The sequence below is a fragment of the Diadema setosum genome, chromosome 11, assembly GCF_964275005.1.
Source record: "Diadema setosum chromosome 11, eeDiaSeto1, whole genome shotgun sequence".
Taxonomy (NCBI): Eukaryota; Metazoa; Echinodermata; class Echinoidea; order Diadematoida; family Diadematidae; genus Diadema; species Diadema setosum.
The window spans coordinates 11,352,021-11,496,199 of record NC_092695.1 but is presented as its reverse complement, the minus strand read 5'-3'; the positions used below and the strand labels follow the sequence as shown (position 1 = coordinate 11,496,199).

Here is a 144,179-nt window from a genome sequence, read left to right as displayed (position 1 = left end):
CCCCCGTATGTTTGACACCTTTGGCGCCCTCGTTTGATCCAATGGGCGATCGCTTCAGAACGAAAGAAATAAAATTGCAGCCGCTGCTCCGTGTAACATTCTGCTTTCTAACGATGGCATGTGTGAACACAATATACATTGTCATTTTGTCCGCGTCATCATCACGTTTTGTTCTTATCTTCTTTTTTATATAAATTTTGGCAAGCGAGCGCAGCTTACAAAACATGGAATTCTTGTGCGAACCACAATAAGCATTGTCATTTTTGTTTTTATCTTGTTTGATTTGGTTTTCTTCCTCCACCCCCCCCCCCCCCCCTTCCCGGTCTGGGCGAGTTTTTTTTTTTTTTTCTTCTTCTTCTTCTTTCTTTCTGTTTTTTTCTTTTTCTTCTTTTTTTTTTCGTTTTTTTCGTTTTCGGCGCCCCCAAGGAGTGGCGCACGGGGCACGTGCCCCCCTTGCCCCCCCCCCCCCCCAGATACGCCACTGTACACCATGTATCTTACCGAAAGCAGTGCTAAAACTCTGGCAAACTCACTAATTCTACCGTATTTTGATATTGTCCATCGGTTCATGGTGAAATTGTTCACAACGCCAATGTAAGAAAATGGCAAGAGTGGTAGTGAGAATCGAAGAGTATAAAATTGCATGCATGCAGTGCCTCTCTCTATTTTGCGTAGTACTGTACGCTGATGGGCAGGTACAGGCGCTATTTTAAGAAGCAAGCGGCTGGATTATAAAGAGCGTATTGCGTGAACCAATGGAGTGATTTCTGCTTCCCTTTAATTTTCTCCTTTTTTAGGAGGCATACAGGAAAAGAGATCTATTTAGAATCTCTTATGTCATGCAGAAGTATCGTTCCTACTTAAGCAGTAAATAAAATTGAAGAAATACCCTCTATTATCAAATCTGTAGAGTCCCTCAAAGTTTGATGAAATTATAGGGATCGAGTACCTTATAAACTATGGTGTTTGTGTATTGGTATAAATGGGGGTGCTCACACCAACAATATGGTGCCCACTTTAGTGGAATATAATCATCATTAATTTGCAATTGTTTTAATCAGAGAGTGAGAAAAAAAAGGAATGTTCAGGGCAATGTTATTGGCGGAATCGTGGTACCTGTCACCTCTTGATCCACGTGTCCGTCTTCACGGTGTGTAGTGTTTGGAGGTCGACCGAAGGTGTGTGTCTGTGTGTGCGTGGGGGGGGGGGGATGCCCCCCTCTCACACGAGGGGAGCCTTTGCATTTTCATAATTGAAATTGAACGTTTTGGTGTTTTTGGTTGAATATTTATAATTTTAAATGATAAAAGTAGGCCCTACAAGAAAAATGAACATTTAGGGAAAATGTGAATGGTTAAATCCGTAAGTATCTGGGACCTTTAGATTCACATGTGCGTCTTCATTGTGTCAGTTTATAGGAAGTGGACCAAAGCTTGACTGAGGGAGTCCATGCGTTTACAGAATTGAAATTAAACTGAATTTTTGAAACTGTCACCGATCTTACACTCGAGACACAGTGAACAGTTCCAGCACGTTTATTTTTATTTTTCACTTGGCTTCTATAAAGCAGAAATACGAAACAAGCAAACAAACAAACAGAACAAAAAACAAACAGACAAGCAAACAAAAAGATAAAAATATGATATAAAGTGGATGATGACGAGAAAATGTGTCATAAAAAACAATTCTCAATAAGATGTGAAATATGAAGGAACCGCAAAAGCAAAGCTTGTAACCGCGGGTTTCAGGAATAAATAGCAATGTGAATATGTTTTGCAATGGAGATAGGATACAAAGTACCGATGACATAATAGCAAGGTACAAAGGGCAAAAGAAATCAAAGAAAAGAGAAAGAAACAGAATAACGAAAGAAAAAGAATAAGAACTAAGTGAAAAAACAAACCCTGACATAAGTGCACAAGCATACGAGCATATCATAATCTACCGTCCAGATCATGACGAATTCAAAGTATGAGTATACTAGTGTAATGATTATGTCGGAGCATAAACGCTGAAACCGGATGTATGGGCCTATAACAAAAAAGTACACCTCAAATTAAACCGCCATGCATTAAAAGAAGATGATGCAAAATAACCGGTTAAAGGGCTTTAATCAGGCAAATTATAATTATCAAGTATAGCCTTTATTTGATTTTTTGTTTAAAATTGGACAGAGAAGAACATTTGATTAGATTTGCGGGAAGATCATTCCAGAATTTGGGTCCAGTAAAAGCAATTCAGAAAAATTCCAGGGGACTGCCCCCCCCCCCCCCCAAAAAAAAACCCGACCCCCCCCCCCAAAAAAAAAAAACAACAAAACAAAACAAACAAACAAAAAAACAAAAAAACAGGATCGCCCCTTGTGATATATTGATATGACCAAAAGAGCCGGGAAGAGAGAGAGAGAAAAAAAATCAGTGCCACACCAACGTTGTACAGCTCGGACAAAATCAACCGCTGTACAGTATCTGCCGTTACAGTGACGGCCGATGTTGTTCTGCGCCAGAACATTATTCGCCGATTGAAACGATAACCGCAGGCGGATTCTGTTTTAGCGCAAAATACGCCGCAGAACGCTAAAACGTGCCGCCACACCGGCCGTAGGTTTCACCTACTAGCGAAAGTAAAAGAAAGAAGTAGGACATGATTGTTGGGAAGGTATGAGCCTAGAATTATACACGAGAGAGAGCATAATTTTTAAACAGGAATGAAGCAGATGAATGATTTCCACATTATTCAATGTCCTTACAAAACAGGAAATTAGATTAAAAATGATTCCGAACAATTTACATAATCACTGACACATCATAAATCGATAGTGCATGAATAGATTCAAATTTGTGGGATTCATTATTGTGGTCCTTGCGCAGATAAACCAATACTCTGAAAATCCCCAAACATATACACTGAACAAGGATGATAATATAATAGTAATAACGAATATTTATATAGCGCTTTTTCTAAACAGACACAAAGCGCTTATGATGACATAACGTAAGAGGCTCACCTATTTCAGTAATGTATACTGTCCACTCCCGTTTTAACGAACACGGTTATAACGAAATTCCGGTTACAACGAAGTAAAAAAAATATATATTTATTTGTTCGCTTAAAACGCAAATCGATATAACGAAAGAAAACTGCCGGTAGCGAGGACTTCGTTACGTTATAACGGGAGTCGACTGCAATGTAATGCATTACAATGGCACTTGCTCAACAAGTTAACACATGTGTAGAATTTATGCACGCTTTCTTCTTTTGTTCTGCTTCTTTAAGCAACCAATCATGCATTCTCACGTGAAGCTGCTATGACATCATCCTCGCTCACTGTAATTCATTATGAATGTTGAAAACATTATTATTCCTCATCCCAATCACTATAAATTCTGAAACTCTACACTCCGTATAACCAATCCATAGATGTTCAAATGTACGAATTGAAAAAAAAAATCTCTGAAGATCTTCTTTAAAATCTGAATTAAGTTACTCAAATACTAATAAATCTGACCCACGCCACGGTAAGACACGACGGCTAAGTATTACAGTTTACGATGTTTATGAGATAATTTTAGACACACCCTTGCTTATATTATTCGACAATGTATAATGCACTAAATAAAAATCCCAAACAAAACCTGAAAACATTATCAAATGTAAACATATGCCTTCTTGATAACCAAACCAGTGGCACATTAAAGCAAGAACAGAAAAAAAAAAATAAAAACGATAAAAAGAAAACAAAATGAACAGATGGAGATGGGATCAAGGTAAGGTCATTGTCCATCTTATCTCCCTGATCCCCAACACAATTATTATGAACACCCCATGGTTGCTACCTCTACGATCAAAGCAGATGTGCACTAGAAGCTTGGCGCCTGTTGCTATACACTATTCAAGAATTTACTAATGGCATTTACCCCACTGAATAATTACATAAAATCATTTGAATACGTCATAAATGTGGACTAGGAGTCGGTGTGTAAATCCGTATGTGTGGTATAATTACGAACATAATATAGTTTTTACCTTTGATACACGATTCTTCTTGATTTTTAACGATCATGTTGAATTTCCCTCCAGCTGATGTAAATCGGTCTGGCCTCGCAGTTTTCGGAACGTAATTGATCGTCACAGCATTAAAACTAAAATTATAAATGCTCACAGTGTCAAAGTTGGTCCCAGCATGTACGGACTGCTGCAACTGGTGCAAGTGTTTCGGATCATGAATGAATCGTGAGTACCATTCGGACCTTACTTGCGGTTGTTTCCATAGTTTTCGACCATCAAACCAAAACGCATATATAAATGTGGGTTAAGTAAAAGCAGCAATATTAGTAGAACAAATCAGTGAAAGTTTGAGGAAAATCTGACAATCGATTCAAAAGTTATGAATTCTTGAAGTCTCGGTGCAGTCATCGCCGGATAAGGAGACTAGGCCTACTTCACTTCATGACGTCATTATGGACAAAATACAAAGAAAATATTTTAAAACATTTTAAAATACAAAGAAAATATTTTAAAACATATATTCACTTTTCAAGCGTAGTGAAAGAGCACTTGATTTATTTCTTTCAGAAAGCAGGGAGTATAATATTACCTCTAACATGATTGTTATCGATAAGACATGGAATGTGTACTTTTAATGAAAAAATTGAAGTTTGTTGTATTCTCCATACATTTTCTTTAAATTGCTGTCCATAATGACGTCATAAACTGTGGTAGTCTTCCTATCCAGCGATGACAGCACAAAAAAAAAAAAAAATCCTAACTTTTGAGCCGATTGTCTGATTTTTTTCAAACTTTCACTGATTACTTTGTTCTACTAGTATAGCTACTTTCACTCAATCCACATTTTTATTTGGGCTTTGGTTTATTTTAAGTGAGTTGATTGCAGCTTATGAGAAGAGTTTAACAGAAGCAGGGGCTGATCGAGGAATTCCGTAAAGGGGAGGCGCCTTTACAAAATTCAAGGGGGCTGGGCGCACGCCCCCCCCCCCCCATTTTTTTAAATATTTCTTTTATTTTAACAAAAATTAAAGAGGGGGCGCGCGCCCGGTGCGCCCCTTCTGGATCCGCCACTGAGAAGTATATTGATGATGTCACAGTATTTTGTTACAGCTTGGGTTAGAACCAGGTGCGAGCATGGTTTCGGGCCAGGTGAGGTTGTTTTATATAATCGGTTTCCATGGTAATGAATGGCTACATCACACTTTGGTACTCTATAGTTCCTTTATAAGATCTTGTTGACAACTAACTTGATAAAATCTTAAATGTCTTTTATACATTTCCCATTACATTACACTTAAAATGTATACATATATTTGTCATAAAATTTTATAAATAAAGTATACACGCAAGTAGATGCGTTACTATACTGGGTCACCACGTAACAGAGTGGAAGGGCTCAGCCCATATAATCCTCCGCACTCGTCCAGGGATGCGTAGACCACCATAGGAACGCCACCGTACCGCGCCGGTCCAATAATTTGATGTTTCAGAGCATCGCTATATGTGGGTGGTGCAATGTTTGTTGTCAAGTACACTGGCAGCTGGGCTAATGGCGCGCCAGACGGTGAAGTTCTACACATGGCGTCCGTGTTGCCTTCACTAGCATCACCGCTTTCTACAACCGCTTGGTTTATACTCTCACTGTCACTACCATCATCGCAGTGGACTTCGCTTCCATAGCAACTGTCGTTATGGGGTGAGGCTTCCTCTGCGTCATCCTCTTCACTTTGTTGCGGCTGCTGGTCCTCCGCCGTCGGTGAGTAAGGGGGAGGCATGAATGGGTAAAACGCCACGTACTTGTTATCTTCCTCGTTGGTTCCCCGTTCTCCTGATGTCCGAGTCGCCGTGGATCGACCTCGGCCACGCGGCAAAGTTCGAGCGAGACGTGGAGAACGGAGTTCGTCACCTTGACAACGCCGGCGCCAAGACTCGAAAAAGATGCGGACGACGATTCCGATCGCCACTGAACAACCGACAACGATACCGGAGATCGCCAACACAGACGGGTTGGAGTTTTCTGTTGGGAGGGAGAAGTAAAATAATTTCAATTTAACCACATTGTACCATGCATGATCATCATAAAAATCATATCTATGATAGGAAAAATAGAAGCAGTTTACAGATCGATTATATATGTTATTTGTTTAAATGCTTTTATTTAAATGACAAGCAGATTTTGACAGATTTTGTTTCTGGCAACGAGTAGGTCACTGTCCTTGTTTACAAAGTGATGACTAACCGTGTGTTAATCAACTTACCACAGTTTCGCCATCATGGCGTTCTAACTGTTAACTGGCTGATGCAGAATCAACCGACTTACTGTATCTTCTTTGCACGTGAACCTCTTTATGTTATGCAATTTTATATATGTATCGATCATTTTCACACCTTTTTCCACCAGCAAAAAAAGAAGAAACTTTATAAAAGACGCACATCTGCATTATAAGAAAAATCATATAAAGTTAAAGTCTTCTACATTTCAGAAAATGTAAAATCGAATTTGTCTTCCTTGGCTAACTTCAGGCAATGATCTGCAGGACATGACATCATTATCAATTAGACTTTTGCTTTGTCGATATTTCGTTAGGTTGAAGGTGACATCATGAATATCATGTAGTTATTTAGCACGTCAAAATATTTCCCTTACCGTCTATGAGGCAAACCACGGCCGCATCATTGTCGTGCGAGCAGTCATCGTCGACGGGCCAGTGCGCGCACTGGAACAAAGACATCTCGCTGCCTCCGCAAAGTACGCGATTCATGGAGATCGAACCAGAGCCGCGCCCAAATTTCGCTCCTCCAGGAGCGTCCGAGGCACCTCGGTATCCAAGAAAACGGCACACCACGTGGGCATCCGTCATATCCCAGTGATGGTCGCATACAGTGCCCCAGGAGCCGTCGAGATAGACCTCCACTCGGCCCTCGTTTGGTTGGCTCCCGTTCATGAGGCGGATGGATCCTGGCAGAAAGGTTTGAATGTTACACCGTTACATCCCTTTTTCGGGAGATAGAGAACTGTCCGTGACAATATTTGCACTTTTAGAACCCAAAATCTGAGAACACGTTTGAACGGCAGCATATTTCACCCGTGAACGATCTGATCCGCTTCTTCAGGCGACTTTCATAGTACATGTACGTAGAACAATGGTCTGTTTAAAGCTGTGCATGAATATTACGGACAAGTTTTTAGGAAGCGGGAAAGGAGAACACGGATTCTAGACGATAGACTATCCTCCTGTATACACAACTTTGGTGAAGAACAACTTTTGCCGGGAAGTCGCCAGATGTAACCAATTGCTAATCGATGAAACTGTGACATAAAAAGACTATATTAAGTATGCGATAGTATTATTTCTTTTTTATTTTGACTGGCTGAGAAAACATGACATACGAATCTGATGCCACGTGACATACGAGCCTGATGCTTCTGGACAGGAACAATTTTGTGTAAACTTGTGGTCAAGCCTCAACCTCAGGCAGATAGACAGCCATGCAGGCTTTACTATCGACCAATATAAGCAACATCCATTCCACTACCTAAAACCTGTTTGCTATTCGCGAGTTACATGATTCAGATCAAGGAAGACGACTCACTGTCCATCGACTGACATACGACGCCTGCGTCCTCGCCATGAAGACAGTTATGGTCGTCCCAGGGTGCGTGCGAGCAATTCGCCAGCGAGTCCTCCGTGCCGTCGCACATCACGTCGTCGAGATGGATGCGGCTGTGGCCCTGGCCGAAGTAGCCTCCTCGCTTTGGTTCCGACGTGCCGCGGAATCCCAGCTGCCGGCATACGACCTCGGCCTCTCTCTCGTCCCAGAAATCGTCGCAGATCGTTCCCCACACGCCACTGTGGTAGATCTCCACCCGGCCCTCCCCTGGCTGCCGTCCACCCATCAATCGGATCGCTCCATCCACACCAGCGCCTTCTGCAAGGAAACATGCCTGAAACTTGTAAATTTGTCTATCTTTGGAAAGTGGTATAGTGATATAAACCTGATAAGAAAATATACATTATAGGTCTCTACTTTTTGTCTTCGGGTATGCAAACCCACTTTATTTCGGGTCTAGTTAGAAGACAATTAAGGGTCACACGCGTCTCGTGATTGTGTGTTTTCTCTAACACCAATGCCGCAGGTATATAAGATCGTTGACATGGCGTAATGAAATCGATTAATTTTTTTTTTTTTTTTTTTTTTTGGGGGGGGGGGGTTTGTCTGTCCTGAAAATGAATGTTAACTCTGTCACATTGTCACATTACTGGTCATTTAATGACAATATGTATTATAAATATGCTATGCCTTGAAATCTTGGATAATTTTTCCCGGCAGTTGGTGCATTGTTCTTAAAATCTTGTCGAAAACAAAAGTATGAATCACTTCCTATACATGCATTTTCAGAAAGAATTTTAACCTTGTTGCCATGTCAAATTCTTGTTATTCACATTGGACTGTCATATTAGATAGTAAACATAAAAACGCCATTTTATTTCAGTTGTGAGCCTGTTCCTTAAAGCAGGTAGCTGGTTGAAAGAAATAATAATGATTTGCCATAATGTGCTGAATGTAGCGAATAATGAGTCGCATATAGAATGAACTAAGCAGAGTGATAGATCATACCCTGGTCGTCTGCGCACACCACGCCTGCTTGTCCCGCTCGCGCCCCTCCCCATGACGGCATGGTCGTGTGTTTGCAGTGAAGGAGCTGACTTTCCGAACCATCACAGTCTACAGAACCAACGAGCGTTGCGTCGGCGGAGTCTAGCGATAATCGCTGATCGACTACCGCTTCCAGAGCGCCTCGATAGCCGAGCTGTCGACAGACGACATCCGCATCGACGATATCCCATGTATCGCCCAGCACGCTGCCCCATCGACCTGAGCGATACACCTCAACTAGACCGTCGTTTGGTGTTCGGCTGTTCTGGAGCCGAACTTCACCTTCGTCACCTGCAATGCAAACCAATGGCGTCATAGTATCAAAAGAAGACGTGACAAAGGTTATTTCGTATGTCCAGCATTGAGATTTCTTCCCCCTCACCTTTGCGTGATCACCTAAGGTACTCCTCGGCGCATTGCAATTTGTAACTATAACAAAAATAAAATGTGCTTGCTGTGAGCACAGCATGTCAAATAGTTCTTCCTGTCTTCATGTCAGCTTAGATTTTTCGATAATTTCAATTTCGCAACATACCAGAAAGCATGCAACTTAGACATTAAATTTTGGTGTCTTGTTGTACCATGTAAACGTAATCAAGTGTTTTATGTTTTTAAATGAGACATTTTCTGTCCGTGGACTCTTTACACAGCGATATGAGTGCTAGGTTTCTGTATTGTTACAGATTCACGTCTATGGTAAGATGACGCATAATATGAACCTTTACAACTATCACTGACTATGAAATGCGTTCCCACTGTCGATGTAAAGACACTTGTTCACATTGTCTGTGTTCAGAACAATGTGCTTTATTGTAATATGACTGAAGAAGAATTATTTGTATCATTATTAGGCAAACGAAGGAGGTGAGTTACCTGGTTGTCGATCGCACGTGACAAATACATCCTGCGCATGCGTGCAGTCGTTGTCTTGCCAAAGGTCATGATGACATTCGGCCAATGAGATTCCTTCTTCGCAATCGACGTTACTCAGGTAAACTGGGCTATTATTGTCCGAGGTGATATTGAGAGCCCAGGTGTTAGAGTCTCCTTTCCCTGCATAGCGGTATCCCAACTGATTACAGACCTGGACGAAACATTAAGATGGTAATTACTATTTTTTTTTTTTTGGTTATTTCTTTGTAAAAACCACTTATCTGGATTGTATCCATAACGTCCGCTCCGGTACATCTTTAAAATTAAGTGACAAAGTTGTCGACTATGAGTTAGCATGACTAATTTATGTTCTCTTAGATAATCTGATTCGACAAGTAAATCTACTCGGATGCAGGGGCGTCACCAGCTTTTTTTCAAGGGGGGTGCGTTTTGACAGTAAATGTAAACTGTGAGATTTTTTTTTTTTTTATTTAATTTATTGGCTCCTGTGTCATCATGTACATTTACAGGTGTACATATTGCACATGTGGTTGTATACATACACGAATCTTTCGCGGCTATAAAGGACTATGGGTACATTATGTGACGGTGTGAGGTCCTCGGCGATGATCCATTCTGCTCCTTCAGTGCGGAGGGTGTGGGAGGGGGATACCCCCTCCCACGGTAGGAACTTTTTTTTTGTGTAAAAACAAGAGTATAAAAGTCGGGTTTATAGAGCATAGTGAAAATAAAAATACTATGAAGGACTATTACGGGGGTACATTATGTGACGGTGTGAGATCATCGGCGAGGGAGCGAAGCAACCGAGCGGGAGGAGGTGTAGGAGGGGGATACCCGTCCCACGGAGGGACTTTTTGTAAAAAGAAAAAAAAAAGGAGAATTGCATAACAATTAAATGCGAGCGAGCTTGAAAATTTTGATATTTTACAATCCAAAACTGCGATTTGTAGCTATATTTTCGCTTTGGAAATGAAGGGGGCGCACCGGGCGCAACTGCTGGCAATTACTGGCAGGAACATGAGGATAATGGCATAACGATTAAATGCGAGCGAGCGGAGCAATTGCAATTAAGCGAGCTTTAAAATTTTGAAATTTTACAGTCCAAAAACTGCCGTTTAAATGGCAAAGCGATTAAATGCGAGCGAGCTTGAAAATGTTGACATTATTTTTACAGTCAAAAAATTACCGTTTGTATAGCTATATTTTTTTCGCTATGGAAATTAAGCAGGGCGCACCGGGCGCAACAGCATCAGGAGAATAGGATAACGATTAAATGCGAGCGAGCATAGCGAGCGACCTTGAAAATTTTGACATTTTACAGTAAAAAAAAAACCAAAACTTCCGTTTGTAGCTATATTTCTTCGCTTTGGAAATTAAGGGGGGCGCACAGGGCGCAACTGCTGGCAATTACTGGCAGTAACATCAGGAGAATGGCATAACAATTAAATGCCAGCGAGCAGAACGAGTGAGCTTGAAAATTTTGACACAGTCAAAAAACTGCCGTTTGTAGCTATATTTTTCGTTTTCGAAATTAAGGGGGGGGGGGGGGCGCACCGGGCACAACTGCTGGCAATTACTGGCAGCAACATCAGGAGAATGGCATAACGATTATATCGTCTGTATCACTTCAGTCAATCAATTTTCCTTACAACGTTTTTGTTACTAGAGTACCCCAAAGTTCCACAATTATGTTTTCTCAATTTACTTTGTTTTGATTATGCAACCTTATTCTATGTTACCAATGAAAGTGAAATGTTTATGTTCTTTTCGAAAAATGAAATAAAGTTTGAATTGAACTAAATTGAATTGAATTGAATTGATTAAAATGCGAGCGAGCGGAGCGAGCGAGCTTGAAAATTTTGACATTTTACAGTCTAAAAACTGCCGTTTGTAGCTATTCCTTTTCGCTTTGGAAATTAAGGAGGGGGGGGGGGGCGCACCGGGTGCAACTGCTGGCAATTTAATACTGGCAGCAACATCAGGAGAATGGCATAGCGATTAAATACGAGCGAGCGGAGTGAGGAACGTGAAAATTTTGACATTTTACAGTCCCAAAACTGCCGTTTGTAAATATGTTTTTTTTTTTCCGCTTTGGAAATTAAGTGGGGGGGGGGGGGCGGGGCGGTGCGCCACTGGTAGTCAAGGATGTCGGTGTGTGTTCATGACTGGGGGAGGTATGACAAGCGAGGGGGCGTCGAAGTGACCAAGCGGGGGAAGGATGTTAATGTCCAAAATCTGCACTTTAGAGCATCCCCTATATTGTTTGTGTTTGTGTGTGTGTGTGTGTGTTTTATACATGGAAAAGTTGGGAAATAGCCCAGGTCAAGTCTTATTATTGGCAATGCAAGGCATCTTGATATAGACTTCAATAGTATGTAAAGCAACACTCAGTGATTTAGCTTTGATATAACGAAGTGTAAGGTACAGAGGTGTACATTCTACATCACATTGCGCAACATTGCAGCGACTCTTTGCCGTTCGGATGTTCTGAGTACACTGCTCCATCCTGCTTATCATTCAGAATGCCAACCAGGAATCACGCTGAATCACAATCTTTTGTCGGCTCCGGGCTTTTTGAACAATGTTTCACACTATTGATGCCTCTTTAAAGGACAAGTTCACCTTCATAAACATAAGGATTGAGAGAATGCAGCAATATTAGTAGAACACATTAGTCAAAGTTTGAGGAAAATTGGACTATCGATGCAAAAGTTATGAATTTTTAAAATTTCTGTGTTGGAACCGCTGGTTGAGGAGACTACTAAGGCTCGTGATGTCATATGAGTACGACAGTATAAAGAAAATGTAAAGAAAATTCAACATATTTTCATTTTTTTCGCATAATAAAAGAGCACTTGACTTACCTCTTTCTAAAGGCAATGGGAATAATATTACCCATAACATATGTCACTAACGAGTCGAGGGAATGTGTACTTTTTTCAAAAGATGAAATTTTGTGAAATTCTCTTTATATTTTCCTTTATTGTTGTACGCATGTGACATCATACACTGCAGTAGTCTTCTCATCCAGCGGTGACTGCACAAAAACTTCAAAAATTCATAACTTTTGAACGGATTGTCCGATTTTCCTCAAACTTGCAATGATGTGTTCTACCAATATTGCTACATTCTCTCAATCCTTATGTTAATGAAGGTGAACTTGTCCTTTAATTATAGTTAAAAGAAATCTTAGAGAAAAAAAAAATAATTTCTTGCTCACCCTTTCATGTCAATTTCAAAAGCAGTTTATTAACCCTTGAATTACTATTTTGATATACATTTTTTTTTTTACCAGCGGATTGGGGGGGGGGGGGGAGGCATGTTTTTGCGATTGTTTTTGTTTTCTGTTTTTGTTTTTGTTTTTTTGTTTTGTTTTGTTTTGTTTTTTCCTCCTGGTGCAAAATAAAAAAAAATAAGAAGAAAAATAAAAAAGAACATTATTATTTAGCGTCCGGCGTTGAGGTCGCTCGCAGACTGAAGCGTGTTTTTTTTTTTGTGCCCCCCCCCCCCCCCAGTTACGCCACTGATTGGAGACCTATAACGGGGGAGGGTGTGGGCGGGGTATCTCCCCCCCCCCCCCCCCCATGCGACGGAGCTTTTGCATTTTCTGAATTGATAATCCGTTGCACAATGAATGAAATATACCTTACGTATCATACAGTACGATCGATAGATAGTAAACACTGATATGACATTGTATAGCATCAGTGCTGCCAGAGCCGGGGTGCGATTGTTTTTGTTTTCTGTTTTTGTTTTTGTTTTTTTGTTTTGTTTTGTTTTGTTTTTTCCTCCAGGTGCAAAATGAAAAAAAAAAATAAGAAGAAAAATAAAAAAGAACATTATTATTTAGCGTCCGGCGTTGAGGTCGCTCGCAGACTGAAGCGTGTTTTTTTTTTTTTTTTTTTTTTTTTAGGTTCTGAAGGGGGGTGCGTTCGCACCCAGTGCACCCCCCTGGTGACGCCCATGGGATGGTATCATGAATTTGCATTGTTTTCGAAAGGTACGATTTAGTGTACCATCATTTGGGTTATTTAGACGGATACGTAATTCCTACTCCAAGGATATGTTGTGTTATTTATTTCTCGCACATCCAGGTAAAATGGCGAACAGCTGAGTCATTGATTTGTGTTGTTTTGGGATGGATTTTTTTTTTTTTTTCACTTACCTGTTGACTATTTGACTCATGCCAGCTCTGATTGCAAACCGTTCCCCACTCCCCGTACCGGTAAACTTCCAGTCGACCAACATAGGGTAAGTAACCTCCTGTGAGTCGTACGGCTCCCACCACTACACAGAGAGCGATAGAGAAAGTGTGTTTGAGATAGATGTATGATTACACTGTATGAAGATGGATAAATGAATAGTATAGATATGACAAAGAGATAGAGAGGAAATATAGCAAAAAAAAAAAAAAAACCGCACACACACATATATTTACATGAAAAGTCTTTAAGAGATCATCAACAAAGCCATGTACATTTTCGGAGAGCTTTCTCGACTCGAAATTTAGACTCGGAGAGAAATAAAATCAAATATGAAAGTCTGTAAAACATAATCTTACTTCGTATCGAAAACTTGATAAGTTACGAGTGAGTGTACAAAAGGATATCAATTGAAATAGGGTGTTGGTATCCGACTGTCCGTACGTATAATTTAGTTTAGTTATTTTTTAATTTAATTTAGTCTCATCAAAATTTTCTCATTTTCCTCCGAGTCCGATAATAAATTTTCAGGGAAACATGAAAGGTGTTAACCTGAGCGCCCAGCACATGAAAAACGCTTTGTATACCGCATCCTATATTACTGTTTCTTTCTCTCCGTGTCGCGTATACCTACCTATAGCAGCAAGATTATTTATCGATTCATTTCCGAACCTATGAATACAAAACTGACATCTAATTTTTTTGCACATGAAATTGCGACCGATAGAACTGTTACTTGAAATCACGAGAATATCTGAAATTGCATAAATTCCTTCTTAAATATCATGAATTTCATTAAATAACTATCATTCTGCTTGTTTGACTCTACTCTGTTTTTCCAAGCCAACCCGAGCATTGGGTGGCTTTTTACTGCATGAAGTTACGCATGAGATCAACCACATTATATAGCTTTCAAATAAATACATTCAAACTGCATAAAAAGAACATTTCATGCAAAACCATGAATGTCGTAGTATCATCATCGTCATCGTCATCGTCATCATTATCACCATCATCCAGTTTTGCTCCGGGTCTTTCTCATACAATGAGCTGGTCGCATTTACTCCACGCACTCTCACACCTTCTCACCACCTGGCCCGATCTGGGGCACCCTCCATTCTCAAGCCAACCTTCTCGAGCTCTTCCACATTTTGTTTAGTCGTCCTGATCGCTTTCGTGGCTCATTTACTTTAAGCTCTAGCACTTTATCCCCATCCTTCCTCAACACATGCCCATATCATCGCACTATACATTCTCCCTTGCCAGCCAGCTGTTCCACTGATTCATTCAACCCAAACGTCTCTATCTTATCCCCGGTCTTCTTTTTATACATTAGTTCGCTCTCAGCAATGCTCTCTCAGTCCTTCTAATGTATAATCGCAATTTCGCTTTTCCTAAAACACCATGTCACACTTCCACATTTACATCCTTGCCGATCTCACACAAATCTGATAAAGACTTCCTTTCATCTTCAAGGAGAACCTTTCTCCCATGTGATAATTCTCAGGAAAGACAATACAATGTTAACCTCACCTGACGTCGAGTCGTCGGCACAAACCACGCCAGCATCTTCGGAGTGTTTGCAGTCGTGCTGCCCCCATCTCCTGTGCGCACAGTGGTACAAATCGGCCTCCTCACCGCGGCAAGTCACATCGTCGAGAAGGATGTCGACGCCATGATTCTCGCCGAAGTGCGCGTTGCTCTTGGCGGCCGTCGCCGCGGTGTAGCCAAGCTGACGACAAACGACGGTCGCCTCTTGAAGGCCCCAGCCGTCATCGCACACCGTACCCCATTGATCGCCGCTGTACACCTCCACACTGCCCTCTTGTGGGATGGCCCCTCCAATCAGGCGAACTATATTTAAAAAAAAAAAAAGAAAAAAAAAAGATAAGCGTCATAAAGAGAAAGTATAGGCACTGCTGAAAGATCCAGTACAGACATTAAAGAGAGGGCATTTTACTTGAAATTACTACAGACAGTAAAGGTAGGACATTGTGTATGAACACTATACACAATTGAGGCCAAACCTTAATCATAAATATCATAAACATTACTGACATTAGAAATTAGGCTATCCTACCTCCTTTGGCTGAACATGTCACATCCACAACGGACTGACTTCCGGTGTCACAGGTCGTTTCCGAAGATTTCCGATGTGAGCACAGCGACAGCGCCTCTTCGTCCCCGTTACACCTGACCCCTGTCAAGCGACATCGTTTGCACATTGCTGTCGGGTAGCGCCGGGTCTTTCCGACCCCGATACGAACTGCCGAAGCGAAGCCGAGTTGCCGACACACCACACGTGCAGCCTTCATGTCCCATTGATCGTCACACACGCAGCCTCGGTACCCTCCGTAGTCAATCTCCACTCGTCCCTCATGCGGGGCGGGACCATCCACGAGAAACACGGTGGATGAAATGCCTGACATGAGAAAATAGTGCGATTAATGTCTCATAACTATTCTTGATGGTATTCATGTCGACGACATCGAAGAGGATAACGATGGGGATTAGGATAATGATGATAATTATGGTAGGCCTATAATGCTATGGACAAAGATTATACTCTTATTTTCATTGTTGAATATCTTGCATTATCTTCACAATTTTTAGCATTATCATTATTGTCACAATTACCACAATGACAACAATAACAGTAGTAATAACGTGTATTTTCTGGTTGCGTTTAGACAATGAGTGCTTAGAAAGAACATTTCCCGTAGTAGAATAATGGGGTGAATGTTACTCTGTTGCTTGTTTAAGACTATTGTCCCTGGTGTGCTCAACTCGGGTTAATGTGATATGTATGTTGCAAAAGAATAAGCTCGCCTTTCGCGTTACGAAGAGGAACAACTGAACATGATCTGATTGTTCATGATTTTATTCTCTGTATTAAACTCTATACTGGGAACATCACTTCAGGCACTTCTTAATGCACCCTCTTGGGTCAAAGGAAGCGATGCGATCTGCTAAGTTTTGACACTATAATGAGGCACAAACGTGTTGTGTATGCATTCGTGATTGTGAATAATCCTTATCCTTAGCAAGTGGGAAAGGTTTGTGCAGTCTGTGGATATCATGAGTAATCGGGAAAATATAATACGTGGCCATATCGAAGGGGACACTTGTTTTCTTTTTTTCTTTTTTTTTGTAATTCAACCTGACAATAACGACGAAGTCAGCCTAAAAGTTAGAAAATTTTGGAAAGAGTATCCATCTTTTGAATCTTCGCACAGTAATTATAACCGTGCACCGTATATCACCGGATTGCTTACTGCATGGCTTCTCAGGGTGTTTAAGGGATAATCGCCTCTTGACCTTTTCTGCCTTTCCTGAAGACATAATCCTTTGGAAAATAACCCAAAAGTCTCGAGGAAGTGCAACGTGGAGAAGTGGGGTCGACAATGACGTAATCTAGTCCTTTCGTAATATACATCTTCGAGGAGTGGTCAGGTGTATAGACATTGGGTTATCTCCACAAAGACATAACTATTATATTTGAATCCAAAGGGCGTAACCATGTCGGAACTATCATTTGAAATATATTTCCGTCTTAAAGCATACCGTTGTTTTTGGCATAGTGACAAAGTTGACTGGTAGGATCGGAGGTATTTTGTGAAACGGCTCGTTCAAAAGCGGCAGGGATCCACGGATTAAGTAAATCTCGTTCATAACAATGGCCGGATCAGAGCTTTAATGCACTGTACGACTTATCACCAAGATACTGAGCATGCTCATTACTATACAGCATCCATCATAATATATGCTGAATAGTCACGACCTGGAAAGCAACTATACATCCAATGAATATGAATTTGGGTTTGACAGATTCTTAAATGCACACTTCGCGTCCATAGTCTTACAACAAACGCACATAAAAAGCAAGAGCAAGCAAGCAAACAGACAAACAAAACCTGGAAAAGTATGAATAAACAGTTGCGTTTCCTGACGAAGACAATCCGTGTGAAGAAAAGCTTTGGTACGCTATGACATTTAACCAGAAAGTCAGACTCATATCTTCAAAATGAAGTATATATAATACGCTAATAAAATGACATGATATTCACGACACTGAATTTCATTTTTCCTCCTTTTGAGACCCCCTCATGGGTATTAAATATGAGGCTCGTAATCATGTTGATTTGTGGACTTTTCTCACAGATTCACTAAACCAGACCATGGGACAGGTTGTATTGTATTGTATTGTATTGTATTGTATTGTATTGTATTGTATTTCCGTCATTAAAAGATATACAAACAAAGATATATTACATAAAATAGATCTTCAACGGAGGGATGACCCTACTCAGCACTGTTATCGTAACAGCGCTGTTTTACAGAGGTGGTGCACATATGCCATCAACAATATAACTGTCATGTCCTGACCCTGTCCTAGATTTCTGGAAGAATAATATTGTCTAGCATCGTGTAATCACTGGATACAAAAAGAAGGCAACCGCTGTGTCCATAATTTTGTTCGTTCACCTGGTGTCGTCGCAGCATATAACTGACAGCAACGACCTCGTACGACGTGACCTAGAGTCACGGTAGTGACCACATACTCAGTACTAGTATTTTTGTTAATTTAGCGCATGGCTCGTCACTCCACCAAAACAAATTGATATCAAACTATATCTTTCTGTATTCAAATCTCAACAATGTACCGTGATACTGGACACAGTTCCAAAATATATGAAAGTTTGCTGGCTTTCTGAAGCTTTTGAAATTATGTGCATCTGATAAGTCTAAAACATTGGTGAGTGTCGAGATTCACATTATCGATAACGAAAATTCAAAAGTTGCAATACCGATGGTCGACACAATAGAGTGTATTGTCTAACCACATACAGTATGTCAGGAATATGAATATATGGCAATGATGTACTACTTAAGAGATAATTATATCAATAAAGCTATACTTCTACAATGTGTAAAGCTAGGCCCTATACGTCCACCATCACCACCACTGCCACTACTACTACCACTGATGCCCGTAGCTTTTACCACAACCGCTAACACCACCATCACCACTAAAACTACTATACTACTACTAATACTACTACTACTACTACTGCTGCTGCTGCTGCTGATTAATTTGATGTCCAGATGAAGAAAACAATGAAACCACAGTTGATATGAGTTGACTTGGACAATAGGAAATGTTACCGGTAGTTCACGGAAGTGTGAACTTGATGATAATGTCGACAACCGTGCAACAATCTTCTCATCATAAGATATCAGAATGGAACTTTAAGAGTTATATTCTTAGTGATCGAAGTCCCTCAAATGATAAATCATTATGATTGCCATCACTTACCGCAGCCTGCATGTATGAGTGACGCGCAGAAGTAAGCAAAAACCCAGACCGTTTGAGACGTGGTCATTGTGACAAATTGAGTGCCTGAGAGATTTCATTCAATCTCTTGAAGATGGAAGTGCACCAAAAATGTGCTAGATTGGATACTTGTTTTGATGCAAAGAATCTCTTGTGGAAAAATATGCAGGAAGCAGTTTTCCGTGTCTGACCTCGTTCGTTATCACGGGCACATCGCGCAGTCTGCTGCCACGAGACACAGTGCAAAGCGGTCATCATAGCTGGATGAATGGAGACAATGATCCTCTCCCTTGAACTTCAAAGAACCCTCGGTGGCACTCAAAGGCGCAGAGTGCAACAGTTTAGACCCTATAGAATTCTATAATAGGTTCGTCTCTTTTTAATCCGTCACGGTTGCCCTATCTTTCGCGACGTTATATGCAGGGCAAAAACAGAAGCGATCGACACAATGGTCCCGGTTGGAAGGAGTTTGAGAGAAGTTGTCTTAACGCACTCGAATGTGTTTTTGTTTCCTTTCTCTTTCTCTTTTCTCTGACGGGATCGTTGAAGAGGATACGACTGACTGATCTCTTGGTATCACCGCACAGTAGGGCCTATCAGTCACGGTGGGATCTATGCTTGATTGAGCCTATGGCAACGATACGGAGATAACAGTGCCGGGTTCAAACAGTCACGGATGAATTGATACTCTAAGAAGTATTTGAAGCAGTAAAGTTATTGTAATAGGGGCATGACTCCTAGCTAGCTTAGAAATTGAAGAAAATAGATCGAAGAAAAATAAAAGAAGAGCTGAAGAGGAAAAAGAAACAACACGCATAATTGAAGAAGAGGAAACAGACAACTGAGGAGACATTGATTAAAATATTTAAACCCCGGAAACAGTGTGACCCCATCGTCGAAATACCTCCACTGGCTCCCTATAAGTAAAACAACTCATACTTATAACATTCACACGTATGAATAATCAAGCATATCTCTACACTTTGAAAATCATGTCACCTGATGTGCATCAGAGAGATTTTCCGTACAGATGAAAAAAATAAATACCCCAAACAAACGACAAAGAAGGTAGGGAAAATTGAATAAGTGCGAGATGAAAAAGGACCAAACAAGCGCATGTACATGAATAAAGAAAGAACACAAATAAGAGCAAATATTACAGCGAAATCTTTAAACATTAATGTATTAAAAAAAAATCTTTAAAATATAGGGCCCTGTTGTTCATTTTGGGACTGATCAATACGTCTCAGTAGAGAAAATCTTTAACATATTTCGTACACAGACCAGAGTAATGATTTCTTGACGTTTCGGTGAACATCCATATCCTTCTACCATGCAGCGAGGTGGTCCCTCCTCCCTGTTTCTACCAATCTTGAACAGATTTACTGCTTTCCGAAGTTCATGAACTTTACCTACATGCTTGAGAGGGATTCGACCTGTCATTGTTCCTTGATTCGCCTTAGCGGACTATGTAGCCTATAAACAACAACAACAACAACAACAACAACAACAACAACAAACAAACAAACAACAAACTCGACATGGTAAAAAATATCATGTCGCTGATGAACGCTATCCGGAGGATGTTTGCCGTAGTTGATAGTACACTGATAATATTATGTCTGCTACGAAATCATCTGGGAATTTTTATTCCACGTGTATCTATGCCTATACATAGGGAATGCCTATACAGTCAAGAGCTTATTAGAGTGAAAACATAGTTTTGGTAAGGGTTTGAGAACCCGTCTGGCACCAATTCATATTTGCTTGCAATATATCGAAAGAGTCTACCAAGAAACTTACCTGGCTGACGCGATTTGCCGGGATGAGCAGTTGTTTTGGAGCGGTCTTACTAATTGACGTAAACTAATGCAAACTAATGCAAACTGATGCAAACTAATGCAAACTGATGCAAACTGACGCAAACTAATGCAAACTCAATGCAAACTACTATAATTAATGCAAACTAACTCAAATTACTAATTAGTGCAAACTAATACTAATCGCTATCGGTGAAAATTAGGCTGAATTACAGCATCACCTGGACCTGGCTCGTCCTATGCCACTTAGTCGTCTCGAAACAGATATCGATCAAAATTCCATCCTTCTTACTTCACATCTATTGCTACCATTTGCTGATTTGTGTGTGTGTGTTTCCCCCCCCCTCTTTTTGTTGCATGTTTGTTGTGTGGTTGATTGTTTGGTGAACAGGTTCTGTGTTTGTGTGTTTGTGTGTTTGTGTGTGTATGTGTGTGTGTGTGTGTGCTTAAATATCCGCTTCTATCTATGCTGGAGTCTTATGAGGTATACCTGGAGTATGCCTAGAGGGGGAAGTGTTGATGAGGTGATTCGGGTGAGCGATGGAGGGGTAATGTTTTATAGGTATGGATTATATACAGACATTGATCATGTACATTTGTAAAGCTTTTGTATATTGTATGTGTGTGTATAGGTATGTAAGCTTTTTGTTGACCCCTTAACAATAATTGATTTTATATCTAATAGTTACTGCTGTGACGAGTATATGAACGCAGTTAATGGGTATATTTTGTATTGTGTATTGTACATAGATATTGGTTTTGCCGACCCAATATTAAAAATTGATTTTATAATTATTGCGGGGATGATCTGTGAAGCCGTTACTGTGTATTATTTGTGTATGTAGAATAATCAGAAATTGACACAATGACAGTCCTAAGAATTACTTTGTAATAGGTTTGAAATTTGATTAGTGGGGGCGCTGTGGCATGTGGATAAGACTCCCGACTCCCGATCGGAGGACCCGAGTTCGAATCCCGCTCAGTGCTTACGTCTTTGGACGAAATGATTTTACTCACTGTGTCCCTCTCGACACAGGTGTATAAATGGGTACCTGGCAACGCTATATAGAGAATAGCAGGGCCCTCTGGTAGAGCAGTGGCAACACTGAAGAGGCTACCCTGGGTAAAGAAGACCTTATTATTATTATTGTTAAATGTCACGCAGCTAGCAACAACAGCCGAATGTGCAATTGTAATCAAGGATTTTTTGTTTTTCTATAATCTTTTATTGATTCCATATTCAATACAATTTCATGATAAAATACAGCTCAGGATAATACAGGATGGATGATGGAATCGAAATAAAATATTGTTTGAAACAAAAAATCCTATCGAAGAATGACTAACGTCACGTTTACTTCGGTACTTGCTACTTCAAGCATCTCACCTCAACAGTCAACAAAAACTTGGAAAAATCATCCCCATAAATATCATTAAATTCATATTTGTTTTGACCAAACACATTTTACTTTGCTTTAAAAATTCAGAAAATGTAGAACAGAATGAGGCACAGAAATACGGATTTTAATGATCGATCATTCAAAGCCGAAATACTAATTAATGCAAACTTAACGCAAACTCCAAGACACAACGCTATCCCATATGTAAAAACCACGTATATCGATTACAAATATTGGAAAATGACACCCCTCAATATTAGGTGTTACAAAAAACAATTCCCACTTTGATCCTTAATAGTTCAAAAACTATATATATCAGATAACGCTGACATTGATATGAGCAATAGATGAATAGTTTACAATTTTGTTGGAGGCAATTTCAAAATGACGGCATAATTCAGTTTCATTAAATTTAACATTAATTTTTCAGAAAGTTTTCAGATTTTGCTGTATTTCCAACCCTCTGTACAAAACTTTAACTTCGCACAGAAGTCAATTGGTGTGTGAGGAGGTTTAAGAGATGGAGTTCCAACTGGCTGTTCTATTCAAACAGCTAAAAATTTTCTATTGATGCACAAAAGAATTCCATAGGTGCACTTGTGCCTTTGATGATCAGGGTTCCATGCCGCTGTCTTTTTGAGCAATCTGAAGATTCATTTTTAACTCTAACATTATATCGTCTATATTCTGTTTGTTTATTAAATTGTCAAATAGAATGAATGTTCTTTTGTATTATATGAAGCAGAAGAAAATCCCGTCCAAGATTTTGTGCAAAAATGTAAACCTGAGCTGTATGTCGTGAAAATATTTGAAACTGTGCTCTGACTACAAAGCCGATTTTATCATTTTTCCGATCGCTTACAACAAATGAAGCTGATATGGTATAATTTTCGAGTATAGTTCTTTATTCATTTATATGTTAGATTAGTGTAAAGTCATGTAAAAAAACGAGTAATTGTTATTTTCATTTCATCAATTTTTGTAAAATTGTTATTCGCATATCCCCGTACCTGTACTATTAATGTGCCGCTTGTTTTTTTAAGAAGGGACGGCGTAAACGTATCACTGTTGTAGCGAGGTCTTGATAAGCGTACGAATGTCGAAACACAGTTGGTTCGATCGCAGAAGCAACGCGTCTCGTCGGCCTGGAAGTGCGGCAACAACGTGGCAAAGTCGTATTATCATCGTGGCGCTATCGCCAACAGCGCAGGTTGAGTGTGGAGAAACCGTAGTGTAATCGCCTCGGAGGCCACGATTTCACAGATCGCCATGGTCGCCATGGTCGCCTTCCTAGTGTCGAGATGGGGGCTTTAGGAGCCGACATCCAGAGCCTTTTTGGGAGCCGACAGAGCCTTCCCTGGGCCGAGTCGATGATAAAGAGCGCCATCATTACACGTGCGTGCATGCTCTCTCGTCTCTCATCTCGCTCGCGATCGAGGGATCACAACATTCAACATCCAACCACAGTCTACATAAAACAGCAGTGCTAGTAGTAGAGTGGACGTAGGTGCCTATCCTACTGGTGTTACATGCCTACCACATTACATAACACGGACACGGATCTCGATCGTATGCAACCAACAAACGTTTTTTTCTGACTGAACCTTAGGGGCCTATCAGTTTGATGAGTTGGTGCTTCTGAAGAGGGAAGGTTTCAGGTAAACGTTGTCCATTCCATTTCGTTGAAGATTGTGAAACTGCACCTAGACCTTGCGTGGGGGAAGCTCAATTAGTGAAACAAGCGGCTTAGCCATTTAGCCTGATGTAGGCCCTAGTAGTAACTGGTTAGTACAGTACATGAGTAGTACAACTTAGTAGTGATACTGAACAGAAGGGTTATGCAAACTAGCTAACATGAAATTGCCTGCGTGGGCCTGGGCACACACATCTCCTGAAATTGTGCATTGGCACAATAGTATGGTTAGCAATTTCAGCGCTGCCAACATTAGAAACTAGTTGAGAATGAGACTCCCATAGGCCAGCCAATGCTATAGTTTAGGAGTCAAAATGAGTGAGATACTTGATACTTGATACTTGATACTGTAATCCCTCTCGCAGCTCCAAGAAGCTATACTGGGATGAAACTACACATGTGTGCCATTGGGAGGTGCCATGGTGATGATCTCTATTCACAATAAAAGTGTGCACTGTGCGAGTAAAATCTGAATGCATCCTCCTTTTAAAGGATGAGTGATCCAGAAGAAGGCTGCAAGGTTGTAATACATGGGAGAGCAGCTTCTCTGAATGTTGTTATGGTGGTGGCATGTACAACTTGACTAGGCAGGCGGTTCCAGATCCAAATTGTCCTTGGAAAGAATGAGTACTTGAATGCATCAATAGTTGTCTTGGGTATGTTGAACTTGAGGTCATGATCGTTCCTTCCATAGTAGGTTGCAGGGGTAACCGCTGAGGGCAATGGTAGGCTTACCACTCCATAGTGGATTTTGTAAAAAAGTGAACATTGGTCCAGGAGTCGCCGGTGGTGTAACGTGTTCCATCCGTGTGCCGACACCAGACGGGTAGATGATGTAGACCATCTGTAGTCACCAGCAACAAACCGGGCTGCTGCCTTCTGCACTTGTTCGAGGCTGCTAATGGACGTCAAGGTGTGAGGGTTCCAAACCTCAGAGGCATACTCCAGTTTAGGCCTAACCAATGCTGTGTAGGCTCTACACTTCACTTCCTTTGAGCATGATGGCAATGTTCGGCGTATAAGTCCCAGGGTCTTGCTGGCCCTGCACCTGATGTTTTGACAGTGTGTATTCCAGCGTAGGTCAGGTGTTACAGTTACTCCAAGGTATTTATACTCCGTAACTCTTGGAATGACACCATTCTGAAGGTGGTATTTGTAGATTTTAGGATTGCGTTTTCGAGTGATTGACATTACTCCGCACTTCTTGATGTTGAAATTTATGAGCCACTTGGATGACCATAATGATAGTGTCTGGAGATCTTGTTGTAGAGTGTTGTAGTCATCTTCTGACCTAATTTCCCGATAAGTCACACAGTCATCAGCATACAGACGGATGGGTGACGACATGCCATCCTGGATGTCGTTGATGAACAGTAGAAAGAGGGTAGGGCCAATAACAGAACCCTGCGGAACTCCTGATGAGACCTCCTTCCACGATGATTTGGTTCCATCAACGACTACAGCTTGTGACCTATCAGCCAAGAAAGCACATATCCAGTTGAGAGACTCTCCAGTAATGCCATAATAGCGTAGCTTAATAGAAAGTCGCTCATGTGGCACCCTGTCAAAGGCTTTCTGGAAGTCTAGAAAGATGACATCAGATTGGCTGCGATTTTGGAGTGTCTGAGACCAGTCATTGACAGCAGAAGTGAGTTGTGTTGTAGTTGATAAGCCTTGTCTAAAACCATGCTGAGAGTCTGCAAAGATGTTGTTTACTGCTATGTGCTTGGATAAGTGACTCAGCATGATATGTTCCATGACTTTGCAGGATATACAGGTTAAGGAAATTGGACGATAGTTGGAGGGATCACTTCTGTCACCAGATTTGTGGATTGGCGTGACAAATGCTTGCTTCCATTGAGGCGGAATCACACCACTGTCATAGCTTTGTTGGTAGAGGAAGGACAAGGCTGGTGCAATCTCATGGGCTATAAGTTTATATAGCCTAGGTGGTATCTCATCTGGTCCACTAGCCTTTGACGGGTTCAGCTGTTGAAGTTGCTTCTCATGAACATGCTTGCATGACACACATCAATAGAAATGCATGCAAATGAAATAGGATCTAAAGTTTTAGAATGAGAAAGGACCAAAATGAGCATGATGAGTGAGTCTCACTCTCAATATTGACAATAATGAGTGAGAGTTCGCAGCCCTGCAATTAGACAGAAAGATCCGTCTGTCCGAATCATGGAGTCTTTTATTTTTTTGCCATTAGGGCCTAACGCTCCTCCGTAGGAGGGGATCCGTGAAGCCAGATGCAGTCTCCGCGGAACATTCCCTGACGGACAGATACAGACCGATCTTTCGGTCAACCCTGCAATTTACTGTTAGGCTTACATTTGATGTAAATATACTGAGGTAATACTAATACCGTTAGATCCGTGTAAACTAGAAATTCCGGGGCCTGGCTGTGCAGTGTTTCACAATTGATGCCACTGGATGGTAGTAACTTTAACTTACATTGTATTGTAGGTTAGGTGTCTATGCATTGATGTGATGTGAATTTATTATGTGACTGTAAAAAAAAAATATGTGAGATTGCACAAGGCAGTCATAGCATTTTAAGTTTCCACTCATTTGTTGTCTTGATGTGATACTCTGACGATTTGCTTTGACCCTGCATGTATCAATGAATTCTTTCATTGCAGATGCACAGACTGTAACGAGCAGTGTCTAGGTCTATACACATCACAGCCCTGTCGCTGTAAACAAGTGTTGCGATGGGAGACGTTGTGCTTCGCACAGCGTCTGGTCGGGCTACACAGACTGCTGCTTTATGTTTGTAATTTAACGTAGATCACCTAGGTCTAGATTCTACTCGATCTAGTATTAAATAGATCTAGGTTTAATATGTCTTTATGCAAGTTAAAACAAGCAAACAATCAAAACACAAATAAACAAACAAAACAAAACAAACTAAAAAAGAAAACACCAAGCCATCTAGCATCTCTTTCCATCTTTGGTATTGAAACACTGTAAATATTTGTAAACATCTTAAACACAAGTTTCCATGTTTTCCATAAAGAACTGAGAAGACCCTTTCTCCTTTCAGAACTGTCAATCTTTCCCCCCCCCCCCCCACATTCATGATAATGTGTTTATAGTGATGCAACAGAATCATCCATGTGTTTCCAAGAATGATACTTCATGTTTTGCCAGATGTGTGTGGTGATGTATTTGTATTTCAAGGGACAGATTTAAAGGGATGGTATGGTATTGGTTGAGGTGAGGATTCAGCTTTTAACTTTTTGTGAGATATAACTTAGAAACCACTTTATGAACTGTTAAAGAGCATACAATTCTAAGAGGAATTCAAACGTATGATGAAAATCTGTTTTGAAATGGCTGAGATATCCAAAAGCAAAGTAAAACAAAAGTGACCTACCTTTTATGAGGATCACTTTGTGTGGGATATCTCAGCCATTTCAAAATCAATTTTCATCAAATAAACTTTGAATTAATTTTAGAATCGTATGCTCTTTCTTATTTCATAACAGGTTCCTCATTATCTCTAGAACATCATCATAAAAAAAATGTTGGAAACCTGAAGCCCCATTTCAAGCAAAACTGTACCATCCCTTGAATGATAAGTCCACAAGAATATGTGTGCACATCATGAACATGAGGGGAACAAGAAAGTAGGTTTTTACTTTGATCACTTAATTTAATTTTAACAATGTATCTATTCATTTTTTTTTTCACATGTAAATCTCCTCATAGGTTCCAGCCACCCTAGACATTCCTGGGAGAATCAATGTCAAACTTTGACGAGAAGAGCGGGGTTGTCCCCTGCCTAACACCATGGGGCTTGTGGTACCAAACTGTGGATGAAGTGGTGGTTGAGATCAATGTACCTGAGGGCACAAGGTCAAAAGCAGTCAAGGCCAACTTTGGGATCACCAGCCTCTCTGTCTCTGTTGCCAATATCAACATTCAAGTAAGTTAACTCATGGTTTGATTGATTTCTTGGCAAACAAGTAGAAGGAGGAAATACCATGTGCAATTATTGTGTTAAAGGCAGAGTGATAACAAATACAGCAGCACTGTAATCAGGATTACACAAATTTAACATATAATCTGAGTTAATTTTTTTATATACGGGAGAATGACAAATGGCATTTCCAAATTTGAGATAATGTTTACAATAAGATACCAAGTAAGCTCAATGAATTACTAGTTTGCAATGTCTAGTACATTCAGTTCTTCTACTGTTTCCAGTAATTTCTGTCAGAAAGCACAGATTTATTTTAAGTGTAGAGAGGGGAGTGATTGATGCTTAGCCACAGTCAGCAATGGGAGTTTCTCTTTACTCAGTACTTCCCCATTTAAGGCTGTCTTCGGTGGCACTAAAAGCTGGCCATCTTTTTTACAACAGCCTGGGGTGGTATTCTGAGACCGTTTTATCTCTGTTGTAAGTCTGTTGTAGCAAATCGGTATTCTGAACACCGTTTTATCTCTGTTGTAACTTGTGTTGTAACTTGTGTTTTATCTTGCGCTCTCTTTGCCTGCGCATACCATTGTCTTAGGGTATGCGCACGCGCGTACAAGAGGGCGCAAACCTGAACACCCATTAGATTACACGGTATTCTGAAAACTGTTTTATCTTCTGTTGTAAGTCATGCTCCGTGCAAATTTATGCTTCTGAGATAAAACAGGGTGGAAGGTGTTTTAACTCCGTTGGAACTTTCATTTCAACTTCTGTTTGTATATAGTGAGATAAGTTATTAACTCAGTATTGTGGTATGCGAGTTCAAAATATAAAAAAATACAAAATATAAAAAAAAAATGCATGTACAGAATGGCAAAAGATAAAGCAGTTTGACAAAATGTAAACTCATTCCACAATACAAAATTTGGTAACAGTAATACGCGTAGCATATTATGCACATAGGTAAAAACACAAACACATGAACAGAAAGGTTACCGGCACCGCCGGCAGTTTGCTTAAAGCACTAAAACACAAACTCACAAATACAAAACTTCCTAGTCTATACCAAGCCAGAGACTTTCTTTATAAAAAGTTTCCTCTGAATTATACTTAATTGTTAAAATAAGTAAAAGTCATTTAACTCCATTTATGGTACCGTTTATGATTATTCATCTTTCAAACTATTAAACTTTTATGATTTTACTGTCTTCACCAATAAGAATTCATTTTGAGTACTTTTATGTGTTTCAAAAGATATTTCTTAAGTGCTTGTTCTCGGAGAAGTTTCAAAAAGCAGACATTGGATATTAATTTTTCCCAAATATCAGGAACTCAATTAGATCTAATCTTCTGAATGCCGTGAGTGCCGTTAACAAACAATAATAGTTAACAAAACACAATAAGCGTGACATTTCCCATCCCTCTAATGGACAATCATGTGCAAATAATAATAATAATTATTATTATTATAAATGATAATAACATGGTATTGCAAGGACCTATTTATTAAGCGTCTAGTTCCCCATAAACCATGAAATTTGGATTCCTCTCATAAACGACAAATATCTTATTAATTTCTAAAAAAATTTTAAATAAAATGACTCAGTTTGAGATAGCTTTTTGAATCCCCATACTGCACGAACTATACGCCAAAATCTGTAAGAAAGCATAGGTATGATCAAGCTTCTGTTGTTACTTTATTTATTCTCTGGCTCTCTTTACCTGCGCATGCCATTGTCCTATTTGTGCGCACGCCAGAGAATGAGCGCTTGTTAAAACGCGCAAAGTTAAGCAAGGCGCATTTGCCTAAGGGAGCAATCTTATTGGTTGAAATGTCTTAGATGCTACTTCTAACATTATTTCCTATTGGATATTATTGTTGCGATGGGCGTGGTTTTCATGACTTACAACACCGTTAAAACAGTTTTCAGAATACCGATTTACAACTGTTTTAGCGGTGTTGTAACTCACAGACTTACAACACAAGTTACAACACAAGTTACAACAGAGATAAAACGGTGTTCAGAATACCACCCTGTTTTCTTTCTAGCTGGCAGTGAAGCTGGTGCTTTTAACTTCTTTACAATACTGTAAAAGTAGAGATTGTGGCTCAGTTGGTATTTTGTGCTGGGCAACCTTCTTTAACTTTAATTGTTTCATTTTCTGAATAAGGGTACTTCTGTACATGTTCTTTTCTCTCCCCCAATTATTTGCTTGGTTTTCATTACATTCTCATTCTCATGTCTGCAGAATTTACACAAAAGTCCATTGCACAAAATACTTACAATAGTCCTTACTGTAGGTGATGCTACTGATAAGTATCCATGAAATGGCTAATACTGTTTTACTGCTGACCCTATAAGAATTATTATTATTATTTTATTTTTATGCCTCCGCCATGAAGTGGTGCCGGAGGCATTATGTTTTCGGGTTGTCTGTCCGTCCGTAATCATTTTTGTAGACAGCGTAACTAAAAAAACGCATTACATATGTATGAGTGGGCGAAGTTGTGCCTATCAACTTTTAGGTGCACATGCTCAAGGTCAAAGGTCAAATGCTCAAAATTTCACTATTTCCCCCATATCCATGCAATGCCTGAAGGTATTTTCTTGAAACTTTGTTTATATATGAACTACCAAATAAAGATTCTCCAGAGAGATTCTTGGCTCATGAGGTCAAAGGTCAAGGGTCAAAGGTCAAGTCAAAAGGTTGAAATTTAACGTTATTCTCCATATCTTGCAAATGGTTCAAGATATCTTTGTGGAACTTAGTATACAGTTGAACCTCTCTTATCCGGCCTCCCTTTATCCGGATCTCTCTATTATACGGACGCAATCTCGCCGTGATTTTTTTTTTTAATAATTACGGGAGGAAAGGGGGATTCCCAGCTCCTTGAGAACTCCTACACAAACGCACATGAATTACATATTACTTCCAACATTAACATACACCTCTATTTTGGGGTCTGTTACAGAGTGTAACAATGAAAAGGTTGCAGTATACACATTACTACATGTGGTACTACATGGGCTGCATCAGTACATGTGTATGTATAGTACATGTATAAAGCATTGAGTCTCCCGTATCCGGCCAAATCCCTTATCCGGATGAGCCCCGGTCCCGACTTGTCCGGATATGAGAGGTTCAACTGTATATGCATATAGGCAGTGATTATCTAGGGAAGTTAGGGGTCATGAGTCAGATGTCAAAGGTCAAGGTCAACCAGTCAAAGTGTCACTACTTCGCTCATATTTATGTAATGCCTGCAGGATTTTTTCTAATTCTGTGGGAAGTTTCTTGCCAAAAGGTCAAAGGTCAAAGGTCAAGTGAAAGTGCTAAACTTCACTTCTTCCATATCTCGAAAGTAACTCAAGGTATCATCATGAAACTTATTACATATTTATGCATGTTCTACCTAACAGTGATTCTCTTTTGAAATTTGAGGTCAAAGGTCAAGGGTCAAAGGCCAGGTTTAAATGCTAATATTTTACCGTTTAATACCGGTAGTGAAATTACACTTTTTCCCCATACCTTGAAGATTACTAAATGCATAAACTTATGAAAGGGTCAAAAGCCAAGTAAAAATCCTGAAATCCCCAAATACCTGCACTCTGACAGTTTAGTCACTCATCCAAATGAACCTAGTTCAAAGAAAGTGAACATTCAGCACATTTGTGACAAATCTGTAATTTTAATATTTTGCCAATTATGTGAAACTGTCATCACACACTGTCAAGACATTGTACTATAGACCTATTAGAAGAACGATGTATTATGGCGGAGGCATACCAGTCGCCGTAGCGACATTTCTAGTTAAGTTATGTCATAACTTACACATTTTATTTTTTTTTTTTTGTCTCAAAACAGGGGACTCTGTATGATAAGGTCATTCCAGATGAGTGCCTGTGGAGTTTGGGTAAGTCATGCTCATTTGTTCCATGTAACCTCATTTTGTAAATGAAACCTACACCCCCTTTTGTAAACATGAGCAATTTGTATGCCTCCACCCAAAAGGGGGCTGGAGGTAAATGTGTTTGGGTCTCCTCTTTCTCTAACTGTATGTCCATCAGAATGTTTCTATATAAAATGCCACACTGCAAAATACCTCATTGGTGCAAAAGATAAAGTGTGTATGTGTGTGTGTGTGTGTGTGTGTGGGGGGGGGGGTGGGGGTGGGGGTGGGGGGACTGTAAGGTCAAAGGTCAAGGGCAAAGGTCTCCGAACATTTGCTAGAACATAATATTCCAACCATAACATCTGCGTTTGTACCATGATAAGAAGGCTAGAAGAGATGTGGGGGATATGTATTGTACGCAATGGGAATACAAGTCATAGAAGGCTGTGTACAATGAAGTTCATTTGCATGTGATGAAGCAATATCGGCAGAATGCAGTGAGTCAGAGAAGATGAAGGATTCCCTGTTGACTACTTGTGGAGATCAAATAAATTGCCCTATAAGTATTTATCAAATTTTAGATTGGAGTGCGAGCATCCTAAGGCAGCTGTTATTGTGATCACTTTACTCTCCTGTAGTGAACAGTGCAGTTGTGTCGTGTCTGTCTAGATCTGTCTTGTCTGTCAACTTCTGTCAATCTTGGTTTTCATTGGCCAATGCAGAGGACAGAAAGTTGGTGAGGTTGGTCCTGGTGAAGTCCCATCGGCACGCTGAGAACTGCTGGAAGTCGCTGCTGAAAGGTCAATACGAGGCTGACCCCATGACCTTTGACAGGATGGAGAAGAAACTGACGTTGCAGAGGTTCCAATATCAGGTGGGTTCTCCAGAATGTATGCACATTCGTACTAGGTGTTACAAAAAAAAACATTTCCCACTTTTGATTCTTAATAGTTCAAAAACTATATATCACATAACATTGACAGTGATATGAGCAGTAGCTGAATAGTGTACAATTTTGTTGGAGGTAATTTAAAAATGATAGCGTAAATCAGTTTCAGTAAATTCAAGATTTATTTTGAAGTTTGGTGTTCAGATTTTGCTCTGTTTTCAACCCTCTGTACAAAATTTTGATTTTGCACAGGGTTCAATTGGTGTGTATAGCAGTGTGTGATTAACACCCTGACAATGGTCCTGAACAATGTCTGGGATTGGAATGCTCTATTATTCATTAGAAATTCCTCTATCACAGCTAGTCTTTATTCATCCTGAAATGTAGTTATGCAAGCACATGAAAATGTATGCTTATTTTTTCATGTGTATGCATTTTGCCCTTTGCCATGACTTCAGACTAGCAGTGCCCAGGGCAATCCATCATGAATTATTAATAAAGCATTCATGTGCCTTGGAGCAAGAGTCCAGAAGCGTAGTCAGTAGAGCTCTGAAAAGGTTGTATTCGTGGTATTCATGTCTATTGTTCAGGGTCATTGTAAACACACACTCACATACACGTCATTGGTTCTTGTGCAAAGTTCAATTTTGTACAGTGGGTTCGAATTCGACCAAAATCTGGAACTTAACTTTAAAATTATTCATGAATTTAATGAAACCGATTCAGGCTCTCATATTCAAATCACCTGCAACTAAATTGTTACACTATTCAGCTATTACTCATATTAATGACAGTGTTATCTAATGTATAGTTTTCGAACTATTAAGGATCAAAAGTGGGAAATGTTTTTTGTAACACCTAGTGTTTATGCCATAATGTAAAAGGGGATACTTTTGCGCGACTAATTTTTCGCGCTCGGCCCGGTAAGAAGAGTTTCGTATGTTTTTAATTCCGCAGAATCAAGACAGTAAGGACTGGAACATATAGCGTGCAAAAATATTTGCATGCTTTTATTTTCGCGCTAGTTCCTGGTTGCGCGAAATGCGCGAAAATTTCCACTTTTACAGTATGATGCATACCAATTTCTGCAAATAGAGGGGCCTCGGCATAGTATCCCATGTTGAAAAACCTGTTGTTTCTCTAAAATCCAGTGAAAGTTTTCGTGATTAATAAGCATTGGAGAAGAAAGAGGCAGATTTGTTTTCATTGTTTGTCATTCAGGCATACATAATGAATGGGAGAAGTCATCGTTGATGAGGATATTCTAAAGTTGACAAATTTGCATGCATGTAAAAATTTGAAACCATGAAGTTAATTTTAGTATGTTGTTGATACAAAATGTAGAATATGAGCCCAAAAGCTATGCATGTACCTTCATCTCTGGCTTGCCAGGGTTACAATTGGGAGATGCCAGTATCAATAGAGAGCACGCCAGAATTTAGACTGGGATGTATATGGCACAAATTATTTACAACATACACGCTGTATGAATTACCTTGTGAGGAATGGGGGGGGGGGGGGGGGGGCTTGAATGAATTCAGAATCACACCTAGATCTAGAGGTACACAGTGTGGGTTATGTGTTTCAAATGGACAATATGTGATTTCTACCCCTTCCACAGCACCCAGGGTTTGACTTCAGCAATGCGGATATATCAGGCAATTATTCTGGAGGGGGTCCCAAGTTCGACGCCGACTAGCTAGGCATCCTGGTGGGGGGACAGATATAATTCTGCCTTGTAGCTGAAGGTTAGAGTGTTTTCCCATTTTGGGGGATTTTTTTTCCCCCCTTGAAATACCTCCCATTCCAGATTATTAGCATGTTCTCTTTCATTCATCTTTCAGTGAGAACATGACTAAATGTGTTAATCATTTCCTGTTATACCAATTTTGTATAGAAACACTGCATAGTTGCCTATCATCTCTTCAAATATCCACTTCTGTGCTTGGTACCATACCTAAAGAAGTTCAGCATGTCTGTATGTTCAGCAACATAAAGTCAGCATGCTAAGTTGGCTGTCTGATGCAATCTGAATGATGTACCAGGTAATAGTGACACCAGCTCTGTAACAAGCGTAATGACATCACAACTTGCATTCATGCAAATGTACTTACTTGATTATGAATCTGTGGGAGTCGGCAGTGTGACATTGATAATGTGTTCAGGGATCCTGACAGAACCAATGAATGCAGCTGCTGCATTTTTAATAGAAATCCTAATTTTTTCAGGCACTGGGTAATTCTGAGAAAAGTAGAACTGCATCAACAGAGGGGATGGCTTATAATTAATTTCAATCTCCTGGTGAATACAATAATGGGTACAATTTTTTTATGCCTCTTGACTGTACAAAGTGTTGATCCAAACAAAGGCATTTCAATGTGATGTACCACTATTTTAGGTGTTGAAGAAAGCAATGTCTTCTCTTGTCTACAAACTGCTTCAGTATTACTGTCTCGACTGAGTTGGCACAATGTACTGCACAAACATGAAAACATGCATTTATGTCGACCTTGTTAGGTAAAATTCTTGGTACAACAACCTATTTTCATTAGAATCATTGGAACAAATATCTGTAATTTGTTAACATTTTTTTCCAACTGACATAAAAGATACCTGATATTATGACCAATCCTTCCAGACCCAAGGACCTCTTTATGCTGAGTATCCACTTTGTACTACTTTATACAAAAAAAAAAAAAAAAAAGTGCTGCTGCTGGTTGAAAAAAAAAAAGAACCCAGAAAGATCAAGTCAAATTAGAATGATGTACGTTGTATTTTTTTTTTTTTCAGTATGATGCTGCCAAACAATCACACGAACATCCCATCGCAAATCTCCCACAATTTGACTTGCAGACCATCTCCACAGCTATTGGCAATTCACTTTTGTCATGCTGATCGCTTACATTTTTGCTTTCTGATAGATTTTATCTGCCTGAGCGTGAAACATATTACTGCTATATGTGTCTTCTTCTTTTTTTTTTTTTCATTTTAGATAATTAGTATATTATCTGTGTGAAAGTAGCTGTTTTCATTATCTAATTTGATTTCTTCACTGCTCTGCATCCAACCAACAGCAAGTTTTGACTGACTGAAGTTATCAATGTGACTTACATGAACTGAAGTCAACCTCATTTTCAACATCTTGTAGAAATCATACAGTTGGCCAGGGAATCCTTGACTGACATTAAATGAAACTCAGTTGATATTATATATAAACTCAAAAGTCTTTCTCACAAGTGTAATTGACTCGTGCAAGGATGACTCGAATGTTATCATGTGGCACAATATTTCTTATGCTCTGTTAGTCGATCTTAATCAAAATCACTTTGAAATACTACTTTCTCCTTCTACTTTCTCCTTCTACTACTTTGGATGTATCGAAATGAGAATGAAAGCATTACTTGCAGCATAAGCATTGTGTGCATGTTTCATATGTTAGAATTTCTATTGTAAACCACGTTGTTACTTCTTTTCGTGACAGATTCTCGCTCTCACGGCTTTGATTCTTCCAAAGCAGGGGAATCTGGTTGTAATGTGGACCTAAAAAGTATGACATTTACCATGTTTTATCAGATTTCTCACTGTATCAGCTTACAAAAAAAAAAAAAAAAAAGAAATATAAAGAGTTAGGACCTGTAATATCACCTTGTAATGAGAGAGTTTTGGTGTTTCTCTGTTTAACAATTCTATGTTGAAAATTGTTCACATCCATCTTAGAATTTTGATTCCTTATTTTCTTGCAGTTTGTTGACCAGTACTCTTGATGTGGTCTCTGGGATCAGATTGGGAAAGAGGTACTCGTCCAGTTCTTGGAAGACGCGACAACATCAATGAAGAGACGAGTGCCTCCTGGTTTCTTGACATCCTCTGTGAGATGGATAGCATCCTTAATGAGAGCATTCCCTTCCCTTCTCTTCCTTGTCAACTCATGAAAATAAAAGTTTCAAGAATGGATGAGATATTTGCAGCATACAACAAAAAAAAGGTGTGAAAAACGTTACTTGTGTGTTTGCATTATTGAATGTTTCATTGGTGTTTCACGACTGTGCTACCCTGTCATCAAGCTATCTAGTCAAAGAGGCTCCACAGAAAGATGGAGCCTTCTTATGTGAGACATCTCTGGAGATTGTTGGAAAATTACAGTATTACAATTTATGAAATGACTCCTTGTATAGTGTGCACATCCTGACACCGAGAGATGATATTTGAAATTTACCATTGTACACCATGTGTTCCTAGCCCTGTTTCACTACAGTGGACTGCAATTAGGAAAGTAAAAGACAAACAGAGTATTAATATGGCTTGACTCTCCTACATGTTATATTCCAGTAGTTACTCCCTACTTGCAGCTACACATAGCTTTTGATTGAAATGGACCCCTTGCTTTTCCCCACATAATGCAGAGACTGCAAAAAGATATGAGACCCTGGATAATTGTGTTTACTACCACTGTCATCATTTGCAGTTGGTGATCGCAGTTTCTCTAAATTGTTGCTTGTAACTTGGATGTTTAAATTACAGACACTTCAGTATTATTTAAAGTGTATGGTTTTACTCTGCCTTGATGTGGTTGATAGAATCACTTTGAAACTTTGAAAATTTTTGAAAGTCTTAATACCTCGTACTTCAAGTTCTCTTTATGGATGTGCATGATGTAATGAAAAAAAAAATGGAGACATTTAAAAAATGATTCAATGCTGTGGAGCAATTTCATGAATGGCATCATGAAAAGATTCTTAAAAATAGATACTTTTGGTTGTGTTCTTGGTGCATTCACAGCATACATTTGAATATTCACATATGTACCTCCAAGGGTTTGATAACCTGTATTCCCACATAATTTGATTTGTGTTATTAAGAATCCAGATTACCTTGATGAAAAGCGTATACAAAGTCTGTGACACTGAGCTATTGTTGCATTTTGCCACTTTTGGGGTGATAACGGGGATATGAAGAGGCTGTTTCTGCAGTATTGATACACTCCTCATGGAACTGGCTGAGTATAACTATGTAACATGCATGTGGTTGAAATGAACTCCTTGTATGACAATTCCATTGCTAGAAATACAGATGTATGCCTCGAAAAGGAGATTGAGGGAGGGAAGAAATTGATTGATTGAAGATGGCCTATTTATTTCATACCAACATTCATGGCATCCTTGCACCAAACCAAGTATTATCTTACTTAGGTCTTAGGAATCAAATTCATGTTGGAAATGCATGTATGTTCATTGAACATAATGTTGTTCTATAATTAGCTCGCCTGAGCCGAAGGCTCAAGTGAGCTATTGCGATCGCTCTTCGTCCAGCGTCTGTCGTGCGTCGTGTGTAAACTTTTTACATTTTCATCTTCTTCTTGAGAACCCCTTGGCAGGTAGCATCCCTAGGGGGATAGGATCTCATTTTTTTTTTTTTAACAAGATCCTGTGTTTGATTTTTAATATTTCAATTGAATTCATGTATTTCATGAGAGGCATCCATAATGCAGCATCTGATCTTAAACATTTTTGATAACTCAAAGGTTGGACATTGTTTTCTGCATTTTTAAATATTTTTTTATCAAACTTACATCCAAAGCAACTCTCTGTATGTAAAAAATTGCTGTGAGCTTGTGTTTAACTCACAAGAGAGAATAGTTGAAATCATGAAGGTGATGAAAATGTAGTGTATGGATTATGCATATTTTAATGGCGTAAATGTGTAAGATATTGTGTGTGCCAACAGAGGTTCAGTAATGAACTCATAATAACATGTGCATGTAAGTTCTGCTTTAATATTCTGCACTTATTTTAGTCCATGGACTAATTTAAGCCACGAATTTAACACACCATGGAAAATGAGTCAACAAAAAACTAGCGCAAAGGTAAAGGTGTTCATATGGTCAAACTGAAATAAATGTTGACCATTCAAGAAAGTGGAGCATTTTACAAACAGTTTTCCTTTGCTTTCTTTCATGTGAGTGAATAAAGCAGGATGTTTGTTTTAAATGAAGACCCCTCTTTCTTACTGGTGGAAATAGTCAGCCACCAACTGCTTGATTTGAAATGGATACCATCGAGTAAAAGTGAGTCAAGGAATCAAATTACCATGCTCAGCTCTAGGATATGTCTAGCATCAGTAACTGAGCATGCTTTCACTCAGTACGTACATGTATACATGGATAATTGCTTTGTAAGGCAAATTATGATGGCATGTATGCTTATGTAAGCTGGTGTATGTGATAAACAATATTGGAATATGGGTAGTCTGTTAGGACATTGGCAAGATTTTATTGCAATGCTGAAAATGAAAGTTTTCTGGCAGCATTATTGTATCCCCCGAACAGAGTTCAGAGGATACTATGGATTTGGCCTCGTTCTGCCGCGTCCGCCGCAGAGATTTTCTTGTGAGCGCTCTACTGGCTGCAGTTCTTCTTCGATCATCTTCAAATTTGGCATGAAGGTGTATTATGGTAAGACGAAGAAGCCTATTGTTTTTGGTGATGGCGCCCTCGTTTGTTCCGTCTTTATACATGAAAAGGTAAACTTAACAGGGTCTGCTTGTGTGTGTGCGATGCTAGCCTTGTTTCTCAACGATTTTTTTTTTTCAAATTTGTTATGTAAATGTATCATAGTCAAATCTATACACCTATACCTATTGATAATGCTGCCCTCACTGTTTCACCTTTTACAGGGTCAAAGGTCACCCTGATCATGTCAAAATTTGCAGAAGTGCTTATTTATGCAATAACTTGATTGTTGCTCAATGGATTTTATTCAGATTTGCTAAGGAGATGTATGGGTGGTCATTCTACATGAAGGACACAACAGTTTGTTGGTGACGGTGCCCTCAGTGTTCCGACTTGGATGCTAGTGCACATTTCTTGTGTGTGCTGTATCAGCCACATTTCTTATCAGATTTTCTTCAAATTTGGCAAGAAGGTGCATTATAGTGAAATGAAGATGGCTATGTTGTTTTTGGTGGTGGCGCCCTTCCTTGTTCCGTCTTATACAACATTCTGGCCTGAAAAATAATCCAGATGGGGTATGGGACGGGTTCGGGGGATACATGTGTCGATTGCGAGTGCTCTATTTTGTTTTCAGAAACTTTGGCAGTCCAACTTTTACGTCATGCCGAGTGTTATATGCCTACTAGGGGCTATTACCCCTAATGTGTAAATTGTATTTTTTTTTTCTTTTTTGGACATGTAAGTTTAAATATGTTATATTTATTGAACCATTCCCTGTATGTGTCTGCCGCCATGATAGTCATTATTCAGCCCTTTAGTGAAACAGTCATTTCAAGATAGAAGAATGGATGCTGCTAATTGAATATGAAACAACATTATTATCCCTGTTGTGAGAATCAAGTTTTATGATTTCTACACACAGGGTGTACATGAATATATATTTTTGTTGTATAATACTGAAATTAAGTGAAATAAAAGTTGGGATTGGTGTGTATGGAAAGTATTACCAGTGAGTTGGACTTTCACAGTTGAGTCTAGAAACAAAGATTCAGTCATAGATATGACTTCATTTACACGTAATGATTCTTCTCTTTTTACATACTGGTACTGTGGAGATAGAAGGGAATATTCAATACATTGTAATGTTTGCTTTGAATATGCTAAATTTTTGTTGTATATTATGTACTATCGTACATGAAAATGAAGATGATGAAGTATTGTTACATGACTTTAAGAGGATATCAAAAACAAAAAAAATCAGAAGAAAGAAAAATATTCCCTGCAGAACCATTAAAAAAAATGACAAAAATCGGATAAAAAAAAAGGAAGACATGACATTTTAAAGTTTCACATTTTTTCAGAAAACATTTCTTTGCCAATCCTCATGAATATTCAAATCAGCAAGTTGATGATGTCCTGTGCTTATAATTTCTTATTCATTTCATGTGCTGAAATGACAAAAATCTCTTATTTTAGCTGTATAGATATAAAAGGTGTCTTCAAACCACCCAAAACAAAAAAGAACAAAGAAATGTTAGCTCTGATATATCATGGTGTGGGGACATGCTTTTACTCGTATGAACTAAAATGTTTGTTGGTCGTTTTTTTTTTTTTTCAAAGTTCATGTATATCATACATTTAAAAAATTGTGAGGGTATGACATCATCAACTCGCTTATTTGAATATTCATAAGGACTGGTCAAGAAATATTTTCCAAAAAAATGTGAAATTTCAAAATCTTCCTTATTTCTTGTCTGAATTTTGTCATTTTTGTATCATTATGTAGGGAATATTTTTCTCTTTCTTTTGCAGTTTATTAATTTTTGAGGTGGATTTCTTCTTCAAGTATATCATTTGTTTAATAATGGGCTGTACCTGATGTGGTCACTAGTATGTATGCTCAGATGTATGCTCAGATGCTTAAAATACTACCCCGTTGGTTAAATTCTGAATGAAGGTTTCCACAAGCAGGTGAAGACTGGACTACATTTGACTGGCTTAAAATTTTATGCATATGCTAGCCCCTTTGAATTTGTGAGCTCACCTCAGCCAGCATTTGTGTCTTCCCTGGCACTATGATATCCTAAAAAAGTGTGAACTTCAATTTTCAGTTTCTTTCTTTAACCCTTTCTGTGCCTGTGCATGTACTACCTGTAACTTGTCAGGCTTCTTCATCAGCATTCAGCATTCATTCAAATCATCCAAACTTGACCTAACTGTAAAGTTAGCTGCCTCATTCAGGCATAACAAGATGTTTCAGTCCAATAGGAAGGCCATGGTGACTCAATCAAGATTAACCCTATTCTAACTGGGGGGGGGGTCAAATTGACCCCCCCCTCGACGTTTCGTGCCACGATTCCGCAACGCGCAAAGATTTTGCCGCGTCGTTTCATGACTTTTTTCATTGAAGTCTCCCGCATATTTTGAGACCAAATTTGCGACGTCCGGGTACACCGTTCTGAAGTTATGCAATGTTTTGCATATGCATGTCAACCCAAAAACCGCTCGAATTCATGATTTCGTGTGCAAATCCAATGCAAACTGTGTTTTTTTGTTTAATTGATATAAATTAGATTATTTCAACTTTTGACCATTGAAATAAATCAATTCTAATGTAGATAAGCCTGAAAAAGTGCCTCCAACAAATTTTGGCAAAAAAACAATAGAAAACAAAAGATCGAAAAAACAATAAAAGTACATAAGAAATTAACAAAACAATAAAAAACAAAAGAAAATGATTTTGATTGCGCTATTTTTTTACAAGAAAATTGTTTTAATGTGTCTTGAGGAACTCTGACACAAAAATTTAATAATCCTTCAGTCTTTTTGATGGAGTTATAGGTGAAAATATGATTTCATGCATTAATTTGCATAATTAATTTATCAAAAAATATGAAATCAACATTTTTCTACTGTATGACCATGTAATCTTGTAGTTGACATCCGGCTCTATGTTCAGGCAAAATTTTGCGGCGATCGCGTGATCGGCGGCCGAGATCTGAAGGGGGGGTCAAATTGACCCCCCCAGTAAAAACTTGGTCTCAAATAGCCCAGTTAGAATAGGGTTAAGGAGATTTTAGTTACAGGTACCAATAATCTTTCTATGTACGGTACCGGTACATTGCTCGGTACCAGAAATAGCCTTGTGTTTTTGGTGATCGCACATCCTTCTTCATGCATGCTTGTTTTGATGTCTTCATACTGAGTGAAAGTTAAGTTAGATAAATCCATGTGCTTATGATGGTTTGCAGGTGTGTATGGCCATGCATCCTCCATTTTGTTTTCCTGCCAAATGTTGATGCAACAACATAAATAAAAGTTGTGAAATATTGTATGACCAAGAAAACTCTTTGTCGCCCGTTTGTTGATTTGACATACAGAAATATCCTGTGTATCATCTGTTTGTCTGACATTTCCTTTGCTATTCGACGCCATTGTGCATGCAAAAGAAATTGGGGACACTGCCATTACAAGTCCTGTATAAACAATGCGTGTAAAAGGGGATGTTTTTCACGGACGGGCAATGTACGCGCGTATAGTGAAAAGGGTAACAAAATCGCTGAAATCAGAGGAAAAGGCCATACTTTTACAGAAGTAGCTAGGCTACTTGAAAAAGGTAGCTTCAGAGTGAATACTTTGGTGTATTTTGAGATCAAAGGATATTGACAGTACTTGTACACACACACACACACACACACAAACACATACCCAACAAACATAAATACACACACATACACATCCATATCACAAATCCACACACACACATACACATCCATAACAAACACAAGTAGACCTACACACACACATACACTTCCATAACAAACACAAATACACACACACACTTACTGAAGTCCCCCACCTCAACCTTAATTAGGAATACAATAATTTGAATGGGACATAGTGAATATGCCTGCACACACAAACACACACACACACACACACACACACACACACTCTCTCTCTCTCTCACACAAAGTCCTGAACATATCACACAAATGAATACATGTACTAGCATATATTCTATGCATTTAATCTTGTCATGGGATATTAATTCTCAAATTATTCGACATACATCATGCATGGCTGTTAGAAAATCTGTAATACAAAATACAGAATTATTTAAAGAACAAGTAGAGTTTTGGTCGATCAGATAAATTTTTCATTAGTCTTTCAGAAAGTATTCTATCGCATCTCCAAACATCACCAAAAAAAAATAAAAAATTAAACCCACTGAAAGAAACCCCACCCAAACCACATCTTATTCTTTTAAATCAAGGTTATAATGATGTCCTACTGCAATCAGTATCAGCATCAGTCGTGTAATCAGCCAAATTCTTCTTCTTATTTTTTATTTTTTATTTGATTTTTTTTTTTTTTTTCTTTTGGGGGGGGGGGGGAGGGGGTTGGAAATGAACATAACGCACCATGATTAAATTTTATGGGACCCAGTCCGCCCCCCCCCCCAATTATGACACCAATGCAATGCATTTTACTTCTAATTTTCATCCCATACTGTAAAACGAGAAATTTTCGCGTGCATGCAAATTTCGCGAATTTCGCAAGCGCCAAAATTCGCGAAATTAAAATGCACGCGAAAGCTTTTGTCTACACTACATGCATTGAATGCCAGTAGCAATTCGCGAAAATTTCATGCCACGAAAAAGGCTGTCGGCTCCAATTCGCGAAAATTTCATGCCACGAATATATCATGTTTTACAGTACATTCTGAGGGCCATGTCACAGCAGACACGACACAACATTCAACATGAAATGACATGCTCAAAAGTCAAAAGGTTTTTGCGCACTCTATTATCCAATCAGAAAAGTGCAACTCGAAAACCTGCTGTGTTGCCTGTCTTTTTGTTGTGTCATGTGCGATGTCGAGTCTGGTTTGACACAACCATAATATAATATCAAAAAAAAAATTCATTTCACATAAATTGCACCACTTCCAGAGATAATCTGCCTTCCAGACAGAATGAGAAAATGCTAGAGCAGAAGCATACACAATGTACTTGTGTGATATGATATTCAATGTACTTTCATATCATGGATGCTATTCTTTTTGTCAACATTTAAATTCAAACATTAGTACAGTACAATCAACACTTTTACTTTTTGCACTATTGAACTATGGAATTCCTATGCCAGTGGACAATAATACTTATGGAGTTTTTGTAGACCAGATCGCAATTAATCATGCAATCATATGAAATTAACACATCTAGGCATACATGACAATAACTTTATGCAAAACAATCAAAATTAGTCCAAGTCCCTCAGATATTAATAGCTCCCCCTAAACAAATTTTGCAACCATTCCGCTGCACGAAAGTTTTTGACCGTGTCACTCACTATTTACTTTCAAGTCTCCCGCATCTTTTGAGACCATATTTGTGACCTCTGGCATGTGGTTCTGAAGTTACATGTATGCAACATTTTGTACTTGCATGTCACACCAAAGATCGCTCAAAGTCGTGGTTTCATGTACAATTTCAATACAAATCGTGTTTTCAACCACAATTCATAACTTTGTGATTATTTTAACTTTTACTGAACTAATTTTATGCTGTTTCTGATTGCAAAAATGTCCTCAATAAATTTCATTGAAAAAAAGAAAAATAACAGGTAAAACTAGAAATGTTGCTACAGCGACTGGTTATACCCCCGCCAAACAACATTTCATAACCTTTGGTCAAAACAACATTTCATAAGCTTTGGTCAAAAAACTGAGGAAGTAGTTAAATCCGCAAGATCTTTCCTTGATCTTCTGCCATTAATATGCCGTTACCATGGCAACGTACTTTTGGGTACTGTCGAAAAATGCGTCTTGCACATCTACAACCAAAGGCACACATCTGTACCAAGTTTCATGGAAATTGGGCAAAAACTGAGGAAGTAGTTTGCAACACAAAATTTTCCATCATTTTGGCTCATAATATGTGAGCTGTTACCATGGCAACATACTTTTTGTCACTGTCAAGAAATGTGTCATGCTGACCTATATCCTAAGACAAACATTCAATATGAATTCCATGAGAATTGGAAGAACACTGATGAAGCAGTTTTGTCATGAAGCATTTTGCCCTATATTTTACCAATAACATGCCGTTACCATGGCAACGCACTTTTTGCCACTGCGGAAATATGTGTCTTGCACATTAACATATTCAGAGGAACATCTGTACCTAATTTCATAAAAATTGATCAAAAACTGTGGGAGGAGTTTGCGACGCAAGATTTGTACCCATTTTTGCCCATAATATGCAGTTACCATGGCAACGTACTTTTGGGTACTGTCAAAAAATACGTCTTGCACATCTACAACCCAAGGCACACATCTGTGCCAAGTTTTATGGGAATCGGTTGAAAACTGAGGAAGTAGTTCGCGACGCAAGATTTGCAACGGACCGACCGCCCGACCGACCACCCGACCGCCCGACCGTCCGCTGATTCCTATATACCCCCTTCAAACTTCGTTTGGCGGGGGTATAAAAACAAAGGAATACCTAAGAAATTCACGAAAAGATAAAGTACAGAAGAAGTCAATTCTGTTACGGCAAATTTTTGGTAGATAATTTTTAGAAATGTCCCAACAAATTATTTTCACCATACAACATTCTGCGAGCTATATGTGAGTTATACACAAAGAAAATGATTTTATGAATAAATATGCATAATGATTTAAAAATAGAAAAAAAGTATTTTTCAAAGACATAACAATACAAACTTGTAGTAAAGCTCTATGAGCATGCAAGTTTTCGCAACGATTCCGTGATCTGCAGTCAAGATCTATAGGGGGCCATAATGCCCCCCTCCCCCAGAAATAAGAAATAGCCTGATTATATTAGGGTTAAACAACCTTTTCACGACACTTGCTTACCAAGAAAGTGTTGTTAACAGCAAAAGAAAGTTTATGTGAATGCATGGTTTAATGAAGCTTCATAAAGATTTTTTGGGTTGGATACTAAATAAGTTGGTAGTCCCAAGTCAGCTTTTTATGCCATCGCCACATTAGCCTATTCACCCAGAAACAGCACTTTCTTGGTGAGCAAGTGTCGTGAAGAGGCTTCGTTGTGCTTTACAAAGCGGTCAGTGAAAATCCAACCATGGTGATACAGGAGAGTTTTGATGAAAAGTCCAGAAATTTTCTTGACCAGTTGATTTCCGTGATCGTCTTCACTTTCCAGGTTCTGCTCAAAGAAATGATCTGCAAGGTCCATAAACACCTGGTCTCTAACTGAAGACATAACCTCTCCTTGGACCTCATGAATAATTTTTTTTTTTTGATGTTTTCAAAGGTCCATGGCTTACCAAGGCCTTCCTGCATAGTATGAAAGAGAAGCAAAAAGGACACATGAAATATTGCTTATAAACGACATAACAGGGCCTAGAAATCAACGGGTACGTCGTTCCCAGAAAACAAATTAAGTCTCCTAAAAAAATCTGAAAATAATAATCTAAAAAAATAATAATTCCCCTTAGACCCCTGCCAGGACTTCGCCTCTGGACCCCACCCATCAAGTGTGAGCGCTAAGGCACTCGCAATGCACACTTCCGCACACAGAAAATTTTAAGTAACAGAGTTTATGCTCCCAGACAGGATATTTATATTTCTTCTATGCCCTGCAACAGAAAACCTAACATTTAATTTCTGCAAAAATAAATGAAATACTGGCAATATAATTTTCTCTCAAATCAATGAAATATTCAAATTTGATAACTACAAATTCAAATTTGATAACTACAAATAAAATAAATACAAATATGAACAGGTAGAATCTAAGAGGAAGAGAACAGGGGAAACAATCCTCAGAGGAAAAGTTATGTAATAATTTAATGTAGCAGATCTACCTGCTAGAGATAAAGAAATTTGTTTTAGACTCATTGTTCCTGATAGTTAAAATTTGGATAGCTTTTAGGTCAAGAAATACCATTCTGATTTTTAACCAGCACATCAATGATGTGATGTTATGATATTCACCATCAAAATTCACGCAATTTTAAATTTTGTGATTTTTTTGAAATATAAATTTTGCATAAATTAAAGAAAATACCACACACAAAATTTAAAATAAAGTTTAGTGTACATGTACTACACCTCATGTAGCTCTAGCAGATGAAACCAAAAATCAAGGAGTTTCAAATTCTGTATAGAAGTTTTTAATCCCCCACCTACATCATACATGTAGTGCTACCATATAAAGCAAACGGAATTGAATTTGGGACAGAAATGGTGCAAAAGAATTCTGAAATTGTGTATGGACGATGGATGATACAAAGTAAAAAGTCAGCGATCAGCACGGTCAAAAAATGTTGTGTTGCCAGTGTGGGCAAATTGGTCGTGGAAGTAGCCCGCCCCCCCCCCCCCCCCCGTCCCCCCCCCGGCTAGGTAAGGTGAACTGTAAAATGAAACTAACCAAAAAACATAAACAACAAAGTTAGTCAAATATTGTACCTGAAGATTCTGTCAGTCGTTTTCACGATTTTGTACACATCATCTGCTGGTTTGACCAGTTCACCTCGATCCTTGCGCCCAGTGAATGCTCCAACAGAACCATCAGCAGAGTAGGGATGATCTGGGATGGCATCTGATGTAGATGAGTTTTTGTGCAGAGCCATACAACACTGAGAGCATTTGCAATCATCCCTGACATGCCTGCTAACATATCCAGCTACATAATGGCAAATGTGATCATGAAACTCAGAAGGATTGTCAAGAAGCTTTGCAAACTTCTGCATGTCTGGGTTATTATGACGAAGTGCAGCTGACTGCTGTGGTACAGTGAAACCCTGTTATAACGAGTTTGGTTTTAACGAGGAACCGCTTACAACGAGGTGATCGCGTCGGTCCCATTTTCCTTTGCGTGTAAACCTATGCTAGAATGAACCGGTTTATAACGAGAGGAAAATTTCGGTGTATCATGATAAAGAAAAACATAAGCAATTTGATCAGATACAACGAGGTTCCATTTCTTGATTTGCTGCTTTCAAACACGCAACAAACGAAACATTGAAAACCAAATTCACGCAATCCATGTCTTTTTCCTGTTTTGCAGAGAACCGTTCCTTCCATGTTTTCTTCGAAACCATGCGATAAGACACAGGAATACCTTCCAATGTTCCTACTAAATTATTGAACATAAAAATTCGATTTTCTTTTTCGCGTGATACGCGTGCGTGATATTAGGTCAGATCACAGCGCAATGAGAAAAAAAAAAAAAGATAACGCATTCAAAAACTTTTCATGTAGCGACACTCGTGGCCAAAAAATGGAAAATTGGAATGTGTGTGCAACTCATCATCATAACCTTTATCCTTTCCATTTTTAGTTCCGACTTCCAGTTCTTCTGCTGGTTAGCAAATATGAGTGTGTATGATTATAGCCGAAAAAATTAATGAAATCGCAATCTCGCCGGGTGACAGTAGCGTAAAAATTGTTGAATAACGCATGTTAAGCTACTTAATCGGTGTTCAGAAAAAGAAACAAATGCATAAAACAATTTGAATAGATATGGGTTTGTTCATTATCACAATTTTAACACCGCATTTCACAATGAAGATTTTTCTTTCTTTCAGAATGGTCTGCGAGGTACAGATTTGTGGAAAAAAGGATCACAACCTTCCAAACTCAATCCTGTCGCATATTTTTCAAGAATGGATGTACAAAACGTGAAGAGATTTTCGGAAGAAAATAACACATATTCAATCCCTTCGGATGCAACGATCATACATTGTATAAGATTACAGCCGAAATGATTCATGAAATCATCGCATTTCCGCTGGGCACCAACAGCATAAAATACCTCGCAAGTTACGGTAAACGACGTATGTATGCTACTCTGAAATCATCGCGATCTCGCTGGTTGACAGCAGCGTAAGAATAGTTGAATAACACATGTTAAGCTACTTAATCGGTGGTCAGAAAAAAGAAACAAACGCGTTGAACAGTTTGAATAGATCTGGGTTTGATCATTATCACAATTATAACACTGCATTTCATAATGAAGATTTGTCTTTATTTTAGAATGGTCTACGAGGTACAGATTTGCATAAAAAAAAAAAAAAGGATCACAACCTTCCAAATTCAATCCTGTCACATATTTTTCAAGAATGGATGTACAAAACGCGGAGAGATTTCCGGAAGAAAATAAAGAACGCATTTTTAATCTCTTCGGGTGCAACGATCATACAACTACATCGCATAAGATTACAGCCGAAATGATTCATGAAATCATCGCATTCCCACTGGGCACCAACAGCGTAAAAATACCAAGTTACGGTAAACAACAGATGTATGTTACTTTATTTGCGCTGGTGTTTAGAAAAACTTAACAAACGCATTTTATACAATCTGATTTTGTTCATTGTCATTTTACACTGTGTTTCATTCACAAAAAAATATTCTTTCAGAATGATTCCACACAAGAGGAAGAGATAGGTGTAGAAAGAATCACAAATATAATATACATTTGTACGCCTATACTACTTCTCAAGAACATAATGTGCAACTACCGGTATTATGCGAAGAGACTTTTGGAAGAAAAATAAAGAATTAAGTCATTTCAACCCCTACTATTTCGTCTAATTCACAAATATATTCCCTTTATTCTCTCAATAATAATGATCCATAATTGTGCAATAAAAATGCAAAGGATGTTCTTGAATTTCATTGACGGGTATATGTTGTCGTGCTTATGTTTTTCCTTGTTTTTGACGCGTACGGTTATAACGAGGTACCAATTATAACGAGGTAATATCGCCAGTCCCACGGACCTCATTATAACGGGGTTTCACTGCACAAACAACCTGTTTGATGGTTCCTCTACGGTGACGTTCGCATTTTTTGATGGAGCGATACTGTTCTTTTGAAGAATGGCACGCAGTGCCCACTTAAATTGAAGTGCATTCGGGTTGTTGTTCCATCCACCAGTGCGACGGACGTGACTGAAGAACATCTCAAGATGATCCTGTGACATCTTGTAGGTACAGACATACGCAAATGGATGAGGAGCAGTCAGTAGATCACGACACACTTGTACCACAGACTCAATCGTGGTCATGAAACCAAGCCAAGCAGTCTTCCTTCTGCCCTTTGTGAGAGGATTTCCGAACTTATCACTCAACTCGGACAAGTAGGTTACAGTCTCCATCAGCCAATTACTTGTGGCTGTCAGATTGGATAAATTCATTGGTTTCTTGTAGCCTTTCGCCTTACATGACTTGGAATTCAGAAAGTCAAATAATTTGTCAATGATACGGATGAACTCTGTCGTCTTTTGGCTTCCTTCAAATTGTGGCAAATGTAGGTCTTCTCGCAAAAAGTCGATCGCGTCACCTACTGACGAACTTAACGCTTGAACAGCAACATTTACATTCATTTTGTGTTTCTGCCACTCTACGTGCTTGGCCTTAAGTTTGTTTGAGAAATTGAGGTTATCATTATGCTGCACCTGGTGAAGTTTTTCAATGAAGGACCATGAAATAGGCTCTCCGTTATGGTAGATGGTACCCATTGTTGCTAAGCAATTCCTCACTAGTTTTACTAGATGACAAGCATCGAATATGAAATATACCTTCTCCTCTGGATGCAGTGGGTGGTTGAAATATGGGGTTATTGCTTCTGCAGTGATGGTGCACCCCAATGATGTTGCAGTTGCTTGATTTGCATATGATCCATCACATACTACTCCATGTACATGCATGCCTGCTTCAGACAGAGAGCAAAGGAGTTGTTTGATAATCTCTGCTTGCACTGTCCCAGGTAAGTGATCAACCAAATAATAAGCGACCGGAAATTTCCAACTGTTTGTCAATCCAACGACCATGAACACTAGGGCTTCGGTAGCAAGTTTATCACTGTCTGTTGCGAAAAAATTTCCACAATCAACAAAGCCACCATAGCTCGACGTTTTCTGTTCAAAAACAACCTCTTTCTTTATTGCCATCGCATCCAACATAAGCACACAATGTGCCTTCATTGGGTCATTTGCTACCATATCCTTCAAGTGGCCAAAAACCTCCTGAAGGAATCCAGGCTGACAATTTATGCCACAGCTCCACTGTCGAATGGTGGCCGGATGGGGAAGGTGGAGGCAACTTCGCAGGAAATCGTACGCCTGAGAGCTATAAAAGTGAAGGGTCACAGCAAACTTTTTCAGCTCTTCGGAATACCGGTGACCATGTTTGTCTGTTTTGTTTGCTTTTAGTTCATTCTCAAAGAGGTGATAGGCATTTTCTCCAAAGTTTAATTGAAGGAAGTCATGTTGGTCTTGACTGATCAGCTTTTGTTCTTTCACTTCTGTCAAGAGGGAGCTTATCCTTTTGTCTTTTCTTTTCACTTTCTGTTTGACGACTCGTAGTTTATTCTTAGCATCCTGAAGCTGCTGCCTTGTCATCTTGAACTTGTCATCCAGTGACACAGATGAGTAGTCATGTTCTACTGAGATTACATATCGTTTTTTGGGGGGAGGCTGAGGACTACTTTCAGAAGACCGTTGTTTTGGAGGAGGTCGCTTCTGGGCTTTGGCTTGCTTATGGGGTGGATGACCCAGACAGATAGTTGGCACAGCACTGGGTAGAAGATGTTGATGAGAAATACCAGCATCCTTCTCATCCCTTGGATGCTTCCCTGCAATGAAATTAAAGATATAGCATAGTGTATTATTATTTTCTACATCAATCACATGACACTCCCTGGTCAGTTGTGTCATCATTACAGAATTGATTTCATTAGGTTTGAAAAGATAACTGTACTGTACATTCAATATTGTCACTGTCATACGTTTTCAGCTTGCTGTCAAATATAGGTGTTCTTCATGTTTTCTCGTTATTGCAGTATGTTAGCTAAATAGTACAGAAAATCATGACATGGTGTTGCTACAGGGAGCTAATTCGATACCTGATGCATATAACAGCTCTGAAGAACATGAACCAGGGACATTCCGTATTTGAGTCAGAGACAGACAAGGAAGGTTACATGTATGGGGTGATTGGGTGGTGGGTTGGGGGGGGGGGGGATGTGTTACGTAATAAAAAGACTACTGGTAAATACAATAGACTCAAACCAAAGGTACTGTAAGTGTATATAAAGCAGCATACATCTTTAAAGTTCTTAGACACTAAATTTTTTTTTTTTTTTTTTTTTTTTTTTTTTTTTTTTTTTTTTTAGCTCTAAAGCATGTTCTAAATAGTTTAGTTAGTGAAGCAGCCTATGCATATAAATGAAACTCATTGAATAGAGAGCAAAAAAAAAAAAAAAAATTCAATCAGAAGTTCCAGTAATATTTTGTAATTTAAAGCCCCAGTATAGTGTTGGTAAATGGTAAAAAATGAAATTCTCTGAAATTGTGTTTTTAGGTAACCTATATGATCTTTCAATGCCCTGAAAATTGTATGCTCTAAAACTTTCATTTTTGAAAAATTACCCAAAATGTAAAATGTTGGGGGGGGGGACCCCGACATTTTCCATAGGTAATGTACATACCGCTACATGTGCTCCAATAAATGTCACAATTTGTCCCTATTAACAATTTTCAGTGGGTTTGATGTTGTCTTCTGATGTCTGGGGTGACATTAGAATACTTTCTGAATGACTGACGAAAAAATTTGTCTAATTTACCAAAACTATACTTGGGCTTTAAATAATTGTTTCTCAAATAACTCAAAACCTTTGTTTCACCAAAGCCAATTGTACACTATCACAATCCCTACATGTTGTCATTGAAGTATAACCTCATTTGTAACCATATTTGATGGCATATACCCCAGTTAAGTCACATTAGGAATTTGGGTATACCACAAATAATTACAATTTTCTAGGGCTACATTGCTCCATGGCTGTTAATTTGTTTACAAAATACCTTTTACACATTATCCCCTTAATCGATTAAGCACTAATACAATGTATGTGGATTGATCATGACAATAATCTGTTTGCTTTTAAAATAGCTCGTCTTTTTTGAAGCAAACAATGTATGTAAGCAGGGGTGCTGCCATATCACTGCAATATGTTGGGATATTTGAAGGCACCCATTCACATAGCTTTTCTGATATCTTAATTTTATTTTGCAGCAATTATGGTGTTGGTGGGCCTTTAAAACATTTTGATTGTCTTTTGATATAAGCCTAAACTAATTTTGAGCTTGCTTTATTATCTGAACCACAAAACAGGCTTGCATAAATTATTTGCTTATTTTTTTTTCAAAACTTTAAATATGCCAGTGCTTATAGACCAGACCTACTAGACCTCAATTGACTTAAAAAGGCAAGCCATTACAGCTCTACAGAAAAAGCTCTTTATTAAAGTTAATATGCCTGAAGGCATACAAAGACTACAATATAATTCTCACCTGTCACATAATGCTCCTTCACAAAATGTTCACTGCACAAATGATGGTATTTACCAGGCTTCAAATTGTCTCTGCTGATATTCACCATCCACTGTTTCAGCAATGCTGGCTTGCTGAGAGGCAGCCTGAAAAGGGAAATCCAGACCAAAAGAAATTAATTATTCATCTTTATACATCTCATACAAATACACTCTAATCTATTCCAGCACTACTAACAATACATGAAGATGGTCTCAAGTGCTTATAAAAGCTATTTAAAAGAACAATGGTTGTGGGCTCTTGAACCGATTGGTCTCACCTCCATGTGTCACGTGTCTAGCCCCATGTCATATTAACCCGTTGACGATTTGATACTGCTATAACACACATTTCCCACAGACTCCAGCCCGAGTTAACTCGTACTTAGTCTCCAACGGGTTAATCAAGGGCCATTTAATAATTATGACAGAATCTTATTCTTCCCAGAATTTTTCTATTTTCTCAAAATAAAAATATAAATAAGTAAACTAGCATAATTTCTCAAGCTATCATTTTTTATACTGATGATGGTTCACCTGATCTGAGGCGACTATGATGATAGGTTTATATCTTGAGGAACCACCTCTCCCCCTCCCTTCAAAAAATGGACTGCTTTTTCCTTGCTAGTCTGTGAAAGGTGATTTCTGGGTCCGAGAGTGAATAAGGAAAATTGCCATGCTCTGGACTGGTAGCGATCGGAAGGCAAGTATGAACTATGAAATCAAATTGTAATAGCAATCGTGCTCAATGTTCAGCAGCCTCATGGTTGAAATAAAAAAAAATGCCAGCCAACCTGAACTGTGTACAACATTCTGACAGTGAGGTATCTAGACCTATTTCAAGGAACTTACCTGTGAAAGATTATTCCATTTCCCTTTGTGAAACGGTTCCGGCAGCCGAAGGCAATACACGATTTGGGCATTATTATCCTGTAACAAGGAAAAGACGAAACAAAGCAGACAATAAAAACAATTACAAATGGAAGCAATGAATTAATCAGCTCACATCTATCAACACATTCATATTTAAAATTCATAAATGTCGACCCTGTGTGAAGGAACATGGGAAGTCCGCCCGATCGAGAGAGCAGCACGTAGATTAGAGTAACCTACCCATGACTTGACCACTTAGTTAAGGCAATTCATGTCATTTTCACTCTTTTAAGGCAGCCTCTAAGGCCTAATGTACGCTAACATTAAGGTACCCACTGAGCATGCAAGATGCCTTGGGAACAAATTCTAAAGATCATGAAGGCATAATGACAATTTCCACACAGCCATTAGCGTCGTGTGTGTACTCACACACTCGCTATAACACAGGAAATGCAAGTAGAATCAGGTACATTTTTGTAATGATTTATTCGTATCTCCGCACTGCGTGGATATTTTCCAAAAAGGCATGCGTTTCTGAAAGTTTATTTCATTGTCTTTTGAATGGTATACATTTTATTCCATACAATAAAAAAAATCCAGTGATCATTTTTTCTTCAAAGATGACTGGTCTGGTCATTTAATATGTCTATGGGAAATGACGAAAATCATGAATATTTTGCCACCACTGAGCTCTTGTGTTCGCAGCTGGCGGGCGATTCATATTCGTTTAACAAAAAGGCATGTGGTTTCTGAAAGTTTATTTCATCTGTATCTTTTGAATGGTAGGCTTATACATTTTATTCTATTAAAATCCAGTGATAATTTTTTTTTTCTGAAAGTTTCAGCCCAAATCACGAAGGAGCTGAGAGAATCAGGTGAACCAACGTTATATCTACGTCATCTCAGGTCACAATTTCTTCCCTCGTCTTAACCAATATAGACCACTAGACCAAAAAAATTTCTCTGTTCTGAACTATAAATTTTCTGATTTACAGCGTACATGTATAACGTTTCTCATTCTGTGAAGTCAGACGTAGTCTCAACGGAACATACATGTATATCCCCGACCAAAATAACAAATTTTTCGGTCTACCCTTGTCTATTAATTTTGTATGATTGAGGGCCCTAAATCTGCGTACCATATGTTTCACACAGAAAAATAGTATGCAATTCCTTAAAATCTTACCAAATGATGTTTCTCATATAATTATGAAAGAATATATCTTCGTGGTCACAACTTGAAGATCCAGAAGCAATATGCACGGCTGTACATCACGAAACATAACTCCAACCATAGAGTAGTGACGCACTGGAACACGATACCTCTGTCAGCAGTTGATGCGTCTACAATCAATGGTTTCAAGTCTGAAGTCGATGCATTCCTGTCAATGAAATACAGTACACACAACAAATTCACTTTTTTAGCAGAGTAGTATTTCATGCAATAGATGCGATTGTGATGTGGGTAATTCCATGAAGTTGGGGCACAAAGTGTTACATTTTAGCATAACTCAATACTAATTATGCTATACATATATTGTTTATAGGATTTACATTTGTATTGAGACCATACATTTTCCTGGAAATTTTGTGCCATTCAGACTCAATTTTGATGAAGTTATTTTAAAAAAATGTAACGGTGTCCTGTAGCATCGTGACGTGTCCATGTAGCATCGTGATAGTTAAAATCTGGTCCTAAAAGACAAATTATGGTAATTAGCTTGACCAAAATTTGATATAATATGCATAATTACTCGATTAGTCAGATAGCTAAATATCTTTACTCTCCTTTCCACAGTCTTACTTTTACAAGAAAATAACAAAAAATGTCACTATGCTACGCGGTGTCCACCAAATGTAACAAAAAAGGACACCGCGTAGCATAGTGATACATTTTGTAATTTTCTTTTAAAATTAAAACCGTATACAGGAAATTTGAGATATGTAGCTATCTGACTAATCTAGTAAATATGCATATTGCATCAAATTTTGGTCAAGCTAATTACCATAATTTGTCTCTTAAGACCAAATTTTAAAATATCACGATGCTACATGGACACGTCACGATGCTACAGGACACCGTTACATATTGTTTAATAACTTCATCAAAATAGAGTCTGAATGGCACAAAGTTTCCAAGAAAATGTGTGGCCTCAATGCAAATGTAAAGCCTACAAACAATAAATGTATAGCATAATTAATATTGAGTTATGTTGAAATGTATTTTTCAAATATCACGATGCTACATGGACACTGTCCCACCTTCATGGAATTACCCACGTGCAAAATGTGGGGCATGATGTATAATTTGCTTTTTGTGATGTGCAGAAGTGTGGGGATTATTGATTGGTGATAAACTGGGGAGGGTGAGAAAAATTTGACATCTTCTCATTGAAAATGCACGTTGTCCGGCATTCATTCTTGCCATCCTTTTTACCCGTTTGTCGCCTAGATTCCTTCCCTTTTCTCCCTCATTTGTTTCCCTTTTCTTTCTTCTTTTTTCCTTTTCTTTCCCTCTCTCTTCTTTCTCTCTTTCTTCCCCTTCTTTTCAACATTACTTCTTTCCCTCTCTCTTCTTTCTCCCTTCCTTCCCCTTCTTTTTGGCATTCTTTTTTCTTTCCCCTCTCTTGCTTTTTTCCCTTTCTTCCCCTTCTTTTCTTCCTTGAAGTTCAATCTCTCTCTTTCCCTTTTCAGTATTTCTTTTCTTCACTTTTCCTCCCTTCCTTTCACTTTTTCTTTCGCTATATGTATCCCTTTTCTTCTTTTTTCTTTCCCCTTCATCCCGTCCTATTTCCTTTCCTCCCGGCCTCTTCTCTCCCTTTCCCTCTTCTCTCATGCAGACTCAATTTTCATTTTTTCTCTTTCCTTTTCTTTTCATTTTTTCTTTCTTTCTTTTTCTTCTTCTTTCTTTCCCTCTCTCCTTCCTTTTTCATTTTTTCCTTTCCTTTCATTTTTCCCGGTGGTTTGACATTTGGTAAATTTTCCCGCTGAAAACCTTCAAGTTCGGGGGGGCACTCTGCCCCCCCCCCCCCCCCCCCCCCGGCTGTTATGCCACTGGATTTCAGCCAATCACCTGATCACAATACAGTATTTGAAGACTTACGATTGATTTATGGATAGATCTATTGCAATTAATTGCAAGTGTCTATTATGAGACAACAGACATGTTAGACAGGGCCCTGATCAGCAAAAGCTATGTGCCTGGCCTGGCTATGCCTGGATGCGAAGCGGCTCGTTCAGCCGTATCGCGCTTTCACCGACCGGGACACAAACACACTGTTCGCTTCTTGCGCAATTCGCCCCGAAACAAAGTTTTCATTATTGACGGTAGATCTAGGGCCTACTGAAATTACCATGTGAAATCATCTATGAAGGATTATGCAACTTACCGTAATTAAATGGTTTACAGCAAGAATATCCAACATGTCCGATGTCGAATCCGAATACCATCTTCACTTGGAAGTTCAAGTTCAACGTACTGCCATACATGCACCCTCCGCCTAACGACGTAACATTAGCTCGACACACGTTCAACTGTTCAAAATGCAGATTAAAAACAAACTGATAGTAGACCCTAATTCAGGTAAAATAATCCAAAAGCTCACTTTTAAAGTGAGAATTTGCTCAGTGGAATTGGGCCTGCGTCTTTTTCCACCCCGTTTGCGGAGCTTTTGCCTACTTTGCAGTACGTTACCGTACCAAAAACACAGAACCATAACCAGAAACAGAACCGGCCATCGTCCTGCATACATTACGCACTGGCAACAAAGAGTCGAGTATACACAGCTATTTACAGAGGCGATCGCGAGAATGCAGTGCGCGAAGAGGGTCTACTCCACTGATCTCAGTGGTCTACTCTCGCGATTTTGCGTAGTACGCTCATGGGCAGGTTCCAGGGCCATTTCAGGAAGCTAAGCGAGCGATGGAGGCACAGTTCTGTGGATGGAGGGCGTATTTTTACTTGACCCTCTATGGAGAGGTCTGCCTTCCTTTCATTTTCTCCTTTTTATGGAGACATACAGGGTAAAAGAAGTACTTCGGACCTCATTACGACATTTAGAAGTATTATTCCCTTCAAAAACGAAATATAAATGAAGAAAGTCCCTTTATATCTAATTTGTAGTCCCTCAAAATTCGAGCTACATGTATTAAATGACTTAAAGGACAAGTTCACCTTCATTAACATAAGGATTGAGAGAATATAGGAGAACACATCATTGAAAGTTTGAGGAAAATCGAACAATCCGTTCAAAAGTTATGAATTTTTGAAGTTTTTGTGCAGTCACCGCTGGATGAAAAGACTACTGTAGTGCATGATGTCACATGCGTACAACAATATAAGGAAAATATAAAGAGAATTTCACAAAATTTCATTTTTTTGAAAAAAGTACACATTCCCTTGACTCGTTACTGACATATGTTATGGGTAATATTATTCCCATTGCCTTTGGAAAGAGGCAAGTCAAGTGCTCTTTCATTATGCGATAAAAAGTGAAAATATGTTGAATTTTCTTTACATTTTCTTTATACAGTTGTACTCATATGACATCACGAGCCTTAGTAGTCTTCTCATCCAGCGGTTCCAACACAAAAGATTTAAAAATTCATAACTTTTGCATCGATTGTCCAATTTTTCTCAAACTTTCACCGATGTGTTCTACTAATATTGCTGCATTCTCTCAATCCTTAATGAAGGTGAACTTGTCCTTTAATGAAACATGGTGTTTGATTTGGGTGAGATTGCGCACAGCTTCAGAGCCCCCCTTCTATTTCTTTATCTCCCCCCCCCCCCCTCTCTCTCTCTTTCTCTCAATTCTTCTCCTGGTTAACAATGAAGAGTAATATACAATGATTTTCCCTAGAACAACTAATAGAAATCATTGTGTTATTGTCAATAAAATTATCATTTATACAGTCATTTACAGAAAAGCTGCAGAACACTTGTTTCTTCCTTTGGGGTTATCTTTATTTTGTATTCATTTATTTATTTTCTTCTCTTTTTTTTTTTTTTTGGTGGGGGTATACCGCGGATCGGGTAATGCAGACCTCTAAGATACGCTTTGTGAGCTTTTCATTGTGTTCTAGTTGGCACTTTTAATATTTATGAATTTTGTGTTTCTTTTTTGTACTGATCATAATTATATTATAAGCATAAACATTGTTATTCTTGGGTCGCTGTGTAGGCCCTATATTTTCAACGACACGCTTGTCAAATTTCATTTATTTTTTGTACATTCTGTTGAAAAAAATGAAAGTAAAATTTGAATTTGAATTTGAACTTGAATTAACATGGACCAAAAGGATGAAGGGTATTATTTTTAGTGTATGTATAATATTAGTTATATGTTTGATATACATATATGATGCGCGAATTTGGGCAGAACAGCCCTTTTGGTTGATCATTAAATTTCATGCCGTCCTGAAGTAAATAGAATAAAATAAAATAAAATGAAATGAAATGAAATAAAAGTGTATAATTATCAACATTCTTCTTCTTACAGTGTATTATCATTATCTTATATAATATCGTGATTTTGTCGCCGTCACCTTACATTTTCACATCGCTGATCCCCGCCTGTATAAAAAACGTCTCTTGTTAACTATTACTACTTACACTGTTGATTATTTATTCTTGCCCTTGATTCCAGAGAAAAGTGGCCATAGTGTGTGTGTGTGTGTGTGTGTATGTGTGTGTGTGTGTGTGTGTGTGTGTGGATGGGGGGGGGGGGGGTGGGTATAATCTCCTTTCTTAGCCGCAATATTTCAGATCGTCTCTCTTGGCCGCAAATTTTAATACCTTATACCAGCCAGGTCTGATCTGAGGACTTGTCTAACCCACAGCCCTCTCCATCCTGTCGTATCTCTTGGATTTTTCATGTAGATATTAACAATCTCAGCGCCCACTTTATAGACGGAATGATGTTTAAAATGTTTACAATCAAACAAAAAATATTCTGGGACATTGCGTGATTGGCTGAATCGTGGGTCTGTCGCGTGCACCTCTTGATCCACGTTGTCTTTACGGTGCACTCTGTTTTGGAGGTCGACAGTCAAGGGGCTGGGGCCGGGGGGGGGGGGGGGACTCATGATGTCTCCCTCCCACATAAGGGAGCTTTTGGATTCTCAGCGACTTGACGATTTTTTGCACACTTTGGTGGAATATCTGCAATTTTTTATTTTAAAAAAAATGAAATGTAGGAAAAATGGCTATGTAATAATAGTCCTATACCCGTCTTCAAGTGTAAGTTTATGAGAGATGGATCGAAGGGGCCGGGGACGGAGCCTACAATTTTTCAGAACTAAAATTGAACGATGTGATGCACACCTTTAGTGCAATATTTGAGAATTTTCAATAAAAATTAGGTATACTTTTGAACATGTCGGCATTGCAGATACAACCGCTATCAATAAAGTGTAAAAAGAAAAAAAGAAAAGAAAAGAAAAATAGGAATGCATAATTTGAAAACCAAGGGAACCATCCCCGGAAAAATTCTAGGGGAACACCCCCGCCCCCCCCCCCAAAAAAAAAGAAGTGTGACAAAAGAGCAGGAGCAAAAGAGAGAAAGAGACTGAGAGGGAGGGATGGAGAGAGGATCGAGGCCGCTTCACTGTTTATAGCTCGAACTTTCAGGGACTATACAGATTCGAAAATGATGGCATTTCTTCATTTTTTTAATTTTCAGGCATAAATGATGATTCTAAATGGAATTTTGAGGTCTTAACCAATGCTGTACCGCTGCTTGCTTACTTAAAAAGGAGAAAATTAAAAAGGAAGCGGAATTCACCCCTCTAGGTCACGTACTATACACTCGCGGTTTGCTTCCTAAAATGGCCGCCGTGGGCTCTATGGCGTACTAGATCATTAATACGTGTAAAATCGCGAGAGTAGACCACAGTGGAGTAGACCCTTTCGTCAAATGATGCATGATAGAGCGAACTCTATCGTTCATGAATGCCAACGTTCGTCAGTGTTATCTGGTGCTTGCGGAGACAGCGTGTGGAATTTGTCCGAAAATGTCGTTAATGATTAGACGGGTTATTGCTCAGCAGGTAGGTAACTTTGTATCAAGTATAAAGTTTCGATCAGTAAATATTGGCAAACTTTGATATCATGGTGACGTAGATTTTACAACATGCAACACGAAAGCTAAAGACGGCTCGCAATGACGCGAGATATTGTAGTCCCATTAACTGGATTTGCTGTATGGTATTGATCAAGTTGATCTGCAACACTGCCAACAAGTGAACATGCTACGGTGAACTAAATACACAGCCCAGTCGCTGTATAAAACACGACCAGACGCCGTGCGAAGCAGGGCGTCTGGTCGGGCTAGCCACAGTGCGGCGCTCTTGACTGGCCCGATTCGCGGGATACAGTCACAAACATATCCATTCACACTGAGAAGTTGGATATTGCGTATGGGTCTTAGACTTTGGGGAACATGGTTGTGTGTGGCCACATCAACACGCAATGAATTGAATATCAATACGTACCACCCCCAAAGCGATGAAGTATGATAACCTCATTTAATAGGGTCTACAGTTGAACCTCTCTTATCCGGCCTCCCTTTATCCGGATCCACTCTATTATACGGACGCAATCTCGCCATGATTTTTTTTTTTTTTTTTTTTTTTTTTTTTTTTTTTTTTTTTTTATAATTACGGGAGGAAAGGGGGATTCCCAACTCCTTGAGAACTCCTACACAAACACACATGAATTACATATTATTTTCAACATTAACATACACCTCTATTCTGGGGTCTGTTACTGAGTGTAACAATGAAAAGGTTGCAGTATACACATTACTACATGTGGTACTACAATGGGCTACATCAGGTATGTATAAAGCATTGAGTCTCCCGTATCCGGCCAAATCCCTTATCCGGATGAGCCCCGGTCCCGACTTGTCCGGATACGAGAGGTTCAACTGTATTTCATTATGCTTCTCTACTAAGTTCTAACTTCTACTAGGTAACTTTATTTTCTTACAATCAATTCAACTCTTTTCTCATTGTCTTTATTTTATAAGACGAATTTAAAATCAGTGGCAAAGTTTACAATAGACCTTATGCATTGACGTCATCACTCGCTTGACAACCTCTCGCGACGCCATCTTAGAGGGCAAGCGAGTCCTTGACATCGCAGAGGCGTGCAGCTAGTTATGTGCTTTTCCTATGCGCGCTAGCGGCGATCGCTCTACTCGCCGCCAGTCCCCAGGCTAGTGGCAGGTTTTTTTTACCATCAAACAAGTTTGACATGACATGACACATTATGCAGCAATATTTGGGTAATTTTCTCACATTGTGCAATCGAAATACTCACAGTAACTACAGAATTCCTAGGTTATATCGCAGAAATTTGTATCCATAGCACAACATCGCCGTTCGCTGAATGCATGTCGCCATTTTGAATTTCATTAGCCAATCACATGCGAGGTACGTGTTTTAGTAAAAAACACGTAGAAATCTACCTCACATGTGATTGGCTAGCGGATTCGTAGGTTGATGAGCTGTTACGACCGCTGGTAGTTGCATCTTTTTTCATGAAAATTGTGCCAAAATGTTGGATATATTATTAACCTGGTGAGTGCAATGCATACATCAAATGTCGATTTTGCTATACAAGCTTGAATTTCCCGATCTAGGGCTGTAGATTACATGCAATAGAAAAGACAGTAAAAGAAACACCGATGTTGTGTGTAAATGCCCATTGCCTCGCGTGTAAAAGCACGCTCTAGCAACGCATTGCTTGCCCTCTGAGGGAGGGCGCCCTTCAGTTAGTAAGACCGTGTGACGTCATATGCATAAGGTCTATTGATTGGGGGACTTCCAATTGAATAATGATAGGATGCATTGCAACCCGACCATGATGGGGTCTTGGGATGTAGCGAGACTTCGGCTCTGCATGTAGCGCTGTGAGCCCCATGCTTAGCACGTCTTCAACACTGTCAGTGTCACAACATGTGCATATTCTCTGACTTAGTATTAAAGCGCTGCATAGGATACACAAGGCAGCCGGCGCATGAAGTCGATTGTGTATATGTAATCAGGAATGAAAGTAGGAAATTTTTTTTTTTTTAAACTTACAATCAAAATAGATGAACATTTGTGACAAGACCAAAAAAAAAAAAAAAAAGGGAGAAAAGACGAAGAGAATGAATTGGAAACCATTTTGTAAAAATCAAGCCATCTAAAATTTAAGAAAAAATAGGTTATTATCACAGCTGTCCTAGCCTGCTTGCAGCTGAAGTCTCGATGTACCATTAGGACTCCGATCTGCCATAGCAATGTCAATTCGAAGTCCCCCAATCAATCGTAACTTTACTATCAATTTTAAATATATTGTATCAAATACAATGAGAATAGAGTGAAAAAAATAACCATTGTACTTACAAGAAAATAACATTGCCTAGAAGGTATGATAAATGGGGTTAACTGATAATTGCATTTTGTGAGTGAGGGGGTCATGGTATATTCAATTGCGTGTTCATGTGGCTAACATACCAGCACAGCACAGCATCTCAATGTGTTTCTACTGAGGAAAAATTTGAGGTGTTACCCTCATCACCACTTATCACCTCACATTTTTTTGTTAGAAACATGTTGATTGTGGCAGTGGCATGATAGAATGGATAACTGCATTAGATGGTACCGTATATGCATGTCACCATTTGAGTCTGCCTAGAAAAGACCTTTTTTTTTGTTGTTGTTGTTTGGTCATGTGTGACTTTGACATTAAAGATAATATAAAGTTTTGGTATTACCTCAAAAGTTTCCCTAAATTTCCTTGTCTTAGTTTGTGTTTCAGGTTAAAGTACCTTTCATATAACTAACACTGTGAGACTTACTCGCCCCAAAGTGCTCTCATGTCTTAGTAATCATGCAATAATGGTTTGGTACCAGAGCCGCCGTACGGAGCCGCCGCCGTACGTCGGCGAGGTAGCACACGTATTGTACGAAACCATTATTGCATGACTATAACTGCGACCAGCAGCGTGCAGCCCCATACGCATACTGAGTAGCTAACTGCGACCAGCAGCCCCATACACATAGCTAAATGGGGCTTCGCATTGTAGCTTACAGGATCATGACAGATTTAGTATCGCGGGTAAATATCAACTTAAAATCCAAAAAATTCTTCAATTTGAAGACTTACCAATTAAGTCGAAGTCTTGAAAACAGGCTTCGAGCAACGTTTGGTTCTGCTAATAGTCCCTTTCTGTTCGAATTGATGACTGAATGTGACTCGGTCGAGAGGACCTTGGGAGAGCTGCACTGAATTGACGGCCAGCGCATGCGCACTCAAACATCTTATCCGTTCGTGGATTTGAAATTTGTTCGCATGTGATGTGTGCGTATGCGCTGGTCGTAGTAATCAGTGTATGTAGCTCTCCCAAGGTCCTCTCGACAGAGTCACATTCAGTCATCAATTCGAACAGAAAGGGACTATTGGCAGAACCAAACGTTGCCCGAAGCCTGTTTTCAAGACTTCAACTTAATTGGTAAGTCTTCAAATTGAAGAATTTTTTGGATTTTAAGTTGATATTTACCCGCGATACTAAATCTGTCATGATCCTGAATGCTACAATGCGAAGCCCCATTACGCTATGATGCGTATGGGGCTGCTGGTCGCAGTTAATTGCATGATTACTAAGAAATGAGAGCACTTTGGGGCGAGTAAGTCTCACAGTGTTAGTTATTTGAAAGGTACTTTAACCTGAAACACGGAAATTCAGGGAAACTTTTGAGGTACCAAAACTTTTTATTATCTTTAAGTGTATAAGCTCACCTTTAAACCCTTGAACGTAAGAAGTGTGACATATGTCAAGTCAGTTCATTGTTATCTTCTTCATCTTTGTCTCAGGTGGCCAAAGTTACTTCAAGTAAAGAAGAGCAGATTCTTCCACTCCTGATACCCTTGAGAAATAAAAACAGGTAGAGTATCAGTATCTCAAATTTTGTTGAATAGTTGTACATATATGGCATTGATGAAGAATTTTGTCAGGATATTGAAATATTTTTTTTTTGTTTTAATATACATATTTTTTTGTTCCCCATTTACCTGATTGGGCTTTTGGACAAGTATTAGAGATTTTTGCTTAGGCAATTTTCATGTTTGGCCATGGAGGATGACTTTAGCTTATGTTTTTTTTTTTTTTTTTTTATTCATTTATGTATTGTGTGTGTACAAACATGTGTGAATATGTATCCAGTTTTAGTCAGTTTATTTGTTGAATTATTCATGACATACTATTGCTATTGTACTACTTATTCATTGTAGTGATTGATAAATACACACCACAGAAAACTCTTTTCACACCTAGATACGATGTTTTTACATTGATCCTTTCACACAGTGTGTGTTGTGTATATAACATCTTTCCCACTATTATTGCAAACTTCAGAATTTATACCTAGTGTTTAACTAAATGTCATTTGTCTTTTACCCATTAAAAAAAAAAAAAAAACAGCTATGATCTCAAGCTAGGACTTAGAGTTGGGTCATTACCACAGCAAAATGGACCAGCCACAAACCAGACACAAAGAGGGAATGGCAAAGCCATGGATGAAGTTGCTTGGAAGATTGCCAAGGAGGTATGTGTGGGGAATAGCATTCTGCTTCCATCACAGCATGCAATGTACCTCAGTGGGTTGGGGTTCATTATTTTCACAGCATTTAATCTTGATATGTGTTCATTTTTATGCCTCCGCCAACGAAGTGGCCGGAGGCATTATGTTTTCGGGTCGTCCGTCCGTCCGTCCGTCCGTCCGTCCGTCCGTCCCGTATTGTTTTTGTCGATATCTCAAGAACCATGCGGTGGTTTTACATCAAATTTGGTATGAGGGTATATCCTGGGGGGATAATACTTTGTTTGGATTTTAGGGTCACGGGGTCAAAGGTCAAAGGTCAGGTTATTTTGTGAAAAAAAAGGTTGAAATTTCATGTTTTTCTCCATATCTCGCAAATGGTTCAAGGTATCTTCATGGAACTTAGTATATATGCATGTACCGATGGGCAGTGATTATCAAGGGAAGTTGGGGGTCAGGGGGTCAAAGGTCAGAGGGTCAAAGGTCAAGGTCAACTCCTCAAAATATCACTACTTATATTTATGCAATGCCTGAAGGATTTTTTTTTTTAACTTGATGTTCAAAGTTCAGAGTTCAAAGTTCAAATTTATTTCATATTTCCATTTCTCAATGATGAGATTACAAAATTATTGACAACAAAACAAGAATACAAATATACAATCATGTCTTTTGATTGTAGAAGAAAAAGAAAAGAAAATATACTTGACACAAATGTACATGGTCATATCGTGTGAAAATGTCACTAGTAAGTATAAGAAATATGATGGGGCCTACATAAAAGCTTTAAAGCTTGTAAAACTGTAGGTTCCCGGGTTCATAGGCGTATAATTTTACACGGAGAACAGATATGTTTGTCTTGACCAACTAAAATTACACCAGTACAAAAAAATTGATGAGTAATAAACTAACGAACCACATAGATATCGCACAAACCAGACTGCATACAAATCTCGCAGTGTTTGAAAAACAAAAATGCTATATTATTAAAAGATGTATCAGTACCATGAAATAACTTGAATAACTTGGTGCTGCGGCAAGGACAAAAGACTGGGAGCATAAAAAGGTTGCTAAAAGCTTGGTAGTGTGTATCCACTAAGTAATAACTGTTTTAATTTGCATTTGAAGGTGAATAAAGATAAGGAAGAAGTGATATCTGGAGGGAGATCATTCCAATATCTGGGTCCAGTAAATATAATTGTTTTCTTTGCAAAAATAGTGCGAGTACGGGGAAGGTGATAGGCGTCACTCTGGCGAGTGGGATAACAGTGGATGTATGCATGTATTATTCTGTGGGAAGTTTCTTGCCAAAAGGTCAAAGGTCAAAAGGTCAAAGGTCAAGTGAAAGTGCTAAATTGCACTTTTTCCTCCATATCTTGAAAGTAACTCAAGGTATCATCATGAAACTTACATATTTATGCATGTTCTGCCTAACAGTGATTCTCTTTGGAACTGTTAGGTCAAAGGTCAAAGGCCAGGTTTAGATAATACTATTTTACCATTTGATACTGAAATTATACTTTTTCTCAATACCTTGAAAAGTACTCAATGCATAAACTTATAAAAGGGTCAAAAGTCAAGTAAAAATCATCAGTTCCCCAAATACCTGCACTCTGATGTTTTGGATGAGGAGACTACTAAAGGTTATGAGGTATGAGTAGACAACAATATAAAGAAAATGTAAAGAAAATTCCTCAAAAATTCATTTTTCATGAAAGTTACAACTTCCATCAACTTGATACTGACATGTGTTAAGGGTAGCAATTATTCCCCCTGCTTTCTGAAAGCGGTTAGTCAAGCGCTCTTTCATAATGCTAGAAAAGTGAATTTTTGTTGAATTTTCTTTATATTTTCTTTGTATTGTTGTCCACTCATACTTCATAACCTCTCGTAGTCTCCTCATCCAGCGGTTCCAACACCAAAGTTTAAAAAATGCATAAGTGTTGCATCGATTGTCCGACTTTCCTCAAACTTTCACTTATGTGTTATACTAATGTTGCTGCTTTCACTCCATCCACAGTGCTCTTTGGGTTTACGTTCCCTTTAAGTGTTTTTATCATTCAGCAATAACTTTTTTTTTTTTAATTTATGTTATTCAACAATAACTTGAAATTGTTGGATTATTATGTACAAAATTTGATATGTGAAAAGCAAGTACCATCAGCAGAAATGAACTGAAATCCTTACAAATTGCCATTTTAGACTCAAACTGCTCCACACTTCAATGCAAATGCATTTTGTACAAGTAGAAGCTGTGTTCCAGCACACATGTTGAAAATAGCAATGATGTGTAGGTTGGATTGTACCCAGTACATAACTTACGGATTTTTATTTTATTTTATTTTTATTTAATTGTCTTTTCACAGAATTGTGTAGATTTGATTGTGAAAGTCCCACAGCAAATGCTTTACGAAACCTTGTTTGAAACAGGCCACTGTTCAGCATCACAGCCAAGTTCAAACCCCTGCTGTTTATTGCATAGTGTGTTTGTGGGTTTCACACAGATAATGTCTTACATGTATCTAGGACTCTAAATAGTTTGGAGTGATTTAGCCAACTGTTATGTGTCAATATTACCTCATTGTCATTGTACTAATTTGCAATGGTTCGTATCCCTTCAAGTTTGCCTTTTTAGTATTGTGAATTGTCCTCATAACTCTTCCTCCATTTGACAGGTAGCTTGTCCAGAACATGTGCACAACATCAAAATTGAGAGTGGTGTGATGCAGTTCACCCTGGATTCTAAACACTTCATGGAGGTATGAATATGATTGCATGCAGTACCACTGCACATCATAGATTTTAGATCTGCTGTTGAAGATAATGTAATAGTCATTCCAGTCATGGAGAGTGTGGCAATGGTTTAGAAGGGGCTTCTCATGCCAAATTGGATTAGCCAGTAGTATGACAATGACAAACTCCTGGCAGAGATTTTGTCCACAATTCCACAGCAGTAAACTGTAACCTTTAATACAGAGCTGTCAAAAGGAAAAAAAAATTAAAATAGCCAACTAATGAACATAAAATAATTTGCATACAACTCATTAACAAGTTGTTTGAATATTTGTGATGAACATACCTTCATATTAATCATGTGCATAAGTTGCACTTAAATGATGATGTCTTGATATTAAGAGCATGATTATGTAAAATTGAACATGACTATGGTATACACTTTATCATGTTAATATTACAGATCTATATTATAAAGCATATGATATGAACTAAAAATAAAATGAATATTTGCATAAGTATGTATATTATGGAAGGTGAAGCTGTCTTGCAAATGCTTGAGGATTTTAGGCTTGCCTGTGTGGTTTTATTTTCTTGTTTATGTAGCAAGTTCTGAAAGATGCATTTCGTGGAAACCTGGGACATGCCCACCCATGCTACCCGCTGGAAGAATCCCCCTTGAATGTGATTGTTGAGTTCAGGTTAGTACACCTCATTTTGTGTGTGTGTGTGTGTGTGTGTGTGTGTGTGTGTGTGTTTATGTGTGTGTGTAATGCACTGATCTACAAGTGCAGACAGTTATACCAGGAAAGGAATTGATTGATTCAAACCTTTGCTTCAGTCATCACATTCTTCACTTTCAGATTTGTTATCTATCCACTGACATAGGTGATCGATGTTGTTTGGTAACTTAATTAAGTGCTGAGTTGTGTTTGATTTCTTCTTCTCTTTTTCTTTTTCTTTTTTTCAAAGTTGCTCAGATAATAGTCAACAATGTTTTGCTTGGGTACAATATTCTGGAAAAAACAAACTTTTTCTTTTTTTCCCCAGCTCGGAAATTGCGCTGTCTTTTCTGTACCTCTGACATGTGATAATTCTCCACAGATTTGATCAGAGAGATGCCACAGCAAAATATATCGATGGAAAAGGAGAAGAGTATGAAAGTGAACTGGATTACTCTATACATTGTACATCATAACTTGTATTTGTCCAATTGATATGTGCTCAGAGATGACCATTCTGACTTCTCCTTCCTTGATTCATTGCCTGCATGGTGTGCATGCATTAGTGCTTCCATTACTAGATGTAATTACCGGTATGCAAACTTGTGCATTTTCTCCCATGGTATATATGGTGCTTATCTTTTCAATCTTTCTGGTTTCCTGTTTTCCTGTTATGGAATATCTTGCTATTAGTATTAGTGATGAAATGGTATCAACCTCTGCGTTTGTACATTTCTCTGTCTCCTAATTTTTCTCATCTCTCATTACTGTTCTGCCAATACTAGCATCCCTTCCCCCCCCCCCCCTCATTTTGGTATTCATGCCCGCTGTCTATGATTCTTTCATAGTGACATAAATTATTCTCCTTGTCTTCCTCGATATCTTTGTCATGAAAAATCACCAATGTAATCTTCTCGATTTTTCTTCACTGTGCATCCTCTCCACTGTTTTTGGCCACCCACCAGTTCTCCAAATGTTGCCAAGCCCTTCCACGTGGGTCATCTGCGGTCAACACTGATTGGAAACTTCCTGGCCAACCTCCAAGAACTCCTTGGCCACAATGTCACCAGGATCAACTACCTTGGGGATTGGGGTACACAGTTTGGTAAGTTGGACCCAAGGGTGTGTTTTTGTCCCCCCTGTTTAGGTTGCTGCACTGTGTATGTATGATCTACCATTTATTTGACACTCTCATGTCCTGAGCACTCTCATGTCCTGAGCAATGCAAATTTCATCACCCTTCTGTGTTTCTAGTTGTTAGATTAAATCATAGAGCCTCTTATTTGGGAATACATTCATGCGGGGGGGGGGGGGGGGGGGGCTCTGATACAGTTGAAATGGAGGATTACTGTCATAGATCATTACTCAATTCAAGGCTGAAAAGTTAAGTGATCTATCACTTGGTCTACTCCCACATGGTCTAATCTCGTTTTGTCTACAACCAGTTCATCTAATGACCATTTAGTACAGTTGCCACCTAGCCTCATTGTCAGTTGGTGTACTTTCAGATGGGCAATGCCCATTTCGTCTAATGCCCACAGTTTATCAGACAAAAGGAGAAAAAAAGTCCAAGGAGTCAAAATTGCAATCAGCCCATCTGATCATTAGACGAAATGATAATTAGCTGGACAAACTGAACATTAGACCAAGTGAGGATTAGACCAAATGGGCATTAGACGAAATTGATAGTAGACCAAATGAGTTTAGGTGTAGTGGTGTTAGACATACTGGGAAGTAGACCATATGATATTAGACCAAGTGGCAATAAACCAAAAGTTATGTCATGTGTTAAATGATTGTACAGTTGTATGACACAATAGCTTGTGATCAGAATTTGAAGGTAATGGTATTTTGTGTCATACAGATACTTTGACCCTAGAAACTTGTGACCAAGACTCTGGTCATGACTTCCAGTTGGATGATGTGTTTGCATCTGTGGCTTGTGAATGACATTTATATAAATTATGTTGTTGTTTGTCAACCTTATGGCTTTCACTTTCAGTAGATTATGTTTCTCTCTGAGTGCATTTATTGAAAATTATGTGTCTTTTATGGACATGTCTTTTCCATGATGAAGCAAATGTCACCATTATTCTAAGTCCATTTTTGAGTTGATTAATGCAACATGAGTATTAAATTAATACTGCAACCTAAAAGCATATAGCAATCAATATTGTATCTGATACCGCTTTTGTTCCATTATTTATCCATGTTTTTGTTTTTCATAGGTATTCTTGGGGTTGGCTTCCAGGAATTTGGCAATGAAGAGGAGTTGAACCATGACCCTATAGGACATCTGTATAAAGTTTATGTGACAGCAAACAGGGCGGCTGAGGAAGACCCACAAATACGGGAGAGAGCCAAGGAGCTGTTCAGAAAGATGGAACAAGGTTAGGAAACAGCACGAGGTCAGCCCTGTTTGTACATAAAGTGAACTGTGTGGATTTGAGGTCAATTGAATTGAGTTCTGCTGTCATATGATGCTGTGATTTCATCCAGGGACTGTGTTTTCTGTTGTGCAGTGATTAGCATTTTTTTTTTTTCAATTGAACTATAAATTTGCAAGTTTCATGGTAATACTTTGAATCTGTATTCTATAATTCTTACATAAGTCCTAATGACTAAAATTGCTACTCAGTCTTGACGTCTTGAATCACTCTGTGTACTGACTTGATGTAAATTCCTCTGAGTCTTCCTAGTGCTCTTATTTGAAGATTACCAAGAAGTTATCAGGTTTTAGACCCAGAGCTACAGTAGAGGTCTACATATTATGTAGCAATTGCAGACTTACAGATGAGTGAATAACGGGATTAAGTTATAGGGTCTTGATATTTGTGTGACACCCAAGCAATGTCCCATGGAAGAATACAGGCTCACATATTCTTGTTTCTTTATGTATGAGATGAAGTGCTCACATACAAAATGATATTCTTTAACCCTAATCAGGCTGGGCTTTTTTGGCTATGCTATATCGGGGGGGGGGGGGGCGGATTCCGCCCCCCCCTTCAGATCTCGCCTATGGAACGCGCGATTGCGCCGAAAATCGGCACACGCGACGCCCGCGACGTATTCTATCAAAATGTATGGTTGCTTTCTCCGAAAAATTTTTCTTATAGTTTATATTAATTAATTATTGTAATTTATGCATAAAATCAGTTTTGGGCTGTAAATCACTTATTAATGCTCCAATTAAGCTAATTTCTTTTTTAAAATGTTTCTGGTATCATTCTTCTGAGACATAGGATAAAAAAAAATCTGTATCGAAATTAATTTCTTATGTATTTTATTGTTTTTTGAATTTCTTATGTATTTCTTTGTTTTTTGACCTTTTGTTTTTGTTTGTTTTTTGGCCAAAATTTGTAACAGACATTTTTCGAAGCATTATTATGCTAAAATAAATTAATTTCGGCCATTCTAAGTGAAGATATGAATTTTTATGTGACTTAATTGAAAAAACACAATTTGCATTGGATTTGTACACAAAATCACGTTTTGGAGCAATTTTGGGGTTGACAAATTTTTTTCAAACAGGCGTCGCGTCAAAACGGTACGCGCGGGCACAACAATTTGGGTCTCAAAAGTTGCGCGATACTTGAAAGAAAAAAGTCATGAAACATCGCGGCGGGAGCTTATCGCGTTGCAAAGATATTGCGCGAAACGTCAAGGGGGGGGGGGCGGATTCCGCCCCCCCCCCCCCCCCAGCCTGATTAGGGTTAAAATAAGTTCAAGCAAATATGATTGATTGAAGGTAGACTTTTTTATTGCAATTAGCAGGGTATACTGAGAGATATCACTTTGTGAATTTCTTACAATTTAAACCTTGTGTGTCTTCCTCCATAGGAAATTCTGATGCATTAGCGTTAAGGCAGAGGTTCATTGATCTGAGCATCTCTGAATTCACAAGGACTTATGAGGTAAGTCATCATCATATTCTTTCCTTACATACCATTTTCCAGTGTCTGATACAAATTTTGCCAATGTCATTTATCACACAACAGTCCTTCATTATACTTAGTACAGATCTTGCGTGCAAATGTAGCTTTCAATATACTTAGTAACAATTTTAACTATGATGATCAACCCTGAAAAAGTAGATTTGCTTTAATTGTTTGGTCTTGTGTGTTAAAGTTATTTATCTGTGCTTTTGCTGCATGAAGAGGAAGCATCGTAGGGCTCAATATATTGGAAGTACAGTGTAAGATCTTGAGTTCAAATCACACCCACTGGACTGCATAACATTTAGCCTGACTTTTTTCACTTTTCTTAAAGTAGAAAACTTTTTTTTAAAGTAGAAAATTTGGACTTTGTGATAGGTTAATGGCAATGACTTCATCACATTTTCTGTACACAGTACTGGCCATTATATGTGATTCTCCTCATAATCACATGGTTGCTTTGTTGCAAAGTAAATTGTTGAATGCCAGTGAGTACCAGAGGATACTTGCAATGTTATTATCATGGTGTTTGTCTTGCAGAGACTCGGCATTCGATTTGACGAGTACCGTAGCGAGTCAGAGTACGGCTACGATGCCCAGACTTTACTGGATGAGCTCAGGCAGAGGAGACTTCTCCACACATCAGAGTGAGTTCGTGATATAACTGGCTATTAATGAAACAACTTTTAAAGGAGTAAATAATTTCAAAACAAACTGATTAGTATGCAACGAGTACAGAGCCCTCTGTGAGGCAAGATTGTTTTCACTCAGTGTAAGATAGGAAAGCTACAGCAACTGACTTTGACTGCAACTAACACTGACTTGATTTTTGTTGTTGAGAATGATATAAGTAGGTGTACGAGGTGATGATTTATGAAAACTTTCTTTTGTTGAGTGATGGGTAAAATCTTCAGGCATGTCTAGTCTTAATTGCATCCATATTATGTCTTCCTTAGAATGATTGTGTGGTCACTTTACAAAAGCCATGTCTGTTCTGAATATTTCCTTTGAAAACAAACAAATAAACAAACAACTTGAAAGAGAACTTTATGTTGATGTCAGGAATAAAAGGCAGGTCGAAGGTGCTTTGATCAGATGCTGAATTCATAACAAGGCAATGTTTCTTTCGCTTTCACCTAAGCAAGAGTCAAATCCTTTAGGTATTTAATAGGAGAATGGAGACAGACACAGTATCACATATCGTCGCTAGGGTAACAAGACCCTGTATCTGCAATTTTGGTGAAAATGACTTTTTTGATTAATAGTCAAATAATGGGTTAAGTGATGTCCTGTCCAAATCCCCAAAGTCTTACTCCAAAAATGAAGCCACCACGGCATGTCAAAGGAAAGGCTATCCCATTTGCTATAGTGCTTTGGCCGCCATGTTTTTTGGCTCTCCTGAATATTTATGTAACATCTTGTAGATTCGAGGTCTTGTTGCCCCAGCGACGATATGTGTGATAGCGTACAGAGATATCATAAAATGTGACCCGCGACAACGGTTTCAGGCAAAAGTCGCAAGAGCAAATTCCCTCCTAGGCGGGGTACAAAGATTTTGACCATTATTTTTGTCGATTTAGGTTTTTTGCAGAAATTGAATCTTTGATATGGTTTCTACATCTGCACTAAATTTCATAGCATAAGACAAAGTTTTTCCTATCGAAAATGGAATTTTAAGCACCCTATGTTGGATCGCACTTGTCAGTTTCGAGCTTCTTTCGAACGCCGCGCCAATATCCCCAGCGTTGCTACGGAGCAGGGTCTCGCATGCGATTGGCTGGTGCGTCGCATGCATTTACATAATTCGGCTTTCGGAGACACCAGTTGCAGCGTTTGGGGAATGCTTTGTCCACGCGTGCACGATTACATGCTCCATTGTTCTTGCTATAGTGGTTTATATGCTCGCTCTTACATAGTTCGTGCTCTTCGTTTGGCTTTCTATCCAAACTATTCTACCGCAATATTCGATAACGGAAGTGAAGCAAAAATCATGTAGCATTACATAACCGTGTGAAAAGAAAACTAGATATTCTCAAATTTGTCTACTTGTACATGTAGTAAAAATTATGACAGCAGACTGACTCAATGGAAGGTAGATAAGAGGAAAGGAGCGGTCACATGTGACTAATTATATTCAAATACTACACGTCAAGGTCGCACCAAACTAACAAGTCGTGTTTGTTTTTATTTGATTAGCACCACCGAACAAAGCAACATATGCATGTCTTGTAAAAGCAAAACAAACAGGAAGCGTGTCCCTTGCCAGCACTAGCAATCTTGTCCCTTCAAAAGGGTCGCCAATGATAAAGACAAATCAACCACAATGAAAACGCGATTTGTAAATGTGTGGATTTGCCACCGCTCCTGTTACATGCACACGGTCATGGCGTGTGAATGCCATTGCGTAATGCGTACACCAAATACACATGTACATGTGCACTATACAGCGTACGTGCAATTATCGTATTCGCCATCTTGAAAGACGTACTGGTAAACAAACCCGAGCGAAACGCATTGTTTTTCGGCTCCATACGCTGAGCTCCGAGGAAGGTGCCCGGGAAATTTGACTCTCTCAGTGAGCCAATCAGAAGGCGATGTGGTTGCTAGAGGCGGAGCTTAACATTGATTGGCACCATCGTACGGATGGGTGATTCTCCCCTCGCATCGCCGCTCGGACATTGTCTTTGAGAAAGAGGTGAATCTTCAAAGCCTGTTTTCTCGCAATTTTGTCAGGCTAACAACTTAAAAAGTGCATTTTATTTCTCTTTCTATGCCCACTTATGGTGCCGAAGAATACAAGTGTTTTATATCAATGCAAAGCTTAGGAAATGGGCAATGTAATTCAGTGAAAAAAATGAATTTTCAAAATTCCCGACTTTTGCCTGAAACCGTTGTCGCCGGTCACAAATGATTATCTCTATTGGAGTCCTCTGTGTAGACATGGAAACACTGAAAAGGATGGAAATGCTGAATGTGATAGAAATGCTGAATTCAAACTCGGGAATGCAGGTGCTTGGGAAAAGAAAAACTAACAGCTACTGTGACCTGTTTCATCCGTAAAGAAACTTACAACTATTATGATAAGTTTTGCAGCTGCTGGAGACCATCTAAAAATGCTAATTCCTGCTTTGTTGATGTTTACATGTTGTAAGAGATAAATGAATGATTACCATCATTTTTGTCTTGCTTTGTTAACACCAGGCCATCATACACGTAATTTTTATCTATTCTTTTTTTAATTTCCAGAAGAGGAACTGAAGAAATTGACGTCTCAGAAGCATGTCCCAGGTTTCCCCTAGCAACTCTGGCCAGAAGCGATGGATCCTCACTCTACCTGACACGGGATGTGGTTGCCGCCCTCGAGAGGCGAAGACGGTACCAGTTTGACCGCATGTACTACGTGGTGGACAAGGGCCAAGAGGGTCACTTTGAGCAGCTGAAAGGTGTGCTGGCAGCACTGGGGGAGCCATGGGGCCAACAAGGGTAAGCTTATACAGGCAGAGAGGGAGAGTGAGAGAGACCAGTGCCTAAGGTAGTGATGGCCAGTGGGATAATCCACCTTAATAGGATGTATATAAATGACATATTTCCTGTAAGGGGGTTGCTGCTACCAAGCTAGATACTAGTTCATTCTCATGCACATCAATTGCTGTAAGAGTAGAAATTTTCCTGGTGTGAAAATGCATTGCGTGGGACCTGCAACATGCTCAAAGATAAAAGCATGCAGATGTTTTTGCGTGCTGTATGTAATAGTTCATATTTTGATTATGCAGAATTAAAAGCATGCAAAATTTGTCTTATCGAGCTGAGCTAAAAAAAGAAATCACTTTGAAATTTCCACTTTTACAGTAAATTCAGCAAGAAAAAGATAACAAACAAACACAAACAAACAAAAACTGAGAGAGAAAACAAGAGAATAACAGTGCTACAACAAAATAATGAATAAAAAAACATTAGTTATGAGAAGATTTTTTTGTTTGTCTTTGTCTTTTTTTTTTGGGGGGGGATCTCTAGGTCATCAAATCACCATGATATGAACTTGTGCGTAAATTTTAGATGTCGTCAGGATTAAGAAGTCATCGAAATTTATTGTCATTTTGTTTATTTTCCCCCTATGATGAAACAGAATTCATCACATCAAGTTTGGAAAGGTTCTAGGTATGCAGACCAGGAAGGGCACTGCTGTCTTCCTCACGAACATCTTGAACGAGGCTAAGGCTCGCATGCTGCACAACATGGAGAACACTTCAAGTAAGAATGCTGTAGAGCCAGTGTCGAGTGTACCAATTGCTCTGTGCTCCACATGGCACTCGTTTTACTGAGGAAAACATCACAAATGTGTGCTGTGGAATGCAGAACTGTTTGTCACATATGCAGGAAGAAACAGATTTTCCAAAGGGACATTGCAATCCTTTCTCTTGAGTCTGTTAGCTATGCTTCTTGTAACCTCACTTTTTGTTAGGTAGGCGATTTTGCAGATTCCATTGTAATCTCATTGTAGTGGACATGTGGAAGTGATGCAGTATTGCAGAAAATTGCTCCAAGCTTTCAGATAAGCTGAAAACTACTACAGTGCACTCCCATTATAACAAACATGGTAATAACAAAATTCCGGTTACAACGAAATAAAAATCCAGGTCGCAAACTTATCGGCTCTATGTTTTTGTATTGTTTATTGTTCGGTTAACGAAATTTCGATATAACAAAAGAAATCTGCCAGTCCCGTGGACTTTTTTATAACAGGAGTCCACTCTAGCACAAACATGGGTATGACTATCAACCAGTTCGCACACTTATATTACACTTTATATTACAAAAGATTGTTTGTGATTGTGATATTGTCAAAATCCCAATCTTTGCTATGTTTCTGTATAAGAACTTAAGCCTAGGAACCTTTACTGTTGCTGTCAGGATTTCCCTCAAAGCCGTCTGTTTTGAATTTTCAGAATCATGACTATGAGATAATGGGCATTTTGAGTATGGTGTTTGAAGGCTGTCTCCTATTATCCTTTATCATCTCCCCTAGCAACCAAAGCTTCAGGAGACACTGAGCAAGTGGCGGAGGCCCTGGGGTTGTCTGCAATCATCCTCCAAGACCTAAAGGGGGCGCTGTTGACCGATTACAGCTTTGACTGGGACAAGATGCTTGCCAGTAAAGGAGATACTGGTGTCTTCCTCCAGTATGCGCATGCAAGACTTTACAGGTATTGTGTGTTGTGCTGTCATTTCCTTGATCATTTTGATGAGTCAGCTCTGATTCTGTCAGTCATCTACATACGTATATCAGCTCAAATTTTATATCTTATTTTGATATGTTAGAGCAAGGTTAGAGCAACGTCGATCTGGCGCTGCTCAGTGGCTGCCGGGCCCACGATCAATTGGGCAAAATGAATTTCCATTCTTGGACAATAAAATTTGGAGTTTATATCCAAAACAATTATTATTATTATTATTATTATGTAATCTGCCCATCGTGACTTGGTCTTCGCCATGCTTTATGTCCTACATCATCCTATATAATCCTGTTGTATGTATTATTGTTGCATTTCTGCGTGTTGCTTTGTTGTTACATTTGAGTGTAATGCATCGTAGCCATGCTTCGCATAAACTCTAGTGGTTGCCAATCAAATAGTGTAACAAGCTTAGGTAATCTCTATTGGTGCATAAAAGGCTCATCTGCAACATGTAGTGTCTGCTTGCATTTGTTTGTTTTGTTTTTGTTTTTGCTTTTGTTGAACACCAATTGGACCATATCATTGAGAATACCTTGGTACCTGGTACTGCCACTGTACAATAGACCCTCTCTCTCATAGCTGTGTACATATCTAAATTGTATATTGTACGCGTCTGCCCGGATGCAAACATTCTGTGCTGGATTAGAATTTTGTCTGACACTTGTTTTGTGCAGTATTGAAGAGACAAATGGCTGGCAGCAACCGCCATCTTGCTTGCCTGAGCTCAATGTCAGTCTCCTGTCTGAGCCAGAGGCTGTCCAGCTGGCCTGGCATGTTGGTCACTATGATGTGGCGGTCAAGAGGGCAGCGGAAGAGATGGAACCCAAGGCAGTAGCCCAGTACCTCCTCCAGTTGGGGTGAGTCTGTGCCCCTCTCTGAACACTTTCTGTGCCAGGGACTTTGGGCAGTGTGGACGGTGCTATGGGGTTTCTGTGCCACTCGGCACTCAAAGTTCATAAAGGGTTTCATACCATGTCATTAGCTGTCAGGAGCTGCTATAGTATTTGTAAAGAATTTTCTACAATGAGGCAAATGTGGTAGATGAAGGTATAAAACAGGTAATGAGTTCAGTTACTGTAGAATTCCCTTTTTTTTTTAAAAACTGCAATATCCATCTTTGTCCAAGTTGACTTTGAGATATAGCGTAAAACTTGGTAAATGTTTCATTAGAATTGCACATAAGATAAGTGTTATGGAAGTTTAAAGTTTCATACTTTCACAAAACACTGATTTTGATTACAATCCCAAATGCAAACTGGATGAGATAATGCCATTACCTCACAAGTCTTACATTGATCTTCAAACAAATCATAAAAAATAATATAAAGACTAATTGACATCCAGTGCATTATGATTCTAAGGTTGTTATGACATAGCTGTAATGACTTTCATACGGAAGGGGTTTATGGCCGTCAAATTACAGACTAATATAATTTTGTTTTTCTGTACTATCATTTTTGTGTACATATCAGTTACAGGGTGCGTTCGAGTGCTCTCCTAAAGCGAACTGTACCGTACCGTACCCGCACCAGAGGAGCGCTCGAACGCTCCTAAAGTGTAGCGTACTGTACTGTACCGAGCCAAAAGTAGACCACTTCCCGATGTGCTCCAAAAGCGTACCAAAAGCGTACCAAAAGCGTACCGAAAGTTCGCTGTAAAGCATGGGCGTATCATGTGCATACGTCACAATGAAAAAACATCATTCTCTTTGTTAGGGACAGCTGTAAGTAGTTCAAGCGCCAGGTGGACGACATTCTTCCTAAAAAATGTGTGACCTTTTCTAAAAATAACTCGTGTGGTACGCTTTCTCGACAGAGCGCTTGAACGCTTCAAATCTGGCACAGTTCGGTACGGTACGCTTTGGTTCAGTTCGCTTTGGTTCGCTTTTGAGGGCTCGAACGCACCCACAGATTAGTAAGGCAGTCACATCATCGCTATATCTTTTATATTTGCATATGTGATTTACAATGCATATCATTTCATGAAAAAAACAACATAACTTTAAAATACCTCTATTTTCTCTTTCATGACTGATTTCCAATTTCTACTCGTCTATTTGTTTGATTTTCATTCCATTTTAATATCTTAAAAGTTGATGGTGTTCTGCCATTAATAATCTCCTTCTGAAGTTGGCTTTTGAAAAGATTTTTTCCACATATGAAAGCATTTCATGTTAATGAATCCTCGGTTGGATTTGACTCAAATAGGAAGTGATGATGATATGCATGGAATTTGCAGCAAAATTTAAAAGCTGTCTGGATTATCATAATTTTCGTCATTGTAAAGAGAAATGTACAATATTTGACAATATGCTTTGAGGATGACTCGGTGGTATTGGGAGTGAATCATTTGCTGTATCTATTTTAGCATTAGTGATATGATATCAGCAGCATCAAAGTGGTAGTAAAATTATTAGTATTGTGCATTCTTTGTATCAGACATCTTGTCTCCAGGGCTAGCAACAAGCTTAGAGTGAAGGGGAGCCCCATGGACCTTCAAAAAGTGAGTACCTGTAACTATAACATTATTGACATTCACAATCTAACTTAGAAAGAATAATGGACTTGTAAATCCTTCTCTAAACTGCTTAGTGTGGTCAAAAAATGCACAATCATACTAAAATCACAAAAATTATTCTTGGTGGCACAAACACCTGACAATTAATTCATAATCATAGTAAGAAAATGAGGATTTGAAGTAAATCATCAGAAGTATGGATTTCAGTGTCATTTGAATGCACATATTTGTTGAAGTAGATCTTCCGATGTTGTTGCCTTGTCATGTTAGCTCAGACGTGAGCCTTGCCATGTTTTTTGCAGTCTAAGTTTTGCCCTATCTCAGGCCACTTTGACATGTACGTGCAGTATGTTGTACTGCATAATATTGTCTTAAGATATGTATTGTGTGATTTCAATGACAAAATACCAAAATGTCAAGGTATGAGAGAAAGGAATGTCTGAGCAATGCAATAAGTCCCCCCCCCAAAAAAAAAGAAAAACACAGAGAAATTGTGATTTTAGTTTTTACATTTTAATGTCTGTCTGTAATTTTGTTTTATCTCACACTAATTACATTGCATTCCTCCTTGCTCTTGCTTTCTCTGCATGGACATGTAGGCAAGGCTAGCCCTTTTCCACACTGCAAGATCCACCCTAGGCCATGGAATGCGACTACTTGGAATACAACCTCTGAAAAGAATGTAGAAGTTTGAAGATGTGCCCAGTAGTGTTGCCATCTCAGTGCAGGAGGTCAAGAGTGTCGTGACATGTGGATATGTCGGGGTCTAGTGGTTTACATGCTGCGCTATCAGTGAGAAGGTCCAGGGTTTGCTCCCTGCCATAGCACATGCATTCTGAAGAAGACCCTCGATGTACATCATGTTTTCCTGCTGAGCCATTCTCTTCCTAACTGTGCAATGAATAAACCTCGTGCTTGCCACCTGAACTGGACATGGTCTGCACCAAGGAAATGGCTTGCAAGTTGGCTGACCACAGAAGCTAACAGCTCAAGTTCTCCCACACAGGTGGAGCAAAGAATCATCATTACTGCACACCACACATTGTTGCATTTCCCGAGATTTGCAGCCACCAGGAGAGCAACAAACTTCTCATTCACAAACCTTCCAGTACAGAGAGTAGGAGAGACTACACATAGTTTCATTTCCTGAAATTTGCTGCTGCAAATAATAAATAAATTTATTTCTTATCTGCAAACTCCCTGTGTGGAGACTGGCTAATGGATGGTGCAGGCAATTGATGTTATAGCTTTAACATGTGTGTGTGCCAGACAGTGTTGGCTGGGCAGGAATGCTCCACAGGATGTGGATTTGGTGCACTGTGGCCGAGGCTTTGATTCCATTGACCAGGATAATGATATGTTCTAGAATGCCTTGAGCACCACTACATACTAGAAAGGCTCTTTTAGGGCTTGTCATCAGTACTTCATCAGCAAGTTTCATCATTAATTTTCCTGCATTGCAACTTACAGGGGAATTTATCCCAAACGTGTATATATGTGAATTCAGTGTATCCAGAAGTATTTGTAATAGAGCACGTCAGTTATCTTTGAGCAAAATTGGGCAGTTTATTTAAAGAGTTGGGAACTTTTTTCATGTTGGTTATACGTTATCATCACTCTATAAGAACACTACAGCGATTAATTTTATTGTAGTGGAATGCTATAGAAAAAGTAACGAGATACTTTCACAAGATTTTATTTTTGTATGAAAAGTTCACATTCCTTCAGCTTGTTAGTAGCTTGTGTCTAGGGGTAATACATTATCATGTATCACACCCCCTGCCTTCTGATGGAAGTAAGTGAAGTGCTCTTTCATCATGCTAGAAAAATTAATATTGATATATAGTGCATTCTCATTGAAACAAAGTCCTGGGGACTGGCGGTTTCTTTCATTATATCAGAATTTCATCGAATCTGAATGGTCAAGTACTGTATATGAAGGGAATGGTAATTGGGGGACCTGAATTTTTACTTTGCTGTACTATAATGAGAATTTCATCACAACCCTGTTCATTATAACAGGAGTGCACTGTATGTGCAATTCTCTGTACATTTCTTTTTATTGTTCTACAGCTGACACAATGAACTTAACGTTTGAATGGATCATCCCATTTTCCATGAACTTCACTAATGTGTTCTACTACTATTTTTACATTTCTTGAATCCACACATATATTAAAGGTGCATGGTCCCGGTGTTTTAGTCAAATGTGTACGCGGGCGCACGGCGCAAGTTTCCCATAGAGACTTGCGCTATCGACTTCTCTTTGGTGCTTACGCTTTGGCCCACTTTCCCGAGTCCGAAGAAGTCCGATTCAGTGTAGCCAGTGGTCCGATCACAGTTCGGCTCATGAATCGGCTAAGGGGAATGACAGCTTTAGCAAACTTCTTTTGTGATGTCACAATAACAAGCACATATGCACGCACCCTGGCATTACTACAGACTGCGCGATGCGCAAAGAAGACAACAAAGGCAACGTTACTTAGCAACACCTATGCACTTTACTCTTGATGACAGCTCAACTTCGGTAATCTTCGCATCAATGCTAACGGTGATCGGCAGTATCATCAACAGCGCCATCTACACTACCGGGACTATGACCCTTTAATATAATATGGACTGGCCTTGAGGGGGATACATTTATTGCCTGAACTAGAATTGTATTGCACGAGTCTTCGACTCGGGCAATACTATTCTAGTGAGGGCAATAAATGTCCATATTATCATTATTACCCATTTTCAGGTATAATAGGCATCTTCGAGCAGTTACATTACTATGTAAACTTCCCGATTTACTGTAACAAAATCCACTCGGCGTCAGGTCGAACCCTACACCACTGCGCTCAACTACACCCATATGCTTGCACACAACCCCATGCACAATCAGGTACGCCGCCCGCTCACACAATCGCAGCGACCGTCCTCGTTTTTACGTGCTAACGGTTGGGAATTATTTGCCTGTCATCGCGAAACCTCTCCGCGAGCGATGCATGTGTCGCAGATTTGTGAATGCACACCTTGTTTTGTGTACGGTGTGTGTAACCGACACACAGCGACGTTCTTGAATGTCTTCTCTTCGTGGCCTGTAAAGTACCAACTGCAATTGCCTCGCAAAACTACCTCGTATGGGTAATAATTGTGCATATAGTGTATTACCAATGTCATTTCTACATGTTTAAGAAATACCTCTGGTGTCTCATTATGTAAGTCATACACTGTAGTTGTCTCTTAGATATTGACCTGTCATTTAGATATTCATTTGATGCATTGGAAAAAATTCTGCAATGATATTATGCCATTCCTCGACATGCATCCACACACCACCACACATAAAATCTGTTCCATGTACTCTGAGCAGTAATGCATCATGAACTTAACCCCATTGTGCCCAAAATCTTGTAAACCAATTTATGTATCAATGTACCATGCAAGATAAAATTGTCTTCTTCTGTCGTATGATGCAATACAACGGGGTGGGTGAGGGGTTATAGACTCATAAGTTGATATCTAAGCTGCGGATCCAGTTCAGGGCAGCATCACTTGCTTGAACAAGTTCTTTGAGCCCGCCTGGGAACTTCCACAGGTGGCAGTCTTCCACAATGTGACGCAGGGTTTGGTCAGAATGGCCACAGTCACATGCCAGGCTAGCCGAGAACCACCATTTGTGTAGATAAAATTGTGAACAATATTCAGGCTGTTTCGTATAAGAATGACAAGTCAGGATTTGACTGTGAAACCGAAGTCCTGACCTCGTGGCATTGTATCCTAATCTTAATTTCCAATTACTTCGTTATATTACATTTGTTTATCACATACCATTATTTTCAATGCTTGACCTCAATCTGATCCGCCTCATATGTCAATCTGTGAAATCATAGTACAGCCTTGTATTGGGTTTATTCATTCATTCATTCATATTCATTTTTCATGATATTAATTATAAAACTAGAGAAGTACTCTGAGAGCGCAGACCTCCGCCAAGCATGCAGCTCATTTCCAATACAGATCTTGTTCTTCCATAGAGATATCAGTGATTTCCACCCATACGTACTTATACATGTACTATAGCATGCTGAAAGCCTCCCAATTTCCTAATATAGAAGCCTTTGTTACGTCATAAACCCTCCGCTGCACAGTGCGCCGTGCCCTAGTAGAAACTAGAGCACGCACCCTAGCATGCAAACCTCAAATATGCGCAGCCTGAACTCCCAAGTTCATTGATCCTACCTGCCAAAATGTCAAAAATCCTTCATTAATTCCCCCAAAATTCTCGGATCACTACCAAAAGTTAATCGTTTGTTACTCGTGTCATTCTCAACCTTTCCTGCAAGTTTCATCCAAATCCATTAACTACTTTTTGAGTTATTTTGCACATGGACAAACGAACGAACAAACAAACCAACAGTAACGAAAACATAACCTCCCTTGGCGGAGGTAATGATTTGCATCAGAAGTGTCTTTGTACATGACACAAATTCACAATTTGATCCAACCTTTGACCTTCCTGACTATACTGAACCCTGCACGGGATGGTCTGATTGCCCACTTCTCATCAGTTTTAAGCAACATCAGACGAGAAATATCCTATTCCATCTTTTGAACCTAAATGAAGCTGTCACTGGATGTACCAGGTATGTGTATACAGTCAACCTTGGCTAAGTCGAATTTAATATCCTGAACCTTATGAACCTATATGAAGCTGTCACTGGATGTACCAGGTATGTGTATACAGTCAGCTTTGCCTAAGTCTATTTGGACTGATCTATTCGGACTGAAGAAATAGCTTTGACTTATGAGGGATTAAAATCGATAAAATATAAAGAGGATTTTCTTAAAGACCTTCAACTTCGGCGATTATTTGACTTACTTGAGGTCGACTTACACAAGGTTGACTGTATGTTCATGAAAAATTAGAATACGAATGCTGTTACATGATGGATATGTAGCATCAGTTGCCACTACATTACATTCCGACAATTAGCAGTATCAAATTTATCCTAAATGATCAAAAATTGAAGGAAACTATGGCACTGAGAGCTGGTTCACCACCACAAGATTATCATTCAGAGTTTACAGGAAAACAAAATTCCCTCGGTTTCTCCGTTTGCCAATACTGTAGTTATCAAAACAAAAGTCCTACTGTGAGCGATTTTGATAAAGTCTTGCAAGGTAGCTGTTGTAATTCAATATGAACCAAGTTATGCCAAGTATGAGGGACAGTATCAAATTATTCTCAAGATGAATATTTTTCCTCCCTCCTTAATCGGTGAGTTGCTAAATTACATCAGCAAGAAACACAAACAATGCCTCTGGCCAGTTGGAAAAAAAAAGTAGAATACAAATTTGCCTAAATTGCCACTATCGTTATCCTTTTGTTTTCATATTTTCATATTCAAAGGAGCAGTGAAGTAGAATGCAAAAGAATTTGGCAGTTGGAGAATAGCTGCAGGCAGCTGTTCAGACTTAGAGGGAATGCAACCAAAGTATTTACATATATATGTACATAACATACATATATATGAGAGAGAGAGAGAGAGAGAGAGAGAGAGAGAGAGAGAGAGAGAGAGAGTGAATGCAGCAATAATGTAAAACACAGCAGTGAAGTCTGAGGAAAATTGGACAATCCGTGTAAATGTTAATGAATTTTCAAATTTTGGGTGCTGCCTTCACTGGATGAGAAGACTACAGCAGTTCATAATTTCAGTGCAGGACGACATAAAGGAAATATAAAGATAATTGCATAAAATTTCTCAATTTTTTTTTTATGTCGTTGTCCTTGCAAGACGTGAACTTTTCTAGTTTTCTCATCCTGCAATGGCGGCACTGAAACTTTAAAAACTCAATTTTTGAACGGATTATTGGATTTTTCTTAAATTTCACTTATCTGATCTACTAATATAACTGTATTCACTTGATCTAGTGTACGTACATGTATATTAGGGTGTCATTCCCCTTTAAAGTGGCATTGATTTTATACATGGTTTCATGACATTAAGCATTATGGTGTTTGAACATGCTTTGCTGAATACATATGCTACCCAGCACCATTGGTGACGTGTGTACTGAAAGTAAGATAGTGAGAGGTTCTGTACATCATACACATGTATTTAGTCACTCGTGGTTTAACAGAGGATAAATGTATGATAAAAATGTACTGATGTATTGGGGGATGGATAGAATGGCTTGACAGTTTAATGAATAAAAGACTATGTTCATAGATTACATAGCATATGTCTCGGTGAAGGCAGGATGAATGAATGTACAGGTGAATAGCATGGATGGATGGATGAATGAATGAAAGTATGAAAGAAAGTTATGAGGTGACTAATGAATGAAGGAAAGAGCTTGTGAATGGTGACAAGACAGTATGGATGGAAGGATGGATGGGTGGATGAATGATTGAATGAATGTACTGTATACAATGGCAGCAATGAAAACAAATGAATGGATATAAGAATGTTTATATTCTGAATGGTGAATGGATAAGTAATCGGTCAAATGAACAGATCTTATGATTGTGTCATGTATACATGTGTATTGAAGATGTATGTTATTATGTTTCAGGGTGTTGTTGGATGAAAGTGATTGCATGCAATCAAAAGGGCATTGGCTCTCTTCATTTGCATTTCTTTCTCACTCTTTAGGTGCACTCTTCCACATTTACTAGCTGTGAATGTATACACATTTTATACAGTAATGACACACACCACACAATTATACAATATTGAAGTTTGCACAAAGTGAAAATATATTTACATTGTATCTACATTTTCAATAAGCATGATAATTTGATCTATCCCCGAACTGCTATGAGCAAATAACGTAAACTGTGTAACTGATGTCACTGAGAATTAAACGAACAATGATTTGAAGGAGAGTGCAGACTGGTACACATACTTCTACATTAAAAAAAGAAGAAGAAGAAGAATAAACAACAACATATTTTGTTGCACAAATGTTGGTTGATCACAATAGCCTGGCAAGCCAGAGGGTTTGATTAGACAAACGAGGTACCAATATCTGAGTAGTGGGGTTTACAGAGGGAAACCTCCCATATGCAGATATGGACGTCTACTGTGTCGCTTCTGCTGCATGTGGGCCCCAGGGCCCTCTTCAGTGGCCTAAAAATGGCCTCAGATTAAACATTCTACGTACCACATCAAACCAAGTGGAAACTCTTAAAAGAGGCCACCTAGAGAGATACATACAGTTAAACTCGCCTAAGTCGACGTCGCATATGTCGAATAATCGCATAAGTCGATGATTTTAAAAAGTCCCGATTTTTCCCCATTGACTTACGTGTATTAATTCACTCACAAGTCGAATTTTGTAAGTCGAATACTCACCTAAGTCGATGAAATTCCAAGAACACTTTCACGGAAAAACCATTGAATTCACTGTGCCTAAGTCGAATAAGATTTTATCGTTTAATAAATCACTGTCATTTATTATTCATTATTTATTACTCATTATTATTTTGTTTGTCAGATGAGTTTGAGGTGACAAAAAAAAAAATCTAAAGTATCAAAATTCAAAGCGATCACACCGCATGCGATCGTTGAACTCTCTTCGTGTTTGGAGGTCCGCTGGTACAGCCCTGTCAGCTGTCGCGCTACGTACGTACGTACAGCGACTGGGCTGTGTATTGCTCCACTCGCAGTAAGGCGTTCGTACAGTACACATGCGTTCATTTACATGTACAGTATGGTATTGAGCTTTGCAGTGTAGCTTGGCATTTGCAGCGCTGTGCAGTGGAGTGGTATGGATGAAGCTGCTGAGTTTTCAAAGCGGAAAGTAGGAGGAAAGTTACGGGCACGGGTAAATCAGAATTGCACCTCTACACGCATTTCAAGCCACGGTATGGTAAACTGGAATCAATCACTACTCAAATGTCGTTCATATTCACTTCCCCAAGGTTTAACAAGGGTGTAAAGTAATCGGACCTGTGCCAATACTAATGCACTGTCCATAAAAAGTTAGCCGGGGCCCTGCCGGGCGACCCGTGCTGCGGCACACCGCTCCAACTCTCGGCTTCAGAGTAGACAACATACATGTACATCATACATTATGTACGTGTTGTGTAACTGTAAGTCGATTTTTTTCGACTTACGCACAAGTCGAAAATCGCCTAAGTCGATGTGTTTTGCTCAGTCCCGAGAAGATCGACTTATGCGAGTTTAACTGTACTAAGCTTTCTCCAGAATGTTGTCAGACTACTTGTAGATTCCTGCTTCCTTGGAGACCCATGGTCACTGTTATTGACATCCCCTCCATTCATCCCTCCTCTGACATTCGTACCCCATCTGTTTTACAGCAACCCCTTGATCAGTGTTCTAGTAACCCCCATCCCCCCCCCCCCCCACTCACAATTTGTCTTAGGATTCCCCCTTCAGTCTTTAGTCCCAGTAGCCAATGGCCAATCATTAGCTTATGGGTATTGAGACTGGTCAAGTCCTGCGAAATGCCCTTGCTGGTTTTAGACTCTGTTGGTGTAAAAAAAAAAAAACTCAAGGAGATTAGAGCAGAGAATGCCCTCCTACTTGCAACAGGTCCAAAAACTGCGAACAGAGGTGTTTGCACTGGCATTGTCAGAGCTATATCCCACATTACTTGAAGTGTTAAGACAGGATGATCCCGATACATGGGAAACATCACTCCTGTGTGAATTTGAAGATGCAGTTGCTATGTTAGGATTGCAAGCACAGATTGTCATCCCAGTAGATGGGGAGACAATGAGCAGTGCAGTTGGATGGTTTAGAGCCAGTCCAAGGACATGGGGTCGGTGTCAAGGACCTGAGGGAGAGAGGTTTAGTTAGGGAATGGAGAAAAGCAGGACATAGAGGACAGTACGTCCAGTCTCAAGACATCCCTACAAGTAATAACCTTCTACCCCCTTCCCCTGGTAGTAGTGAACCATCCCTTTCCTTCCCTGATCGAGACATTCCAGTTTTAGCAGCTTCACTAGCACGGTGTGGGCTGACCACAGGGTATCGGAAACTTCAATGCTTCTCCCGTGCAAAAATGGCAGTGCGTGACGAGGATAGCTACCCCATCTGGATAGAGCACGTTGAGAGCCAGATGGAAAAGTTGCAAACTCTGGATGATGCTGAACGGCGCAAAGCGCATTTGTGAATCATTGCATCAACCTGCATTGAGTAGCATTACCGACCTTACGCGTGAGAACCCCTGCTCTGCAGAATGCTTCTGGGCTCTGGATCTGGCTTTTGGTGACACCGACAGAGATGATGAGCTGTTTGTCAGATTTCATCAGACAGTCCACGCAGGAGGCGAGTCCCCTTCTGAGTATGTCTCTCACCTACAGGAAGTTATGTGTCATGTGGTTAGGCGAGGAGTTGTCAAGCCACAAGATGTCAACAAGGTGAGACTTCAGCTGTTCATCATGGGCATTCTTCACCATGAAATGCTCTGGGTAAATCTACATACAGCTCAGAGAGCGCCTGGAGAAACCACCATCCTTCCTGAAACTCTTGTCTTCAGCGAGGAAGCAGAAAGAGGAGGAGAGGGTGAAGAAGTCACTGTCTGCCTCAAGACCTGTCAATACAAAACCAAAACAGGCTGCCCACCATAAGGTAGAACCCTCTACTGTGCCACCCCACACAGCTTCCCAACCCCATGCCCTTCCCCAGCCAGTACATCCACCAGCACCCCAGCCTGCCGAAAATTCCCCAAAAGCCCAGTAATCCCAACAGAGTGTGACTGGTGTTGTTTGTTTCAAGTGTGGAGAGGAGGGCCACACGAGTAGAAACTGTCAAAATTCTGCCCCCATGGCGTATTGAGCAAAAGACTCATCAATTACATCCTTGGCAACCAGGGAAATGAAAAAGGGTACCCGGGAAGGGGAAAACCAGGGGCCATAGAGTCATTATTGGCACAAATTTGAGACTTTTCAGACATTGCTTCGAATCTTGTAAGAGGATGGCTGAAGCACGCTTCGCCCAGTCATTACAAATTAGTGCTACTTGCAGGGATATTTATGCCAGCATATCCAAACAAGAGAAGGTGTCCCCAGATGGCAAAGTGGGCACTGCTAGGACCAAGAAAGGACATATTACACAATTACCTCCTCACTCCCAAATCTGTAATAACCTCCCACATTAGGAATCACTGAAAGAAGAAATGACTGTTTTCATAGAGTCCACTTCCCATAACACTCTTTCAAGTGGGTTACAGATAGCTCCAGGAAATCAGACTTTTTGTCAGGTGGTGCGATAGGAAAGGTCAGGGTGCTGGTGACCAATAGTAGCCCTGAGCCTATCGTCCCTGGCAACTGCCCCATAGTAGATGCCTATGTCCCCGACAAGTGTTTCCCTACCCCTAGCAGTTTCTCTACCCAGACTCACAGTTACACCAAGGCAACACACTCCCAAGTAAGTAAGTGCAAATACAGGCAATAACACCCTTCCCCTCAAACTGATATTAGTGGTTTGCCAATTATTTGGGGCCCTATTTCCCCTGAATGGAACAAAAGGCTGTTCAATCAGTGCAGGCAGAAGAGTGATGTGTTTTTCAGGCATGAATTTGACTTAGGCAGTACAGGCTATGACGAGCATCAGATTTGTGTTAACGATGACACGCCATTCCATAGGAGGTCTCGGAGGGTGCCTCCCTCTGATCTTTGGGACTTGCAACAACATCTTCAGCAGCTGTTAGAGAACAACATCATTAAATGGGATGGCTAGTTACTGATCAGTGGGAATCAGTGGGAATGCTGGGGAATGATTGTTCTAATCCTTGTGGGATTCATTTAAGAGTACGTTATATATATATACAATTTGTATATATATGTTGTGTGAAAATTATTTGCTTCAGAATGGTCTCATATTCAAGTAATGTGCAGTTTAATTTTTTCCAGGTTAGCATGCCTGTACAGTGTCGGGGCGATCGTTAACGGCCCGTTAACGATCACCCCGTCACTGTACAGGCATGCTAACCAGAAATAATTTTCACACAACAATAGATTTATAATGTATTCTTAAATGAATCCCACAAGGATTGGAACTATCATCCCCCAGCATTCCCACTGATTCCCACTGATCAGTTACTAGCCATCCCCTTTAAGGATTCTAAGAGTCCCTATGCCTCCTCAATCGTGCTGGTGCAGAAAAAGAACGGTACTTTGAGAATATGTATCGACTACTGCACACTAATTGCTGCTACTGTTCCTGACCAGTACACAGTCCCCCTGATACAGGAGGCCATCGATTGCCTGAGTGGCAGTAAATGATTTTCTGTTATGGACTTAAAGTCAGGATTTTACCAAATCCTGATGCTTGAATCTGACAAGGAAAAGACAATCTTCACTTGCCCTTTGGGGTTTTACCAGTTCGAGCGTATGCCCCAAGGGGTGAAGAGAGCACCAGCAACTGTAGTATATTATGTTCCCTGGCAGAGTTTTGCAATTTTGGGACATCGCTGGATGTTATGCTACAGGATCGCCTGGTTTGCGGTGTGCAGGATGACCGCATCCAACGTCAGCTTCTTGCTGAGAAAAGCTTAACTGTCAGGAAGGCTGTGGAAATTGCCACCAGTATTGAAATGACTGCCAATAATGTTTGGGACCTCCAGACACTGCAAGCTCTAAGGGAGGAAGTACATCAAATGGCTTCCTCGCCTTTAATATTAGCAGCGTGTGTCTAAGCAAGAGACGCGGAATACCGGCCAAAAGTGGTGGCCAGGTGAAAGCGTTAAAAGCTGATGACGATGACACCAATACGGAAACAGCGGACAAGATTTCAGCTTCACCACCAGCAGAGTACAGCAATCTCAGGCCGTATAGAGTGGATGACAAGTTAGATGTGCCCCCACTGATAGTAAACGTCAATATCGACAGCCAAGAGGTCAGAATGGAAATTGACACCGGTGCATCTATTTCGCTCATGTTGGAGACGATGTTCCTGACATATTGGCCTAAATGACGACTTAGCCCAACAACTATGAAGCTGCAGACTAATATCAACCATGAATTGGAAGTTGTGGGTGTGGTCGAGGTGCACGTCGCTCACAATGGCCAGGTGAAAACGCTCCTGCTCATCGTGGTCAAAGAAGATGGTCCCATCTTCCTTGGTAGAAGTTGGCTGCATGAGCTCAGGCTTGATTGGGCAAGTGTGCATACCATGAACGCTGCAACCACAACTGACGTCAACGAAATCCTGCAACGTCATGATGCGATATTTCGTGAGGAATTAGGCAAGTTCACAAGTCTGCAAGCCATGATTCATGTGAACAAGGATGCCGCGCCTCGCTTTTGCAAAGTACGGGTGGTGCCGTATGCGATGTGGGACCTGGTGGAGGAGTTGGAGAAGCTGCAGCATGACGGGGTAATTGAACCAGTCCAGTTTTCGGAATGGGCCGCACCCATAGTGCCCGTGATGAAAGCTGATAAGGAGTCGGAAACAGTGCTCCTCCTCGACACGCTTGAATCATCGCCCATCACGACAGCCGACATTTGGAAGTGGACACACCGTGACCCGGTCTTGTCTTGCGTGTTAACCTACGTAGAGCACGGTTGGCCTGAACAGCGAGAGGAAGTCGATGTCGACATGAAGCCTTATCATGTGCGCCGTGACGAGCTATCAATGCTAGATGAGCGTGTGCTATGGGGAAATCGTGTGATTGTTCCTATCCAGGGGAGGAAGCAAGTGTTGGAGACGCTCCACACGGGACATCCAGGCGTGTCTTGGATGAAAAGTTTCGCGAGAGCGTTTGTTTGGTGGCCATTAATGGATCACGACATCGAAAATACAACATGAAAGTTGTGTAGCAAGTGCCAAGAAAATCAGCCGATGCCGGCATCTACACTGCTTCATCCATGGCAGTGGCCAAATCGTCCATGGTCGCGCCTACACATCGATCATGCTGGTCCGTTCATAAGAAAATACTTCCTTATCGTGGTTGATGCGTATTCCAAATGGCTTGAAGTGATACCAGCTGGTTTGATTACGACAGCGTCTACGATCGCGAAGTTACGGCTACTCTTCGCAATGCACGGGTTGCCGGATAAAGTAGTCTCAAACAATGCCCCACTTTCGCTAGCATCGAGTTCAGTGTCTTCATGAAGAAAAATGTAATCACACACTCCAAGTCGGCACCATATCATCCCGCGTCTAACGGCCTAGTGGAACGTGCCGTTCGCATGCTCAAAGAGGCGATGAAGCGCATGGGAGATGGTTCATTGAAAATGAATATCGCGAGATTTCTTCTGCAATATTGCACTGTTCCGCACTCGACGACAGGAATCTCACCATCTGAGATGCTAATGGGTCGTCGTCTGACGTCTGCACTCGATTGCTGGAGACATACGTGAAAAAACAAAGGAAAAACAAAAGCTCACTCATGACAGCAGCTTGAAGACGCGTACTTTTACTGTGGGAGGCGAAGTTTATGCAAAAAACTTCACCTCGAAATCTCCCAGGTGGTGATGTGGAGATATTGTTGTACAGAATGGGCCAGTTTTATTCGAAATCGCTATCGCCGACAACAGCAATAGGGTAGTCAAACGCCATGCAGACCACATTCGCAATCGTTACAATCCTACGATATCGCCCGCGAGTGATGGCACACTTCGACTCGCAGATATCGCATGTGACATCACCAGCTATGAGGGACTAGATATCCAGGAAAGCGTCTTCTTCTTGTATGTTTCGTTGATTCACACACACTGAAGTTGCATGGCACGAGTTGATTGTTATGTGCTGTTATCCTTATTTGGTTTGTTTGGGCGGATGTCTAAATTTTGTTTTGGCTTTCCTCCGTATACATGTATAGTAATTTGGGCATTAACTCCTGGTAAGATGTACTTGTTTTGGCTTTCCTCCATATACATGTACTAATTTGGGCATTAACTCCTGGTAAGATGTAAAGAGGGCCACATTTTGCATAACACTACTATTTTAATTCTGGGGATGTGCTTACCATAAACTTTTGTGTGTGTGAGCAATGATCCCCATCAATTGATGATAGAGTATAGTTATTAAGTCAACATGTGTCTCAAAGGACTCTAACTCTAGTTTTTACGTCAGGAGATATCCAGTGCAGAATGTAGAAGTGTATTGTACATTATGTTAGTTATAGCTATAAGCGTAGTCAAGTGTTTGTTGATTTCCTGTGTTTTCATGCTCTTCCTCATAACAACAAAAAGGCCAATTACACCCTATAAGTGAATAGTCCCATTTCACGGCTGCTTATGTAGAATGTTGTTCTAGGAGACTAAGTGTATGTATCATCAGTTAATATGTTAGTTTTTTATGTTTTTTGTTTGTTTGTTTATTGTTTTTTCTTTCTTACTGAGGTGAGATTTTGCTGGATGTTTATAGGCAGCAGTTTAATTTGGTATATTATTTAATAGGTTATTTGGGCTATGTGAACTCATTTTAAAGATTATGGCTGGTGAAAATTGAAGTTTTCCAATGTGCGCTTATTTCTGCTGGCTTCTAAAAACTTGTTCCATTTTGATGTCATTGCAAGTTATCAGATTTGTTGTTGTCGTTGCTGATGGAGTTGTAATCTAAGGGGGAGGAATGTAGTATATTATGTAAGCAGGCTAGACTTGGACCAGACATGGTGTATGAGCTCTGTCAGCCAGAGGGCTTAACAACACATCACTTGTATATCCGATGGATTAAAGAGACAGGTGTCCCCACATCATGGTGGACCACCGTACTGGCAGTAGCAATGTACTGATGTATTATGAGCAGGCAGTCTCAATGTTTTAGGCAGTCTGTCTTGAGCTCTGGCTGAACGCAGCTCTTCCAGTAAAGTCAAGCTCTCTCAACTCCGAGTGTGTCGTTCCCTATTTGATTGTACTCATAGCAGGTAACTTCAGCAACTTTCCAAAGGCTGATGGAGAAGTGTATGTCAGGTCTGAACATGTTAGAAGTGTTGATGTACATGGATGACCTGATAATTTCTCCGAGATGCTGGAGGAAATGGTGGAGCGCCTGGCTAGGGTGCTAGATAGGCTGCAGCAACTTGTCCAAAGAAAAATGCAAGTTTTGATGCAAGTTGGTCAAGTACCTTGGCCACATAGACTCCAAGGCAGGGATACAGACGGACCAAGACAAAGTGGCCGATGTAAGAACCTGGCCCAGGCCACAGACAGTGAGACATGTTAAGTCCTTCCTAGGATTTGCTGGCTACTACAGGCGGTTCATAAAGGACTACACCAAAATTTCCTGTCCTTTGAACGCACTTACAAATGGGTGCCCTAAGAAGCGAGGCCATCCTACTCTCAAGAAAGTCCCAAGCCCAGATGCCCGAAAGGCAAATGACCCCCTTGGCTCGGACTGATGAATGCGAGAGGGCTTTTCAGACTTTGAAGCATTTGCTGATCACAGCCCTAGTCCTAGCCTTTGCAGACTTGTCAAAGCCTTTTGTACTCCACATCGATGCCAGCCGTGATGGACTAGGTGAAGTCTTGTATTGAGATCGCGGAGGTAAGCTCCGTCCAGTGGCATACAGAAGTCGGGGACTGTCTCACAGCGAGAAGAACTATCCAGCCCACACACTGGAATTTCTTGCTCTGAAGTGGGCAGTTACTGACAAATTCAAGGATAATCTGTATGCAGCAAAAGAGACGCGGGGTATGACTGATAATAACCAATTAAGTTATGTCCTGACGTCGGCAAATTCAAATGCCACAGGGCATATATGGCTCGCTACACTTTCCCGTTTTGATTTCTCCATTCATTACAAGCCAGGGGAGGCTAACATTGAAGCAGATGCACTGTCATGGAAACCACATCCTCCCAGCCTTGACAAGGAGTTTCGAGGATCACAAGCAGTGCAAGTTCAGTGATCTGGAGGCAAGGCTGCAAATGACGTCAGACTCAGGTGAGAAAGCCTCCAATGACTCCGTCTTTTGTCAAGACAGATTATGTAGCAGCCGACTGTCTGCATACAAGCCAGCTATATGTTGAGACCCAGTGTGCCAGTGCAGAGTCCATCCCAGGTTTGTATGCAAAACTCTCAGACCTGAATGCAGTAGACTGGGCACAGGCTCAAAAGGCAGACCCTCACTTGAAACTTGTTAGGGATTATGTTGAATGTGGTGAGAGGCCACAGTCCTATACCGGTCTTTCAAGACTCGAACTACAGTATGAGACATTTGAATGGGAGTCATATATGTTTGGCGACCCCAAATGAAGCAATGATACTGCCGGGTCGATGACATAGATCAAACCTTAATCTTTGGCAGCAGTGTTGCCTTGAATTCTAAACATTCATTCAAATTGAAGAGGAATTACATTGATAATAAGCACTTGCATGCATATTATACTATGTCAAAATGAATTGACAAATGTTCGAGTATGTATGGTTGAATTGATCTCTGAACTGTCTGATGCGCTCATAAATGCTATGAGGCAGGTAAAAGACAATGTACCAGATCCGATTTTAGAGTGAATTTTCATACTCCTGAAGAAATATAATATACTATAGATTGGAAAGACATTGCATTGGAAAAATCTTGAGTCTTCTAAACTCTTTTAACTAGATACATATTTGGATGAGAGCTTTGGCCAGCCTTTGCCTGGTTCAACGTGGCTGACGGCTACTGAACATTGCATCAGCTTCCATATACGACTGGTTCACGACCGCCCTGGAAGCGTCGACAGGATAGCCGGCAAGAGAGAGAGAGAAAGCAACGAGTCGAATCATCACCATACACTGGCAAATAGTTAATTATATTACATGTAACAAAGGTTACAATTGAGTCTGTAAACGAATTCAAGTGAATGATGTGCTTTCTTGAATCACCCACAAGCTAATAAAGTCTGTCATCGGATTATTTTGTTAAAACTTAATCCCAGGCGTGATATTCTTTATTTATGGACTTGGGAATGTAACATTCCGGATACAATCATTTTACAGGGGAAAAAAACCCCATAAATGAAGCATGTGATAACTTGTGCATCATTTGCAAGGCAAATGAAAGTGGTCCACAATAGACATTTTCTGACAAAACATGGGACGCATTCACGAATGCAGCACAATTGAGGCATTTGATGAAATCAGATCTGTACAGGAATGTAACTTCAGAAGTTAATATGCAAGAAAGTGGAAATTCAAAGTACCATCCAAATGTTACGGAAATTTCACTGCTGTTGAAAAGACCAACCCCTGAAACACAATGCCAACATCCATCGAAAAGACCAGCCACTCTGGGAAGAAGTCTCACACCTTTGTCAGAAGGAAGGGCATTACTGAAGGGCACTTGCATCTTTTGCACTGTGCAACGGAAGACCGTCAAGAGAAAAGTAGAGCCGCTCTCAGATTGCCTCACCAAGGATGGGTCCGATGCAATCATTGATGCTGCCCCCGCAGCAACAATGACCATGCAAAGGCTCTAGTTGCCAATGGAGATGACCTCATAGCCAAAGAGGCCCAATACCACAAATCTTGTCGTCATAAGAGTTCTTCAAGGTAGGTGAAGAGATATCAAAGCATGGAGATATGTCAAGTAGAAGTCTTCATGCGACTGCTTTTGAATCAACAGCACGCCTCATTCAGACAGGACTCACTGGCAATGGAAAAGCAATGCTCTCAACATCAATCATGGAATTATACATGATGAAGTTTCTCAGCTTGGGGGGAACAACGGAAACCTTGGAGAGCTACACAGTTCAAGCTCTGATTTGAGAAATATAGGACACGTTTACAGACTAAATCTTCATATCAAATTTCGACCATCGAAAGGGCAATTTTGTTCACAATTCTACCATTGGTACTTTCATCAATGAGAGTGGGGCACAACATCTCGTCACAGAATCAGGAATACTGGCTGAAGGATCTCTGACTGGATTCATTTGTGGCAAGTACTACAAGTGATGTGTCTGCATCCATGATATCCTTGCTCTTGCTATGGAGAGAAAGATCCTTGTATGAGAGCTTCATGGCAACCCTCACACATAAGAGACAAGGCATAATTAAGGGCCTACTTGCAATTGTTCCAGAGGATCCAAATGACCAGAAACGATTCCTTGATACAAGTCAACCATTCCAAGAGCACATCTATCAGTATAAGACGTTCTTCAAGGACTTGATGACTGGGAAACTTGGCCTAACTGCCCAGTTCTGGAGTATGTACGTGTTCAGGATAAATCAAGTTCACAGAGACCTGATGCCCGCAGTCCGTTTGAATGACATTGATGAGTACATCAAAATACTGCCAGTTATAATCAACATCTTCTTTGGATTCAATCATTCCAACTATGCTTTCTGAATTAGCTCATGAATGTAGTACTCGAGAGCCTATCGATTCTACAGTCAGGGGCCTTCTCCATCCAAAGAACTGGACAAGACTTTGCTATATCACCCATCGATTTGACCTTGGAGCAGAGTGTAAACAGAGATGCAGCATCACCATTGAAAGGCACTGTACGGTTCAACTACTCAAGCAATGCGATCAGATGATGGTGTATCACGTCCGCTCAGAGAGGCATGTCCATTATAGAGCTCTGAAACATGGCAGGATTGGAGGCAGAGGAGCATCCAGCAGCACAGCCATGAGGTGTCTGCTGCTTTTGTGGGCAGAGCTTGAGGTTCAACATGAACTGTAATGAAAAGTCCGAAACAAGCCAGTGTATGCAAGACTGGCCTCGGAGCTTGCCCGTGCTGGGTATGTGCCTAGGGATGGCCACTCTTGTAGAGACAAAATAATCAGAATACGAGGAGAATATACGGCCATTCACAATGACTAGCCAGAACAAAAAAGCGCGCACTGTATATGACCCCTTCTTCCCGCTTGGATCAAACGGCGCAATACAGCTGCGCAGTGACAAGGCCAGTTTTCGTGTTGGCAATGAGTTGACAAACGCAAATTATTTTGGAAGGCGCTTGTAAGGGACTTTGGAAACAACTTTTGATAGTGGGTATGGAAAGCCGTTTTAAACTGGGGAAAGATGATAAATGCAGCCAGAGCCACAGGCAAATCAGCATTTGAGGAAACTCAGAAGTATTTGACGGGGAGCCTTGTTGCTGGCCATGAACTTCATATGAAGTTTCAGAATGAATGCACCACTCGGATATTGGTACAGTGGACTCCCGTTATAACGAAGTCCTCGGGACCGGCAGTTTTCTTTCGTTATAACGAAATTTCGTTATAACCGAATGAATAAACAATAAAAATACATAGAGTTGATAATGTTGCGGCCCTAAATTTTATTTCGTTGTAACCGGAATTTCGTTATAACCGTGTTCGTTATAATGGGAGTGCACTGTACCTCGTTCGTCTAATCAAAACAATTTGGGCTGCCGGGCTACAACTTGTGACAGGATGAATGGTAACTACACTCAGTATCACACAGAATGTAACAAATTAGTCAACTGAAATGTAATTTCCAACAGCCAGTACTGATTTTTCTTTCAAGTAAGACATATGTATTACCAACTGAATATGAGCATGAATAACAACATTTACTTTTCCACTGCCACACAGTTCTTTATACCACACCCTTGAATGTTCGACATACAGATCTCATCCCACTCACTGCAATAACACCCTGTTGATATAACGTAAAACAAAGTGTGCTATCAAGTCAATGAAATCTCCATACAGTTCTAAACCTGTTGAATAATTACCCTCAATACACTACTCCCTGGCACAATTACCAACTACAGTATATCATCCTCTTCCAGGGTATCGTGTGTCTAGTCACTCCCATGTATGTCTGAAGTAAAGCAAATTACCATTGTACACCCTGTTTTTCCATTGAACTTGTATTTTTACTCATTTAGACAGTGTGTCTGTCATCTTGAAAAATCTCAGCTCTTTGATGCATTGGCAAATTCAAAGTGATTCAGTAATTTCATTCTTCCACTAATGATCATAGACTTGATGTTTTCCTGTCAAAAAATGAGAGTGCACAATTGATGTTCTTAGAGCTGGTCCCCTGAATTGACATGAAAAGGAATATCATCACCTCATGATCCTCTGGATGAAGTTACCTGATCTGATACTGACTTGAAATGATTAAAGGTACTGCTTACCTTTGGGAGCAGTGATTTCAAAAATGTTCCAGATATTACATTTGATGCAAATGTGTAGGTCATTTGTATCACAAAACACCCTAATACAGTTCGACCTTGATTATCCGGCCTCCTTTTATCCGGAAATCTCTATTATCCTGACGCGTTCACGCAGTGAAGGACTTTTTTTTTTCATCCAAAAATTGAGAAAAAACAGTGATTTTTATGGATCTATTTCACTAATTTCATAAGATGTGCATGATAGGTTTTTCAATATCTAATGACGTAAAACATGTATGATTTTTACATGAAGATATACTTTATTTTTCATGAAGAAGGGACTACAATTTTGCGCAGGCTAGCATAGATTACACCACCGTTGCGGGGTACGCTACCTGCCTAGCTGCCAGTGCACTGGGACGGCAGCTTGGACGGCAGCTATATTTATATATATATATATATATATTGTGTCTCCCATATCCGGCCAATTTGCTTATCTGGATGAGCGCCGGTCCCGACATGGCTGGATAATCGAGGTCGGACTGTATGTAAAACTTTTGAAATACATGTAAAGCCTAAAATATAAGGAGATATCACTTTTTTTCAAACAAACCATAACTGTAGACGGTTTAGTCTAGAAACATTTATATCATAACTATTGTTCACAATTTGTATATTAACTTTACTTAACATTAATTATACTGATTCAAAGTTTTACATTGGTTGTCTCTATCCCTAACTCACAATTAAGAATTCTTTTGAAGCACTAAAGCTGGGTTTTTGTTTCATCTACAAATGGTAAATGACTTTAAAACAAAAAATAACAAAATCAAAAACCCTGATAACTAGACTCACCATAGGTACTAGTATGGTATATGCTTCTGTATGTACTTCAACTTTTTACTGGTCACACCTTCATCCAACAAAATATAGTTCAGGTTAAAAGATTTTATAATTTGACTGGTCCATGAGTACTTCAAACCTAAAAACTGTTTACAAATCTGGTCGGACTGGATATGAAGTGAACAAATACAATCCATGCATATCCTTCACTCGCTGCAGAAGAGAACATTTTCTCTCATTTTGAGGAGTTGCTCCGGACACGCTGATGGAGCTCTGCTGCATTTGCTATCACACCATGACAAATGCTAGCTGTAGCAAACTCTTGGCCACTTGTACTGACAACATTCTCACGGTGACACAGACTGTCACTCATGACAGGTCACATGACCTGTCGACCTGTCTTGAAGCCCTATCACACAAAACTCTACCAATTTGGCCATCTGCCTTCTTCATTTGCTGTGAAGTCACATAAACCTCTCTAGGTGTCCTCACTGAATGTCCATCATGCGGTCCTTGTATTTTTGTACACTGTCCTGCAAAAGCAAAGATGAATTTGAGAAGGGAGGAGCATTACTACTTGTGGACTAAACAACTGCTGGGTAGAATTTCAAAAGAAAAGAGAAAGAAAAAAAGGAAGACCTGGGCCCCATTTCATAAAAGATGCTAAGATAGCAACTCTTGCTGGAATGGCAACTTCCCATAGCAACAGCCAATCAGGAAGCTGGATTCTTGTTGTTACCATGACAACTGTCATTCCAGCAAGAGTTGCTATCACATAAACTTTTTATGAAATGGGACCCAGGTAGTATAAATGGACAATTCTGTCAAAGATGCTGTATCAGAGATCGTGACATTGATAGATGGTGCATGTCAACATAAATGGGTTTCTGTAATAACGCTTACGATTTTAAATTTGCTGACACTAAACTCACTTGACAGTAGTATCCAATTAACCAAACCATCTAATGGAGAATTCAAATCATTCTTCACAATAACCTGAAATCGCATAGACCTAGAACAACACCCATGAGGTTTTCCAATAGATTGCCGAGTATAATCTCTTTGATTTACTGGGATAGTGAGTAAAGACATAATAAGTAGCACACACACACACAACTTTAAACTCTGTAAAATATCTACAATTGCATCAAAAATTGCATCTCAAACCAGAAATAATAAGCAGATAATAGTATGAAAAAGAAAGAACTGCCTTTTAAAGGACATAAAAACAACACCTCATCTATAAAACTAGAAATGTCGCTATGGCGACTGATATGCCTCCGCTATAATGCATGATTCTCCTAATATGTTCAGTTTAAAAAATCTGAGCTGCATGGTCCTAAATGCTATCAGAATATCTGATAAGGTGTAAAAAATGAGCTGTGAAAATATTTAGCTTCAAACTTATCATTTAGTACTTCAAAAAAGTAAAAATTTGAAATCACCTCCATAGACTACTGTCCTAGAATTATTCTCGGACCGAGAATAAATGCAATTATCATAGATATCTTCATAGTTAATGTGTTACTTTCATTATTTTTGCATTATTGTGTCATCCATCTGAACATAATTAGACTGGTCAGGCAGCTCAGTTTTAGAATTTTTTACATCGATCAAACACAATGTTAATCAGTGGCTTTCATGGGTCTAACATCTGTAATATTATAAAAATATTTTATTTTTGTTATATCATAAGGACCTTTGTGACATTTGACCCCAAAATACCAGTGAATATTTGTCTTGTCATACTCTACCCTCACACCAAGTTAAACGTTCATGTCTCATAGTATGTAAAATACTGTACCAAAAGTTCTTTCTCACAAAATAACCTGTGACCTTTGACCCTAAAATCCAAACAAAGTATTATCCCCCAGGATATACCCTCATACCAAGTTTGATGTAAAACCACCACACGGTTCTTGAGATATCGACAAAAACAAAACGGGACGGACGGATGGACGGACGGACGGACGGACGGACGACTCGAAAACATAATACCTCCGGCCACTTCGTTGGTGGAGGCATAAAAACATAGCCTCTCTCGAAAACCATTGTATGGGCACTGGAAGGACTGTGTAGTTAAATGTAAATGACTTGCATACAGAGAAGTAAACTTGCTTTGCAAAACATACCAAAAACATTTTCCCTACCTGCCTGAATGAGTATTTTGGGCAAGCGTCCAATACATTATGAGGACAAATTGCCAATTGTTTTTCTTGTCTAAAAGTTGGATATTAATTTTCCCCAGGCGGGCAATCATGCCGGTACATTGCATGTAGTACTTTGCTACAGCATTTAAAATCATCATACCTTGAAAGTTTCCTGAATGTGATCACAGACATCTGAGAGATTTGAGAGTCCTCTAGTGAAAGCAGCAGCAGCAGGTGAACCTAATATCAAGAAACAAAATGAATTGATAAGAAAGTATCAGTAACTATAGTGGTTCATACAGGCTTGGAATAAAGAACAAGAAGGAAAAGTAGAAATTACGCGGTGCGTAATATTTGTCCCCGCCGGAAGTAGCATTTTGTAGCCAATGTACAATACAGGTCAAAAATCAAGGTAAAAGGTCAAAGAAGTCAAAGGTCAAAATTCTGTGTAGAAGTTTTGAAGCCCTCACCTAGTGCCATCACATAAAGCAAACGGAATCAAAATTGGGTTAGAAATGGCGAAGGAGTAGCATTTTGTAGCAAAATGTACAATACAGGTCAAAAAATCAAGGTCAAAGGTTAAAGAAGTCAAAGGTCAAAATTCTGTGTAGAAGTTTTGAAGCCCTCACCTAGTGTCATGACATAAAGCAAACGGAATCGAAATCGCCCTAGAAATGGCGAAGGAGTAGCATTTTGTAGCAAAATGTACAATACAGGTCAAAGGTAAAGGTCAAAGGTCACAACTGAAATTCTGTGTAGAAGTTTCAAAGCTCCCATGTAGTGCTATCATATAAAGCAAACAGAATCAAAATTGGCTTATAAATGACAGAGAAGTAGCAAATTGAACATTTTGATCACACACGGACTCACGGACACACGGACACACGGACGGACACACGGACGGACACACACACGGACACACACACGTACGGAGCCCGTTTCATAGTCCCCTGCTCGAACTCGTTCGGCGGGGACAATGATGCTAAGGAATGAAGATAAGTAAAAATCCCAAACTGCAAATAATGAAGTAAATGTACTGTTATGATGTGCAGTGCTCCTTAGTTTATTTCATTTTTTTTTTTTTTTTTTTTTTTTTTACTTTTTTTTAAACCCTGAAACATGAGAGTTTACATGTATTTGGACAATAATGACTGGCATGACATACGTTTGGGAGATGAAATGAATGGCTTTTGAAGTGCAAAATAATTGTAATATTCACCCCCATTGCGTGGGGAGTGTTTCTTAGGATTTACACATGGCATGTAATTAGTGCTGCAAAGTTTGAAAGTCAAACCTGCTCAGCAATGAAAGCAGTCACATTGTAAATTCATTCTTTATATGGGCTCTTTTGAACTTTGACCTGGTGGACGGTATCACAAGATAGAAAAAAAAAAGTGAGAAGAAAAGTTTGAATATGCTGTGTTGACAACACACACAAACACACCAACTTTATGCAAAAAAAAAAAGGGACAAATTTATTCAACACAAATTTTGTGAATCATATAGAGTATTCTGCATGAATTGGAATACGAAAACACATACACACATTTTCATACTTATATGCAAGCAAACAGTGATCAAAGAGATACTGTCAAGCCCAGCAAAAATTGTGACTCACCTTTTGTCTGTATTCTCAGGTTTATCCTATTTTCTGTTGGGTGAGGTACACTGTAACCACAGAAGTCCACATCGGGACTGACAGTAATGGAGGGAAACATAAACACTGAGATTATAAAAAGGAACGTCAGTCACTGGGATGAGTTACAATGTAAGTCATTATTCCAAAGAGAGCCCTACAAAAAAAAAAAAAAAAAAACATGCAAGATTAAAACATTGCTTGCTAAATCATTACTGAGTTCATACCTGTAACTGGCCTACATATTGCATGTTGTGGATACCTGATGAATAGGCTTAAATATCACATCATTGCAGAATGGAGTGAAAGCAAAAAAGAAAAATAATTAATATCCCAATAAGCCTATGATAAATAATCAGATTCAGACACCTTGAAATGGTCCATAACATCATGGAAACCTACATGTAGTTTCCCTTGACTGCACAAGAGAACATTCTGCAATGTATTACACAGAATGGTGACAAAGAGAATACATGTATGTACCAGTAACAGTTACTTAACATGTAACTATTAGTAACTTGACTGTATCTATTCATATATGCAAATGAAGCCTCATAGCTACATACATGTACATAGCAGAAAAGAAAACTTATCATACACTAGACATTATTTACATACTTAACTCTAAGGGAATGCAGCTTTGAAGGAAGCAAAGTAAGATATGAATGACGGGAATATTTGTTGTTTACTTTCTAACTGGTGTACTTACTCCTTCATGATAATATATCTCAGTGCATTTCCAAGTGTGTGGTCTTCGCCGTGCATAACAAATGTCACAGATGTGGTCTTATCCAGGTTCTCTGTCATCTGTGCGGTTTGCACCTGTGATTCAGCAAGAATTGGATCAAAAGGACATTATTAGCAAAGAACTTTACATGTCTCTTAAAGAAACACACTAGGACATCTGTTACTATTCTTTCACAAGGGAGTGAAAGGATGGACTGAAATAGGATGAGAGTGCACAAAGAATCGTGAGTCTGCCATTAAAATGCTATTACTGTTTAAGTTTTAGCACTGGAAGATGGTTTCTCAAAGAAAGCTCCAACTACTGGGCTCAGCTGCATGATTTATGACACCACACATAATCAGACAGACTACCTAGCAAAATTGTAAAGCAAGACAGCCTGAAGCACATGCTGAAAGAGCTGATAACCAACAGTTGGCCAGATGACACAAGGCCTGGTGCTAAGAAGGAACACTGTAGTACTAGTACATAGTAAACATGTATACCTATCTAGTATCTACATGTACTAATACTGTGTAGGGTAACATCCCCAGTATTCGGTCACTTAAGCTTTTTTGCAATATTTTTCAAACTAAAATAATACATACATACACCATATCTACAGCAATGTATGTGAAATATATCAAATTTCTTTAATCTCAACTTTCATTTCGTTAAATATCTCACAGAATTGCACAAAATCGCGAAATATTTCACCTTGAAAATTCCCCAGTATACGGTCATCGGCTCCAGTATTCGGTCACGCGATGTGCGCGTTCAAAGTTAATGCGTGTTCAAGGCAGCTGAAAAACGCGCGCGCGCGCTACCTTGTTGGCGCAAAATTGCATCGGGGAAGTTGCGGCGACCGTTGCCGGGCATTGGTGACCGAATACTGGGGCCTCGGCACTTGCATTCAACCCTTGTACATTGGGACACTGTATCGGCACGTATGGACATTTTGTTTTTCTTTTGCATTTTTGAGGATACCATTACACTCCAAGCTTGCGATAAGCGAAAAATCCCGCGAGAGAACAGCGTATTTCTCGATTTTTAGCGCTTTTTCGGCGACCCGTACTCTTACAACTGGGCCTTATCCGCACGTGCTTTTGGAAAGCAGCGCCGATTCTGCACTTTTGACGGTAAAATTTGGGATTTTGGATGGATTTTTGGAGGGGGCTAAGGGAGTTTCCTGTTGTGAATGAGAGTGCAAGTATGTGAATTAGTGTGATTTGCGTGTGTTGTGACAGTTGAACTTACTGGCTGGTGACTAGTGATAAGTGACCGAATACCGGTGCCTGACCGAATACTGGTGCCCTTACCCTATTTCATGTAGTCTTTGTTGGGACATTGACGAAAGCTTAATTCAGTGACAGTATCACTGCACATAGCCATCATGGTTACAGTATCACTACACTGTAGCCATCATGGCTGTGCATGTGAGTGCACAGTTTCATTTTGTTGCTCATCTTCATATTTCTTTTTTTTTTTTTTTTTTCTGGTAGAACATTGACCAATGATACAATGTATCAACCCATCTCATAGACCCAACTAATCGGCATAGCTCATCATAATTTTTGAGTAAATTGTTCTTCTATGAATCTACAAATTGTATGTTGTCTCAAGTGAAATATGGTATTCTGTTTGTCCAGCCAGGAACTAAAAATATGGTAATTAAATCGAATCACTTTACTCATTATCACTGCCACTGGCACTGGCTACTTAATCCAGTTTGGTGTCAACCCTCATTTGGATTGGAAAGGCAGATTACTTTGCTTCCAATGCAATGACAATGCTGGACTCTGATTCTCTGATTAAAAGTCTGAATATGAGACACTTTCATCTGTTCATAGAAATAGAATCATGGTCGTATCAACCGCCACATGAAATCTGGATGGACATGAACATGATCAGTGATACATCAACAGTACCAGTGATTTACAGCATCACTACATGGCAAATGTTCTATTAATCTTCTGCTTATATAAAACTAAAAGATCAGATATCTTAGATTCTACGTGTCACCATTGTCAATGATCAGTGGAGTACACTGCACTGGTGCAGTAATTATATTATAAACAACATGTCTAAATTTGGTACATCTGGAGCTGTCCGATAAAACACACACACACATTTAGCAGTACACGGGACTAATAGGAGCTATCGAACAAAACCTTCATCATGAGTTACTGGTATGTCTGAACTTCAACAGTAATAAATGAAGTAAAATTTACTTACGAATCCTAGTCTCCCACTCCCTTTGACCTCTGTACTCGCCATCTCTTGTAGTTAGTCCCGTAACCCTAGTGAAATTAGCTTGGCAGTAACTCGTCGTGCCCTGTATTTTCACACGTGCTAACGAAGTCGCCCTGCCCATCAGTCGCTGTTAAATCGCACGGCGTCTGGTCGGGCTAAACACGTGCTAGCTAGCTGCTATGCAGGTGTTGATCCCCGTGTTTAAGAGGCATTCAACGTTTATTTGATGAAAATCAGGTTTGGAATGACTAAAACATCCAAAAACAAAGTAAAACAAAGCGATTGTAATAAAGTGTGGGTCCCACACTTATTAGAATCGCTCTGTTTTGGATATCTCAGCCATTTCAAAACCAATTTTCATCAAATAAACGTTAGATTCCTCATGGAATTACATGCTCTGTCATATTTCATAAGAGGTTTCTCATTATCTCACCAAAAAATGTTAGAAACCTGAAATTAGGTCTCAACCAAAACTTTACCATCCCTTTAAAAAGAAACACACTGGTGTTGGCAGCTTTCCACCTGGACCTGGAGACACCGGTTACCGTGGCCAGCTCACCCCATTTCATAAAAGATGTTAGGATAGCAACTCTTGCTGGCATGACAACTTCCCGTATAGCAGCAGCCAATCAGGAAACTTATAGATCCTTGCCATACCATGACAATTGACATTCCAGCAAGAGTTGCTATCATATCGTTTTTTTTTTTGTTTTTTTTTTTTTAATGAAATGGGGCCCAGGAAGTGAAACGCATAGAAACACGCGGGAGTCTCAGACAAGACACAATCAATGACGTCACGGATAATTAGGTAATTATATTAGATCCCTTAAATTCATTCCATAATTATAGTATAGTGCCTATTAGAGCACACTAGTTAGTCTTCATCAGCCCCGATTGTGTTTCGAAATGTTTGTCCATGTCTCTGATTGTTTGAATAACTTCAAATTTACAATACAATAATGTAATTGTTGGCGTTGGAGTTCGTGTTTGGAGTTATTCCACATGGCCAGAGGGGAAGCGTTAAAGTTACCAGCAAGCAACAACCGGACCGATATGGTTGCATGTCATAAGCTACTCCATAATGGCCATGTTCGGGTTGACTTTCATCAGATAGAATAAAATCAAATGGAGTGGTAGACATGTCATTATACAAGAGACAAAAAGTATCAGATGAATAATCAGGGATATAAAAAGACAATCATTTGGAAGTTTTACCTGTTGCACAGGATAGTTTATATGTGGTGTACGTTGGTCGCATCACAAAAATGTGAATGATGTGATTATAGTCACCTCACAACTCTACTATTTGTTTCACACACAAACACACACATTTTTTTTCTTTCAAAATCTTTATTTGATATCTATCAAAATAATTCAGTAACAAATCAATCATACAACCAATTATAATAATTGCATTTTCGACGATATAAATTTACAACAGAACTAGTAACAATATTATGTCATAACAGTCAAAAACACGTAAAACATGCCTCGCTTGGGATTTTCAACAAAAAAAAAAGAAAGAAACCACCTATACTTGACGTATGATTCAATAACAAATCCATCATTTAAAACCAATGCTTACAATAAGATATTGCGTTTTCTACAATAAAGATTCATAAGAGAAATAGTAACAATATTTGTCACTCACACACACCCACATCCACACTCTTTTCTTTCGAAATCTTATTTAATTTCTTTCAAGTACCCAGTATCAAATTATTCATAAAACTAGTTTTTACATTTTCATTTTCTACGATATGAATTCATAACAGGATTAGTAATAACATATCATAACAGTGAGAAAAAAAAAATACAAAAAAAACCACAAAAAATAATTGAAACCATCTATTACTTGACCTATGATTCAATAGCAAATCAATCATGTTAAATGCAATTCTTACAATAAAATATTGCAGTTTCTACAATAAAGATTCATAACAGAATTAATTAGAATATTTGACACACACACACACACACACACACACACACACACACACACACACTATTCTATCAATAATGCTCTTGGGCAATGATAGCAACAACTCTCTCCAAAAAGCCGTCAGTGGTGTAGGTCATTACAATAAAACAGTAATTTGATGCGAAAGATGCATTTTCTATGCTTTGCTTTTTGTTTTTTTTTCCCGTTCTTTCGTTAAGAATACGTTAAATTAATTTGTAGGTCAATAGCAATGAGAGACATGTGAGATAATAATTATATCAATGCTTCGTTATTTTGTTCTGCCTTTGTCGTGAATAAAACTTGTTCGTAAAAAATTTAATGTGCCAGCAATACATTAAGATCCAATAAAGATTTCAATTGAAATTGTCAGAGTTTGATGAAACGTCCACCACACTATTTGTCTGATTTGGATTTACCATTTCCATCCAAGGCAACTTAAACATTAGATTAAGCATTTATTCTAAAGTTCTCATAAAAGGAGTAAGAAATTAGGAATAAAAGCGCATTGTCCATGCAAATTGAGCACTGCTGCTGCTTCCGGGAGAATCGAACCGCGGATCTCCAGACTAGCATTGGCTACAGTCGACGGTCTATATCCCAGAGCCACAACAAATTGATCGGAAAGATTTTCGATTAGATAATGAACCACAATCGGTCATGTTGTCTGCTCCGTATTTAATAGAGCTGTTATACCCTATTATAATCTTCGTTCTGTCAGTACTCTTGTCATCCTCAAACCCAAAATAATTCAACGCTGCCGCAAATCTTTAGAGGATTGCGTGTTTATATAGCAATAGGACATTTTCTTATTTATATGTACAATCATGTACAATCTGACCTCTCCTGTCCGGCCTCCCTTTATCCGGATCTCTCTATTATCCGGACGCGATCTCACAGTGATTTTTTTTTTCTCTTTCGATCTAATAATTAGGGGTCCTATACGAGGAAAGGGGATATTCCAAACTCGAACGAAATCCCTACACAAAATCACATGAATTACATTATTATTCCCAACATAACTGACATACATACATATCGATTTTTCATCTAAATAACGTCCATTCAAAAACTCACTACCCCCAAATCATAGCAAGAACATGGACAGAAAACTTATCATTAAATCAGGGCACGGTATAGGCGATCGTTCGTTGAGCAAACTATCAGACAATTCTGAACGCAAAGCAGCTGACAAGGATGTGACATGTTCACGTAAAATTTATACAATGTACATGCAGCTGCCATTGGGAGGGCAGCTGCGTGTATTAAACATCGAGTCTCCCATATCCGGCCAAATCCCTTATCCGGATGAGCGCCGGTCCCGACATGTCGGGATTGGAGAGGTCGGACTGTATTTCTTTGAAGTGTAGATGTATATATTTGCTGAATAATTATATTGAAATGATTTATCTTGCATAGAATAATTGAATTGTTACAATAGATGTCATTTTGATTCTGCGTATCTTTGATGTGATTTTGTATATTTTATGTTACTGTTATGAATATGTATATTTATTTCGAGTGTACCGAGCTTATTTTCTTCTTGACCCCTCTGCAGAACAGCTCCAAACTCATGGCGGAGCTGAGTAGGACCATCCAGCCACAGTTTAATGTACTTTCGTGATGATTTCATTGTACATTATTATTCAATGTTAAAGAGGATGGCTAGTAACTGATCAGTGGGAATCAGTGGGAATGCTGGGGATGATTGTTCCAATCCTTGTGGGATTCATTTAAGAGTACATTATTGTATCTATAGGCGTTGTGTGAAAATTATTTGCTTCAGAATGGTCTCATATTCAAGTAATGTGCAGTTCAATGTTTCCAGGTTAGCATGCCTGTACAGTGTCAGGGCGATCGTTAACAGGCCGTTAACGAAGGTTCGTCGATCCGAAAATGAAACAAAGTTCGTTGTTCCGAAGGTTCATCAATCCGAAAACGAAAGAAAGAAAAGAAAGAAAGAAAAAAAAAAAAAAAGGTGCGTACTAACGAACCTTCGGAATGACGAACCGTATTTCATTTTCGAGTTAGAGAACCTTTAATTCGGAATAACGAACGGTCGGACCAATGAACGAAGCATCGTAATATCGAACATTATTTCATTTTCGGGTTAACGAATTACCTTCGGAATGACGAATTAAATTTGGGATAACGAGTTATTGTTATATCTTCTGAATAACGAATAAAGTGTAACCAACATATCACTCCTAATGAGAACTATATGGAACTCGTACTGTGTATTATTCCTTTCAGTTCAATGTAAATTTCCAAGGATTGGTTGTAATTTGTCTGGGTTTAGTCACAAATTCTATACTAGACCGTAGAGAAAAGAACAAAGTGAATCTCACCTTTGTGGTACAGCATTAAAAAGAAAGAGGCATTACGAAATAAAGGCCATTATTTCTCATTTTCCTTTTTATTTTGTTTGTTTTGCTTTTATTTCTGCATTTAATCAGATGCAATTTGAATGCAAACTTCAAAAAGTACAAAGACAAAGAATAACAAGTGCAGTGAAATAAATCGATAACAGTATACATAAATATATTCACATAGGTGATTGCATTGAGCAATGTAGATACACAGAAACATGAAATAAAATATACAGTATTTTTCAGTAGACAACAGAGATAATTGAATGCAGGAGACCACCATCATAAGCGATTAAGCTTGAAATGGATGGAGGCCTCATAAAATGACTATCCAACGACATAACTCTCTTGGAGGTAGGTGATCAGGTGAGTGCAGTGCAGTTGCAGGTGCAGGTGCAGTTGCAGGTGAGAGTGCAAGATGCAGTGCAAGACGCAGTTTTCGCGTGACTGAGGTCACAGTTTGGCAACACTGGGATGCCATTTATACTTACATATACAATTCATCCTCCCAAGGTCTCTGGGGGTAAGGGCTTGGGTTGGGGGAAGGATTTACATTTAGACATCTGTCTCTTTCTCTCTATATATTCCTGTCTATCTCTCTCACGCGCGTCTTGGCCGAGGCATGCATAGCTTCTGAGTAACACTCTGAAAGAAATGCTGAAGTAACATGCGGGCCATGATTAACGGCATATGTCGCCCCTTACGGGCCTCCTCGCGGCAACAAGAGTTCGATAGGAACACAGCTTCATTATTATTGCGTCAAATATGTAACTCTTTCGTCATTATCCCGCAGGCAGTGCAGCAAACAGACGCCTTTCTCACATGGTCCCCTTTCTTATGTTCTTCCCCCTCTCTCCTTCTCCTTTTCCTTTTCCATTTCTCTAAATATTTCTTTCTTGTTTCTCTTTGTCGTTTTTTGTTTATATATATTGTCATTATTATTTTTCCTTTCACTTGTGATCTCGCCTTATGCTTTTGTTTTACGAATCCACTCTATTCTTTGCCGAAAATTGATTACAAGAACAGCAGTTGTGACGTCAAAGTGTCAGGTTAAAAAAAAAAAACACAAATTTAATTTCTGCTGACAATGACAATGACTGTATGAAATTGCATGCAGCCAAAGAGATGAAGAGAGAAGAGAGAGAGGGAGAAAGTATAGTAAGAAAGAAAGAAAAACAGAGGGAGATAGATAGATAGAGAAAAATCTTACGGAAATTTACTGCAAGACAAACCTATCGTAAACGAAAGGTATAAATCTCGAAACAACAGACCAATGCAGCTTCTTCTTCTTCTTCTTCTTTTTTTCCACATGACAGGTCTGTAATAACAAAGCATATTCTAGAACAACGACAGCAACAACAAAACACTCCAAGGGTTTGCTCAAGTTGAAGAACATTGTGCCTTCTCGTATTTTCTCTCTCTCTCTAGAGAGAGAGGAATTTGGTTCATTCTGTAAATCTTTCAAAATGAATAATCAATCTTTGCCTCTGTGATGTGCGAGAGTGCGATGCAAGTGACGTCACTATGTGAACAAGTCACGTACTCTAGGTCTAGGATGTCTTCAAGGTATACATTTTGGTTGAAGTTCAAATGGTTAATGTTTATCAATAACAGTTTACTTTCGCTTGCAATAGTTTCCATTCCTCATGTTTGCCCGTAATGCAGTGAAGAAATAACATCATTTTTTTCTCTCTTTCAAATTTTGTCCATGCTTGTCATAACACGGTACATGTGCTTGATGCGATTACATGGACGAACTGCCTCTATGTGCCACCTACAATCACATTCAATATTGCGATGACCCGTTGCTTTGCTGGCCTCACAAGCCTCCCCGCAAAGCCGCAACTGATGCGCCCACTCTTCAGTGAGAACGTAACAGCTTTTGTGAGTGTATCACCCTTTCTTGTGCCCCCTATCTAAATATCGCGGGAGAATTGGTATAGAGAAGTGTCCTTCTTGAGAGTACGGGCCACAGTATTTTGAATCTCAATGGCACTCGGGGAAGGAGGCGCCAAAAGCTTTAAAAAATCAGAACGTCTTAATGTCCGTCTGCGACTATTTTAGTAATCAGCGGCATTCGATTCATTGACACAGCAGTATTGCTTCTCGAGGGCAAGTCGAAAGGAAGATTCATTTTGGCAATGCGGACCGCCATCGCGTTGAGATATTATACTTTCAGTGGGGGATGAGAATAATGATGATATAGAGGTCGACCTCCAGCGCTGAACTCTGGGCGTCTAGAGATTTGCCACAGAGTAGCTCGATGGTGAGCGTGCAGAATTGTCGATGCTGCCATATTGTGGCGACCAGTTGTGAGTAGACCTGTAGGCACTGGTGACGGATATAGTACTCATGTCAGGTGTTACTGGATGATTGACGGGTGCAACACTTCAGACAACGGTGAGTTGCGAAACAATTAAAACCAAAGAATCAATCATCAGGACGATATCAAAAGTCCGAAGCAAAAATATAATCTTTTGTCTATTGATATTTGAAATATTCCCCTTATTTCCAATGCTTTGAGCTCCTGGTATACATTATCATATTTTGTTGATTCGATTTGATTAAATTTCGTTTCATATTCATAGCCAAGGGACTTTAACGAAAATATCTAACAATGTGGGCAAACATATTACGTGATAAAAATAATGTGGCTGATGCATTGCCAAAACTTTGTTTTAACTACCATCTTATTATCATTGACAGCAGAATGAAATGCACACTGTACTATGTCTAAGGTGAAAATGGGGTTGCACAGGAGATCATAATTTGCGTGTGACTTACATGATATTTTTCATTGTATACTCTCTGCAAAAGGAATATTTTTTCCCTCGATATTTTGATACTGACTTTTCGGGTCGAATGTCACTAGGAAGAGATAATTTCAGGACGATTACATTCATCAGTGATATTATACCTTTGTGTGATATGCATATCAGTCGATGTCAAATAAAGCCTGTACATGTGAAGGATTATTCAGAGGAAATATTCTAAGAATGTGTCTTTCAATGGAAGATTCGACAATATTTCTCTTCTATAATCACATGAAGTGCATGACTTCAACTTGCATTTTTGAAACCTTCCAAATTGTTTGTCCTTGCTTTGCGTTTGCAGCGAAAGAAAACACGATGACTTCGTCATCCGATGAAGTGACTGGGCAACCAAACGAGATGGCCTTTGGTGCTCTCGGCTGCTTGGAGGTGCTGAATCTCACTGATGAAGGTGACGGAGAAGCTTATGGGTACAGCCGGAGCGAGACAATTTTCGTCACCCTCTGTCTCCCGATAATCCTTGCACTCGGCATTCTGGATAATTCTGCTTTTATCTATGTTGTGTACCGCGTCCCATGCATGCAGACGTCAATCAACTGTTACCTCGTGAATCTAGCAGTAGCGGATATTGTTTTCCTGTCGGCGGGAATAGGAGAGAAAATAGCGCGATTTCGAGGATCTCCGATCCACGGTGACGATAACCCACTCGGCAAAGGAGGCTGCATCTGGGTGTACCTCATCATGGACACGGCCTATTTTGCCTCACTTTGCTTTGTCAGCTTAGTGTCAATGGATCGCTATTTGGCGGTCTGCAAGCCGCGTCTCAAAAATAGACATCGAAAGTCAAAGACCGCCCTCTTGACGGCGGGGTCGTGGCTGGCTTCCCTATGTCTGTCGTCGACGCTGATTCCTTCATCAACTAAATTATTGCAAGTGTGTTTTGCTTTCTCGACCGATTCATCATTCAGTAATTGGCCGTCGACTTGGGGCATTTGCGCTCCAGCTCATCCTTGGATGAAGCCCTATGCCAACGGAATGCAGACGATTCCCTTCTTTTTCGCACTCGTCGTTAACGTAATCATGTTTGTGCTGATCGTCCGAAGTTTAAGCCAGTCAATAGAGCGTCTGCAGGCTCACACGGAGATCCGTCCCGACGTCGATACACACGTCAGAGATCGGGTAGCTCTTATGCTAGTCATTAATGGGGTGGCGTTCTTCGTGTGTCTGTCTCCCTTCGAAATCATCTCTTTCTCGGATATGATAGCGACTCTCCATGGTGACGACTACCATCTTTCGAGCGACGCTCAGGCCAGACTCGTGTTCTTTAGTCGATCCCTTGCTTACATAAACTGCGTCATTAACCCTATCATATACACAGCCATGAGCCACCGCTACAGACATGCATTTAGGCAGGCTTTCCGTGTCGGTGCGTCCGCTAGTCCTGTCGGACATTCTACGAATACCGCCACAAACGAGTTCATGCGTGTTACACTGGATACCAGAGTGTAAAGGTAAGGAAAATCTTCAGAGGGGTTAAACCACGTAGGTACGAGGCGACTCACTTAGTACCTCCTTGGTAAGACAGTGTTCTTCAAAGGGATATGACAAGGGATTTGCTTGTGGAACTACTGACATTGAAACGTCTAAATATTTGAAGCCAAAAATCGCTGTGAACGATGAGATACGTGTTGGAGAACTATGTTTATTGCCTGTCCGGATCAATGGTTAATAACTCTATTCGCTGACAATGTTATAATTGCAAACAAATAATACAGAATGTCACTAGAAAGAAACGACGATGAAATATCTTCGAAAGCACTGGCAGATCACTTCTCTCAAGAGCGCTTTCAGACTACAAAAAATATCGTTTGTTATCCCGTTTCCAAATGTGTCTATAGTACTGACTGTTGATACAAGCACTGACATGACATGCATGAGTCTCCTCTCAATTTGCACATGCTACATTCATACCACAGCTGTGTCACAAACTCCATAATAGATCAAATAATTCGCAATACAACATGCAAAGAAAAGATGCAAGTACATTACGCACTTTAACATAGTCGGCAATATGAAGCAAGTAATACTTTTCAAAATCTAATGAATTACTGTATATAACTTGAACTACATGTGGAACTTTATTCTTGGTTTTGATTAGAAACACTATTCCTATCGAGATGAGTAGTATCAGAGTCAAAATATTTTAACATTGCTCTGTAGTGTCAACGTAAGCAACAGACCCATTTTGTTCAATCATTGGATATTGCATTTCGGTCACTTGCATCCTTTTGCCAGAGTAGTGCAGCAGGGTGGAAGTAAACACTCGGACCGCGATTGGCCAATCGTGACTTGGCAAGCGTGTTCGGGGAAAAAGTGCGATTTCAGTTTGCACTGGGGATTTTGCAAAATAACTCCATTTGCACGAATCATTTTTTTTTTCAACTCGTTACGAGTGACTTCCACTGTAAGTCTGAACCCCGTCAAAGGCAATCTATATCGTATAGTAACGAAGATAATGTGTTAGCTGTCACTATTGAAATTGTTGACACTTTTGGCGCAACAAGAAAAATCCAGGATGGTTACCAACCTTTCTACAAGGACGGCCTGTCTAAAAAATCCCAATTTTCTCTCTTTTTCTCTCTTTTAAGGTAATACGCTAGCAGCGACATTTCAAAACTCGTAGCTCTTTTGTTTTAGTTTTAGTTTAATTGCATTTCTGCATTTTCCATGAAAATCATAACAAAAATGTACATAATTCAAATTATGCTAATCATGAAAATCTCTAGTATTTGAACAAATACAGTGAAATCAAAACAATACATTTATTTACAGTTTGAGGAAGAAAAGAAAGAATAAACGAGTCTGCCATCTAAGCAGGTAGTAGTGATGGCTGCCTCGAACAAAAAAGCAATAAGTTTGTTTAAAATGTATTTATCCGCTGACCTCACCTCATTCGCCAAGACAATAACCAAAACTGGCTATAAAGCAATCATTTACATCAAACCAACATTCCTTCAGAGTCTTTCAAAACAACTTGAGCCTGACCTATTCTAACAATGAATGCAGCGCATTTAACTCAGATATAGCAAGAAAATAGATGCATTGCATCCCAATCTTGAACTCATCAACTTATCTTCAGAACGGAAAGAAATTTCTCTAACAAATTTCATTTTCAAATCAACATTTGACAAATTAACAATCTACAAATCTTTCATGAGAAGGCGCAGAATACAAGACATAAAGTGGATGCTGTTTCGACTCTAATACTACAGCCATTTGAAAGTAAGATACAATGTTCAAGCTTTATCTATCTTTATATTTTTGTGACAGAATAACAGAACGACCACTGTAAACGCAATTATTATTTACATGTAAACCCCAGTCTAATGAATTGAGATGTTGTTACTTTTTTTTCAGTGGACAATACCATAAAATAGAATGGTACAAAAATGCAAGCGAAATGATAAAGACTCCGCGTTATGTGTTCATTCTCAACCTCGAAACTAAATTTATCTTGTGTTTTAACTATTTTCTTTTCTGTATTCTCTTAAATTTTCTATTCCCAAACCATGGAAGCTGCCTTGTGAATAAATATCCCGTAATCTCAGAAATAAATCAAATTAGAAAAGTTCTAGAATGCCAGAGAGAAACAACTCAGCAATGTTGCGTATCTTTGAAAACAAAATATCTGAAGACAAAATCTGCATCTTACCAATTGATGTCAAGAACAAAAAATATTTTCAAACAAATCTAATCAGATATCATGGATTGTCATTACCTTAATGATCGTTTGTTATGATATCCTAATGTATCTCTTGACAGGAATTTGTTTTTGACGGTCTGATATTGTTGAAGAAAATATGCTTTCTCACTGCATGTATGCCAAGTTAAAGAAAGGCTGCAGGATTGTAAAACGAGAGGAATTCGATGAGAACAGATAAGGGATGAAATGATGTAAATGGTTTGAATTGAACTACTAGTACTTTGTTGTGGGATTGTTGATAAACTAAAATGAACTTCTGTTGCTGTCAGTATTTAAACTGTGGACATGAAAATCATCGCACAGAGCACTATAATCATGTTGATTAAAGATGATTTATTAAGGATTAAGTTATATGATACCTGTATATCATAAATACGTTATGATTATATTTTTGCTTTGTACAGTGTTCTTAGGATCAAGCATATATCAGAATAACATTTTTATTTACAGTTAGCAGACATGAATGCCATGATTTCATACTAAGTGATATGCAATGTGTTGTCCGCGATAACAATAGTTAGTAAAGTCTTTCCGAGTAAACAAAGGATGTGTCAATGACGCAAGGAAACATAGAGCAAGAGTTTAAATGCTATTCAAACGTTGCATAAATGCAAATTCCATGCAACGCAATTTTGAAGTTTGCAAATCAGAAAACTATTCAGTTTGAAGGAAGAGGTTGTATATCGTTCAGTATATCGTTTGTTGTTAATTCATTTTACTTCATAATGGTTGCCAGCTACAATTTATGATATATCATAACAAGGTCAAATTCTTGTAAAAGCGTTTTTGAATTGCAACTTTTAAATCAAATATTTTCCTGATAATATGTCGATAAATGATTTGTGATATGACTTTTGTGAAATATGTTTAGGTACTATAGAGTGAAATATAACATGTATATACAAACATAAACTACGTTTCCTGAAATAGAATTTTTATAATGTATATTTGCCCGTGTGTGTGTATAAAGTATATGTGCATGTATACGTGCATCCATATGTTTGTGCATGTTCATAATGTATAATATGAATTACTTTCAACTGTACCACACCAATTGCTCATAATCTTTCAAAACAACTTGAGACTGACATATTCTCACAATTAACATAGCGAATTGCACATGAATGATAGCAGAATGCTCTACATAAATATACTAGCTGGTTCACAATCTCCCATTATAATCCAAAGAAGCAAAAGAAAAGAAAAATACTAAAGCGACTTTAGTTGATCCGATAATGAAATTTAGAGGTTTGTTAGCACGCACTTTTTTCACTTTCGGATTAACGAACCTTATTTCTTTTTCGGACTATCGAACCTTCGGAATATGGAACCTTTTTCATTTTCGGACTAACGAATATTCAGAATTATAAACCTGTGAATTACGCCACAAATATTTGGTTTAACGAACCCTATTTCATTTTCGGATTAACGAACATCTCGGTACACGTAATTTGTGTGTACGGAATAACGAACCTATTCTATTTTCCAATGAACGAACGTTCAGAATAACGAACATCACCATAAATGGACGTCAGATTATCGACTCCACCATGTGAGACTTTTGAATGTATATGATATTTTTGTTTGTTTGTTTGGGCCTTTACGTTCTTGTATTGAGACAAGACAATGATGTAATTTTTAGGTTGTTATGTTCTTGAATTGTTGGTGAAGCCTCAGGATGGATTTTTAGGCATGACAAAGGTGAACGCATTCTAGGTTATCATGGATATGGAGTGAGTCGAAAAGTTATTTGTCATAAGAGTGAAAGAGACGCTACAAGAAAATTGTTTTAAAAAGTAAAATTACATACTCAAAATCGAAAATAATTTCCCTGTACTCCATGTCAAAAACATGTTGGTTCTCAATCTTTCGGTGTACTTCAAAATGTTCTATTTCTGGCATGTTTTGTCGAAAAATATCCCTCTAGCTCAAAATTGCGTCAAATCCCCGGAGATCACCTCTATCAGACTGTCAGAGAAAACCAATTCAGCAAGCTCCTGAAAATCTCATATAAACATATTGTCACATGACAACTCTACGACATTTCTCATTTACGGTCAAGATCGAACCTTTTTTTACTTCAGTGGATATCACGGATCATCATTGTTCAATAAACTTTAGTCGGTAATGATAACCTTATCTTCCGTGTACAGAGAGGACTTTATTTTTGACAGCAAAATACATTTGAGATAATGGCTTTTGACGGGCGCATATATGTTGTGTCTGCAGGGTAACGCATGAGTCTGAAATAAGCAGGATATGAAAGTAGCAAATAGACATTGAAAACAAAACGAATGGTCAGGACAAACAAGAAAATTTAGTTTTTGGCAGTTTCAATGGAATTATTTTATGCTGTCATGTGTGTGAGACGAGTAAGATGAATCGGTGGGTATACAGTAAACAAACTTGTACCTTGGTGAAATCATTGTTACGTGAGTACAGATAAATTAACTTTGTGCCACATCCTGTCAGGTGATATCATGTCATCAGGAAACCAAATAACCAACATCAGAAAAAAAGTCCTTTTTTCCGGAGGTTCGTGGTTCTGAAACACACAATTTTCTATACCACACAACGCACTGCAGATGTTCGTTAATCCAAGGAGGTTTTATACATGGAGTTCCAACTGGCTGTAATTATTCAAACAGTTGTCAGATTTCTATTGATGTACAAAAGAATTCCACAGGTGCACTTGCTGAGCAATCTGAAGATTTATTTTGAACGTTATCATAATGTTGGCCATATTTTGCCTATTTATTCATGAAATGAAATGAAATTTCACTTAATGATAAAGCACGTAAAATAAAAGTCAATTCCGTCCAGAAATTTGTACAAAAGTGTAAATCAGAGCTGTATCATGTGAAAATGTTGAAAACTGTACCATCCTGGAAAGCTGGTTTATCACTTTTCGGCTTAATTTCTCCAATTGAAAGTAATATGGAATAATCTTCAAGTATATAATTCTTTATTTATAGATTATATCAGATTAGTGCCCACATCAGCTTTATTTCAGCATTTTTTGCTCAATTTCTGTTCGCGCATCCTCGTGTCTGTACCACCTATCTTTTATCAAGAAGGGGTAGCGAAAAGTAATTACCATCACAAAGACATATCTTCCTTTGAAAGTGGCTGGTGATTACGCAATGAGACACTAGTCAATTGTCTTCCTATCTGTGAGGCAGCTCCAGTTTAGCACATCATACTATAATTCGAGCAACGTTTGTCTGTCTGTCTGTTTGTTCCTCTACTCCTCCCAGGTCCTTGGTCCGATCTCCACCAAACTTAGTGGGTGGATGCAGGTTGACCGCAAAATTGCCCTTGAGGAGTTCATTTTTGGAAAGGTCAAGGTCACTGGGGTCAAAGGTCAAATAACTTCAGACACCCGATAGAGGGCGCTTAGAGGGTGCTATGTAGGCCTACTTATATGGGGATTCCCCCAGAAATATAATCGGACACCCGATAGAGGGCGCTATGTAGGCCTACTTATATGGGGATTCCCAGGTGTACGCCAAAGAGATTTTTCTCCTCAAAATCACTTTGGTGTACGCCTACTTATGCTTCCAGCAAGTTTGGCCAAGATCGGACCAAGGAGTAGCGCAAAACAGATATTTGACGTCTGTTGACCCAGTGACCTTGACCATTTCTGGGGGAATCCCCATAGAGGATTTCTGGCACTCCACGGGTACATTGACTAGTACTTCAAATATTTCTAGTGGCGGCATCAAACATGAGATCAAAGGGAATAAACTGTTAAACATGAGATCAAAGGGAATAAACTGTTGTTACTCCATGTATAAAACCACCTTGGTTAATCCCAACATTTTGTGGCGTTATTCCGAAAATGTCACAAGGTTTGTTAATCCGAAAATGACAAGAAGATGCGTGCTACTGTACTTTCGGAATTACAAACCTTATACTGTTTTCGGATTAATGAATCTTCGGAATAAGGAACCTTTCTTCATGTTCGGATGAACAAACCATCGGAATAGTGAACTTTTTCTTTTCTTTTCCGAATCAATCAATCTTCGGGGAAAAACGATCCTTTGGAATAACGAGTCTTTGTAGTAATGAACTATAAGAATTGTATTCTTTTTTTCCGTTATGAATGAAAAAAAAGAAAGTGTGTGCGTGCGCCCAACTTAACAACTTAATTCTTTAAAGAAACCCTTCTACTGCTTGTCAGCTGATGAAACCCGGAAGTGGCAGAGAAACGAAAATATTTGTACTAGATGTCGCTTATATTTAGTTGTTTGTCAGCTGATCAAACCCGTAAGTGCGACCAGAATTATTTTTTGCGCCCCCCCCCCCGCCTTCACGGAATTCCTGGGATCCGCCACTGATGCCGACGTCTTGTCATGATTACCTCACTCCAATTATCTACCTTAGACTTGTGAACACCACCCATAAAAAAATGCAAGGTTTGCCTGCAACAGACAATACAGTTTAAGGATAAGGAAAAACAAGTTTCTTGACCGATGAATCTTCTCGATCACCTCCAAATACACTTTCAAACTTATAGCTATATATTGTGTTCTCATGCATCAGTCAAGTCTTGTAACTCTTTTTTTATTTTTCTTCATGATGCTTCCAACCACACTCAAGATAACCCTAAGTTTGCTTTTCAATAATGAGCATGAATATGATATATCGCTAATGATAAAGAAAAGCATTAAACCTCATAAATATCAAACTGTGAACACTGCAGGCATTTCATCGAACATTTAAAATGATAAGAATGCTTGGTGTGTCTGAACGTTCCTATATTCTTGTATGTTTTGTTTAAGTGCAAACTTTATAAACTAAATGATGATTTAAAATGGAAATGAAATGAAATGAAAAAATCCCTATTTTTATCAAATGAAGGACTTGGCGAGAAACCAAACTAACTAATTCGGTGAGACAAAAATCAGGAACGAATATGTCCTTATAAAATCTAAACCCACTGCTCCCAAAGAATCCATTTGAGAACCCTTTCCCCCTTTTTTTCGAACAGATCATAACCTCTAACGACAAGACGTTGTTTAACATCGATTACCACTGATCGATAGCTTGAATCCGCGCCTTGTGACCAACTTCCATAACATTAGGGATGGACTGGGGAGAGGAAAAAACAAGCTACATCTAGGCCAAGAATGAATCGATAAGAGAAGCTAACACCATTTCAGTACGTCTCCTTTTAGACAGAGTGACGTGTGGAAAGATAGTGACGCCAAAAGCAGGTGCTAGTTTGCCTGTTTCGAGAGTTCGAATGTTGATCGCACTATAACACTGAAGGAAAAATATGGGGGTGGGTAAACGTTATAAAATATCCTGCATATTACCAGCTGTAAGTGTATGAGTACTACTTGAAAGTGAATAAGTCTCAATCTTCAATTATTCATGAAAGTGGGGTGCTCCTTTTGTTTGCTTTTGTTGTTGTGTTTGTTAATGGAAAATATCCTATAAGCGCTTTTACTGCAGAATACACGCTCAATTTACTTGTTAAAACTTTGTTTCGACAGGGAGACCAATACTACGATGCTGCGTCGATGACTTCATTTGGCGCCATGCTTTGAATAATGCATTGGTTTTTCCCGAACTCATGATTGATGTAGCCAAGAAAGAACCCTTTACAGGAGATGGCTCTCTGTTTGCGTAAGTGGCACAAAATTGTCGTCGGAAAGTGTCGCACCACGTTTGCACTGGTGACGAAAAGAAAAAAAAAAAGTGCGCCAAATTGGGTGGGGACCTTTCACGGAAAGCGACGACCCCAGCATGAAGTGGCTGGAGAACCGCATGCTCGTGTCATTCTTAATCTTCTCATCCTCCTTCTCTTTCTTTGTCTGTCTGCCTCATCTCCATGTCTCCTTCTCTTTCTTGATGTCAGTAACGATTGCGTCTTTGTATTTGTCTTATTTGCACTTTGCCAATGCTTGCAGTGAAGTGTTTTGGTGGACGGGCAAAGACATTAGGTTAACTAAATAGTGATCTACCCTTCTGCCTCTTTTGTTTGATGCACAGAGGATAGAAACGGGTTGAAAAGTGGGCCAGTACAGGCGAGATGTATTTCTCAGCAATATGTTCGTATCAAAACAATCTGACTCTTCTCAGTTTACTTGACAAGGAGAAAATTACCTGCATGATTGGTTTGAGGCTTAGATAACAAAAAACATTATGGGAAAAGAAATCAGTCTGTTTGCGGAATATTCATTTCATTTCATTTCATTTCATTTCATTTCATTTTTATTTCATTTCACTTCATTTCATTTCATTTCATTTCATTTCATTTCACTTCATTTCATTTCATTTCATTTCACTTCATTTCATTTCATTTCATTTCATTTCATTTCATTTCATTTCATTTTTATTTCATTTCACTTCATTTCATTTCATTTCATTTCACTTCATTTCATTTCATTTCATTTCATTAATTATTATTCAATGTCCATAAAATGGAAAATCTTCATGAATCAAGTGGCATACATAATTACCCATGTAGAGCACACATTCCAAAAAAGAAACACAAAAGATATCAAAACAACACACACTTCATGAATTTATCATAAATAGCACAGAAATCCTTACATCCAATAACTAAAAATACATCCACGGCATAAAATGTTGCACCTGTTTCTTTAAAAACCCACACACATAAACATCAACAAATGGAAAACAAATATATCCAACTATACTATTACTTTTATAGCTGTATACCTATGATATGTTATTGTGATTATGTTTATAAAAATGAAATCTGCATAATATAAATACAATTACATAATGTTTAAATACCAGTATCTAATACCACCATTAAAATAAATTCCAAAACACAAAACAAACAAACAAACAAACAAACAAACAAACAAACGACTAAAGCACTCAAAAGGGGAACCCGTTCGATGGAGGTATATGATGGGAGTATTGGTTATTACTGCAGTTGCATGATATAACACGTGAAGTTAATGACAAATAAAAGAGATTTATGGTGTATCAAGACATGATAACTACGAAGATATTCCTTCTATTCATCAAAATTAATGCAATTTTTTGTATATTATATTTCTTATGCTGTTATGGAATTTCTGATGAATGAACCAAGAGGAATTCGATGATAACATGTCTTTTTCTGTCTTGTCATCTGATTTCCTTCATTCCTCCCTTGAAAAAAATCTAAATCTATGTCTCTATAAAGTTTGCTGGATAAGCATGTTGCGTCTGTGAACCAGGACGGTGACGGAAGGAACATAACGAGATCAAACTCTGACCGCCGACGTCGTGGTAACAAAATATCATCGTCCATACGCTCGGCAATATGAAATTGAATTTGACTCCCCTAAACACTCTGTGGGCCAGGCAAAGTTGACTTTTTATACATCCCTTCATTTTTTTCGGAGACAAGCTCTTACTTGTTAGAGTTTATAGGACGTGTTCTTTACAAAGGGGAATTGAGGCGTCCTACTTGAGGACCCCTATCTAATTTATTGGAACCTTTGCGCCAATATGCCTTCGTCAAGTATAACAGGCTCGTAGGTAAACTGTGGAAGGCGATATGTCCATGTTGATAGAGTAACAATGACCAACCGCTGAAAAAGAGAAACAGGATAAAATGATATTTGGAGTTCAAGGTGGGTGGGGTCAACAATGTGAAGCTTGCTCACCTGGCATCCGAGTAGACTGAAAGCCGGCGAGAGGCATCTTGATTTACCCGCAGAAAACCTAATATCAAATTCACGCCTCACCATAAATCTTGTCGACCCAAACTAACCCGCCATCTTATATGTCCTGTTTTATATGATATTTGTATATCGGGTAGCTTGAAATTGAAATGAAAAGGTGGGTGTAATATGGAATTTCGTGCATTTCAGATGTCAGTCGACGAAAACATTGTACAGACAGCGGCAAGCTAGATTAAGTGACTTTGCAAGTATAAAGTCTTAGGTAAAACCCCTTTGCTGGTTTTTGGGGGGCAATCGGGCAACCTAGAGCAACAAAGAAGCCTTCTACCTCGTGGATGTTTAGCAGACATCCACTAATTATAGTAGGAAACATTGACACTGGCAACATGTTTGTTTGTTTGTTTGTTTGTTTTTCTGGATGTAAACGTTGTAGGTTTCATATGCATGTGCGTGTGATTTCGAGCAGGATCAAGCGTTTCATTGCCAATTTTAGGTTTATCACATATAATCATATAAATACACACACAAACACACATTTTCACATGTATTTTTTCAATTTACGTTTTTGCAATTATTACAAATATGTTATGTTTGTACATTGTATATAATTTCTTTGTTTATTTTGTGGAAATGAAAATAAATTTGAATCTTGAATCCTGAATCTTGACACACACACATGTGTATATATGCATATATGCATATGCATGTGTGCTTGTGTGTTTATGCGTAGGTGTGAGTGTGTATGCGTGTGGCTGTGTGTGAATGTGTATAATAATTATGTTAGTGCAGCGTATAGGTATGCGTTGTTGGAACGGGGGAGGGGGGGGGGGGAGGGAGTTAAGGGGATCGTGCCCGTCGGGCAGGATATGACGACTGTTATTCGGATGAGTGCAGAGTGACATCGGCCCTCCCTCTCTGTTTGACTTGCATCTCGACTGGATCAGGCTAAAACGTTCACTCATCCATCTCCCAGCTTATCTGACAATATCACCGTGACAGGTGAAAGGTTTTGATAACGTCACAGCTGAAAACCCGTTGTCACTAATGCAGTATGCAACTTGGAGAAAGAAAGATCTATAGAGGGTGGGGGGGGGGATGCCGGTGTGGGGTGTACCGGTGTGTGTGTGTGTGTGTGTGTGTGTGTGTGTGTGTGTGTGTGTGTGTGTGTGTGTGCGTGTGTGTGTGTGTGTTTGAGTGCTTGGCGTTTGGGACGATTCGGCGCCATTCTGAAGTTCTAAGTTACAGCTCGTGCAAGTTTTTGAGTATCTACTAAGATTCTTGTAAAAGAATCATTATTTTGAGGACAGCGATTAGTGTGTGTGTGTGTGTGTGTGTGTGATTATCTATGATTTGAAAGTTAAAGATTTGTTTCGATAGGGAGGGAGGCTGATAGGGCTTTATGAAAGATTTAATTCTTGAGCTGTATAATTTCCTTTTTTTTTCTGCATAACACACTATTACAGGTGGTTATTTGTGTGTGCTTCCACATTCAAGTGAAGTATAGTTTCAAATGTTAATATTATTATAATCAAGTGAACTATAATGCATTATGCATATTATAATAAGTATTGTTTCGTAAGTATTGCGTAGTAGGTTTGAATATAATTGATTTATTATTGATAAATAATTAAAGAGAGAGAGAGAGAGATTATGGCAGCAAATCCCTGTACTACATTATACTGCAAAAAAAAATGTTGACTGTGCAAAATGAATTTGATTTTGCTTTCAACTGTATTTATATGTTTTATTCTATATCCAGAACAGATTGTTTATTCATGTATGATTTGAGAATGAAATCAATAAAGATCAAGGAAAAACAAACCAAAATTGTGTGTATGTGTGTGTGTGTGTGTGTAAGAAGAAATATAACGTTGGCTTACTTGTTGGTCTTTCAGTAGTTATCTTGATGTTTTGCCACCCACTTGCCTGGAGAGATAAAGATAGACAGAGAGAGAGAGAGAGAGAGAGAGAGAAGGGGATGGGAGAGGGAGATAGGAATATATATTTTACACGTACATTACATGGCGACAAGATTCTCCCAGATTATATCCCCCTCAAAAAGAAAAGAAAAATAAATTGTACACAACCGGTAAAAGTTGTATCGTCAAAACAAATTTCTTTGTATCTAGCAGACAAACACATCACACAGACTGATAGATCGGAAGGCAGAGAGACCACGCGCATTTTTCTGAGCCCACAGGTTTTTTTTCCTTTGTTCATTTTTTGGGGGGCATTCGAGAATGTTGCCGAGAGTTTCATTACTGTTGCCTGTAACGCATGATGCACTTACCTCTGCTTTATTCCCGCTCAGCGCTCGATTTGGCATATCGATTCCAAATATCGATCGACGACGGTTATTCATTATATCGGCGAGATATTAAAAGTGGCTTTCACACACGGAAATTTTGCACGGGAAAGGGAAACGCCGATTGGAAGGCCACTCAAAGCAGAATCTGCCTAGAAAGACGGTGTTAATCGTAATGTAGAGGAAGTCAATCCCATGTTTCAGCTGCCTTTCACAAAGTCTGATAGAGTAACAGTGAGAGTACTAAGTATTATTGCAATCTGAAAAAAAAAATCATTAAGTAATTTCAAGGCTTTCAGAAACAGTGATATTGCTCGTTATAGAGTATGCAAATTTTATGGGCTAAATGTTAATGATTCCATTATTTCACAACTCTCATTTTGTTTTGAAGGCCCGCATTTAAAATATGATTACAATATTTGTAACATTACTAAACATTTTTCAATTAATTATCAAAAACTTTTGTTGATTTCTACAGCTCTGAATACGTAAATGCGAAAAAAAAAATAGATTGGGTAACAAGCCAACGATATGGGATCACGCCATCTCCTTACATTATTTGCATGATTATGCAATGGCACATTATGATGGAAATATGTAAGAAATGAAAATAGCATGACATCTTCACTGTTTAGTTTTAGCTCACTTTGTATTTAATTGTTTGTGTCTACTTTAACATAATGTTTGTTCACGTAGATTTTTATGTGTTTAAACTAGACATTCACCGCAGTGTGCATTCAATTTCCTATAATATGTTATTACTGTATTATCGTAATACGTAACTTCAGTATGGTTGCAGTTTCCTACAAAACAGATGTTGTAAACACATAGATTAGTGAGATCTTGAACGACGTTTGAACGATCATTATGCACGCCAGTAAATCATCAGAGATATAGGCCTACTTTAGGGATTTCAAATGGCCATTACATGGCTAGGTGACTGTGACGCCATTCGCGGGGTACCTATCAGTTTTAATGGCTAGTGAATCTAAAACGGTAAAGAAGTGAAGTGTCTCAGTTTAATGACACGTGACAAGATCGCTATAGGGCTATTTACAGGCCAGTAAATCATTTACGATGTCATGCTACTTGCGTCTTTGAAGGGTCATCGTGGGATCACGTGAGTGCGACGCCAATTGTGTGTCAAACCTATATCCCTTTCTTTATCTATTTTTTCCTCTCTCTCTCACTTTGTACGCAACATATAATACATTAATGAACTTTTCCTCTTTCAAGATCATAAGCAGAGCCATCGAGAGAACGCTTCTATCGAAAACAAAAGTGATAACATGCAACGAACGAAAGAATACTGCAGGAATTGCTGATTCTTTCAGTCAGGCGACTTCTTCGTCCTATTGTGCTTGTCGTTGTCATTAATTACTTTGAAATAATAATAATAATAGTAATAAACCGTATTTATATAGCACATATCACAAAAATAGATTAATGTCTCTATGCACATTGAAGGAAGAAACTAATAGAAATTAGGAAAATAGACATGAGAGAGAGAGAGAGAGAGAGAGAGAGAGAGGAGGCAAAACAAGATGAAAAGTGCCAGAGCTGTGACAAACATTGTATAGTGTTAAACCTAGTCCACGGACATGTTAAAGAGAGCTGTTTTCAACAAACGCTTAAAATTATCTACTGAGTTGGTTTGCTTGAGATACGTGGGTATTATTTTGTTCCATAACTCTGCTGCTGCCAATTGAAAAGATCTTGCGCCTTAAAACTTTAAAACTGTTGATATTGTGGGGGTGTACAACAGAAGTTTGGACTGAGAGCGAAGATTTCTTGCTGGACGATATTTTGTTATGAGCTGTTGTAGATGAATAGGGCCTAGTTCTTGCAAACACATAAATACCATGATTAAGATCTTGAAGTCAATCCGTTGCTTTACTGGCAGCCAGTGCAGTTGTCTTAAGATTGGACTTATATGTACATTTAGTCGAACACGTGTAACCAAACTAGCAGCAGAGTTTTGAATTCTCTGCAACTTTTGGATTTAATTGTTCGGTAAATCACACAAAATGCCGTTGCGAGACGAGACGAGACGAGAAATAAGCCAGTTTAGAGTTCCGCTTTGCGCATGAGCAGAACAATGTGCAAAAAACAGGCATTTTTGGTTTCTAAATTCCCTGAGATAAACCTGGCAGCACATTCACCTGACATCAAGCCTGGTATTTGGCAATATCAATAGAAAAATTTTGTTAATGCATTGAATGCAAAAAAAAAAAAAAAAAAATGAAATTGATGTTTCCGTAAGTGTTAATTTATACATTTATTTCATTTATTCATGTTTTCTTTAAACAATACAGGTTAGGCACATTCAGTTTGCTAACTGCTTTACAATGGCGCCCTGTATATACACAAAATAAAACAACAAATACAATTGTAGTAACATGATTCACACAATTACAGATCAATGACATAAACAAACAAAAGAAATAAACTTAACTACCCCTGTGAAAAACAGCTCTTAGCTGACCAGGGCTATCCGTCCCATGAGTGGAGAATGAATAAATAAAAAATAAAATAAACATACTGTATACATCAAAAATAGGGCCTTAACAATAAATTTTAGACAATTAATAATTGACGGACCATTCTGGTCACCTGGTTTACGCAAGTTCATTCGATGTTTGAGCGTAACATGATTGATGAATTCCATATACTAGTAAATTGTTACGTCTGGCGAGCTTGTGCATTATGACGTCACTTTGACGACGAGTAAAGTGCTTAACTAACTGAGAAAAAAAAGAAGAAAGGTCATTTGTGCACATGAGCCACGAGTAATACCGAGCTGGCTTACATGTATATCTAGATGCTTTTCGTCCGTATTATAGAAGTTGAATAATTTTCCTTCTAGTTAACTATACGTTAATCATTCAGTATGTTTTCCATGCATGTATGTGTTTTCATGTTTTACAGGGCCCTCTGGAAATCCACCTTTATTTTGGCGAATGGGTTACCGAGTATATATCTCTATTTTATACATAGTGTGATTGTTTCTCTATATTATCTATATGGAATCGCTGTACATTTACAATAAGCCAGTTCGGAGTTAGCTCATGGGCACATTGGTCCGAATGACCTTTCCTTTTTCTCAGTCGGTTAGGGGCACTTCAATCGTTTTAGAGCGACATAATGCGTAAGCTTTACATAACAATTTATGGAATTCATTGATCCTGTTCAAACAAAGAATGAACTTGCGTCGACCAGATGACCAGAATGATCCGTGAATTAACACTTGGGAAAGCATCCATTTCGTTATTTTGCATTGAATGTATTGACGATCTCTTTCTATTGATATTGCCAAATACCACTTTTGCTGCCAGGTGGATGTGCTAGCAAGCAGTATTTATAAGTATTTCATGAATAATCATTACATTACAGATGCTTATCCCAGTGAAATTAAAAACCAACATGCCTGTTGGTCCGAATGACCTTGTTTCTGCTCATGCGCAAAGTGGAACTCCGAACTGGCTTATTACACCAATGTTTCAGCAAATTAATTTATATTGTAAATACACATTGTACAGTTTGGTTATTTGTTAAAATTTCAACAATTTCGGTACATATTACATTCTGTATAACCAAAGAGCCAGCTATTTGGTATAACATAACGAATTTCAAGAATAAGCACAAAGATAATTATATAAAAGTTTATCTTGCCTCCACCCTCTTATACCTGAGCGTGTGTATGATTTCTATTTAATAGGTGTATTATGCAATGTACTGAGTACACTAAAACTACCTATGACAGAGGTTAAATTAGAAAGAGGTCTTTTAATGAAAACAATAAACATACGTGAATCATACGAAATAGGGAAAAATCTTCATGGATATTTTATTAACGATACACAACTATTATGTCGATGCAGATCTCTGTTCCAGGCGATTTGGAATTGTCATCTCCATAATCTGGTACTTTACAAATCTTTACGAGACTACTCAATGAACGTTATGAAATAATGAAACTTTTGACAACCTTTTTTCTGCGATCGCGATACAAATCTATAGATGGTACATTTCACTTTCGGCCTTTGTGACTTTCCCAGCTGCGTTGTCTTGTGTTGCAGTCTATTCATCATACTGAAGATTTGTTACTGTACGATCGAATAAAAATCCTAAGATATATTGCTTCCTTATAGAAATTTTAAAGTTAAAATCAGGGAGTGGTTAGGCCCTTCTCAGCTAGGGCCACATACATATCACCAAGAAAGAATACGTGGTGCACCGTTAAGCCTTTTACCACCCCCATAAAACCACGTTATCTCTCGAATGCCAAAACAACAACAAAAATTAATGTTAGACACTGATATTACTTTAATCTACAAAATTATGCAATGTATCTATTCATATATATTCCTATCAATTCTCCTTAAAGAATATGTCCAGTATAATATTCTAATTATCACAAGAATTTTGTAATTTGATGGTAAGTAGAAGAGGTGCAAGACATCTATTTTTATTCATCTATTACATAATACATCATCAAATGTTACACATCAGGCTTGATTATTGTAATTATGTAGAAACATGTACATGTATGTATTCATATACAGACACATCTTAATTCGATTTTTTTTTTTTTACAATTCAAATTGACAATTGTTTACATGTATGTCTATGTACGTATATTGTTTCTTGTTTATGTTATTGTATTTGCTATGTTAAGCTGTTGTAATGTAATATTATGGTCCGCAGCGCCATGAGTATCTTTTTAGATAGAATAAGCGCTTCATAAGAGTCTCTCCAATTTTATTATCATTATTGTTATTATTATTATTAAGTATTATTATTATTGTTGTTGTTGTTGTTGTTGTTGTTACTACTACTACTACTACTACTACTATTCCTATAAACGTGTTCACATGGATATATGTTTTCATATGTTATATATATATATATATATATATATATATATATATATATATATATACACGTAGCTCCAATAAAGATCGAATCTTCGGATTGAAGTAATACCTTACAAATGTATGAAAATCCTTGGCCTACATCTGCATGAAAGTTTTTTTTTTTAAACAATTCCTGAGCTTCAGCTCGAGCCTGAGATACTTTTCACAATTAACAGACCGTAACAACCCATCCCTCCGAGAATTTCTGAGAAACCCTGTAAATGAAGTGCTTCATCAAGATCAAGAATTCACACCGGAAAAGCTTTAGGCTTTACATACTGGATAATTTGATAGATTGACTCATTGGAAATTATTATTTCGACCTATACTGGATGCGGAAATACGTTGCGGTAAAAAAAAGAAGAAGAATTAAGAAGAAAAAGAAGAAGAAGAAAAAGAAGAAGAAATGGAGTTAAAAAAAGAAAAAGAATAGAAAAAGCACGTGACATCAAAGAAGAAGACGCTCCTGTAAAGCCGTTTCCACCATCACGTAATTCCCTAATCTCATAATTGACGGGAGTAATACTTTGCAATCATAACACTCCCAGAGCGATATGCTATCATTCTGGATTATTAGAAACCTACAGCCTTCGGGGCATTCATGCAAAATGTACCATGGTTGGAAAGAGAAAAGGGATTTTAGGGAGAGAAGGGTAAGAGTATGCCATCAGAAAGAGAGAGAGAGGGGTGTGGGGTAAGACGAAACAGAAAGGTTTAGAGATAGAATTGGAATGTTTGTGTTTCAATGGACTGATTGAGTAAACTATGTAACGCAACACACACAGCATATATTTCTTCGCATGAGGTTGATGATTTTTGGGTAGACGGAGTTCGGACTTCAATTAGCCCCCCCCCCCCCGAAAAAAAAGAAAACAACAACAACAACAACAAACGTTCTTCTCTTTTTTTCCAGCGATTTCAGAAGCTTCTAAAAGTATTCTTTTTGTTTTCTAGAACTTTCACTGGACAGTTCACCATGTAATGAAGAAACTGTTTCACATTTATTACTATTGAAACGTGAAAAGCATTAAATATTTCCTGCCATATATTGTTTTTTTTTTTTCATCTATTGCAAGGACTTGACATCCTTTACCATCCTCTGCACCTGCCTACAATATCTGCAGCATCTGATACTGCGTGCAGATGGTTCCAAACAAATTTATTGCTCAAATTTATTATGTGTGATATTTGCACACATATATAGCAGGAGAGAGCCCTCATATCGAATTGTGCAGGACTGTTTGTCTCTCAATTTTGACAACCTATCTACACGCCGACGGCATATCCACCTGCCCGCACATTCGTTCCCTGTCCGCGGAGTCGATTCGAAGTACCACTCCACCGCTGGGCAGGAATCGTCGAAAATCACAATAAGATAGAGGTGCTTTATCGCAAATTGCACTACGGACCGAAACAGTATCCATTTGGGAGAAACTGTTATAGCGTCCAGATAAAGGATGCGAAGTTTTGCCCGGGGAACATTTTGTACAGCTAATGCGTCCAGGAACACTTTACTCATAACATCCACTATACGAAACTTAGCCGCTGTATTATGAGCATAGTAAGGAAAGAAAACAAACTTTTTTTTTCTGAGTCTATAGGTTTCTTTAGAGAGGACAATATACATAAACAATGAATTCTTGACGAAATTCGTTCAACATTCCTCTGTAACTGTGCAAATGTCAATGTCTGAAGCGGGGGGGGGGGGGGGAGGGGTTACCGACAAATAAAGCTAAATGGAGACTTACTGATGAAATGTCTGATGAAATGCAGGTATTTGCATTTGAATGAACTGAATTGTGTCATGACACTAATACCTACAGTTTATACAATGGGCTTTAAAGTGGACTTTAAAAAGAGAGAAAATTTATTAATACGATTATTAATGCGGATGTACGCAAGGAAAACCCTACATTGTCAAAGAAATTTCTTGGAAAAATATCAAAAAAAAATTTCTTCCGTTTTTTCATTACTCTATTGAACTGTACCATGCGCATCCCTCCAGCTGCAACTTCAGTGCCGTGTGACCTGGGGAATAAATCCATTTCATTTTCAGGATCCAATATCAACTCTTGCTTATTTCCTTATCTTTTCCCTTTTTTCATTTTTTTTTCTCTTTCGTGGGTTTCGGGAATGTGCATCTCGATCAGCAAATGAAATGCACAATTCTTTTTAGCCAAAAAATGCATGGAATTAACATGTCATTTTGCACAATCATTAGTTAGAATGGATATGTCGGAAAATCTTATATATCAAAGTTGAAAAAAAAAATCAACGAAACTATGCCAACATTTTCACAACTCGGCATCATTGCTGTAACATGACAATGGATTCATTTTATTGCTGCTAAGAAATAAAACACATCGAAAGACAAAAATAAGCAAATGTAGATAAAAAAGCATGTTCCTACGGTTCAACATCATACACACGCACACACACACACATGCACACACAATACATTACCTAGATGTATGTATGTGTGGATCTCTACTTCTTAATCTATATAGGCAAATACATACGTATGTATGTATATATGTGAGTTTCAAAGCACCAGCATTATCCTTCCTAAAGGTATTACAGTTGAAAGGGAAGAGTGTGTACAGGGGTTTTAAGAAATGAAAAGACACATCTAATCACACTGTTTTAAAAAAATTATGGTTCAAGAAAAAAATGCTAAAATCACAATTTCCTGTATGTTTTATGATCCAAAACTTTAGCATAAGGTAGAAGAAGACTTGCTCTTTCAGGAAATATGAAAAAGTCGAGTTTTACTAGATTGACCCGTTTCAACTATTTTCAGTCTTGACACTAAAATCAGTTTGTGCGACTTTTTGTTGGTAATGTGATGCACGGTCACATATATATTTATATATACATACATATAAGTAAATCACATATATATATATATATATATATATATGTTATATGTATGTATAATGTATATATATATATTATATGTATGTATATATATATATATATGTATATATATATATATACATATACATACATATATACATATATAAATATATATATAATACATTACTATAAACATAAAGAGATTGGGGAGATTTCCTTAGATGGAACTTGGCTTATTTACTACATGTGAGTAGAAATTTAGGACCCACGGCCTGTCAGTGGTTGAGAAGTTCTATTGATCATTGGAAGCCATAATGGCCACCCGTTGCATAATTCATGCGCCGATCTTGTTTACAAGGAGCGGTGACACTATCGGAGGAGGCAAGTACCAGTTTCGATCACTATTTACAGTTTGTTAAAGAGTAAAAAGGGATAAATGGGCGTTTACCACCCACAGGTGAACAAACGTGCACAAAACCGCATCGACGCAAGGCCGACTGTAGGGGCCTACTGCCATAGAAGCCTCCTTGCATTATCGATCACGAATACTAAAACAAATACATTTCTTTAAAATATCTCCTCATATATTATACTGTGCATATCTCGAATACATCTCAAAAATCTTTACATACTTCTATACCAATCTCCACTCAGTCTTTTAATTGATTCAATGGTAGTGTACTAACGTGTCTCACGTACATGTAGACATAAATCATGGAGGCTTTAAGGTCTCCTCGTTATATTAAAATGTAGCTACTTTCTCTCAATCCAAAGGCATGATTGGTTTGCATCGTGTTCAATTTCTACACTGGTCAGTAATATCCATTTTTGATATGATAAGAGATGTTTGATATCTTTTGTGTTAGCCTTGTTGTCACATTGCCGATATCATCATTAATGTGAAGTACTTTCGATCAAAATGATAATGGGAATACTTCCTTTGTCACAATAAAGCAATCTCTCACGTTCAAGTATGATATAAACTTGGGCCGAAAACAGCACATATTTGATTTGAGTTGATTTGGAATTGATTTGATTTGATTTATTGGTTCCTGTATTATATCATTGCACATGTAGATACATACACATGTATTATATACATTGATGTTGCCATACATATACATATTATAATAGATATACATGTGAAACTAATTGTTCAAAACACTTCACAATATTATATAAAACTGCCACTACATCAGAGTTTGATCTAAACAATATTGTGAAGTTTTTTGAAGAATTAGTTTCACATGTATATCTATGATATATATATATATATATATATATATATATATATACTTTTTATTAAACATTTTTAGAAATACTAGAGGGATTATTCAACAGAAATTGTGGAGAATTATTATTAAGAAAGACACTCCGATTAAAGTTGTGTGCGCCCTCTGTCGTTCATACTTGGTCTTCGATCATGCCGCCAGCGTCTTGGATGCTGCCTTTCTAACGTGCTTTTACAGCTTAACTTTCCCCGGCCGTTATCAGAAAGAGACGCATTTCACGTTATCAAGGAGGCGAGAGTGTCCCTCTATACCCTTAGTCCTCAATGTTATCGACATGACCATCAAATGGTTCACCATACAGTCACAGCCTCCGCAAATTTTTCGGCACTCTTACTTTCCTTCCTGGAGACGCGAAGTGTTTTCTTAAATGTTTTAAAACAGCTCTTTCCGCATGTCTTCCCCATCTGTTGCACCATGCCCGCAGCATTTTCCTCTTCTCAGTGCATTTTACAGCTCATCCTTTGGCATTCAACCACCTTCGACAACTCTCTTGACTGTACATCGCTACTCTGGCGCCCTATCATCCTATACCATTATACAAGGGGCGGGCAACATTTTTATTGTATAATGTATGTGAAGAAGGGGCGGCTCTGACCAAGGGAAGGTGTTTGTGTGTGTGTGTGTGTGGGGGGGGGGGGGGAGGGGGGGGGGGTATATAGCTGGATAGGTCAAGGGTCGATCCCCTCCCCCGTCCATTCGATGTCTGGATTGCATTGATTGGATTGATTTGTTTTCACGTGACCGCTAGGGAAACATTGAATGTTTATAAGCACGCAGCCATGAAGCCGACACGTTTTTAAGTCCCCTCAAGGCCTGTAGGCAATAAGGATACAATGTCTTGCTTAGGGAAACAACCGCTGCAGGTGATTCTAACCAAGAACATTGTGATTGATTGCCTCTGTTCCTTTTCCAAGAAGCTACAACAGCTCCTGATGCAAGAAAGAATGTCGGGATGTACCGCTGATACGTCATGCTTTTTTCTTATACTTTTTTTTTCTCACATGGTGTTTACTTTGAGAGCCAAAAGCATGAAAAGTGTAAGAGGGGAGGTTAGCTCTCCTCCCAACCGCTTTGAACAGGAAAGTTACTCCACAGAGGATATGGTATGCCCGGATGACATACGAGGCATTCAGTTTCAGTTTGTTTTATTTCTCCACAAATGAAATCATCATGACAAAATCAACATTGTTAATATAAAAATTCAATTCAATTCAATTTATTTCCACCTAATCATTAAAAATATAAAGGATACATAAAATGTAATATAATTGCACATATTTCATGAATATTGAAAATACAGTATGAAGAAAAATTTATCAGTCAAACATATACACCAAAATATGAATCGACAAACACAAATTGAAACACAAGAAAGTAATTTCAATGTTAACAAGACTAGCTTTTTGGGTCCTAGAAGACAAAGAAAAGGTTTCGTTTGCTCTACCTATTGGATTAGGAAACCAAGACGAGAAGGCGAAGTATCAAATTTCGTCTTCTCGATTTCCGGGGTCAGGGAAGACGGGAAAGGCAAGAACCCGAGAAGTCGAGATGACGGAATCACACAACTCGCCTTTTTGCCTCGTGATGACGAGATCTTGGAACTCGTCTTCTCGCCTTCTCGAACCCGAGAAGTCGTGATGACGGAATCTCACAAATCGTCTTTTTCTCCTTCTCGAACCTGAGAAGTCGTGATGACGAGATCACACAACTCAACTCCTCACCTTCTCGAATCCGAGAAGTCGATATGAAGAGATCAAACAACACGCCTTTTCGCCTTCTCGAACCCGAGAACATCGTGATGACAGAATCTCACAAATCGCCTTTTTTTTGCCTTCTCGAACCCGAGAAGTCGTTGAGACGATGTCATAAAACTTACATTGTTCCGGACCCGAGAATTCAAGATGAGATCTCGGATCTCATCTTCTCGCCTCTTGGCCCCGAATAGGTCGAAATCATAATTATTTCGTCTTCTAGGCATTGCTGGATGGCACTTACAAGCTTCCGTCGATTATAGTTTCAAACTACTTATACACTGTGTGATGGCGACACTTACAATATCCATGTCGTTGATATCAACTGAAGAAGCCGTGTTTTAATGCGCTAATGTGTAGTGAGGAAGCGTAATAATTACACTTCACAACAGCAGTTCAATATGAAAACTCCGTGAGAGATGTAGTTTTGACGAATTTTCGCCCACTTACAATATCCATGTCGTTGATATCAACTGAAGAAGCCGTGTTTTAATGCGCTAATGTGTAGTGAGGAAGCGTAATAATTACACTTCACAACAGCAGTTCAATATGAAAACTCCGTGAGAGATGTAGTTTTGACGAATTTTCGCCCACTTACAATATCCATGTCGTTGATATCAACTGAAGAAGCTGTGTTTTAATTTCGAATTAAAACACGGCAATGTCGAATTCTTCTACCTTGTGGGCTTACTTGCGCATTTTGTTATGGACGCGCTACCACTGACGACGCATCTTTTATTTTGAGTTATATCTGCTTCAAAATAAAATCTGCCATTGACTTGACAAAGCCCCTTGGGCGAAAATTCGCAAAACTACGTCTCTCACGGAGTTTTCATATTGAACTACTGTTGTGAATCAATACTTTCCTGGACTCCGAGCAGAAACCTATTGCTGTTATATATATATATATATATATATATATATATATATATATATATATATATATATATATATATATGTATATATATATATATATATCTTACATAGAATTATTATTATTTTTTTTTTTATTCAAACAGACTTCATGGTCAGGCTATTTTGTCCTCCACCTAAAGTGAGATGAATGTGGTGTTCAGAAAGGTTGGGTATGAGCCCCACATTCGTACCGTCAAAACAGGGCAATTTCCGATGCTTGCCGTAACCAAGGCGACAGCTAGATAACAGCCACGGAGCTGACTTCTCTTTCCTGCCGTGATTGGCAGCATTAATTGTCTCTTAGAGCAATTTTATTCCTATTTTCATTTCATTCTTATTTTTCTTTTCAAACAACATACATTTATATTACAAACGACGAAATAACAGCACATTCTATGTAACATGATGCAAGATAGAAACAAATCCTGTTTTGTTGAAGCCTAGAAACGATAATTGAGGGGCTGCTGTAAAGCGAACTTGGATGATGTGGTCCTCCAACTTACAGTCACATGATTACTACGATTTGTAATACAAAACTTGTGAAAAAAATGAATCAAACTTCAGATTGTAGATGATGCAGTTCCCTCTGCTGCACAGTGCACAACTACGACACACTTTACTTACAAAATTAGTAAACAAAAAGCCAATTAACTAGTGCAAAAATAAACTGATAAACTGACTATTTCATCACTGGTAACATGATTCGCGCACACACGCATACACTCTCTCTCTCACACACACACACGCACACACACATACACTCACACAAGCACACATAAACACACAGATACACATCCTCTCACTAGCACAGAACAACGGTAACAACATAAGAAAGACACAAGTGTGCGGTCACCCAATAAAGAACAATAAAGAGTGTGAGGGAAAAAGAAGTGAATATAGAGAGGGGGTAGAATGAGCGCAAGGCAGGTCAGTAGCAGTATACATCCTCTGTACAGGGCGAAATCAAATAGATTCTTTGACAAAACATCATTATTATTCCAAAAATCCGGGAGTATATATTGCCAGTGGCTACATAAACATGATTCAGGTCTTTGGTGAGTACCTAGTGTAACTTGTTCACAAAACAAGAGTGGCGGAAGCGCTATTGATACAGAGAGAGAGAAAAAAAATAGTAAGATTAATTTGACAGGATTGCGATTGACAGAGGAAAGGGCAATGTCTCTGCTACTCAATCTTGCTGAGATAATTTCTATAAAGCTATAGTCTATAGTTCATATAAATATAGTAAGGCACTCGTACTGCTTATTTCTTATCGTTGTTGTTCATCTTGCAACACCTCATTACCTTCAGCTGATTAACTTCATCACCACACAAAATAATATTGGTTTGTCTTACACAGAAACTTCGTGCAAATTGTCTTGGACACCGCAATCACACTCAACGAGACGGTTCGTGTGGTTATACTGTAAAGGGTCGAAAAGTGGATGCGCCAACAAGTTTCTGTGCATGACAATTAAAGATTATCATTGTCACTTAAATCATGAAACTAATTACGAATGATTCCGATTTGTGCATTTTTTTTTCACTTGAGAGCATAGGTGTGTATGTTGTATACGAATTACGCGATCTCTTGCATATTTATATTCTGATTTATGTACGATGACGATACAGAAATCAATCAATGAAATCAAAGCAATTCAAAGCGAAATGGCTAATCTTTATTCCTTGTCAAGAGGTGGAAGAGCAATTATAGCTCGCCAAAAACAAACAAACAAACAAGCAAACCCCGATGTCTACCATATCATATAGCAAAACTGCGAAAATCAAAGTTTTAAAAGCGTAACATTTCGCTCGAGCACTAAAAATCATCAGTCAGCTTTCAAAAACATACTCTGCAGTAACATTTGGCAGTAATCACTCACAAAAAACAAACAAAACCGATTCGAATATTCGAAATGAAACTGCGAACTTCCTTAGTATAACGCCTTGACAGTAACTTGCCCTAATAGCGTTCTTCAGATCTGCTACGCGAACGCTAAGACGACGCTAATAGGGTAACAAAAATTATGTTCTGCACATGACGAGACAGCTGTTTCCAATGTCCAGCCCTGGACGCTGCGTCTTCTTCTCGTTCCCTTCGCAGATCTAAAGCTCGCTAATGACGAAATGACACGTATGGCTTGAATCCTGCATCAAATTTTCATAATCATAAATGGCATCACCGCATCGTACAGGTGTAATAATGTGCACAGATTACCAAGTTGTCTAGTCAGCTGTGAAAATCATCATTATTCTTTATACTTCAGCAACTATAATCAATTTGACCTCAAACTTTGGCGAAATATTTTCAGGAAACAAGATGTTAATTTTTGCATTTTCGCTTCCTAGCACACACACAAGTGATGTTCGTTTTTCAGTTTTCAGTTTCACATTCAGATATGAATAGATAGACGCACGCAAGCATTATTCTGATGGTAAACTGTTTGCTGGGGGACATTTCATGAAGCGTTTTGTCCCACAAGTTTGTCCGACAAATTTCCTCTCAGCCAATCAGATGCAAGGATTTCAGTAGCTTGGAACAGCTTGTCAGAAAAAAAAAAACCCTCACAAAACGCTTCATGAAATTAACCCCTGTTCGATGAACGGTTTCGCCGTTAAAACCGAACAGGTTGCAAGAAAGTTTGAAGTTTACAAACACGATGCTTATACTAGGTAAAACAGTGCTATCTTGGTTAGGACTGTATTGACTTAAAGGGGAATGAAACCCGAATAATACAACTCTATCACGTCGAAAGAGTGAATGCAGAAATACTAGTAGAACACATTAGTGAAGTTTTAGGAGAATCGAACAATCCTTTCAAAAGCTTTGGTTCAGTTATCGCTGAATAAGAAAATTGTATCGATTCCTGGAGTCATACATTTGCACGACATCATAAA

General features: G+C 38.9%; 5 protein-coding genes and 1 pseudogene across 6 annotated transcripts; 4 read left to right on the top strand and 2 right to left on the bottom strand.

The window, feature by feature from the left end:
- Positions 1-5,369: 5,369 nt before the first annotated feature.
- Positions 5,370-19,147, bottom strand: LOC140235040 (scavenger receptor cysteine-rich domain-containing group B protein-like). Its single transcript, XM_072315078.1, has 9 exons — positions 19,081-19,147; positions 15,844-16,185; positions 15,297-15,617; positions 13,727-13,848; positions 9,541-9,751; positions 8,629-8,958; positions 7,603-7,935; positions 6,656-6,967; positions 5,370-6,025 (listed from the first exon to the last, which is right to left on the bottom strand). The coding sequence occupies exons 1-9, from the start codon at positions 19,145-19,147 to the stop codon at positions 5,370-5,372; spliced, it is 2,694 nt and encodes an 897-aa protein (XP_072171179.1).
- Positions 19,148-23,888: 4,741 nt separating this feature from the next.
- LOC140235157 (nudC domain-containing protein 2-like) lies at positions 23,889-36,666 on the top strand. Of its 2 annotated transcripts, XM_072315194.1 has the most exons (6): positions 23,889-23,976; positions 27,732-27,948; positions 31,807-31,855; positions 32,557-32,708; positions 34,345-34,471; positions 36,467-36,666. In XM_072315194.1, exons 2-5 carry the CDS (start codon positions 27,766-27,768, stop codon positions 34,420-34,422), a joined length of 462 nt encoding a protein of 153 aa, XP_072171295.1. In that variant the 5' UTR covers positions 23,889-23,976; positions 27,732-27,765; the 3' UTR covers positions 34,423-34,471; positions 36,467-36,666. The 2 variants fall into 2 exon arrangements, with proteins under 2 accessions (XP_072171295.1, XP_072171296.1); XM_072315195.1 differs by lacking the exon at positions 34,345-34,471.
- Positions 36,667-65,878: 29,212 nt separating this feature from the next.
- On the top strand, positions 65,879-82,083 carry LOC140235068 (probable arginine--tRNA ligase, mitochondrial; the record flags this gene model as incomplete). Its single annotated transcript, XM_072315105.1, has 13 exons — positions 65,879-66,007; positions 68,674-68,757; positions 69,338-69,432; positions 70,419-70,558; positions 71,682-71,843; positions 73,294-73,367; positions 73,929-74,035; positions 76,635-76,871; positions 77,515-77,639; positions 78,415-78,592; positions 79,297-79,479; positions 81,061-81,124; positions 81,739-82,083. Coding segments are annotated over 13 exons (1,665 nt in total), but the record flags the coding sequence as incomplete, so codon positions are not given.
- Positions 82,084-89,600: 7,517 nt separating this feature from the next.
- Positions 89,601-91,040, top strand: LOC140235038 (paraneoplastic antigen Ma3-like; annotated as a pseudogene).
- A 9,171-nt stretch (positions 91,041-100,211) lies between these two features.
- Positions 100,212-108,818, bottom strand: LOC140234769 (DNA-directed RNA polymerases I and III subunit RPAC2-like). The gene is made up of 5 exons (XM_072314805.1): positions 108,711-108,818; positions 106,461-106,573; positions 105,734-105,810; positions 104,276-104,355; positions 100,212-102,498 (listed from the first exon to the last, which is right to left on the bottom strand). The coding sequence occupies exons 1-5, from the start codon at positions 108,750-108,752 to the stop codon at positions 102,454-102,456; spliced, it is 357 nt and encodes a 118-aa protein (XP_072170906.1). The 5' UTR covers positions 108,753-108,818; the 3' UTR covers positions 100,212-102,453.
- A 7,367-nt stretch (positions 108,819-116,185) lies between these two features.
- Positions 116,186-117,337, top strand: LOC140235036 (somatostatin receptor type 5-like). The gene has a single exon (XM_072315075.1). It carries the CDS (start codon positions 116,186-116,188, stop codon positions 117,335-117,337), a length of 1,152 nt encoding a protein of 383 aa, XP_072171176.1.
- The last annotated feature ends 26,842 nt before the right edge of the window (positions 117,338-144,179 follow it).

Bases quoted from the DNA above. Each gene is read 5' to 3' on its own strand.
- LOC140234769 (XM_072314805.1), bottom strand. From the start codon at position 108,752: ATGGCGAGTACAGAGGTCAAAGGGAGTGGGAGACTAGGATTC. The intron at 105,811-106,460 runs GTAAGTACACCA...CATTACTGTCAG, and splicing joins AGATATATTATCATGAAGGA to TCCCGATGTGGACTTCTGTG. The intron at 104,356-105,733 runs GTGAGTCACAAT...TCTTGATATTAG, and splicing joins CCTGAGAATACAGACAAAAG to GTTCACCTGCTGCTGCTGCT.
- LOC140235157 (XM_072315194.1), top strand. From the start codon at position 27,766: ATGTCAAACTTTGACGAGAAGAGCGGGGTTGTCCCCTGCCTAACACCA. The intron at 31,856-32,556 runs GTAAGTCATGCT...TGGCCAATGCAG, and splicing joins TGAGTGCCTGTGGAGTTTGG to AGGACAGAAAGTTGGTGAGG. The intron at 32,709-34,344 runs GTGGGTTCTCCA...CCCCTTCCACAG, and splicing joins TGCAGAGGTTCCAATATCAG to CACCCAGGGTTTGACTTCAG.
- LOC140235040 (XM_072315078.1), bottom strand. From the start codon at position 19,147: ATGACCACGTCTCAAACGGTCTGGGTTTTTGCTTACTTCTGCGCGTCA. The intron at 16,186-19,080 runs GTAAGTGATGGC...TTCTCATGTCAG, and splicing joins ACTCATACATGCAGGCTGCG to GCATTTCATCCACCGTGTTT. The intron at 13,849-15,296 runs GTGAGGTTAACA...CTCTCTGTGTAG, and splicing joins TGCCGACGACTCGACGTCAG to TGGTGGGAGCCGTACGACTC.
- LOC140235036 (XM_072315075.1), top strand. From the start codon at position 116,186: ATGACTTCGTCATCCGATGAAGTGACTGGGCAACCAAACGAGATGGCC.